This window comes from Caloenas nicobarica, chromosome 20 (genome assembly GCF_036013445.1).
Source record: "Caloenas nicobarica isolate bCalNic1 chromosome 20, bCalNic1.hap1, whole genome shotgun sequence".
Lineage (NCBI taxonomy): Eukaryota > Metazoa > Chordata > Aves > Columbiformes > Columbidae > Caloenas > Caloenas nicobarica.
The window spans coordinates 2,138,093-2,281,501 of record NC_088264.1 but is presented as its reverse complement, the minus strand read 5'-3'; the positions used below and the strand labels follow the sequence as shown (position 1 = coordinate 2,281,501).

The following is a 143,409-nucleotide window of genomic DNA, read 5'->3' as shown; positions in this document are numbered from 1 at the left end:
TTTAAAAGATTTAAAAACCCCACCATGATTAAATAGTTAGCTAGGCCTGTAGGGGTAATAGTCTTAGCTCCACAAATAGGCTTACAGTGAGGAATAACTTCATTTGCAGCTGGAGCATGTAGGAGCACTGATGGAAGGAAGCTTTTTCTCTTCTCTGAGAGGGTGAAAAGGAGTAGAAATAGGTCTGACCCATAAGAGCATCTGCCTGAGGAGCTGAGGCCATTTCAGATGTACAGTGTTAGATGGAGACAACCCAGATTGCTGGTGGTATTGGAAAGTAAAAATCACTAAAAGGTGACTTTCTTCCTCACCTACTTCCAATCCTGGAAGACGAGGATAATAGGAATGTAAATGCAATTATTTTGACCGGCATACTTTTTTTTTTTCCTGGTCTAGTCCAGGAGGCGTGAAAATCTGTGCAGCCCTTGTCATGGGTGATGGACAACACGATGGTCTTGTTCAACATTTGGTATTATGTAGTAGCAAATTTCTTTTTGTAGAGTGCCCCATAAATATTCTCTAACTTGGAAACAGTTTGAAGGCAAACTGATGTGGAAACCCCAAGATTTTTCTTTAGTTTAATAACTTCCTTCCCCAGCCGTTGTAGGTGTTGGCACTGGGGAGCTCTCACTTGTTGAAATCCACATTTGGCTGCAAACTTTAAACCCTTCCCTAATGCGCTTCATGTGTTGTCACTAGTTGATATACATGCATGTGTATTTGTGTGTGGTCTAAGGTCAGATTGGAGGTAAAAATCCCATATAATAGGAATCACAGCGAGCAAACCTCTACAATAGAAACATGCATTGATTCACTGCTCAGTCTCAGTGAATGTTTAAATGGCCTTCCTTAGAAAGGAACCTTCTTCTTATTGGAAAAAAATTTGCATGAACTGCGGCAGTTCCCAACAATTATCCTCGTGTTGCTAATAGTGGTTTTCCCCTTCTTCCTGGCAACCTGTCAGCTAAGGTGTATCTGCTTCTCCACCACTGCATTTACAGTAACCTTCCAGGAGTTTTGAGTTAAACTTGAGGTTTATGACATCAGTACCTTATAGGAAATTTTTGTGGTTCCAGTCACGCACAAGAATTTTTCTCCTATGAAAAACGTTTGCAAATTAGGGGAAAAGGGTGAAATGTCACATCGCCAGCGGTGCCCGTACAAGGAGATGAGCAGAAGCCGTTTGGACTCTCCCATTTCTGGTGGGAGAGAAGGGGATTCAGCACATCCCTTTTTGATGACTTTCCAACTGAGCCAATGCAAGACTTCATGTTGATTGACTCACAAAAAATACCACTTCAGCTGTGTCAGCCTTTGGGAGACAATTCTCCAAAGCATGGAAAATTTCACAGGGTGTATCTGGGCTGCAGACATGCTCTATCTTGGTGACCTCTCAAGGCCTAAATAAAAGACATTTAATAGCGCCTTTTGGAAAGAACCTTTGTAACGTGCCTTGGTGTTCACTTTTTGAGGCAATATGTGAGGATTTCAGCTTTGACGGTCTTGCAGGAGGCTGACTTGGGGTTCTGTGTCAAAAACAGCCGCTCCAGTTAGATCTCCCCATGGTATAATGTTCGTCTGTGGATTTTTCAGCCAGGATCAGTCCACAGAATGGCCTCTTAGAGGCCTCTTTGTGTCTTAGACAAGGATGCTCTTTTGGCTTCTGTCTATAACACACACCAAACAATAACCCGAGCAAGTGGTTGGCGTCGATGCCTGTGCCGCTCCCCCGTCCTGCCTTTGCTCGCCATCCCACCACGGAGCTTTCTGCCTCCCTTTGCTTCCCCTGTCCCTGCCCCACGGATAAAAGCAGCTGTTTCCTCTCCTCGCCGAGAGCAAGGAAGACTTGCAAACCCCAGCCAGCCCCAGCAAATATCCCCGTGAGCAGGCAGGCATGTGGCCGAGCTTTGCGTGGCGGGGTCACGGTGTGCTGGCAGCATGCCGATGATTCAGGCATCTTGCATCAGCCCCTTGGCCGACTAAAAAAAGCCCCTAGGTCAAAGAAATTGAGGGGTTCCCCTTTTTCTAGGCACTCAGATGCCGTCAGTCTGTCCAGGAACTGTTTCTATTTCCCTGAAATGGTAAAAATGTTACCTTGAACTCCTGCTTGATGAAAGCTCTCCTAAAATCCAACTAAAATCTGCATTAGCCAGTTGATTTCAGCAAGCTTTCACCTGCCTGTCGATCACTGTCCCGCAGTCCCAGATCCTGAAAACAGCCAGGTTATTTGCCATTATTTCCCATAACTGCTGGACGGAGAGAAAAAATTTACTTTGTATAATGGCAAACTATAGTATATAACATATGGAGAGGGTGGATAGGCTTTAAGCCGTGTTAGTTATTCAGTGATTTCCATTGAAATTACTGCTTGGCTCTTTTATATTTATATTCAGATTCACGGTGGAGTATATTTGAAAGTTGATCCTAACTTGTATTAAGAGACAGCGAAGATTTTCATAGTAAAACCAGCCTACTGTGATTCTATATATTAGGAAAATTGAAGTCACACACCCTTGGTCAAGCATTAATGTATTTGATTATTAAGCGTCAGCAAACACACAGGTGTAAAAAATGTTTAAAAGGTCCAAATCGCTTGCATTGCTCTACACCGTCTGCTCTGGTTAAAAACGGAGGTAGGGAAAATGGTTTATTGCACTTTTAATTGTGTGCGGAACTTGCTGTACAAGTTTGACATTTAATGATATGAATAACTTGATTGAAATACAGATATGAGGGAAGGATTGCCTTTAATCTCTTGTGCCTTGCCTCTAGGAACAAACTTATCCACTAACATTACTGAGTAACACGAAGGACCTACTGAAAGATTGGGCTTTTATGAAACACTTCTGTGTATCTTATCCAAAACTGTAAAAGCAAAGTAAGTGCAATTGCAGGGTTCGGAACAGCGTGTTCATCAACAAGAAAATACTTCTAGCATTTTATTAGAAAGGATCGGAGAGGAAGGGCAGAGTGAGGGATATTATGCAAAATAACTTGTTCTCTTGAGTAACTCAAGCTTGATAACCACCCCACGGGGGCTTGATACGACTGCTCGTGAGCCTTGGTGGGGCTGGAATCGAGTTCCATCAAGTTCTGCTGCCTGGTCTGTCTCTTTTAAGCCTATGATCCTGATCAAGGGAGCTTTTCACAGCAAAGAAAATGGAAGGAAGAATTTCTGGGCCCTTTTAAAATGTGCTTGCAGTGGGTGATGGAGCTCAGTGAGAGCAAACACCTATTTCAGCTCATCTCCTCTTGGAAGAGCTGTGCATCATCTTGGCAAAATTTGCTTGTCAGTGCTATTTCCCTTTTTCCCCCCAACCACAGCACACCTGACCAGCCCTGTGCTACCAGCCGTTTTCCCATCGGGAATTTTAAGCAATTCTCTTTGTCCTAGCGCATGGAATCCATGGGGGAGCTAAGTACAGCTCTGTATGGCAAAAACTGCCGCTGAGAGGAAGGAGAGACCACTGCCCTTTTCCCACTGCCTGTTGGAGCCAACCTGATGTCTCAGACATCCACAAATGTCACTCTTTGGGATGGATTTCTGCAAATTTTTGTGTGTGTTGGCCAAAAATGCCTCTGCGGGTGGCTGCTGAGGTGGGTCACGGGAACACACGCACGCTTTCTACAGGGACGGTGGCTGCAGGAACCCAGAGACTGCAATTCCCCCCCTCTCTGGCTGTTGCAACGTGGCCGTCGAGGACCCACACGCACGTGATAGCATACGGCACGATATGCAACAAATCTGGATTTCTCAAGCATCGAAGCAAAAGATTTCTTTTTCTATCCATGAATTTAGTTATCGCAAAGCCAATGTCTGTTACCAAATCACGAGGGCTAAAGAAGCAGAGCATCCTTGAAATTATAACAGGACTTAGCGAGAAGAGGAAGCTCCTAAGATGTAAAATTCAGCAGATCCTAAAAGCAAAACAATTAAGTGTAGTTACCCTCAGCTAAAGCAGATGTGTCTGTCGTAACACTGGCATATCTAATCTTTGTTTGGTGTGTATGCATAAACTCGAGCAGCGCACGTGAGCCAGAATCCGCTGTCGCTCAGCAGCTCTCCCTGTTTCAGTGATTATTCTGTGTAAGACATGTCACGATTGTCTCTCCTCTGCTCACTTCTACCAGGGAGAATGAGTTTGAGATTCGCAATGAAATAGTGAGAACCTCACAGTAAGGAGGAATCTCATAACTTGGCAAAAATACCCACAGATTCGAACGATAATGTTGAATATTGAGCATTTCTGCCTGGGTTTCAGTCTGAGTGCCAACCCTGGGCTGGCTGAAGGATCTTGCCCAGGTTTCCTGACGGGTCTGCTCACGCGTGGTGTTGTCCCGTCAGGGTTCATGGACATTTTGCAGTGGTCAACATGGGGCTGCTCTTTCTGCTCGCAGACACCAAGGGAATTATTTGGGTTGCAGTTACAGGATTTCTTTTTTTCCATGTTCTTTAAAGGCTCCTCTGTTAACATTTCCATACAAAGTTAGTTATAACAATGGAAACAAGTGTCACTGTTCGGGTCAGAGCTGTTGCCTGCCGCAAAACAGGATCTGACCTTTGTACAGCTATTTGTTTCTCTCAGTTTCAATGAAAATGGGTGCACAATTAACACAACGCTAATAACTGCATGACCAACAGTAATGCGCTTAGTATTGCAGCAGAAGTTAACACATCTAAACAGTGACTACGTTTTGTCAGAGGAAAAATACAGTAAATCCAAGAATACTGGTATTTCAGTCATGGAGATGAAAGAATTTATAGTGCGTAATTGTTTGCTAAGTCACCGGTTGTGTAAGCGTGAAGAAACAGTTCATGTGGTCGGCTTGATGATCCTCCTAATTCTCAGAGATCTTATCTCCTACAGAGAAATATCTTTGCATAAGTGCAGGAAGTCTTAAAAACAGTGTCAAAGATCAGTGACATACTATGTTTGAGGATTGATGTCTGCAGAAAGGGTCACAGGGTAACTCATGCTGGAGGTGACCTCAGGAGGTCCCAGTCCAACCTCTTGCTCGAAGCAGGTCAGCTCTGGGCCCAGACCAGGCTGCTCAGGGCTTGGACCAGCTGGGTCTTGGAAACCTCCAAGGATGGAGACGGCACAACCTCCCTGGGCAACGTGAGCACACGTGGCATGTGGTACCTTCCAGATGGAGTGGCGAGCGGCCCTCACTCCTGTCCAAAGCACCAGCAGGACATCTGCTTCTAAAATCGATGCCTTTGCTGCTGATCCTTGCTCAGACGGGGGGTATGAAATGTTTTGGCCCCAAATCCATCGCTGTTACTCTGCTGGCCTCTTCAGTAGATGACATAGATTCTCAGGAAACTAAAATTGTGTACTAAAATGTTTTGCGGTGTGTTTTGCACAGTAACATGGAGAAACTCCACCAGGATAATCCCAGAGGCAGCCGCGGTGATGCACCAGTGACTGGCAGGAGGAGACGTGGGGTGCGTGTCAGGATCTGCTTTGTGGACCTGAGCTTTTCCCTTTGTGCCAGGCGGTAGGACCGACGGGACGAACTCTTCCTTCTTGGGACAACACTTTTTCCTTTTCTTTCCCTGAGCTTCTTTTCAAGATCACGTTCTCTATACAGATCTAATTTATTTTAAGGAGGCTGTAGATGCAGAGGCCACAATTGCATTACATTATTCCTATTGTCCTTGCTAAAGTCTTCAAGGAAAATCACTTGAATTGAATACTAGGCAGGATGTAAAAGAGAAAAAGATTGCCTAAGACCATGGAGATGATAAAGTATTTTTATTTACTCTTTTTTATGGTCAGTTTTATTGTTGTCAGTAACTGTTCAAGCAATAAGCTGAAATCCACCTTTTTTCAATGCCATTTGTAGAATTATTATGTATGAATAATGTTGGTTATGTACAGTATAAACAAAATCGAGGTGATTTACAGGAGCTACTGTAACAGGAAGTGTTACAGAGGAAAGCGCTTTGCAACATCCTGCTCAAGGCAACAAAATTAAAGTGAAATTCATTCTTCTGATGGCAACTTGTGTTAGTGCTGACATATTGCTTAAGCAAATTGTGAAAGAGCTGGTGAAATTTCTGGTCTGTTTGAAGCCTTTTTTAAAACCAACTAAGTCACTTGAACTATATATTTAAAATTGCACAGCTAAGAATATGACTGTATTTTCTTTAAATTAATTAGTCTGTTTGAATTGGAGTAACGTTTAAGGAAAGACTGCTGGGCAGTTTTGCTAATGTGGGTGTTTAAGAGTCCTCAGGACGTTGCCACTGAGAACGTGTTTATCAGCTTAGCTGTAACATGTACGGATTTCTTAAAACTGGAAAAATTGTCATGTCAATCTGAAAAGCGTTTTTCAGTTTTAATGTCAGCACGACTGAGTTTGAAACACTTTGGAGCTGAAATCTTTAATTTTAGTCTTAAGACTTTTTACTCTTTGTAATAAAAAAGAGTAACTTTAACAATGTCACACTTCACAGTGAAACCCAGCATGTGTTGAGTGATGAATGTAGGGACAAGTGATTAAAATTCCTGAAGTATTTTGACTGAAGCCATTTGACACGAGTTCTGGAATTAGACTGAAGCAATTGTGGGTGAGAGCCTGGCCCAGGTTCCCAGAGAGGTGGTGGATGAACCATCCCTGGAGACATCCCAGGCCAGGCTGGACGGGGCTCTGAGCAACCTGAGCTGGTGCAGATGTCCCTGCTCATGGCAGGGGGGGCACTGGATGGACTTGGAAGATCCCTTCAACCCAAACCGTTCTGTGACTCTATGTTTCCCCCATTCGAAGGTCAGGCTGCCCCAGACCATGGTGAAAGCAGCTGTGGGAGAAGTGGGAGGTTCCTCCAGCTCTGCTCGGGAGCCTGACTTCAGAGCGGGCCCCCACCTTTGGTCCTGCAACGACCATCCTGGATCACCAACACAGGATCGTCCCAGCCTCCAGATTGGATCTTGGGAATGGTTTCTTCCCCAAAGGGCATTGGAACAGGCTGCCCAGGGCAGTGGTGGAGTCACCATCCCTGGAGGGGTTGGACAGACGGAGATGAGGTTCTCAGGGACATGGGGCAGTGCCAGGGGTGGGTTAATGGTTGGACTCAATGAACTTGAGGGGCTCTTCCAACCAAAATGATTCTATGGTTCTGTGATTCTATGATTCCATGATTCCATATCTCTATGGGCTTGCACGATGATCTCCAGGCCGTGCGTGGCCCTGGCCACTAGAGCTGCTCTGCTCGATCTGCCCAGGTGTGGTGGGACAGCACCCTGGTTGGTGGGGATGCTCTGCTCCCCTTCCTGCCACCCTCGAATGGATTTTTTTCCTTGTCCAGACTCCCCATGGCTGCACCGAATTCTAGGTAGATTTTAGATTTCAGATTGTTTTAGCTATATAAGACAGTCAGACCTACTCCTGGGCTCTAAACTTTTAAAAATAAACTCAAATAAGGAAGATGTCTTAGCTGGTACAATTTATTCTCCACCAAAAAAAAAAAAAAAAAAAAGAATTCCCAGCAGTAAGTCAGCTAAAATAGAACACTTTTACAAAACTACTATAACGAACAAGTAGCTCTCAAGCTGGTGTGTCATTAGCCAGATTGTCCATGACTCTTCAATACCACTTAAAGCTTCTTCGGTGGCCCTCCAGGAAATTGCTCTTCTGCTAAGATTTCTGTTGGAATGATGGAAATACTGGAAATGATTTAAATATTTTGTGCTTAATTATAGCATATGTAAGGAAACAATGCTTTTGAACACAGTGGGTCTCCTGCTGGTCGAAGGACTGGAGAGGCAGATCCATGAAGTGAAATATTCTTTGCTTTGTACTGTCAGAGCTTTGACCAGGGCTGCTTGTTCAGTGACTGCTGTGCACTGCAAAATGCTTTGCATTTTTTATTTTCCCATTCTTATTTCTTTTCATTTTTTGTGTCTGCTATTATTGGCAGAATGGCAAACCTTTCTGCATTCTTTTGAAATCAAGATTTCCCTACTATAACTGATTAAATTGCTGGCTACAGCTCAACAAAATACTTCTTTTTACTGACGTCCATAGCCTAGGGATGCTTCTCTTCTATCTGAACTCATTCTCACTTTTTTTTTTCAATAAATCAGTTCCAAGTAGGAGTGAGTTTTGCTTCTGCAGTTGGAACTTTACGAAAATCCAACCATTTCCTTACAAAGTATATTTAACTAATACTGGCTGAAACCTGAAGTAAAATAGACTTTCAAAGAGTTGAGTAGTCACTTCACGAAAATGAAGTCTAGAATTTCTTCTTTGGTATTCACAGTAGTTTTTCTACCACAGCAGAAATCTTCAGAGTTCAAGCACTGAACAATCTTGCAGGTAAAATCCATAATTTTTGCTTGTTTTGGTCATAAATAATGTTGAATGCTCAGTAATTCATAAAACCACTCGAGGTGTAGGGACCTTGGGAGGTCTCTCTTGCTCACAGCAAGTGTCAACACTGAATTCACAGCAGATTACACAGGGACTTATTCACTTGGGGCTTGAAAACCTTCAAGAATAGAGGCTGCACAGCCACTCTGGTCAGCTTGCTCCCACACATGACTGTTTGTATGGTGAAAATATTTCTCCTTGAATCCAGGCTGACCATCTCTTGTTTTGATTTAGGCTGGTTGTCCTTCCTTCTGCTGTGCACCACTGCGAAGGGCTTTGGCTCCATCTTCGTGTCCACAGACTCTATGAGCTGAGTGCTCTGCCTCCTCTTTCAGGTAACTGAAAAAGATATTAAATGGACAGGTCCCAGGGCAGACTCCTGTGGTAGCCACCGCAGGAGCCTTTAAGGGAGAGAAACGTTCCCAGCCCTCCCTGCGTTCACAGGTGGAAGTGTTTCACCACAGGAGGCAACCAGGTTGGTCATAGAATCGTAGAATCATTTTGGTTAGAAGAGACCCTTAAGATCATTGAGTCCAACCATGACCTAACTCTGGCACTGCCCCACGTCCCTGAGAACCTCATCTCCGTCTGTCCAACCCCTCCAGGGATGGTGACTCCAGCACTGCCCTGGGCAGCCTGTTCCAATGCCCCACAGCCCTTTGGGGAAGAAATTGTTCCCCAGATCCAACCTCAGCCTCCCCTGGCGCAACTTGAGGCCGTTTCCTCTGGTCCTGGCGCTTGTTCCTGGGGAGCAGAGCCCGACCCCCCCTGGCTCCAAGCTCCTTTCAGACAGGTCAGAGATCAGAAGGTCTCCCCTCAGCTCCTGTTCTCCAGCTGAACCCCCAGCTCCCTCAGCCGCTCCCATCACACTTGTGCTCCAGCCCCTCACCAGCTCCGTTCCCTTCTCTCAACTCGCTCCAGCACCTCAAGGCCTTTCTTGGCGTGAGGTCAGGCACAGCTCAGCCTTGGTTGTCCCGTGCTGTTCCCAGTCACCTTGTTCCCCTGACATGTTCAGAAACATGCCCCAAGATGCTCCCTCCATGGCTTTCCAGGGACCAAAGAGAGGATGACTGGCCTTTGTTTTCCCTCGTCCTCCTTTTTTTGCAGATAAGTGTAACATATGCTGGGAACATTTGCCTCTTCAGTCATGATCTCCGTGATCTTTCAAAGATGATGAGCTTGTCTTACAAGTACACCAGCCAGCACTCAGCACCTGTGGATGCCACCCATCACGTTCCGCGGACAAGTATGGGCTGGGATTTCTCAAGAGACCCTGACTTGATTCTTTTCCAGCACTGGTAGATCCTCTCCTCCTTGAACCCTGTCTCTAAGCTCGCAACCTGGGAGACCTTCCTGGTGAACATCAAGACAAAGGAGGCGTTGAGTACCTCATCCCGTCTGCATCAGCTGTCCCTAAATCATCTGCCCCGCTCAGCAGCGGGCCCATATTTTCCTTGTTCAGCCTTTTACTGCCCTTGGAGATGCAGAAACTCTTCTCCCCGCCCTCTGTATCCCTTGCAGGCCTCAGCTTGAGGTGCACCGGGGCCTCTCTGACGCCATCCCCGCGCGCCCGGGCCGCGTTCGCAGGTTCCTCAGACTCTGCCTTCTGGGTCTGGAGCTCAGTCTAGACAAGGCTGCCGTGGATTACCACATCCCCAAACCACACGGCCTGGGTTGGTGAGAATTAACTTTCGGTTTTGCAGAGAGAAAAAGCGTAAAGGCAGAGATTTCCTTCTGTGTCCAGATCTAAGAGCACATTGTGGCTCTTGAATTTCTCTTTTCATGTACTGTGAAAGCACAATGTCTTCAGCTTCTCACCTGCCTATTAACCCTGTCGAATATTTGAGATGATATTTGGATGAGTGTTCACTTGTGAGTAGTGCTACTGAATCATGAGTTGCCAGGAGAGAGTATTTATAACTGCCATTGGTGTTTATAGAAGTGAAGAAACATAGGAAACTTTGCTTACACATGAAAAAAAGGTTTTAAAAAGTGTTTATTCTAGAAGACAGAGTTTAACTCTGATATGATTACATGATGCTGTTGATACTCTGCAGGCCTGGGCAGATCCCTGGACAATTTTCTAGGGCCATGGTGACCTTTACATGCTGTATTTAATGGTAAAATAGAGAAAAAGATACATTATTTGCATATACTCTGGTATAGTGGATTCATCCATGTTTACATACCTAATCTGTGAGTCACTAGATAAGTGCCAAAAATCTGAGGAGAACAGAAGATAATGGTTCACGGCTTTGCAAAGTTCCTTTTCAAAGTAAACAGTCCTGTGCTGCTGTTTGGTGTGTGATATTTTCATTTCCATTGTATTGAAAGAAGGTATATTCAGGAAGGATGTGTTCAGGTATTGAACAGATTAAAGGATTAAAGGATTTTCTGTGCTCTGTCACCTTCCATCTCTTGGGGGAGTGAGTTCCTCTAAACACTTTTATCTCTGTTTCTAGAGTGAGTATGTGTTGCTTGGACAGATAATTCAGATATTTTCTTATACTCTAGGCACTTATTTCTGTTAGCTTTTCAGACACAGAGGACTGAATTACTTTCCATGCGCACAGTTAACCCTGTAAATACTGGAAATTAGACATTTTTGTTTACCCATTGATATCTGCTGGAGCAGGGGCTATTAGACAATGGCTCAGTATCTTTGAAAACTTGAAATATATTCTAACCAGGATACCTGTGAGATATAGAGACTGTGTAATGATAAATTGTATACAAAAACATACAGCTTCTTGGTCCATGTTAGAACAGCTTCCTAAATCTCTCTTTGTCCTTGTGAGTTGTAGGTGGACACATGAATGTGAAGAGGAATTTAAATTAAATCATTTTTTGGTAGAAAGTCTTGTTATGAGAGAGTGTAGAGTTGCATCATTACTGTGTGACCATAGCAACAAGATGATGAAATACAGCTTTTAACAGCTACTGATCCCAGACAATATTAATTCTTACTTTATTCCTGATGTTGGTATTTCTGAAAGCACTTCTTACAGAATTTCTACACTACAGGAAATCTCAAGAGCTTATTTTTCTTTGAATTGCAATAAAACCAAGCTGGACGCAAATGGACAATGTTGAAATTCTGTGCAAATTGGAAATGCTGAGTTTTGATGTGCCGTATGTGACAGTCTTTACTCTCGGCCATCCAACAAGGCTGAGTCAGTGGTGCGGTTCTGTGACAATGACAGAAAAACAATAGTAAGTGATGGGAAAGATCTTGTCTGGCCATTGGTGTGCGTGTGTGGCAGGGTGTTGGCCATTTTTCCAGCTCAGAAACCAGTAATTCATTTCAAAGGCTTTCTCCATTTCATGACCTCGACGGAGATGACTCAGATGCGAATATTTCCGAAATTTCCTTTGGCAGGTTATTGCACAGTTTTATAGCCTGTCACCATAACAATACTTTAGTGAACACGTTAAGCCCTTAAAAATACGTATTTGTTAAAGTTTTGTGTGAGCTAATGTGAGTTCTGTAGTAACTTGGTGGCATATAATGGACTTTCCCTGGGGCTGTTTGCAACCACGTAGACAAGTGTCCTTGCAAAATGAAACCCCTGCCCAGTGATGGCGTCAGATCTCACTTCTCTGCCTTGGAAACAGCTTTTAGGAGATCAGAAAAGCTGATGTTGCAGACACTTGAATTTGTTGGTTCTTTACCTGTGCCAGCAATTCTTACTAGAAGGATTTTTCTTTTGTTCCCATCCCAGGGTTGATGTTTTGCTGTCACTTGCATGGCTGGTTCTGCTGGCACATCGAGGGATACGCTACCAGAGTGCCATAGTATATGGGTGACCATATTGTCTTGCATCTATTTATGGTTACTAATCAATGAATACCCTTCTGCCATTAATCTGACTAATTATTACATCTATTTATACTTCAGGCTTTGCCAGTATACGGTGGCAAAATCTTGGGTCATTTTATAAGTTGTGTGGAAAAAGTCATCCTTTTGTTTTAAAATTGCATCAGATAATTTGAATAGCTCTCAACCTGGGTAGTGAGAAACAGTGACTACTCCGGTGCTAGTCACCTTCCAAACACAGCTGGTCATATCTGCGTCATGGATCAAGCCCTGGGCAACCTGGGCTGACCCCAGAGTTGACCTGCTTTGTGCTGGAGGTTGGACTAGAGACCTCCTGAGGTCCAGCTTGAGTTTTACTATAAGCCTTTTTTCCACCAGCCTGGTCTCTTCCAAACTTCTCCTCTTCTTCTTCTTCTTTTACTTCTTCTCCTTCTTCTTCTCCTTCTTCTTCTCCTTCTTCTTCTTTTCCTTCTCCTTCTTTTCCTTCTCCTTCTCCTTCTCCTTCTCCTTCTTCTTCTTTTCCTTCTCCTTCTCCTTCTCCTTCTCTTCCTTCTCCTCCTCCTTCTCCTTCTCTTCCTTCTCCTCCTCCTTCTCCTTCATTACTTCAGGTCTCTGATGGCTTCTCCTGCATTTAAAATGATGATCTACCAAAGGAATTTTTTTTTATTCTATCATCAGTTTCAGAAGTCAGCCAGTCCCTGCTATGTCATTTAGGGATTGAAGCCTATGAAGAAGCAGGTATAGATTATTCCATTTCAGCATGTGGGTTGATAAATACCAATGAAACAGGGTTTCCCATCAGGAGTGAGAGTAGGAATATTTGGAGAGATTTCAGACTTTAGATTCAGACTTGCCTTGTGCTGCTAGACTTGCTTACGCACACCTAAGATGTCTGTTGGACTGACCTGATGTCCATTTCTGGTAAAAGAGGGTCAGGATTAATGATTCACAGAAGACATATGAATCAGTTGTGAAAGTTAAAGTTTCTTTTGATTCAGACTATTCATGTATGGAATGCATAGAAATGAAATGGGTTTGGAACAGTGGATTACATTTACATATGTAATGTAATTACATTACATACGTAATCCACTGTGCTACAGTCTTGAAAAACATTTCAGGTGTCATTGTTAGAAGCCCTTTGGTGCACGTTTGAATTTTAATTTAGTTTATAATGTGTAGGTACTCCTTATGATATATACTGTAGTATGGTACTTCTCATTTAGGAAAGACAGTATTTCAAATGGGGATGATAAAGGACAAAAGTGTGATAGCCAGATTACATGAAGCCAGACAGCTATCTTTAGTTCGGGTTACTAAAAACTTTCTTTTTCATAGACTTGGAGGAAAAGCGCTGTTTTGTCCTATGTCAGCACTTGTGGTCTCAGCCAGCTCTGGGTGCTGCTGTGTTCGCGCTGCATCTCAACGAGCAGAGAAGCAAATGGAAAAACAATTAGTCCGTACAGCTGCATTTTTCTGGAAGTCATACCTTTCCACCAACAATTGCCAGACGATGTCAGAGGCCAGGAATTTTTTAAAAAAAGAAATCATTGCTGCTGTTCCGAACTGCTGGAACAAGTGCGCTGTTACATCACTGCTCAAGAGTGAGACAAAGGCAGACGTGGTTGCAAAAAGTTTTCCAGCATCATAACACAACTCCTGGCAGTTTGAGCCTGCAAATCCCTCACAGTGTCTTCCTAGCTGCCACTTCGCAGTGTTTTGGCTGCACACTAGAGGGATTTCACCTTATATTGGAGATTTCACAGCTCTGGCTTGCGATGATATGATTACACGTCTTGTTATAAAATGATTTACGCTGGGTGGTTTCTTCCTGCTTGAGTGACAGCATTAATGCCTGCGAGGACAGAAACAGTTTCTGCCTTTACAATTTTTGGCCTTTTGGGTTATTCTATACATACAAAACCCTCTAAAAGCCAGGGAATTCGCTATTCCACATTATGTAAGGAGGAATCATGAAATCTTCCTCTTATTCTTTCACTATCAAGCGACTCAGTCCATCTTTCTCCCTCCTATGCTTTAGTGCAAGTCATAGATAATTTAGGCGGCCTTAGGAAGCTTTACAATTTAGGAAGATTTTCCAAATATCAAAGGGCTTTAGACACTTGAGGTTCTCTGAATCATCCTTTGTAGGTGCACAGCTCTGTCCACTGACTACATTGGGGAGAAAAGGTTCTTTTTTGGGTCTTCTGAGTCACAGCTCAGTCACATTCCTAAAGCAGCAGGAGGAGGAGGATCAGACGGGATGGGGATGGTGGGTTCACCTCCTTCCTCGCGGACGAAACATTTCTGGGGTTTGTCAAAAGGAGCCGCGCTGGCCCTGACATCAAGAGGGAACTCGGCAGCCAGCAGAGCAAAGCAGCCCCAGATGGGGCTTGTAACACAAAATCTTTCTGTTACGGGACATGGTCTCTAATGATCAGTAGAAGCGCTTGGGTCTTACCAGTATATCTCCAGGATGGACGTGCTGTTTCAGACCGAGGGTGCTTCCAGCCCCGTACCCATCCCTTGCGCTGGTGCCTGGGGAAGAACAGCACATGCCACCTACTCCAGCCTGATCGGCTTTCCCACCCGTCAGTATTTTTTCTGGGTATTCAAACCCCCATGTAACACTTCCAGCTTGTTCTAGAGTCCAGAAGGCGACAAACAGCTCCTACCAACCTTGCCACAAACCTCTTTCTGATCCTTAGTGTCCCCTTACACCCTGTCTTAGTGCACAGTGACTCCAAAAATGTGGGCTTTCTTACAGCAGTCTCCTGGTACGTCTCACTCGGCAGCAAGCTGCAAACAGAAGAGCTCCTGCCCATGGAACTGGGGAGCTCCCGGCCCCCAGCGGGACGAAGGGCTCTTCCAGATGTTCTCTGCAGCTGGAAAATCTGTTGTGCTCATAGGAAGGTGACTACAACGCTCGAGGCCCCTCACGTGCTTTTTATCTGAAAGCAATCTGGTTAATCTGGGACAAATGCGTTTGTTGAAGAGATAAGTTGGCCTTTGCCTGCAAATCCTTTGGCAATGGTTGTGAGTTTGGAGCAGAGCGAGTCCCATACGCTCAGCGCTCAAACGTGAAACTGTTCTGTGGGGAGCTGCAGGCACCTCCAGGATTTAAACACCATTTAAAACACATAATCTGGGGTGGTTTTCCTTACTTCGTGGAGGGCATTTCTAAATTATTTCCTCATGGCCTTCGTGGTCCGACTTTCCTGGTCAGACCTGAGCTGTCACCTTCTGGGGAGAAACTTCTTTGGCAGAGCAATCAACATGTGGAAGGGCTCTTTGGGAAAAGAGAAGGAAAAAGGAAATCAGAAGCAGGGGAAAGAGCAGGAAAGCAGAGGTGGTGGAGGGCGGGTGGGAAGCGTGTCCCCTCGGCGGCCCTGCAGACGTGCTGGGCGAGCACGCCTGCTCCTGGGGCTTGTCCTCAGGTGCAGCCGGAGGTCCACGTCACATCTGCCGCCCCTTCCTCCCCCAGACCAGCATGATGTCAGGTTCTTGCACAGCTGGGAGTCTGGCCAGCGGGTGACGTCCACTGACGGTGCCTGTTCGCCCAACCTCACGCTCTGCCTCCTCTGCTCCTCCTCTTCCTGGACCTTTCCGTTGCCATCCTTCATCGCCATTTCTTTCTCTTCTCCTCTTCCTGTGCTACCTCTTTACTTCATCACTGCCTTTTTCCTCTTCCTCCCGTTACCCCATCACCTCCCTTTGCTCCATCCTCAACTCCTTGTGATATATATTTTTTCCAACACAAGTAATCCACCACGCTGCTAATGCTTTCCTTCCCCGCTATGTTGTGTCTTTCTGAAAAGGAAACCCTTCACATGAGGGTCTGTGTTGTTTCTTGTGTTTCTAGGCCACAAAAACTGCTCCCCGTGGAGGCCTCAGGGCACCATGACAATATAAATAGCAATAATTAATGGAGCACTGCACGTACGGAAGAGGTGGGAGAACTGACGACATGGGGCTGACATTTGGGAACGTATATGGTCATTAAGGAAAGGCCGCTGAGATGTTTCTCCTGCAATTGCGGAAGCAGTTACAGCTTCAGAGTGCTGCTACCTCCCAGGAGTTACCCATTAACACACAAGCAAGGCACAGAGCTGTGCGTACTCAAATACAGAAGAAATCTACGCATAAGCGAGTTTAATGAACGATAGTCACAGATGGAATTAAACGTGTTAGGCCAGGTCCTTGCAAGCTCTGCCCAATTGCTGTTGGCCAAAGTAAACACAAGCCAAGGCCTTATGGACTCTTGAATTACTTTTCCATCCAGCAGTGTCTATTATCATATATGTGTTGGCAGTATGTGACGAACAAGCTCACAATTCAATACCCTTCCCCATATCTTTCTTCTAAAATGTCCCCACCTGAAATGAGCTATTTCTGGGTTTTCTCCAGTGTACTGCAGTGACGTGCATTGATGCGCTGTCAAGCCTGCTCGTGGCACTCCGCAAAAGGTACTGAGCCGAACAGTGAAAGCTGGCCTTGAATCATAGGATCGTTTTGGTTGGAAGAGACCCTCAGGATCATTGAGTCCGACCATAATCTAACTCTGGCACTGCCCCATGTCCCTGAGAACCTCATCTCCGTCTGTCCAACCCCCCCAGGGATGGTGACTCCAGCACTGCCCTGGGCAGCCTGTTCCAATGCCCCACAGCCCTTTGGGGAAGAAATTGTTCCCCAGATCCAACCTCAGCCTCCCCTGGCGCAACTTGAGGCCGTTTCCTCTGCTCCTGGCGCTTGTTCCTGGGGAGCAGAGCCCGACCCCCCCTGGCTCCAAGCTCCTTTCAGGCAGGTCAGAGATCAGAAGGTCTCCCCTCAGCTCCTGTTCTCCAGCTGAACCCCCAGCTCCCTCAGCCGCTCCCATCACACTTGTGCTCCAGGCAAGAAGATGGATGTCTGCTCTGCACAGCCTTTACAGGAACCTTCTCATCTTTGTGAGAGCTCTGCTGGGAGCGAGGGGACTCGGGAATGGCCGGAGGGAGCAGGGGGCTCTGCCACCCGCTCCTGGGAGCTGCCTCCCTTCTGCAGGCTCCCGGGGCAGCAGTCAGACCCCAATGCATTTAATTTAAATCTGCACACGCTGCACAGTCAGGCCATCAGTGCACTCTCTTGCTGCAATGGCATCTGAGATGAGCTCTTAGGCAGCAGCAGGTCTCTTCTTTCTGGTTCTCCCCATCTTCCCTGGCGCCCACGTGCCCATCGCCTGACCCTTGGGTGATGCACTTAACTGGTTGTCCTGTCTGGATGCCCTTTGAGAGGCGTATAGAAGGTGTCAGGGATTTCCTTACACTGTGGACGCGCTGGGGTGACGCTCTCACGCGTGTTGTGACACCGTGCTGTTCCCACACCGATACAGCAGCATCGCTGTCGCTCCGTGCTGGTATGCCCAAGGATCATCGCGTCACATGAAAGGGTTTCTTGGTTTATACCGCCAAGTTTCTCATAACTCTGAGATAATTTCCGACCATGCGGGCAGCCCGAGTCTGTCAAACAAAAGCCTGTCCGGTGTCCCACATGGGGACCGCTGTGCGGCGGACGTTTGCTCGATGGCTCACGGGTTGGGTCCGGGATTGGCCCGACCCCTGGCACTCCAGTGCTCTGTTTTCCACCAGCCGCTGGGAAGGAGGAGGAGGAGGAGACGTGTTGTGATCCAAAGCCTGCACCTCTGTGACCTGCTCCTGTGCGCCCTGAAGTGCGTCACATATGCCGCATGCAGCTAAAATGGGTTTGGTACAAACAGTTGACTGGTTGGTTACTTTATCTTCACAAGCCTGCGTAAGAAAGGCTAGCATAATAGTCTAGAACAAACAAATATTTTTTTTTTTCCCTAGTCAATTCAAATGTATTTGTTTTGCTTCCCAGAGGCACTTTTGCTGTGCTGCCAACATGACTTGTCGTGCTTGACAATGACTCTATTTTGCATATGGGGTGAATTTTAAAAGCTTTCTCTTTGTCCCAGTTCACTTGAGGACGGTATCAAATATCTCTAAGCCTTTCCTTAGGCTTCCATCCCCCAAACAACTTATACATACCATTTAAACATCTTTTTTTCTGTGATAACTTAAGCAACATCATTCATGTGGTACAGTTGTATTTTCACCAAGGCTCTTCTTTTTAGAGCATAATGGGATTTGCTATCCTGTCCAGACGATGCTTTATCAGCCAGCTGGCCCCAATAACTATTACAGACTTGCCTTGTACAACATTCGTAGCTTCTTTTCATTGCCAAAAAACTTCCCTGACCTCTTGCAAAACAAGAGGGTTGCTTTGCTCTGGACTCCGCCCTTCGGAGCATCCATTCAAAAGCTGGGTGGGTGTCCCCGTGGGAGGTTGGGAGCCGGGTTTGAGGACCTCCCGAACTCCCCTGCTCCCTCCCGCAGGTCCCGACAGGCACAGCAGGTGCGGCTTGACCTACAAGATGAGGTGGTTCCCTCTAGGAAGGAAAGGCTCCTTCATATAAATACTGGCATGAGAAAGCCAAGGCTGGTCACCAGAAGAAAAAAGGCGATGGCTGGCCACTTGCCTGCTATTTTCTGGACCTGGTTAGCAACCACCCACGTTATAATTTAGGGGATGGAGAGATTTCGAGAGGTTCACCGACAACCAGTGACTCTCCAAAGCATTTCAGCAAAGGACAACTGGTCAATCATTGCATCTTTTCTATAATCGTAGTGTCTCGTTAACTTTCCAATCCAAAAATCAGTGTTCCTGCTGAAGCCGGTTATTCTATGTTTTGCTTTTCCAGGAAAGCTGCTTTTGCAGGCAAATTCCATTCTGTGAAACACGAGGCTGCTTATGAAGTGAGAAAACTTTTACATGGATTAGCGTTAGGCAGGAAAGGATTTGTCATCCTACAAAAATTCTCCCATTTTATGGTGGAAAAGAAATGGAGACTTAAAGTTGTATTTTTTTTTAACGAAAAACCAAGGAAGGAATTGGTGGGGAAAGAGCGATCCTGCAATTGGCAATTAACGTACTCACCCGGAGGACTGAGGCATTGCAAAAGTTTATCCCAAGCACTTGTCCAAAGCCTCCACGGGAGGGTGAACCTCCACACGATCTATCAGATAAGGGGGAGAGGGAAGGTCTCAGCTGGGTTTTGACCAAGAAATTCCTTGCTAGACCTGAGAAATATTTCCCAAGAACAGTTCAGTTGAACTTGGCTTGTTTCCATAGAAATACTACATTCTGACAAAAGCCTGACTTGTCCAAAAATTTCCACCGGACTCAAGTGGAGACATTTCCTTGCTTCCCAGAATACGGAAGAGTTGAAAACAACCTCATATTTTCTATGGCAGGGGGAAACAGCGTCTTCCAGTTCTGCATGAATGTGGCTCCACACGTCCACCCCTTACTCATCATGAGTCCACTCAATACGCTTAATATTATTAAGCAAAATAAACTTCCCATTAAAGATGCTTTTGTTTGAGATCAGGAAAAGTCCGGGCCCAGCTTGAAAAAGGTTATGAGGGAGTTTTGCAGCACTGGCCGTGGTCCATGGCCGCTGAAAAGAGCTGGTTTATTATTGTGTCTGCAAACAGGGCTTTTTTTGTTTAAGGACTGTGTTGATGGGAGGGTTAAAACTTGGCTAGTGATGTAGGGATTTTATAAGTAGATTAGAAACATGTTTAAAAAAATTTTTAAAAGCGAGAGTGAAACATTATCTAAGTGTTAAATTCAGCCAAGGGAACCTTCGCTCTGCCCTTTCATGGGTTTTTCCTGTTGTAGGCCCCTGTTATTATTAATACATTTATTTTAAAATTGGTTTCATTTCACTTGTTCTAACTTTTGATATCATTGTGAAGCAGAGCTGAAGCCATTTATTGCCTAATATGCATTTCTTTATCTTAATAGGTTTGTATTTATTTTAAATATTAACTTTACTTTTATTCATTGCAACATTCCTCTGTTATACTCTATTCTAAATGAAAATAGCTCTTTTTCTTATAATATATTCTTGTGTAAATACTAGACAAGAAGCTTAGAAGAAATCTTATCATATGCTGCTCTGAAGTGTTTTAAACTACGAAGATTAAAACTTAGAAGATGTTTATTATAACTTCTAGAATTGTACCAGGTGAGGTTTAAATTGGAAATTAGAAACAATTTCTTCCCAGAAAGGGTTGCTAAGCATTGGAACAGGCTGCCCAGGGCAGTGGTGGAGTCACCATCCCTGGAAGCGTTTAGAAGACATGGAGATGAGGTTCTTAGGGACATAGTTTAGAGGTGGACTTGGTGGGGTTGGGTTAAAGGTTGGACTCGATCTTAAAGGCCTTTCCCAACCTAAACAATTCTATGATTTGATTAAATTCTTTTTGACTCAACCTGAATATAGGGGTAGGGAGAACTTGACCCTATTTGAGAAGAACTGAGCATGACGGTGAACTGGAAGGTGAGGCTGGCTTTATGCAAATCACACAGATCTAGACTAGCCTAAAATCTGATGACAGATCGCTCTTTCAAAGCTTTATTCCAGTGGGCACATTTATGACCATTTAATAATAAGGAATCTTATTCGTCGTCTCCCGTGTTGCCTACCCATTCATGTGCTGAATCATAAGTCATGGAACTTATTTTCTAAAGGAAGCTCTTTCTTGTGAAAATGGAGCTAGAGGCAAATATATACAGATTTTATTAGTCACTCAAGAAAATTTACATTTTTTCTGACTTCCAGTTCTCCCAGTAAATTTCGTGGTTGTTGAAAATGAGCAAGCAGATTTACTATGATGGGGAGTAGTACATCCTTCTCTTTAATTTTTTCTCATTATGGAAGTGCTGAAGCAAATAGTTCCTCAGTTTCTCTTCTGGTTCCTGGTATGTAAGTGAAGAAGAAGAAGAAGAGGAAAAAAAAAAAAAAAATAATCCTGTATTAGATGCTCGTTGTGTACTATCTCCCTATGACTGAAAGCAGAAGTGACAGAAACCTCATGGGAACCTTTTCTCATGAGCTTCCCTGTCCGTTTTTGCAAAGTCAGGAGATGCAGATAAACTCAGTTCGAAAGCTGATATGCAGTTACAGAAGAGTTTTCTTCAATTTTTTTCATAATACTAAGCATCCCAAGGTCCTGGGTTTTGTTTAATGATTTTTCCCACAAATTCTGTAGCAAAAAGGCTTTGTACCCCTCCATTGCATCCCACCGAAAATGGAGAGCGGAAGGTACTGTTAAAATAGCTGCCCCTTGTTCCTAGGAAAGGACAAACTTTGCAAATGATGTTTGCAGCAGAACAACGTTATTCAAATCGTGCGGCTCCACCAGTGTCAAGTTGGATGCGACAGCTGAAGTCATTGTAGACTTGACCAGAATAAGCAAATATTTAGGAAGACGGTGGTAAATGTTTACTTGTTTGCATAGAAACTTTAAAGGGAGTTATGACAAATATTTGCAACCAAGGGCGACCACAGAAGTGACTTTAAAGAGGAAATAATCTTCCTAAAAAATGAGGAACCGTGGGCATTTTAATTATCTCTTCACAAAGTCTTCATTTGAGAAATTGATGGTTTGGTTGTTTTAATTTTTGCTGTTGCTTTTAAAAATCAGTTTGTGAAACGGTATTGATCTTGGCTTACTGGTAAACCATTGCCTGCTCTTATTTTTTTCTATACCTTCTTTAAAGTGATATTGTAACTGAGAAGCCTTAAACTTTTGGCACCTACTTGCTAAGTGAGACAGAGCGCTCGGGGGGAGCCCTGGACCTCAGTAACAAAAAGATCTCCAGACATGTTTTCACAAGTGCCAAAGAGCTGCAGAAACCAAAACCCTTTTCAAAGTCTCATCTCCTGTTCAATGTTCTGACGTTTGTTTTGCAATTATCAGAGCCACCAACTTGGTCTTCACAGGGGATGCTCACAGGCTCCTTAAGTTTTCCTCAAAATGAGGCAAATATTCCTTTTCTTTACTTGGATTGGGGAAGAACGAGCAGAAACTTCAGTGTTTTATCCATCTCTCACTACTGAGTGGGAGAGCTTTCGTAATTGAAAGAAAAATATATCTGATGCAGAGCGGAGATTATTGGGAACATCCAGGCTTGTTAACTGTACAGCTTGCTTTCTGGATTGTTTTATATATTTTGCTCGATAAAGCTTCCCTTTCATGGTCAGGTTGGGAAGTCTTGTTTTCCATTAAGACTGGGTCAGTTATGATGACAAACAATAAAATATCTCACCTAGCAAGCAGCAAAGAGAGGCTGATTTTATTGTTTTGGGGCTAAAAATATGTCTTGAATTTGCCTGAAATTCTAGAAGTTTATTAGACACTGAGAAAAGTCAGTCCCTTTTTAATTTCAAAATGCCCTTTTTTTTTCTGCTTTCACTGAAATTCTCTGCGCTATAACAATCACAGGAATGGTCTCCACTTCCCCGCCTCGTTGGCCATAAAACCTTTTTAACAACTTCTCCAAGATGTGGTTGGATCATCTCGCGTTACGTCCCAGCCTTATGTAAGAACTAGTATTTCACAGCTGAGCAAGCTCGACGCGGTTGTGTTTTAATTATTACTTGTGACTGCTACTTAGCAACTCTGCCATTATTTGTTGGGCAGGATTAATTAAGATTGTCTAGGCAACCGGCTCGAAAGCCACAACTGAAAGGATCTCGAGTTGTGTCAGTTCTCAGGGCAAGGTTTGGAAGGCGCTGGAGAATGTATCTGGAGTTGGCGGCACGGCTTTTAGTCGTGTTTTGTTGCTCTGTCATGGCTCAACGAAGCTTAAAAATTATCTGGAACGATTGATGCTTTTGCAGTCTCATGGAGCTGGGTTTTTACTCCAAAGCTTCGCTGCTCAGGGTCTGGGTCTCACCTTATGTCTTAGAAGACCCGGCAGCATAAATTCAGAAATATCCTTAGTAGCAACCACACGTTGCGGCGTCACGCTGCAGCCGGTATGACTTGCACAACGTTTCCTTGCTGAACGCTTATGAAAATATTTTCTTTGGGTAGATTTTCATGGTATAGGGGAAAGCGAGATGAGCCGACGTGCTGTTTGGGGAACGCGCCTCCTCCAGCGCCGCGCTCCGTGCCACGGGCATTGCTTTCACTTGCATGCTTAAAAAGTTTCATGTGCTTTCATAGAAAATTCTACCATCGATGCAGGCCTTTTGCGGAAAATGAATGGGTGTAAAATTTACCTGTCAGCAGGGCAGGTTTGGACAAGGATGCTTGCACACGCCTTTATCCACTACCGTGTAAGCCTGAAGTAATGAGCTACACCTGGTTACCGTGAAAAAATAAAGTGCAGGGCAAGAATGCATTTCCTGCAGGATCCTCCTTTTTGTGAGTGTTTTTGGTTTTATCCTGAGACAGAAGCATGAACTAATACTTTGCTACTGTATTAAGTAAAGATCTGAGGCACTTGAAAGCAGGATGCTCCTAGTTATGCAACACTTTGTAGTTTCCCAGTGCCTTTCTGGTGACCGCTACTAATTAACAGAAAAAAGAATACTCGGATTACAGCTGGTTAGAAGATGCAATTTATTTTCAACTTTCTGTAGACGTGCCCTGCTCTGGGCTAGATCCTCAGCTGTTTGCAGCGGGTTAGTCTGAAAATTGATGCTTTGAACATTATTCGCCTTCTTGCCCCAAATTTGTGGTGTCCGAGCTTTGCTTTCTGTTAGTGAACGCTGAGATTTTCTGTACTGTCTCAGATTTTTCAGCCAGAGAAAAGCCCAGGAGGGAAAATTTGTGATTTTTTTGTGTTACCTTTTCTTTTCTCACTTTCTTGACATCTGCTTTGTTTGATTCCTGAGTGGCAGCGGAGGAACGTAGTGGTTGGGTTTTTCGGTTGTGATCAGACTCTCGCCAATATTAATGAAAACGTCTGGACTGAAAGTAAGGAAGCACAGGAGTCACAGGACATTTTATATTAATTTTACAAAATAAGTATCAGAGAAAAAACCCCACAATTTGAAACCGATCGTGTTGCCTCTCAGTATAATGTTACGTGCACACTGAAACTCCCGATTACAGGAAGAGAAGCACTCAGCTCTTTCCAAGGAGAGGTTTTTTCCGTCTGATGTTTCTACTGCATTTCTGCCTTGTGCAGCTCTTTTCATGCCTTTTAGCAAAAGAAAAAAAGGTTAGGATCTCTCCTTTTCCATATTTAGACTATATAGCTATGGCCTGCTCCCTTCTGTTCAACATATATATATATAGTTAGAACTTGCAGGTTTTTTCCTTTCTGGTCTTCCAAAGGAAAGAGTGCATCTTTGCAATAAGCTTTTCCAGAGCTGGTCACCTCTTACAAACTACCTGTGGACTTTTCTGGCTCGATGCCGAAAGCCGCAGGGATGTTTTCTTGCCGAGCAGAAGCCGCTTGTGGTACAAATGTCTCCTGCAATGCGGACAAAGCGGCTGCCTTGGGAGCACGAGTGCTCCAGCGTGCAGGTCCGCACACCTCCAGCCGGTGTATAGACCTGGTCAGATCCCCGTGGGGCTCCGACTCGGTGCCCGTGAAGTCCTCTGTGAGCAAACGACACATGGCAAAAGCCCTCGGTAAAGGTGATGGCGGAGAGTGCTCCCAAGGCACGCTGCTCTCTGCTCCTCCATGGACTTGCCTCCGAGGGTAGGAGTGAAACGCCGAGCCCCTCTCCTTTATCATATTGCCTTGGGTGAAACAGTTACCTCAACCTGGGCTGGAGAGCAAGTATTTCGCAGGGCAGGTTTCCTCGGAGGAGCATTCTTGCTGTTTGTATCATCAGGACTTGCCCCTGCTTCGGGGGAAGGAGGAGCTCCTCCGCAATGGAGTTATCTCACCCAGCGTGCGCCAGATCCATCCGGGCTGGCCCTCCCCTCATTGGGGCAGCAGCCACTCAAAACACCTTCTCCGTGGATGTCCAAATGTCGCGGCCAAGCCCAACCTCCTGCTGGCGTGACCAGCCCCATCTTCACCCGCTCCCTCGCTCGACTTCCCCTTGAAACAGAAAGCTGTAGGAAATGTGAATTAAACCATAGAGTGAATGGGTTGACTGGTTGCTAAAGAGAACAACCCCAGGTTGCTTGCACATGATCTGCAGGTGCCTCCCTGCGCAGCCAGCGATGCTCTTGGAGCCGCCCTCAGGATCTTGTGTTTGGGGGCTGACGAAAGTCCCTGAAGCGGTCCGGACTGAGTTGGAAGTTGAGGAGCATTGCTGGAGGCGTTTAGGTGTCTGGATACCATAGGAATGCAAGGGAACTGCACGCTGGCGAGGATGGAAAGGAGCTGTAGGGCAGGAGGACAGTGGTGTTCCCAGGGTGGAGCTGTGCGTCACTGGGACGAGCCTGGGACCAAAGAGGGTTTGGGGTAGTTAGAAGGAAGGTGACTCTGGTAAAGGGCTGAGGCGATGGGGCCGGTCACTGGGAAGGGGCTGTGAGAGGACAGGCCACCCGCGGTGGAGGGTTTGGAGCCAGCACTGGGGTGACAGCGGGGACCTGAGCACAGAATGGAGCTGGAGGTGACGTTCGGTCGGCGGCTGTGGAGGAGGTGGGACTTGACCCTCATTTCTTATCAAAGACGAAGATGCAGGGAAGAGCCTGGGCGGCCCCAGAGGCGCTCGATCGATGCAGTCGATGGCGTCGGTGAAGAAGCGGCTGTAACAGCTGCGGAGTTTGCTGTCGGACAGCGGGGACGAGCTCCCACCGCTGAGAACACACTCAGGTGCAAAAACCCGGTGGTTCTCGTGTCCCAAGGCAGGTTCTCCTTCTGGAGCACGCCAAGCTCAGAGAGAAATGCCTCTGGCCTGTTGTTTGGGACAGTCTTAGCGCTCAGCTCGGTGTTGGGCAACTCCAACATTGCACTTTCCCTCTGAAGCACTCGAGTACTCCAGAGAGCACTGCCGGCACCTCCACTGCTGCAAACAGCGAAATCCCTTCTCACTGCTGAAAAAAATAACCGTATTTGGACGATTTAACCTACAGGCGTCTTGGTTTGGGGGTAGGACAGAATTTAATGCTGGTTCTGTTACAAGGTGTTAGTAATTCCATGGAATTCTCTGATTCATTTTGACTGGCAAGTGGGACAAAATAATTGTTTCATACTGTATATTGCTGAAGGAAATCAAACACAAATGAGCCCATGTAGATAATGTTTTCGATTTATTTATATAAACAGTTGCTTTTTAAAAACATTCTCGTCCTACAAAAATAAAGTGAAAAACAATTCACAGAATTTTAAATAAATAATCTCAACCATACACATTTATCATGAGCAACTTGAACCCAGCCAAACCCAGCAGGTTGGGTCACCGCTAAGTGACTGTTGAAATGTGGCTGCAGAGTACAAAACGCAGAGTGAACACGATTCCTTTCGGAAGCGGCTTCTAACTGAACTCCAGTGACACGGGCTGAGGAATTCCTCTTTACCTACCCCAACAGAACTAGATTTGTCCAGACTCGTCTCCCTTTGACTCCAAGCCAAACACTTTTCCTTGTTAAAGGCAGCAGGGTGCTCTGAAGTGTGTCCCAAAGATGGATCTGGATGACAATCATGTTTAACAAGTGTCCAGGCAGTTGTCACTTGTTAGCAAATACAGTACTGACCACCTTTTAATATAAGGTTACCGAAGGTTTTCCCTTCTTTGTGCTTCAAATAGAAAAAAGAAAAGCAGATGCCCTTCTTTTTCCTAGAGCATTTATACCAGAGACCACCGCAAATCAGTCCCTGGTATCGATCGCTATAGGAGAGCTCGATCCAGCTGTTTGTGCTAATAATTACAAACTTACAGAGCATAAGGTAACCGGTGTCTCTGAACAAATCAACAGAAACAGAAGTCACAGTCCGACTACACTACTGCCAGAGCCGTTACAATGCGCGAGCCTCTCAAAATGTTTGAGGTTCAGATGAAAATAGAAAACTCAAGTCCTTTTCCACAAGTAGTCAAGGAATTTTGGGCAGGGGCACAGAACACCAGGTTGCTGCTCTATTCCAGTCTGAAGTGACTTTTTCTTTTTACCTATAGTTCCCCAGCTGTTTTTATGGGAAGATCATCTTCTACATTTCCTCTCTAGAAATTAAAAAAAGATACCCTTATATGCAAAGGTTGAAGTGCTGGTACAAGATCCTGTGTAACTTCTTACGTTTTAGTGCTGGATCAGGACAAATACGTCCAGGAGATTTTGTGCTAGCTAGCCAGTTTTATTTAAGCTTAAGCCACTTACTTAAAATGCCTCTGTTTAGAAGTTATAAATAAAAGATCATCCCTCCTCCCCCCAATAAATAGAACTAAGTCACGAGTACAGCATGTGTAGATAGAGACAGGCTACCTTCAAGTCTCAGTGCCTTGAAGTTTTGCTAGATCTATTCTGTATTAATTTCCCTGCTGTGTATTTACACAGCTTCTCAGTTTTCACTACTCCCCAATAACCTCTGTGTTTTAGGCACACAGAGCTACACTATAGTCACATCCTTAACTAAAGCTATACTGTCCATTTGTCCTTAAAGTGAGAGAGATTAAAATCATATTATCAAGTAGACCAGAGAACTACAGCTACGAAAAGTAAACTAATACTTCCGACTAAGTATAAGACCTCCCCAAACTTGCACAATAAAATATCCGTATATCAAAATACAAGCAGCCTTGTATTGCAGCCTGAGTCAGTTATTTCTAAGCTCAGTACCTTATTATCATCATCCTCTTACACAAATAATATTTCTGTGACATATGCTTCAAAAACCAAGTAGAATTTTCTTTAAATAATTAAATTAAGAAAGTATAATGCCACATGAAAAGTAGACTTACACATAAAACCAAACATAAGTTACTGTACAAAGTGCCTTATTTGCAACGAGGGAGAGGTAGTACCAACAATAAATGCAATGCATTTTCTGACTTTACATAAATAAATGAGTCTCAAGTATTTGTATTTTTTGTTAATTTTGGAGTGCTCACACTGAATTCATAATCTTTTCTGGCAGTTTTCATTAAGTCAAATTTTCTTGTACTTTTAGTTCAATGGCCTGTTTTCAAGTTTAAGAAGTTGCGGAGGCAATAACTTGCTTTTTTTAGTGTTATTTGACCTATCAAGTGAAAAGACAAAAAAAAAAAAAATACCCCACCAACACCCTTTGTCAAGTATTAAAACGACATTAAAAAAAAAAAAGTTGGAACCTTTGTCCACTTTGGAATACATAGTTCTGTTACAGAAGACTTTAAACAAGGGATTCACCGCTGTCGAGCTCAGACACACAAAATCCCTTTTGTAAATCGAAGGGGAACCTAGGGCAACCCCCACAATGAACATGCTCAAGTTTTTTTGGTTTTAAACACTTGAAGCCATAAATAGAATAAGTTATATAGTTAAATAAATAAATAGATGGATTGTTACAACTCAGCAGATCGCTCTTTCAGAAGTAGTGTGGGGTTGATATCTTCCATTGCTGTTTTTGAGGTACTAACATTAATCGTTGCCTCTGTGGGTTCGGGATTTAAGACGTGGAAGGCGGTGAAGGGACAGCCTTTCACGTTGTTGCAGATGAGCTTCTGTAAGGAGGCGGTATTGATGATCTCGAAGCCCACTTTGCCACCGAAGGTGCTCGGCTTCCAGTACTCGGGGGAGCAGATGGCGTTCCCCATCAGTCCTTTCAGAGAGAAGGGCGCTCCCATCTCCACCATCGTTTCACCGAAGATGGCACCCGGCCGGGGCTTTTCTACAAGCAGGCCTGGATACAGCTCCATAGCATCGATGTCTCCGTAAAGCTCTTCCAGTTCAGCCGCCATCTCTTTTTCTCCTGTAATTATTGAAAGGTAAAAACCATTAGCGGGAAAAAAACCTAAAAATCCTGTTTTCATTGCAACATTATCGCATTCAAGTCCAGTTACGGCATTGCAGGACTGTTAGCCATTTGAAGACAGGGGCCCTTGTTTGTTAGAAAGGATGAAAACCGTTACCTGTAAGTTCTTCAAATGATTTGAATGGTTTCAACATGAAGCGTTTCCTGTACTCATTCAGGGACTGGTATCTCATTTGTCTGCTTTGGTCAATCGAGGCCTTTGCAACTTTCTGTACTGCGGCAGGAACGTTTTTCCCACCAGCGACCTATTTAATACAGATGAAAAGTAGTAAGATCTCCCGATCGGAGCCGTGAGGAAGCTGTACCTCCGTAGTAGGTGATTAATTTTGGATAGCTTTATTCTAGCCCCTCGTCCCACCCCCACATCATGTCCCTGTTGGTTCACCAGCAATTTAAGAGCACCTACCCTGCCAGCACTTTGCTTGGAGAAGGATTTCACCATGTGGGAAAGGCCGTGTTCCAGCATTATGGAGTTGTTGTAGAGGAACTGCTGGAAGGTGTACTCCTGGTCGTGGATCTGGAAGGTGTCGGGCAGAAGTGGGTGCCAGTGGTAGAGAGTGTTGAATTCGGCTGCAATGCGGTTCTGGTATTGAAATCGCTGGTTGAACAGCAGCTCCGGATCGAACTTGAGTTTGAAGTGGTAACCGCTCAAGTGTTGCACATAGTCCTCGATAACGATCTTGATTGTCTCTCCTGTTGGTCAGTGAAACAGAAGATAATATTAGTGCTGGTTCCCTGAGAAACTTCGGGTGGTTATCCTGCTCCGAGAGGAAATACCACTGCTAAATTATTCTCAAAAAAACCCCCCACACCACTATAGTGATCAGCATAACAAACACTTCAACATTCTGTTATCTCGTCTAGAAAATGATTGATGCGATTTTATGTGACTAAGAGCTAGGGGTGGAACAGCACTTAAGAGACTTTCTGGCTGTGCTAGAGAAGTGTTTTCCATAGCCTGCTTCCCTCCTGGAGATACGCTTCCCCGTGCGTTCCACAGAACAGCACGCATCATCTACACTGCGTCCAGTTATACAATACTCTCTGGGAGAGAACTAGGGGATGATGAAGAAAGTTGGAATCTGAAAGCAACTCTCAGCTCCTGAGCTGCTTAGCGCAGTTGCCTTTCTTTACTGTTTCAGCCACAGTTTGGGCAAGGTCTTTTTTACAAGCTTAGTGTTCATCACCATTCACGTAAGACTAAATACCACTGAGCAGACAATTAGACAGGAGAAGTATGTAAAACAAAATTTTGCGTAACGTCCTGAACTGTAGACTTAATCGCAGCCTTTCTTTCAAAGCATGCCTGAACTGACCCAACCCCAGGGGAAAAAACCCGCAAAAAGCCCCACAAGATCGGAGAATCTGAGGTCACGACGTAGCCTCACGCGACTTCTCCCTGAGAAATGAACCTTAGCGCCCTGCCTTTTCACCGCTTTCGGTTCTGTTAACCTTGCGTAAGGGAATTAAGTATCACTTAGCTCAGTTTTCTTCAGTTCTGTCTTTGGCATAGCTGGGAGGAAGCTGTATCTTATTGCAAAGTCCCAGTGACAGGTCACGACGGCTCAGGCCTATGCCCTGACACACCAACTTACGTTATAGTTTTTTCTCTGCTACACCTACAGCAGCCACGGCAGGTAACGGGTAGAAGCGTCACGCTCAGGAGAAGGTTAGAGCTGCGCGTAGTAAAAGGGACGCTCACCTATCAATACAAGTCTAGTCGTTTGGAAGAGCTGCTCGTCATCCCACTCTGGATGCTCCTGCTTGAGGATGTCACAGACGCGGTTGTGCTCCCTCAGCCAGATTGTAGCGTACATCATCAAACCCGGGACCAAACCAAACACCTCCTGCCCGACAGAGAACCGCAGGTGTTCAGGCACGTGGGGAGGGTAGAGCATCTCTGCCTGAGTGTCCTTCACCGTCGGGGGATACATTTCTCCGTCAATCATCTGCCGGGGGAGGAACAAAGAACATAACGAGAGGCGTAAGTTATGATGCTCACGAGTCAAGCTGTGTTGACTCTGCTAGTACCGACTTTAGGCTTGTACGTTAGATCAGCTACACCGTGCACAGGGTGCTAGTTTTAGGAAATATCTGATAAGAAGGCAGGGATTTTGAGATAAGACATACCTGGTATTTCAGCTTTCCATCCTTTAGAAGCCTCAGTTTAAGTTGTCTCTCCAGAGTCTCTCCATAAATATGGTTCAAGTCAACCTATAAAATAAAAGCATTTGGAAGATGAAGCCAAGTCGCATATTTTGCTATTTTAGGATAGGTCCCACTTCTATGGATGCCAACATCCCTTAGATGTTTACCTTTAAATTATATTATTGTTACCTTATAAGTATCATGCACTGATATTAAAGATGAAGCCAAATTATTTCCTGGCAACTGGAGCCATCTCTGCATAAGAGCAAGTTTTTAAATTGACTGGCAATTTAAGAGGACTCTGTTTAAAGTGTCAGCAGCTTTCTATTGCACAGACAGCTCTTTGTATATACGCACATATTTTTATAGCTTTCTGTTTTAGACACGCACACACATATTAAAGTACTCTTTGCCTAAAGGCTGCCTGTTCTGTAAAGAACCCAAATCCACGTCTGCTTTCGAAGTTCTTTTTAAACTAAGTCTCTTCAATTAGCAGCACACAAGATAGTTTACAGTGCTAGATAAAGCTCTCTGCAACCGATATGAATAAAAAAAAAAAAAGTCATCCAGATCACTGTGCAGAGCCTTTAAACAGAACCACATGAGCAGTTCTGACTCAGGAAGAGATGCTATCAAGCGCCGGAATTTTGCCCAAGAAGCTACAGAAGGGGCAAGCCCATCGGTTTGTGGCGAACAGCGTCGCACAGCGTGTGTCCCGGTGTTTATCTACAGCCTGCAAGGCACCATTCGAACTGCTCGGGAGCTCCTGAGAACTAAGTGCTGTGTTCAGCTTACAGAGCTATGATTTTTATGGTCAGGTTACTATGATCCTACCCCGTGGCCGAGGCCTTTGGTGAAGGCAGGTCCTTTCTTGTGGTCCGTCTTGAAGAACTGATGAGTGAAGTGTTGGGCAAAGAACGTGAACATCACATTTGTGCCTTGAGGGTCAGGAATAAATTTTCTCCGTAGTAAAAACTTCTCCACAATCAGCTTTGAATCTGGGAGCTCTTTCTTACCTGCCAGAGAGAGAGAGATTTGAGACAATGGTATTTATGCAATGCTTAATTTTGTTCCTAACAACAAAAAGGCTTAAGACTTTCAGTGTGTTATTGAAGGACAGCAGCACACAAATAAGGGGGACTATCTGCTTTTCTACGCTCGCTTTCTTCATTGTATTAGAAACTTCTAAATACGCTGTTTTTAGCATGTAACTCAATAGCGAGAACCAGAATAGTTGTCTTTTAGGTCTTTACATAGTCTGTCTGAAACATGACTATTCTTAAAGTCAACTACACTAAAAAGAGGTCATAGACAAGCAGGTTTCATGGTACGTTCGAAGAAGACGATAAGTCTGGTTTATTCCTTACCTTTAACACCCATTGGTGTTGGGCAGTCAAGTCCTACTGGCGGAAGGCTTCTTGTGTAATAGGAAAGATTGGAATAAGCTTCCCAGTTTTTGTAACTATAATCACTGTTGTAAGTCGGTGGGCTGTCAATCAAGTGTGATCTGGCTGGAAAAGACCAAAAACCCAAGAAGTTGTTTAATTTTTTTTTAAACTGTACATTTTGGTCTCAAATGTAAATCACAGGGCCAGATCTCTCCTGTATATTTTTGGCAGCAGTTGCTCTGACGAATTCCACATATATCAGTTACTGATGTTAAGCGGGATTACAGTTACTGAATAAAAGGATTGGGTCACAGATTATCAACTGGATCCAACTATTAGCCATGAGCAACTTGGTGCAAAGTTCGTACTAGCAAAATCCGGGATTTTATTAGAGAGTAAAACGCATTTCCATTTCAAAGCACATCTCACACAAGTCTGCGACATGCCAAAATCTTACACGTTCTTTGGCATGTTTTTGCCTTGGTGCGTTTTAGCAGATGAATCAAGTGCAATGCTCTGGAGTCCTACGAGTAGCTTCTGCCAGTCAAAAGGACTAGAGAACTCATACTTACACGTTAATACGTATCTCATAATAGTATCTCGCAAGAAGGGAATATTGTTGATGATATTCCAGGCTCCTTTGAAGTGGGTGAGGATGTAGTGGACAGTATTCGGTGATGGTTTCAGCGTTACCTTCAGCCATGTGAAGAATTCCGCTGCGAGCAGACAGGGAGATTATTTTAAGTTAGCTAGTGAGAACAACCCGCAATCCTGAAACTGAATTCGGAAGTTTCACCCCCATGAAAAGGTATTTAATATACTCACGTGTCGCACAGTTTTCTCCGTAATATCCTGTCCTCGTGCAGTCGCATTCATACCGATCAAATCCCGTTGTCACGCACACCCCTCTGTTCTGGCACGGGTTTGAGCAGCAAGGGTTGGCTGGAATGAAACCAAACGCTCCGGTTAGTGTCTCAAACAGCTTACACCAGTACTCGGATTTTGCTAAACTAACTTTTCAATCTCAGGTAGACGACGCCCTGAAGTTGGGTGCTTCCCAGGAAGCCAGAGAGCATCCTTTCGCATACCCCGTTCACACACATCACATTCACACCGCCTTCGGGCTAGCGCAGAAGAGAGGAATTACTCTGTGTTTCCTGACAGCAACAACCCCCCTCGGAAGGGCTGGATTATCTCAAACAAGCCACGGGAGGCCTGGCATCCTTCCTACCACACAACTATTGGACAGACCACGAGAACGGTTAAAAAAAGACATCCATCCGGCAGCTGAAAAGCAGAAGGAAACGCGGTCCTCGGTGCGGACGGCGACGGCCGGACTCACCCGCGTGGCCGGCAGCCAGGAGCGCGGTCAGCAGGGCGCAGGGCAGGAGCATGGCCCGGCGGGGCTGGGGCTGCGTGCTGCGGGACTCGGCGCCGAGAGCCCAGTGCTGCTGCCAGGTAGGCGGCCCGTGTATTTATTCCCGGCCCTTGCGGTGAGTCACGCCCGCCGGAAACTCCGAAATGAGGATTTCACTGCGCTCCGGCCCGCCCCGCCGCTGCCGCCGCCCGCTCCCACCTGCCGCGGCCGCCCGCCCCCGAGCGCCCGCCCTCACGGGGCGGCGGGGACGGGGAGGTGGCGGCGGACGTGGCTCAGCGCTGACCCCAGCCCAGCGCTCTCAGTGCAGCGCTGACCCCAGCCCAGCGCCGACCCCAGCCCAGCGCTCTGAGTGCAGCACCGTCCCCCAGCCCAGCGCGGTCCTCAGCCCAGCGCTCTCAGTGCAGCGCTGACCCCAGCCCAGCGCCGACCCCGGCCCAGCGCCGACCCCAGCCCAGCGCTCTCAGTGCAGTGCAGTCCCCAGCCCAGCGCGGTCCCCAGCCCAGCGCTCTCAGTGCAGCGCTGTCCCCAGCCCAGCGCCGACCCCGGCCCAGCGCTCTCAGTGTAGTGCAGTCCCCAGCCCAGCGCGGTCCCCAGCCCAGCGCTCTCAGTGTAGTGCAGTCCCCAGCCCAGCGCGGTCCCCAGCCCAGCGCTCTCAGTGCAGCACCGTCCCCCAGCCCAGCGCCGTCCCCAGCCCAGCGCTCTCAGTGCAGCACCGTCCCCCAGCCCAGCGCCGTCCCCAGCCCAGCGCTCTCAGTGCAGCGCTGTCCCCAGCCCAGCGCGGTCCCCGGCCCAGCGCTCTCAGTGCAGCGCTGTCCCCAGCCCAGCGCGGTCCCCAGCCCAGCGCTCTCAGTGCAGCACCGTCCCCCAACCCAGCGCCGTCCCCAGCCCAGCGCGGTTCCCCAGCGCTACCGCCGCCGCGGGGGTCCCGGGTTCGCGGCTGCTTTGCGGCTCTTGCCGCCCGGTAGCCGCGGGGGCAAACACCCGCTTGGGGAACACTCGCATGGGGGGGCTGCTGGGCCCGCCGCCCTGTTTGAGTCCCCGCGGCCTCGGGGAGGAGGAGGAGGCGCCGCCGGCGGCTCTCGGGGCAGGCTGGCGGGGAGCCCGTCCCGGGGCTGCCGGCGCTCGGCGCTGAACCGCACGGGCTGCGGGGACCGAAATTCGCCTCAGCCGCTTTCCTGACCCCCCCCCCCCCAAACTGCCCCTTGTCCAGGTGGTGTTTGCCGAGCGGCGCTCGGTGCCGGACCTGCCCGCCCCGCGGCACAAACCGCGCGTTTCTGACTGAAAAAAATGCAATAGAAACTGTTCACGCCGCAGAAGAAACTAAACGGGCACCGGGCGCGGTGTCCGACCGGCGTTCGGGTTTCCCCCCGTGACACAGCGCCCTCGAAACGTGAGATTGTTAATGAGGTGATTTTAATATATTCGGCAGGGCACTTTGTTCTCCATCCCCGTGAATGGGGGTCTCTGCAAAGCTCTTCTGCACGCACAGGGGAGAGAGAAACATTAGTTGTATTTCGTTTTCTTTCTAGAAACTCGTGCTTCTGGTCAGACCCAAATCCCATTATTAGGCATCTTATTTTGAAACGACCCGTGATTTTTTTCCCCGGTGCTTTTACTTTCAAATCACCCCCACTGCTCTGGATAGTCCCTTCGTAAACAAATCTTTGCTCATTTCCTTCAAACGCTGCCATTTGAGGATGCTTTACCTTTTTGTCATAGATTATGGCTTTTAATCAGTATGCTGCTCTATTTTTAATCTTCGTCGTGCGCGGAAAATTATGAAATAAGCTGGCTGTAAGCCAGTTGTGTAATCGCAGCGGGGGGCTCGCTGCAGCCTGACCGTTGCTCGCGCTTTCCCCCTTGATGTCAGCACCGAACGCCAAAGGAAAAAAAAAATCCACTGCCATGTCCATAAAAATATCTTCTGAGGTTCGATGCTGATTGTGTTTAAATTGCAAATTGGTGACTTTACAGAAGGTGGATTTGGTCCAGTTTAAACAAAACCTCCTTTTTGGCCCAGAAGAATTGTATTGTGGTTGGTGAATAATTTGTATACATCAGCCGTAGGTCACCCTAGATGTTTTAAGGAATGGTGCACGAAAGCGTGTAATTGCGTGACTCTTCTGGCAGAGGAAAAAGGCGTATATTATAAATCTATGTATTTACACGCACAGACATAAAAAATCCCCCGTTTCGGTCATATGCGCGGAGCAGAGTTGGGCTGTGGGCGCTGGATTGTGCGAGTCCTGCGGCTCTTGCTCCGTCTTATCGAGTGCGAAAGGGGGATGATTTGTTCCTGCGTTACGAGGTGTGTGAGCCAAACCGAGTAATTACGAAGCGCTGGTAACGTCCAGCGGAACAGGGTCTCGGATGGGGCGCGTGTTCCGCGCCGCGCCGTAGGTCAAGGGTCTGGCTTCGTAGATACCACGTGCTCATTTTGCACTGATTTTTGTCCTCACAAAGCTTTTGTTGATGCTGTTCGATAATAAGACTGGCTTGAAAACATCAGGCAAGTTTTAATAAGGTGCATCGGAAAATGTGAAGCCAAAAAGCATTTCTAGGCTGTAGAACGAGCAACGTTAAGGGGAAAACCGAACTAACTGTGTGCAGCTAGAGAATTACCCCGAAAATGATAATACAACGCTAACTATGCTATGATTTGGAGGACCCTGGGGATATAGGTAGCTGATATTCCTCAAAGTTTTCAATTATTACAAATAACAACCCCTCCCACCCTGCCGCAACGCGAGCTCTCCGTCAGGCTGGTTTTGGCTGGCGAAAGACCACGGAAAATCAGGGAAATCAGGAAAATCAGATAACCCGGGTTATCGTGCTGTTTTTCCGAAGGTTGCTTAGGGATTGTCTAGAATAAAGAACCGACTATCTGTTCGAATGGGAATTTTTCTCGAAAATAAAACAGTTTGCTGTGGCAGGATTCACCACCAGATGGAGATTTATTTTTTTTTTTTGCATCAACTAACAAGTGCTGGGGTTTTTTTGTTTTGTTTCGTTTTAATTTTAGCGTATAAACTACCTTTGCGAAAAACCAGTATTATTTTTACGTCCGTGAGAGTTATTTAGGTGCCCTTTGGTCTAGATGAAAACAGTCTGTGGAACAGAGGAGGTTCCTCAACCTCAACAGGTTCACATTCACTGAAATTCCTGGAGGGGGTGGTTCGCTGTGTGTTCCTCTAGAAGAAGGAAAATGTCCAGCACTGACTCTGGAAAATCCGAGGCAGATGCTCTTGTTCCAATAATAATGATTTTTCCGAGGTGGCATCGCTGGGAAGGGAGGTGGAGGCTCTGCAAAGCCCATCGCGTGCCTTCAATGCAAGGTGTGCACAGCCACCAAGCATCGTTTTCAAAGCAACGGCGCGATTATTTTAGTTCATTTTACCTGTAGCTATGGTTCAGTGGGAAAAATCAGTAAATTCCTCACATCTCATCGGGATCATTTGCACCCCTGAAGCGAAATTCGCCTCCGCCATTCTGGGACATTTCTTAACAACTGCACATGCAAATTATAATTCTATACATAGTGGAATATAAACTGATACAGATTTTTTTGTCCCAATAGTAGGTAGAACCCCACATGACCTGTTTTTGACAATTTTGAAGGGAGCGGAAGGATTCACTGAGTATCGCCACCCTCTTGCTGGGTGTTTGTTTCTTATTGTATGACGCGATAAATGATGATACGCAGCTCATTTTTGCTCTTCTTTCCTTAGATGATACCTCATTTGAGAATGAACTCTATTAATTTAATCACTTACGGTCCAAGCCAAAGAAAGCTCTGTTTCGTAACCAAACTTTGCCAGGTTAAGCTGTCATTAGAAATTGTGACATAAGAGACAGGAAAAAAAAAAATTGAGTTATTTTAAGTAACTTTGATACAAAAAGATAAATGGATCATTTGGCATACTTTTTGTTCTTCCAAAATTTCAAATTGTAGCTATCAAAAATGGAACCGAACAAATACTTGACCTGCGAGATTGTATTGCGCTGTTAAATATAATTTTAAACCCACTTTGCCATCAGATGCATGGGAATGACTCCCAGGGGCTTTCGCTGTGAGCCAGATGCTGCAGATGTCAGAGAAATGTGCTAAACGGAAATACAAGATGAATTGGTTTTATAATTTGCTGGGAAAAAAAGAAAAGGAAGTAAACACGAGGTGTTTATAATTTTGCCACTTTATAATCATCAGTTACCTCCCCAAATTGGTTTTAAATTCAATTATTAAGACTTTTTAATGCAGTTTTGCTTGTCTGGTGTTTTCTGGCTGTTCTCTCCGTATGGTCTAAGAACCCAAGGTTCTTAGAAGGCACGTGAGTTTATTCTTATTTTATGTCATATTTGGTGAAAATAATGAAACCATCTACCTTTAAGCTGCAGACCTGTTATAATTGTGTCCATAGTGAGTGAAAGGATTTTGTTTGGAGTTTGAGTATGCCTGGGAAGGTTGTTTTTCCAACAAAAAAGCCTCATTTTCTCACTAGTTCTACTCACTGCTGAGTTGATTGCACTCTACGCGTTGGAGCAGAGTTGAAGTAGCGCACGAGTAGCTGTCTGGATGCCGGGATGGTCGTGACTTCTGCTGAGTTTCACCTGCGTAGTATTTTTCTAAAACAGTGAGTAGATGATGCCCAGCACCGAATGAAAGCATAGTTCGGTTTGTACTTAGAAAGATGCACATCAGAGCCTTGCCAGGTTTCTGTTCGCCCTGATAGGAAAAACATGGTACATGTGACACACGCACAGAAACACGAGTTAAATATTTCTAGGTACTCTATAAAACGGAATGAAAGAGCACACATTTTTTCCCTATCCATTCTTCGCATTTGCAGGTTCCGAGTAAAAAGGAAAAAACCGTCCAACCAAGGGGTTGGGTAGCATCCATGCATTATGTGGAAAGAACATGGGTAAAGCAAAGACTCCTTGTATCAGCTGGGCCAAAGGAGTAAACAGAATTCAAACCAGTGGGCTCTTTGCACTTAAACTAGGAGTGAATTTATCCTCCAGCCTTTTTAATAAGTTTCAAATGTTTCCCCGCCCGCTGTGATTGTAAGAATCTCATCGTTATGTTAAATAATGCAGTCATTTCCCAGCAAGTGAAGCACTTTTATTTCTTCAGCCTGTACTTTTCTGCTCTTTTATTGCAACATGTGCTTAGTCTGAAGTTTGCTATCACGGAAAGTTTTAATACATTGCATTCGAAGCAAAAACGCGCTCAGAGGCTGATGGGTACAAAGGTGCAATAACAATTCTGGGTGTTCTGAAAATGTTCTTGAAAATCTAAGGGCCTTAGGAATTAGATGTCTTTAAGGTTCTTTTGCTGCCTTCTGCTGATGAGAAGTGCAATAGTGAATTATGCGAATTATCGAGAAGAATGATATACAGAATACGGGTAGATGACACAAAAAGCTACAGCTGATTTAGGCAAGAGCAAGTTTGGGCCCCTCTTTTTTTTCCTTTTTAAATAAGCTTAGCTTTGCACTCCAGGTACTGAAGAAGACACATAAGTCCACCGCTTGTGTTTTGTTCGGAAGCCAATAGAAGTTTTGGGGGATGTTTTCCAATATGGAAAATGGTCATTTCTATCATTAACATCTGCTTAGAGTAAACCACATTCTCATAACTCTTTCCGTGCTTCTCTTTTTCTTAATGTCTCCGAGTTCTTGTTTTAATCCTCTGACATTCGTGACAGGTTCGGTTAAAGGCTGGAGTGAAAGTAAAGGTGAAAAGAGTGAATTTTTATCAGATGTAACTGGTGAGGTGAGATGCGAAGGGAGCCCCCTGTACGTGGTTCTGCATCCTGCCAGCTTTTCTCTTGGCTCTGCAAATTCTTTGCCAGTTACCTGGGTTATAACCTGGTTATAGGGCACATGGTAAACATCCATCTGTCACAAAACCAGAGAGGAAAACACCACAAGAATCGCTCATTAATAACAGCTAAAATTTGCATCTCTGCCTTATTGAAAGCGAGGCCAAGCTCTTTGCTTTGGGAGGCGATTAGGCATTGAATTCACGTTATTTTAAATGAAAGCTGACGAAGGAAGCCTCAGCAGACTGGCCTTCAGAACCGCGTATTACGTTTTTCAGATGAAAATGCGTTAGACAATATTATCCTCTTCCTCATTTGCAAACTTGGTGGTCACAAATTCGGTCCTGCCTGACTAGTTCCTGAAAACCAGGCCCTAAATGACTTAAACTCGGCTCGAAGCACTCTAGGACGGACTTTTTCCAAGGAGTGTAGACGAATGGAGCATGAAGCACAACATTTTTATCCTGGATGATATTTCGAGCTTGAGGCAGAGGCAAACTTTGAAAATTTCCTCCTGGTCTGTGCCATTTTTTTTAGGTGGCAAGGCTTTTGATTCCTTTCCATGGTGAATTTAAATGAAGAGGCCGTAAGCCTAAGCTCTCGGCTTTTGGCAGCTACGCTCTGGATCAGATCTATGGATTTTTTAAAAATTTCAAATCGTTTTTCAGATGCCTTGTTTGGATACACTCGTCTATGGGATTTTCTACCTATTTGCATGGTACCTGTTAGAATGGAAAATATTTTTCATTGTTACTTGAATGAAGAAAACCAAGTTTTCTTTCTTGGCAGTCGGCTCCTGAAATTAAACTCCTCTGCTATTGTGATTCAATTCTCTGGGTTTTTTTTTAGCAGAGCCCCTGTTTTTCGCTCTGTGTAGCCTCAATAGGCTTTGCATTTCCTATGTGGACATTTGATCACGGTTAGCTCTCAAAAAGACGTCACGAGATTTTGTAACTCCATTACATAAAGAAGCACCAGCTGACATTTCCTCTGCTTTTTGTCATCTCACCAAACGGCTGTAACTCATATTAGGGTAATTGCTTCTGTTATGCCGCTTAGAGTAAGGATCGTATATCCAAACAATCAAAAAACCCTCCACAGAAAAACCCGTCCGTAGAGAGGAGATTTGCAAATATTACATTCCTCATTGCAGATGCTGGAATTTTAACTGCTTCCTGCCCAACTTTTGGTGAATTCTTCGTCCACTTTCGGGATCTCTTGTTGTGCAGCAGAAAGCGGGTCCGTTCGGCCGCGAATCCCGTCCTTTGTGACCTCCCAGCGCTTTCCCAGCATGCTGGCATCAAACAGGATAAAGGAAATTATAGTCGGTTTTACTGAGCAGAAAATAGTTTTGGCGTAAGGCTTTTTTACATACGACGTCTCTTTGGGTACTGAAGTTTATTTAGTTTTGTTCATTAATCCTTTTTCTCATTCAGTTTGCAGTAAGTAAACATTTCTGCTAAGAGAAGGCTTTTTTTTGTTCCTACAAGAGCATTTACCAGATCACTTTGCGGCAGTGCAAAAACTGCTGTTCCATCTATTAACCTCTACTGTGCTGGGTTTAGAAGGTTTTCCGAGAATTCATAGTTTCATAAGATGAGCTGCCTTTAGTCACTAAAAGAAGTCCAAGGATCCCGTAGATACAACATTCCTAGGAGTATTCATCAAATATTTAAATGTAAGAGCTGAAACGGGAGTGTGATCCAAATGCTCCTTTGTCACGTAGCCGAAACTCAGTGTTTTCTTGTGGAGATAGATGTTGTATCTCGGATAGAATCACTTGCCAAAGGAGAAAAAATGAAAAAAAGCGGCAGCAGCGCTCGAGCATAAACTGCATAAAACAGACCGTGGTCAGGTTTCATGAGTGAGAAGATTGAATCCAACTCCACTTCAAACGTTTCTCCACATATATCATAGAATCATAGAATGGTTTGGGCTGGAGGGACCTTCAAAGGTCCAACCCCTGCCATGGGCAGGGACATCGTGTATATACAACTATGTACATTATTTATAGCTATATCCACATATATAACTGTAAATCTTCTGTGAGGGGCAATCGAGTTCTATGGGCAGAGATGGATTTGTTAATTCGGGCAGTGCGTTGTAAACTTCTGTCTTTAAAGCCGTGCTTAATACAAGTATCGGGATATTTTTACAATCTTCGGTATCAGATTGTAACGTCTCATCGTGGTTTTCTGCTCTCTTAGCTACTGCTGAGTTTTCGTCAAGGTCTAACATATCGCAATAAATTTTCTATGTATGCAGCTCACATGTGAAGAATAATGGTGAAAGCTTATGTGTGCAGTGTGTAAACCAGACTTTTTGTGTCGGGCTTTTATGTTTTCAGTACGTGGTGGGACTTCATCTCACGGGGCAGATACACCCCAGCGCCTATAAAAACCTTCGGTGGAGGTTCATTTCGGTGCGAGGCTGTGGAAGCCTGAACTGGCCTCAGCTTGTCCTCTGGTTTTCAAACGCTGCTTTGCACGTATTGCAGATGTTGCTGTGACGCTGCTGTACTTTCTGCAATCAGCAAATTAATATTAAAGTAACTCCCCGGGGGGCTGTTGCATGACCAAGCACAGCTTGTTAAGCAATGATGTTCAGTGCTATGAGAAGGGGGCAGCGATTTCTTTTTGGGAGCCTTTGCTCAGCGCCCACAGAAGATGCCGTCAAGGTATATTCTTCATTGAGGACTAGACGTGGATTAAAATATTGATATCAAGCCGTTGAGTCCGTGAAAACTGACTCTAGCTCTTCACAGCTGGGAGGCTGGAGGAGTCATCTGGTGTCAGACAGACAAATGTTCCATGACACGGGTCCCGTGGCCGCCCTGTGGGATGGACCGTGCCCGCACAAATCACAGCGACCGCTTGCGCCGGGCGGGAGGAGCAGCTGCTGCCCCATGCAGGCTCCCCAAACTCATCTCCAATTCCAGAATTCAATCAGCGATGCTTCCCAATATTCTTGTAGTGACTTGTCACCTGGCCTCACTTCAACATACTCTTGTAATTTGAAAAAAACTGGAAGAAATTAAGAAATAAAAGGGATGAAATCATATCAAATGAACTGGTTACTGGTGGGGGAAAAGGACTCAGATACTAGAGAAAAACTCTTCCCCGTGATCCTTTTCCTTAAACTCCAGCAAGTGGGTAACTTGCTGTAGCTATTCATAGCTACCAGCGAGAACTGAAGGGACTTTAAGAAATATTGCGAGTTAAGCTACTCAGGTCAGAACAAGAGTTTTTATCTAGGAAGGTTCTGCCAAGAAAATGTGCAGCTCGGGAGAGAAAATCTGGGGAAACTTCTTTTTTCGAAGTGAAATTAGAAGATCGTGAAGGAGACATCACATCATGTTGTGTCTTGCCAAGACATATGACTCTTAAGCAAAGGCAAATAACTGAGAAATTATTCACATGCTTTTATGTTTTTGAGACGGCCATTTATGTAATGGCATAACAAACCAGCTGGCTTGTGGGGCTTAAAAGCAAACTTCCGAAGGAAATAATGCGATATTCATCAGGAAATAAAGTCTCGCTGGTTTTCATTTATTTTCCCTAGAATTTTCAATGAGGGAAAATGTCTAATGATCAAAAATGTAAAAATAGAGAATAATTAGGGAGATATAAACACTGCAGCAGCTGTGAGAGATGACACCCACAGCCCATCTAGTTTTTATTATTGTGCCCCACATGATTTGTCCTATATTGTGAATTCTTATGGAGTTTCGTTGTGGAGCGATATTAAATTTGCTTTACTCTTGACGTGACTCTCTTCCACTATTTTTCTGTTTACCCAGAGGCGCTCTCTAAAACATTTTGGGATTTATTTCTCGTCCTAACCCTCTGTGAAGAGAAGATAAATCATCCAAACCCAACCAAAAGCATTTCAGCTGCTCTTGTTCCGCTGTTTCCACCAGCTGTGGAAATCCCGCTCTGGTGCCGCTCCGTGCCTCGCTGCGCGCTCCTTAGAGGCAGTTCGTTAGGTAAATGAGGGCTCTGCGACGTTCTGGCAAGGCGTGCTATTTCGGGCTTCCATCTCGCATGCCGGTTTTCCCGGGATTGTTTTGGAGAGCGCTGCCAGCAGCTTGGGGCCAGTCAGCCCTCAGCTTTGGGTGGAAATAGGGGAGTTGTGTCTGGGGAGCTGATTTTGTGCTGATGCCCCCAAGGAGTCATTGCTTCTTTGAGCCACCACCGGTTCCTTGGACGTGACGGGTTCCAGACCATTGCGAAGGCCGTCACAAGCTTGTGGTGGACCTAGAGTGGTTTCTAGGTCAGATGGTGGCCAAGCTGATCACAGACTCACAGGATGGTTTGGGTTGGGAGGACCTTCCCAGCTCCCCCAGTGCCCCCCCTGCCCTGAGCAGGGACATCTGCACCAGCTCAGGTTGCTCAGAGCCCCGTCCAGCCTGGCCTGGGATGTCTCCAGGGATGGTTCAGCCACCACCTCTCTGGCCAACTCTTCCAGCATTTCACCACCGTGATGGGGATGCCCAGTGCCTGCTGGCCCCGGTGAGCTTGTCTTCTGAAGAGTTTCAGCTCGTGCTACACTCTGTGCAGTGTGTGACCTTCTCTTCTCTCTTCTCTTCTCTTCTCTTCTCTTCTCTTCTCTTCTCTTCTCTTCTCTTCTTCTTCTCTTCTCTTCTCTTCCCCTCTCCTCTTCTCTTTCTCCTCTCCTCTCCTCTCCTCTCCTCTCCTCTCCTCTCCTCTCCTCTCCTCTCCTCTCCTCTCCTCTGCTCTCCTCTGCTCTCCTCTCCTCTCCTCTCCTCTCCTCTCCTCTCCTCTCCTCTCCTCTCCTCTCCTCTCCTCTCCTCTCCTCTCCTCTGCTCTCCTCTCCTCTCCTCTCCTCTCCTCTCCTCTCCTCTCCTCTCCTCTCCTCTTCTCTTCTCTTCTCTCCTCTTCTCTTCTTCTCTCTTCTCTTCTCTTCTCTTCTCTTCTCTTCTCTTCTCTTCTCTTCTCTTCTCTTCTCTTCTCTTCTCTTCTCTTCTCTTCCCTTCTCTTCTCTTCTCTTCTCTTCTCTTCTCTTCTCTTCTCTTCTCTTCTCTTCTCTTCTCTTCTCTTCTCTTCTCTCCTCTCCTCTCCTCTCCTCTCCTCTTCTCTCCTCTCCTCTCCTCTCCTCTCCTCTCCTCTCCTCTTCTCTTCTCTTCTCTTCTCTTCTCTTCTCTTCTCTTCTCTTCTCTTCTCTTCTCTTCTCTTCTCTTCTCTTCTCTCTTCTCTCCTCTTCCCTTCTCTTCTCTTCTCTCCTCTTCCCTTCTCTTCTCTTCTCTTCTCTTCTCTTCTCTTCTCTTCTCTTCTCTTCTCTTCTCTTCTCTTCTCTTCTCTTCTCTTCTCTTCTCTTCTCTTCTCTCTCTTCTCTTCTCTTCTCTTCTCTTCTCTTCTCTTCTCTTCTTTCTCTTCTCTCTCTTCTCTTCTCTTCTCTTCTCTTCTCTTCTCTTCTCTTCTCTTCTCTTCTCTTCTCTTCTCTCTCTCTTCTTCTCTTCTCTCTCTTCTTCTCTTCTCTCTCCTCTCCTCTTCTCTCTCCTCTCCTCTCCTCTCCTCTCCTCTCCTCTCCTCTCCTCTCCTCTCCTCTCCTCTCCTCTCCTCTCCTCTTCCTTGTGTCTCGATTTCTGCAGGGAATGGCCACGGCTCGTATGGACGCGGCTCCTCCGCGGCTCGCTCTGGCCACAAACGCAGCTCCCGAGAGGCTCCTCCGCCCGGTCTCCCGGACTCGGTGACCTCGGCGGATTGCGGGCCAGGCCCGTGGGCATCTTGGGGTGGCTGTGGATGGAAGTGGGATGTGGCCAGCAAGACCTTGAGAACTTCCTCTCGGTACATTCATTGGAAATAGCTGGTGCCCCTGCCCCATCGATGAAATATGGAGTGTTTCATGCAAAGCAGTTCTCAGGTGCTGTAACTTAGCTCTTGGGGATTTTGAAATGGTTATAGACTTTCCAGAGGGTAGGAAAGAGGAGAAATATTTATGTGTAGAACATTTTGTCGTTCCACTTGGCCGATAAGAACGATTAGCCCTGTTGCCCAAGGCTCATTATCCCCTGCTCTTTAACACTAATGAATGTAAATGACATCAAGGCAGGACTGTGAGAAGTCATATATTAATTATTGTCACACTTTGAGCAATACTGAGTGGGGAAGAAAAAACCCCAACACATGCAAAGCACTTTGCACAGCAGGAGTTAGTAGCTAATCCGGGTAACATCAATCTTCTATTTGCTGCCCACTGCTGCACAAACAGGATTATGGTATCGGTTGATACATTTCATTTTATACCCTAAGCCCATTTGGATTTCATCCAGGTGAAGATCTCAAAACCTCCCCTTCCAGGGTGTTCTGATTCCAACTTAATTAGGAGGGTAATTTCAGTTTTCCTCTTGCTAAACTGTTCTCTTTTTTTTGGCTCAGATGCTTAACTAAAATATTAATAAATTGTTACCCGCCTGTGGATTAAAACCAGGCTTTCCCACCTGGCATAGCTATGTCCTTGTCGTAAGGCAAATTGTTTTCTCTCGCTTTGAATTTCACATTTCGTATAGACGTTTTTAACCATCTTTTCATATTATCGGTATTTGGGGTCAACAGAGGTAAATACCAGTCCTGATTTTGGGCTGGAGTGCTCAGCCCTGAGCTCTAATCCTGGCTGTGCCCAAGGTCAGGCTTTAGTGAGCAGGAACAGTGCTGGGAAAGCTGCAGGACGTGTCTTTAAATACAGTGATCCTTGCCATATCGTATTCACACCCAGGTCTGGAAGGGTATTTTCGAAGCTTGCTGCAAACCACGTACTCCACATTTGCATGGTTTTTGTCTAAAATACGGCACGATGCTGGTTCCTGCGTATAACACAAAGTGCTTTGTTTTGAGAAAAGCTGCAAGTGTTTTAGTCCAGCTGGGTGTGCAGACTCCGCTCATTCCACGTGTCCGTCGTCGACGAGAAGCGTCGCTCCCTGGAGAGGTTTGTTTTGAGTCCGCCTTGTGTTTCTTCAGTTGTTTGAGTTGATGCCAGAAGACAACAGGAAAACCTGAAAAACAGAAGCTGGACAGACCGATCTGGAAGAAAACTTGCTGTTATTTTATGCACGTGTAGGGCAGAACGATCGGTGTGGTTTTGCTGCGTGGTTTTGCAGATACAAGATGAACCGTGGCCAAAGGGCTTCCAAACCGACTTGCATGGGTTTGCGTAAGGACCCACATGAAGCGTTTCGATATGTCTTGCACTGGACAGAGGATTTAAGGATTCCTCTCCTCCTGTGCTCACAAACGTTCTGGAGCAAGAAGCTGCCAGCATATTTGATGTTCATTTGTACCTGATTCCTTCCACAGAGTATATTGGCCAACAGTTGATTTATTTGCTGAATTAGGTGTAACTTCAAAAGTAACTCTCTGTTCCAGCTAATTTGAGAACATGAGTCATTGTTTGTTGACTTCTGTACAAAAAGGATTAGATAACCAAAATCTCCTTTTCTCCCAACCTTCTAGCTTGTACCCTCATCTTTTTCCAGGGAGAAAAAGCCTGAAAATGCCTATTTTGAGAGCTAGGATGCCTGCTGGGTATTGCAGCTAAGGGGAAAGATACACATTAAAACCTCTGGGGGGGACGGGGAAAGGAAACAAACTCTATATTTTGCTGACTTCAATAATAAAAGATAATAATTAAAGTAACCAACCCTAACAGCAATAAATGTTTGTTTAGTTAGCGAATAAACTGTCATAAGGCAAATTAGATCAGAAATTTGAATTGACGTGCAAATTGTGCAGGGAATTCAGCCTAAAATGATCCATTCAAATGTTGCGGTAGCGATAGGGACCTTTCTCGTTCGTTGAACGGACACCACCTCCTTTTGTCCGCATGACACGGCACGGTACGAGGGTTGTGTGAGGGGCTTCTTTGTCTTCTGAAGTTACCAGAACCGTTCCGTTCGCAGAGGCTGTCAAAAATATTTGCCGGCTGAAAATGCTCAGCGGGGTGTGTGCCCGTGAGCGATTCGGGTCCCTTTTTGCTGAATTTGTGAGTGCACAGGTCCTGGATATCAATGCACACACGTGTCTTCTTCTGTCTCTTCTCTCTGGTTCTGACCTCAACCTTCTCCTTGCCAGCTTTCCGGGTTTCGATGTTTTATGAACTCCACCAGATAAATATGCGTATTAAAGTGTATCTAAACATAGCAAATGAAAAGTAATTGCAAAACAAAGTAGAAAAAAAGAAATAATAACAAAGAAATTAAGATTCTGGGGAGAGGACGCGAAGTTCATCCGCACAGCTCCCAAAGCGATCACTGGGCTGCTTGACGGAGAATAGAATTAGAGAGGATTAATTCGAGTAGGGTCCCGCTATGTGCTGATTGTCGCAGTCCACTGAAGTATCCCTGTATGAACTAGTGCGGTGTAATTTAAACTGAGATAACCTTTTCTATTTCTCATACCCAGACGTAAGTAAAAATATGAAGGTTTTCCTCTGGCACGTTTACTCTTTTAGACCATGATAACAGTTGACACAGGAGCAAATCTGGATAGCTGGGGATCCACTCTACGGGTACGATTTGTACACACTCTCGTTGCATATAGCTATGTGTATGTATGTACTGATTTTTCAGTGACAAACTTACTGTTCATTTCACTAATCCAAGCCTTTAAACACCTTCCAAAGAGCTGCTGTGAAGTTGTGGTTCTCATCACAACTTAAAAATGGGAAAGGTGGGGGCAAATTAAGGTTGGTCTTGTAAGGACTGATTTAAACTCGCCATGTGAACGTCTACATTGAGAGCGTCACGACCTTGTCCCCAGGCTTTAATACACAGAATTATGATGAGGAAAAGTGGTCAGTCATGAATTTGCCGTTATGACGGTGCGTATGGCCTGTAAAGTCCAGTCCATGAATTTAACACTCCCTTGCTGAATCTGATTAAATAATGCTGACTTGGACCGATGCGCTCTAAAGAGCAAAGTATCTCCATAGGAGTAACACAAATAGGAGTTAATACAAGTGGGGTCCTTCTGGAAAAGCTTTAGAAATATCTAAACCTGGAGGAAATTGAATGGGAGGTTGTTTTTTTAAGCTACTAACACAAAACCCAGAACAAAGATAATGTAGGTGTATGTGTTATTTTACAGATTTTTGTGTGATGCTTCCGCTGCTGTTCCAACTTGTGATCCCCTCAGTTTAGAGGAGCGTGCAGATCCATCTCTGTATTTCCATACACCAACCGTAGATTTTTATGTTCGGTGTTCAGGATTAGAGATAGTTACTTAAGATGTGTATTCTTAAGAGCAAAACCATTGCTCTCTTCTCTGTTAATAACATAGGAACACATGGGTCATATGAATGTTCTCCAGTCTTGACCTAATCTCAGTCTCAAAGCTTGTGTCATTTGTGGCCAAGCATGTCACTTATTCTAAGAGAACATGGGGAAAAAACCCAGAGTTTTATTTAGAAGAAAGCCTTATATTAGGAAGTGAATAACTATTTTGTGTGTTTCTGGTTTGTCACAGATTTCCGCGCTTGCCTTTTTATGTGAGGGGCTGTGTTATTGTGTTAAGCCTTATCAAAGATATCCCTGAAGAAACGTAACAGCCAAGATAAATGAACCGGTTCTTCCAGGACTGGAAGAAGGGTGACTTTGAGGTTAAAATTACGTTTTTGCCATTAGCTTCATGTTTAATCTGGTGAGAACCGTTCGGGCTCCTGTGCCAAACTCCCAAGTGTAGCAGCAGAAGAACAGGGCTCGTTTGTCACCTCCGCCTCGTGTCTGGGCAGGGACACCCTTCTGAGTTCCTACAGAATTTAACATACCCGGATTGCATGGTCAGTGGGAGTCGCTGATGTTATAAATTGCAAATAATCTCCCTAATAAGATGGACTGAAGGTTTATGGTGGCAAACTCTGGATATTAGGTGTCATTTATGCTCATTGAATTTGCCCTCTTTATACATGTTCAATTAAGATAAATTTTCAGGTCCCTCTTAAGATGTGCTGAGCAGGGATCTGCAAACGTGGCTGTGCTTGGTTGTCCTGCCGACAGCTGCATTTAGGTGCAATAGCCATTTGCCGCATCGGGATGTGTTGTGCCGCCTTCCTGCAAGCACAGTTAATTCTGCTCGGACTTTAAAATGAAAAATCACATGGGAGTAAAGTGCATGTAACAGACAAGAAGCAGCCTGAGTGTGAAAGTTCATCCATTCTTACTCCTTGTGCAATCGAGGCGAGGTCCTAGTGGGGAAGGACATGAGTGGGGGACCACGGGTTAACAGCACCGCTCTGACAGAAGCTGTTTTCTGGTTCCGTTGTTACATGTCGTTCGCATTGTCTTCTTGTACGTAATTTACTAGTTATCAGTTTTGTAGCATACTTGAAAATAAACGGGCTTTTACGTTTCTATCAAGTAGCTGGTTTAGCTATAAAGACTTCTTATGTCTTTGTGTTAGGCTGGTTGGTGCTGAGAAATGTGCAAAGAAACTCCCTGAAAAAGCCAGTGCAAGAGGGCGATCGGTGTGCAGCCAGCGTCTGCCCTCCCAGTTTACTGAGAGCTCCGCGCTTCCGTGCTCGTGAACAACAAACAGACCCAAAGAGGTGAAGAACCGAAGTTCGTGGTTGTCGTGGTTACTCAGGTCACTTGAATCTAAAGCTGCGTGTAAAGTTGCAAATGGATTTCTGGTTACTGACAGCCTGGTGCATGAAATTCCAAGTAGTGTCTCCAAGGAGAAACTGTCTTTACTCCATCGGTGGTGGATCCCAAGGCAGCCCCCGCCGAGGAAGCCGCTGCAGAGCTCCCATGCTCTGCATATTTGAAGCCACAGGAGGAATTCAAGGATGTTTTCCAAGCTAATACAAGCTCTCTACATATGAAAGTATTGCACTAACTTTTGTTCAGGTACATCTGGGCTCAGCCCCAGCTTGATGGTTTTTCAGACACGAATCCACACGACATCCCTCTTTCCAGGCTGGCTGTTTGCTTACCCACGTGCTCTCTGCTGTGTGACATGTTGTTGACCAAGTATCACCTTTGGTTTTTCGGTTCTAGCTCAGAGCCAGAGTATTTCCACCCGAAATTTGATGATCCTGATATCGATACCTAACTATCTACTTATGCACATCTCAATTCCAGCAAAGGTTTTAGCTATATCTTGTATCTCTTTTAGCAAAAAACACAGCGCAGTGGCATTTATGTCTCACGTATGTGCCTGTCGCTACCCAAACGATCATATTTCCCAGTCCTTCAGGCAAGCAAAGCCAAGGAGTGGCTGAGCGGGATCGCAGCTGGGGAGCTGTGAGGTGTCAAGAGAAGTCAGCAGATAAATCATCTGAGAGAAGAGCAAAGAATTAAAGCTGGTTACCTAGTCAAGCCATCTTTCCACGTGGTGAAGAGCTGGACAGGACTGTGTCCTGGGGAAATATCCCAGAATTGCAGTCTTTGGTGAAAATTAAATCCAGAACCAACCAGGACTCAGAGAATGATGCGTCAGCTGACGCAGGGACATCTTTGTTACATCGGAGAGAATCCGGCTGTCAGTGTGATGAGCATCCCAATGGAAAATGTAATTTTTAATCTTCCAGCTTTACTAACAATGATTTGTTAAACCTGAGCAGGTCGAGTTGAATAGTGAAAACCTCAGCTGGTAAGTATTTCTCCTTTGGTTTCTTTTATCTTTCTTGGTTGTGAGTAATTGATGTTACACGCTATGATGCAGATTGTGTTTGCCTTGCGTTTTGTGCATGTTATGAGCTCGTACCACGTTGCACAGATGGACTTATATAGATGTAGAGAGAGTGTGTGTCTACATACCTGGCACATCCAGCCACATAAACTGGTACTTACAGGATTTTCTGAGAATCCGGTGTGAAAAAATAATTTGGTGTGTTTGAAACTCTAGACTTAAATCCAACCTGGATAAGAAATCTATAGTATGTAATTTCTGAAAGGGCTGGCTGTAGATCAAATTTTAGATAAAATCTTTAAATTAACCATTTTTGGAACTCGTGGTCATCTCGGTTTAGATGTAGATGGTTTCAAGCTGATAAGCCAAGCGGTTGACGTGGATGCAGAGGCTTTGTGAGCATCACCAGGGGTCTCGTTTGCACCAGGGGGCTGCTGCACTCAAAGAAGGTAAAATCAATCACGGCAGCTGGATTTCCCGGCCTTGCTTCTCATCCTTTCCTCCCGCACTTCCATCCAATCACTCAGTCTGTGGATGAGAAAACAGCACAGATATTTCTCTAATTTAGGAAGGAAGTTCAAGACTCCGTGCGTGTGCGCCGGGCACATTGCATAACTGCAATAAAAACACGCAGACCTGTTCTGGCATTGTCGGAGTTGGCATCGGGGAGAAACCGCGTGCTTTGCTAGAACAAACAGTTCCCGATGAAGACACAGTGCAAACACAGGGGTGCCCTCCTTGAGATTCTTGCAATCCTGTTCAGCTTTTACCACTGTGCTAAATTTAAACTGGAAATATAATTTCCATTTAATTATTAGGAAAGGAGCAGTTAGTTTTTTTCTACCTAATCTCTCTTTGCTAATGACCCTCAGTGTCTGCTGGACGACTCGGTGTTTTCTCTCTGAGTCATTACTCCTGTCTGGCAGATGAATAAAATCCACTGTGTATGTATAAAACCGAAAAATCTACTCGTACTGGGTATTCCTGGCGTGCAACAAGGGCGCGGTGTGGGGAGGAAGAATTAGTTATTTCTACTCAAGATTTTCCTAATTTTCAGGAAGAACGGGTTCACGTTGGCAACCAGTGTTCTCTGACAAGAAAAGTGAGCACCTTTAACCCGGATTTATAAACCGAGCTCAGTTTGAACTGCAACAATTGCGACCTTCAAAAATGTTACAATCATTGCTCAGTTCTTAGAAACAGTTAAACATCTGGATGTGTTACACTGAAGAATAAAAATTTCAAAACCAAAATGTTTAGGGCAAAAGGATCTGGACCAAGATATATTTTTAAGACTTAAAAAGCAAATAAAACTTCCAAAACTTCGGATGTTGTTTGGTTCAAGCTTGCATTAAAAATGCCACTTTATACCCAGGAATAGTAGTCTGCACCTCCAAAATTCTAACATTCCTTCTTAAGGGAGTTTTACAAAACCAGTGGCTGAAGACGGGACAGCATATTAGAAAACAAAATTTGAGTGAAACATCGTCGAAAGGAATAAAAAGGAAATCCTGCAATCTCTAGTGCAAAACTCCCTGAAACACCCAGTAGACCGATAATGGGTTGATGAACAGTAAATCAAAGATAATCCACAAGAATGGCTTCCTTACAGAAGCGAATACCCAGACAGTTGTTATTAGTTAGTTAGTTGATTATCTCTAAGTGAATATTAATTAAATTTTGGACATTTGGGGGAAAAAAAAAAAGTTTGAACAGCTTTGATGAGAATTGTGATTAAACTGATGAACCGATTACTAGTGGTGCTTTCAGAAGAGAATATTGTGTTCTTTTGAATTTGTAGCAATACAAAGAAAAGGGCATAGCTTTAAAGATATAATAATATTTCATTACGTTTTTCTTCTACTGCTGGTTTTAAGGGTTTTAAGCTTCAAATGGATGAAGTGTTAGAGAGGTCTGTGTATGGAAGCCTGAAATGACACTGTACGGCAGCAGGTATTGAAGACCAAAAGGGCTAGAGGTAAATCTGCAGTAATGAGTAGCTGAAGAAATGAGGACAAAAGTACACAAAGTGAAATTCAGGATATAAAATAACCTGGAAAATATAGAGAAAAATAGGGAAATAATTATGCCGTTGAAATTCTGGTACAACAATTCACTGCAGGTTTGTCACAAGTCCCCGGGAGGTGGGTCTCATCCCATACCAGAAGGGGATGTAGTAATTTTTCATGCACTTGCACCGAGATCATGGCATTCCCTTCTGAGCAGAAGACAGCTGGATAAGGGCAGAGCAGACCCAGAAATAAAGAAGGGAAGTGTCTGGAAGGTTCGGGTGGTGAGAGGGCATTGAAGTAGGAGAATATAGTGCATAACTTGGCTAAAGGACAACTCGCCGGTCATCGAACTATCTATGGACATTGGAAAGGCATAGACAGGAAGAAGAGTTTCAGGTGTGTGCAAAAATAGCAGCGAAGTAATGGAGGAAACATCCGTGTGGATGGAAGGGAGCGGCCCCTGTGAGGATGATGTCTCCCAGGCCATCACGTTGTCTCTGGGAAGTGGTGGAAACAGGGGGGTGCAGAACAGCTCCTGAGGAATGGGGAGGAGGTGGCTGCTAGCGAGAAGCAAAACAGGCACCAACAAGAGGTGGAAAAGGGGGGAAAAAAGAAAAACCCTGTTCTTTCCCCTTCCCAACCACACTTGGGTTGTCCTCTCCTTGCTGCGCTGGATCTGACCTCTGGAGGACAATGGTTCTGCTGAGCAGCGGTGGTTTCGTCTCCCCGAGCCTTCCCAGGTCCGGCTTATTCGAACATTTTACCTCAGCGACTGAGAATTCATTCGGTCCTGCTTAGCACATACATTCCATAGGAATGACAGCAGGTTGGTAGTTAGCAGCCCACACATTAATCGCCTTTTTTCAAGTGATTGGTAGCAAGGAGCTCCGGTGCTAAGAGAGCCCGAATTCAAGGCTGGCCCTGGCCCAGGGGAGATGCCCATCCAGACTCATCGGAGGAAGAAATGCCCCTTGCCTACAGCAACACCAACTGATCAACCAGTCATTTTGGAAATGTTAATATTGCAGCTCTGTTCTTTAGTGATGCATTATATTCCTAATGGGCCAACAGAAAATATATCGGGAGGCTTGAGAACGTAACTGGAAGGATGGAGTGCGAGTGGATAAGGTTTACAGCAGAAGGATTTGTTCGGTGACCTTTACCTATTGGTGGTGTTATAATAAATTCTAAGGAAATACACCTAGGAAATTGGTTGTTTGAAACAAATAATGGCCTGAAAGAGTAGCGTGCAGCCTTAGGCAAAGCTTAAAACCAAAGATGTAGCAAATTAATCATTAACCACAGTAGTGATTTGTTTTCAGCAGTTTATTATAAGAAAAAAAGTGTTTTAATGTCATGTCTGAGAATTATTACTCAGGTTTTAGAAATTTCTCCTGGTTAGGCCTAGGATGGTTGACACGTACAGAATGTAGAAAGGATTTTGTCTTGACAAAATGGATTAATTCCCTGGAGGGAAATGCAGGATCCCATAGGATGTTGAATAGAAGGTGGCCATCCATGACCCATTTCAGACCAGCCTTTAAGCGCGCAATTAGAATAAAGCAGATGCTTAAATTTGCTTGACATCAATGGGACTTCAACAGAGCTTCAGTGATGTCCTGATTAGAGCAGCTTCCATCACCTCATGCTTCTGTGGTCTAAAACGACTAAAACAGAAGCTCTTAAAGCCTATGTGCTCTTTTATGTGGCATTAAATATGCACAACAGAATAAAAGTGCAGTGACGAGTCATCTTCAGAACCAGAGCTTGTTGGATTATTTATTGCAAATTTTTATATAGATTTTGCACAATTTTCTACCCAGGAAGCCTCATTTGGGGACGTACAGAAAGGTGTTTCATTAGGGGAGAGGCAGCAGGGAAGATTTTTACTAATACATTCATTGAATTAGATGTCGTCCTGCCACATGAGAAAGGAGTAACGAGGTAGCCAGCAAGGAAACAAGAGTTTTGTTCTGATAAGCAGAATGCTGGAACGAGCTCCATGTTCTTGGCATCACATTAGAGAGGACGCTGGTGTAAACTGTGCTGAACTTGCCGTCGAGTGCGGTTCAATGTTTAGCGAGCAGAGCTCTGCCTGCTGCCATTGGAGCACTGACAACGCCTGCTGAAGCCTGGTGCTGATTTATGCTCCTTCAGAAGTCGTAACAAAACCCAAACAAGCAGAACAAAAGAAGAAAGGCCGGGGTCTGTAAACCCAGAAGTGAGGAGCGCAACCGCAGCTAAAGGTACCTTTGTATTCAGTGCTGTTTTCACAAGTGCTGCTGTGCAGAACTCCACCAAATAAAAGGAAGAACAAAGAAAAGGTAAATTCTGGAAGCATCTCAAGCATAAGATCTGCTTTGTTGTCTTCTATTTGCTGCTTCTTTACTATTTCTAATAACTTGCGTGCTTGGGTTCCTTGTTACCATGTTAATTCTTCACTGGAGTCTTCAGGAAATTACCAATATAATCTGTCTGCTGTTTTTCACGTTTCATTCACTTGACTGCTCGTCCCAGTATCCTGCCAGAAGACTATATCTTTCTGCCAGTAATGAGCTGGTTTGTCTACTGAAACATTCCAGTGTCACCTATTAACAAAAATAGAGTTTATACTTCGAACTGCAATTGTTTTTTCTTCAGCTGTTTTACTTGGCAACTTCGCAGGAATAAGCCCTGCTCTACTGATGGTAAATACAGAGTTACGTCGCTTAAGGGAATTTAATTTGGGCATATCCAGGAATGGAAAGAAGCATAATCATTGAGGACTAAGCTCTTGCACCCATTTAGTCTTTAATAAAAGGGATTATGCTCCATCAAATAATAACATCTTCTACCAATTGGCGTATAAGGTTTGATTTATTTGGCAAATGATTGCATATTCTTTTCCAGTAGATAATGATACTTGTAAGGGACAAGCAGATAAGGCACAAAGCTAAAGGGGGTTTCATAAATTGCAACACTATCCTCTGATGTATTTAGGTTGTATTTACTGAAATGGGGGATTGCAGCCTCTTCCTTTCTGGGCAAGAAAGTCATTTTTCTGTTCTTCTGCAATCTGATTTTTGGTTCTCCCTTGAGGCAGTGGATGAAACTTGCAGTTTAAAGGCAGGATTCTGGAGAACACAGTGAGCCGCCACGCTCCATGAGATGGTCGCACCTTCATTCGCTGTCGCCTTGTTGGCGTTGGTTGATAACGTACATTGGAGAAAAGAAAACAAGAAAAGGTCAAATATCCTGCCCAGCATTCAGCAAGCAATGATTTAAGAACTTACAGAGGCTGAGGTAATGCCCCTAATATTGCATTTAATGGCTGCAGATGGACACGTCCTTCATCTATTTCTCTAATCGCCAAGTTCATTTTGTATTTGGAGGACCTTTATCTTCTGGTAGGGATCTCCAACAGTATCTTCTGGTAGGGGTCTCCGCAATTTTCTTATGCGACAAAAACTACTGGATTCTAGGAGGATACAGTTCATTATGATGAGACGTCCTGAGTGAAAAGCTGAAGGCACAACCAGTGTTGATTTAGGAATCATCCATCACAGCGTTTTTAATTCTTTACTAATTTAGCTCCAGCAGACCTTGCCTCGTACCTGCGCTCCTCCCACTTCTCCCATTTAGACTCGATTCTTTGGGAAAACTCGTCTGCTCACTGGGGCCTTAGGCCTGGGGAAGCCTAACGGCTCAAATGACGAAGACAGCTAATAACAGAAATAACAGCTCTCGGTAGGAAAAAAATACATTAACTTGACCCCAGAAACTTCCAGTCTGCTGTAGTGTTGAATCGATGGATGAAAGCACATTGTGGGTCAGTCTGCCTGCGGGTTGAAATAGCCTCTGCTGCCTGTGGTCCTGATTTAGAGATTATCTCCATAATTAAAAAAATAACTAAAGGTTTAAGAGAATGAGGATCATCGCCTGGACTGTATTTGTAACTCAAAGTTGTGCAAAAAGGCAAATCAAAGAGCACCAGGTTCTGACACATGAAATGCAGATTTTTTTTTTCTTCCTATATTAGGTTGCCCGGGTTTGTCTGTAGATTGGTAAAAAAAATATTTCTGAAGGCATCACGTGTTATCGGCATTTCCATGTCGATCTCTGTGTCAATCGCTTCAAATATTTCTAGATTTTACTTGTATTTGGTAATTTCTGCTTGGCAAGTTGACTATGAGTTTGTTATTTTGAGGAGGGTGACAGATTGCTGCTGGGTGGGGCGGTGTTTGGTCGGGCTTCATGTTTTCCAGCCCTCTCTGGGAGCAGATGTCTTCAATCACTAGAATACTTGACTTTAGAAATAAATTATAGTGCATATAATTAACTGCCGTGATCAACTTGATAAGCAACAGCAACTCAACAATTCAGCTTTCAAATAGGGAGAAGTCTTCAGGTTTATTCTGGAGCGCCCGTGACCATGTGTAAGATAAAGGATTTCATAGTTTCTCGGCGAGAGATGTGTAAGTCTGTGCAATCTCTGAGAAACAGCTGGCTCCTCAATTTCTTGGTTGTAGTTACATATTAAAGCAAACACTCGAGGCGTGTTTAACTTCCAGATGATCTGTTCCTTATAGTGCAAAACAAAAACAAAGCTGGAAAAAGATACAATTTTCTCATTCTGCAAATGGAAAAATTGTTCACTTGTGCGCATTCCGCAAATTTGGACTCAAATCTTCCCAACCTTCAAAAATTGCAGGTTGAGAGATTGTTCTAGACTAGACTTATTTTGGATTATTAGACGCTTGGTACCAGATAGCATTTGTACATTGAGGTTCAGCTGCTCCAGAAATATTTTGAAAATTAAAATTCAGCCTTAGTCCACAGTCTTAGTTTCCCCAGAATGGAAATTAATGGCGGGTCCATAATGCTTACTGGTAGAACAATTTCCTATTTGAGTTTAAATTGTCTTACAGAGTGTTTCTTTGTGATAAGGGAATATTTTTATGTGCTTTGTTTTTGTCATAATAATATAGTAGATTTAGGGAATGAGGTTTCCTTATTAAGGAGTCAAGGACTCCTTAATGGTATCTTGTAACTTTACTGAATATTATAACATTAAAAAATAAATCCGCCTCCCTGCCTAGTGTAGTTCCTCATATTGGTCTTTGATGTAGGTTTTTATGTCTAACTTAGTTTATGGGCATGAGGCAAATGAAGTAAAATTTAGAAGAATGACCACAAAATAACCCAAAAGAGATTCAAACCGAATTTATCAGCAGCAGATGCAGCACTCTTTGGAAACAGCGCCTGAGATTTGCAGTGCTCCCGGCTTTCCGTTTTAATTCCCGGTGTGGGTGTCGAGACTCTTCTTGTGGTCACAGCAAAGCTCAGGTTGATTTAAGCTGAAGAACAAGCAGAAGAGTAATGGGTGTTGTGGAAAAAAAAAAAAATCCCTTCAGCACACAGGATAAATTGGAAATCTGGTCTTAAGTGACAAAGAAAACAGAGAAAACTGGAGGCGAAATGTTTATTGAAGAGGATGCGGCTGAAATTTTCATTTTCTTAACTGCCTGAGGAAATAGCTCCACTACAAACAGAACTGTATTAATCTGAATAAGAAAGACATTTCTGGAGTATTTTAAACTTTTAATTGAAACAGACTGCTGCAAAAGAAGAAACACTTAAAAAGAAATACTTCAGAAGAAAAATTAATGCCAAAGTGATAAAATGGAGATTTCCTTACAGTGGTACGTTACAGTAGTGGGAATTTTGTTGTAAATAGCACAATAAGAAACTTTGCTATCACAAAAAAAAAAAAAAAGAGAGCATTCTAACAGAAGTGCGCTCATTTAGGAGAGGAAATGTGCAAGTTACCCTTTAACTGGAGTCTTGCCTTTGAAGAACCTGAATGAAGTATGCAGAAAACCGGTGACCCATGATGTTAACAATAGCGTGTCAAGGGAATGTTTATTATGCAATAATTCTCAAAAGGGCAGACAAGGTTGTCCAAACACTACCTTCAGCTTTTGAACAGAAATAATTTATCTCTTGGAAAGTGTTTCTCCAATATAAACTGTGGGCTTCTTTCAGTTTTCTGGTGATGCTTGGGTGAGCTCTTTGCAGAAAACATCATTTGCTCGATGGAAGCCTTGGCCCTCTCCAGGGCTCTACACACAACCTGCTCCATACTGTCCATGTCAGAAACTTCTTTCTAAAAATTCCTTTTTTTTTTTTAATCATACAATTTAGTAGTGTGGTTGATTTAACTTCTTTTGATTTCTGTGTTGATGCAGTTTCGTCAGGCCACAAAGTCTTCATTGGTTACTGCTATTTAGGTTGAATTTCAAACTGAAATGTATTTCTTATAGTTTTCTTCTTACACCACCTCTGTTCCTCAAGATGCACGCGGGGTGTAACAGGAGTACTCAAGGGCGACAGCAAAAAGTGTGGAAAATCTAAATAAACGTAATGCATCCATTCTGCAAACAGCAGAAGTCAATGGGATTCTCACAACGGAGCCGTTCTTCATGGGATGTGGTTAGAGGGGAAGGTTCAGTAAAAGAATTTTGGGACAGAGTGATAATAGAAATATAAGTGCAGCTCACACAACACAATTTTGAGCTGCGATTTTGATGTGTGCAGCCTATTGCTCGATCTGGTCTCGCTGCGAGGCCAGTAGCCGGTGTACTACTGATTTTTTTAGCGATGGTTGTAGGGCAGAGTTGCGACTTCTGGACTAGTGAATTCTTACTTCTTCACAGGCGATATTGAGTTACTTCTATAAGCATGTTGATAACAACGTAATTTTTTCAAGGCTGCCTCTGCTTTGAGCAGGAGGTTGGACAAGAAACATCTCGAGCTCCCTCTCAGCCAGAGCTGCTCTACAATCCCATCATTTTCTGAGGTCAGATGTTACCGATATAATAGCAGACAGCCCAAGAGACCAACTTCTTCCTTAATATGAAGGTTTCACCCGACGTGCTGCACTTCAGGCTCTCAGAAGATATTTCAGGACCGCAGCACTGTGTCTGAAACCTGCTGTTATTTTTGCCCTTGATGCTTGTTTCCATAACTGCCATGGGTGACTTGGCCACAACCCCAGAAAACCACCGTGTAGGTGGCAGGAGGGACAGAAAGAAAGGGTCTGCCAAGAGATCAGACACCTGAGCACAATTCCCTTCGAGCACAAACTTTCCTCATTCGCAGTGGAAAGTCCTCCAGAACGGTTCATTATTTTTTTAAGCGATAGGGGAAATGTTTGCGTGTGGATGTGAGGGAGTAAACGCAGAGACAAACTGGCTTACAGGAAATTTTTCTTTTCTGCTGTACCGATATGTCTGATAAATGGTATTAGAGGAGCAAACTGGAAATTCAAGGTGTATTTATTGTGCCAAACGACAGTGGTAGGAGGCACTGGATGGCAGCTGCTTGCTGCGGATCCAGCCGCGGGCAGGGACCCAGCCCCACCATGTCAGGTTATGCAATTGATAAGCAAATGGCTATTTTTCACTAGACGCAATCTTAATAGCAAGATTTATAATTCTCCATCATCCCCTCCCCACGCCCCTGTGGTGTTATATACAATGGATTAAATTCTTTTCACCACAGAAAGATATTTTATTTTGAGGAACAAATATCCTCGTGGAGGTCTTGGGAACATAGAATGGAGGTGGTTCTGTATGGAATAGCTGGGGCTCGTATGCCTGATCAAAGAGCGTTTGTTCTGATACATTGTGAAGCGTCTGTGCTTAAAACTGACTGGAAGAAAACACTGGGTTTGTGTTTAAAAAATATCCCTTTTCATCTACTCAGTTGCTTGTTTGTCCTGATATGCCCAGTCCGGCTTTTCCATGGTTCGCCTCAAGTTGTGTCTGGGCTTTGACGCTCTGCACCAGCACGGCCTCTGTCATTTGTCACAGCTGCCCTCACAAGTCTGCTTCAGAAGAGACCTCGGGCTGCTTTGTACTTTACAATTCGTCTTCCCACACCCTCTAATTTCCTTGCTGCAGCTCCTGGCTCGTTTCCACCGGAGAGGAGCTGAGGAGGCAGCTCGTGGTCGGGGGGCTGTTGATCTCTGGAGGGACATCTCACACCGCAGGGTATCGCAGAACCAGCAGCAGGTCGTTGTGAGTGGGTTGAAATCATCTGAAATAAAGCAAAACAATCACATAAGAGAGAACGGAAGGAGGTTTCTTAACCCACATCATTCAGAGATTAGTTGACGAGGCACCCCACAAAATCTTACAGGGGTGAGGTGAGTAAAGAGCTGCAGTGCGTGGGGAAGAATGAGAGATGGGGGCAGGCATCTGCTCAACTGGTTTTGTCATGGGGAAAAAAGAATCATAGAATCCTACCCATAATTATCTTGAAGAAACAGGATTAAGACCAAAAATAACTTTCATAGTATGACATGAAATAACGGGAACAGTCATAATGAAAAAGAAAGTTTTTCATTTCTTCTTGCGTCAAAAAGAAAGAGGAATTTTTACTTGCTAGTTAGTCAGCTCCTTATCAAGAGTCTGCGTTGTTCCCTTGGACAGGGAGAAATCAGAGTCTTGCTACTCGGAACTAAGGGAGTTTGGATGGAAATACTGGAGATCCCCGATTTGTTGGGTTTTCTGTTTAATTTTGCATGTGCTATTTGCAAAACCACAAAGGACTATAACAAGAGCCGTACTGCGGGAATTGTGTTTTGAACGAATTTAAAATGCCAAGAAAGCGGGTTGGAGCTGCAGCCTCGGTTTGCAGATAACCCTTCCTTGGCACAGCTCAGGGACAGCTCGTCAAGCGTGTGAGCTTGTGTGTGGCTGGAGCAGGACTGTAGTAGATGCATCCAAATAAGAAAATTTGGGGAACTTAGAGCACAGGAAGGGCCGTCATACCCTCAGCCTTGCCAATCAATCTCCAAAGGGAAAAAAGTAACTCCCTCACTAAGAGCAATCATATTCATGCCATGGCTCCAGACCATCACCGAGCTTTTCTGACACATTTTAAACAGAGTCCTTTGCTACCAAAAGTCAAGTTTCTGGTGATCTTCAGACAGTAGTTGACGTGGAAAAAGACCTGCATAGTGACACCATTGCGGTTTTGCTGCATTTTTCTGGTTACTGTTCCCTCAAATAGGCCCCGTGAAGAAGTGGGCGAAGAGGTTGTCCACATCAAATAGGCGTTTTCTGAGCTGGCAGGCCTGGGTTTGCTCTCCAAACATAAACTCGCCTTTCTTTGTGACAGCCCTCCCAGGACAGCACTTTCCTCCCATGCCTTTTTTCCTCACCAGACAAGACAGAAAACCAGGTTACAAGTAATGGCCAGAGTTGCTCAGCTCTTGCAGTGCATCATAGCAGGAGACCAGTGAGATGATGGAGAAAATGAGGTTTCTGGCTCGCTGGCCTCTAATTGTGGCTACCAGTTTACTACACGTTAAGGCATCTTGTTAACAGAATGTGAATGCCCCTTATTTCCCTCTCACTTGTGGAAGGGAACCCTTTGGTTTTCTGTGCTTTGAGGAGCTCCTAGCTGAGTCATTTAAGACATTTTTTTTTTTAATCTCTGCTTTTTTTACGGCCACGTTTTTCAAAGGAGCAAGTCCCTATTTAGATGTGCAAAGCCTCAGCAAATTCTGTCGTAAAACTTAAAACGGGGTGTTTGGAAAGAGCTTGACGTCAACATCAAAGCGAAACTCGGTCTCGTCTTTTGGTGTCTCTAGAGAAGAACTGGCTTTTTGAGATCTGTTTTGTTGAGGGCCGGAGTTACGGGTGAGCGAGAGCCGAGGTTCAGGCCTGTCGGGTTCTCCCACCGACTCGCTGTGAAGTCCACAAACCCAGGGGGGAAATATTTTTTTTAGGTGTTACTAATACAGCAAATAATACCTCAATTTATAAATATACTTCAGTATATTTCAAAATACTTCCATTTTAAATCCTTCAGAGCAAACCAGAAAAAAATGCAGGAGGGCACGCACTTTAAGGTCATCTTAAATCTTTGCGAAGGGCAAAAGTGATGGAATTAATAGAAATTACTGTGTTGCCGTTAATGAGAAGCCGGTGGCATGATTTGAATAAGGCGTGAGGGGGCTGTGGTTCAGCCTAAAACGTTTGAGGGTGCTGAGGTGTGAGGGAGAAAGAGAAAAGGCAGCGACAAGAGGTGAGTTCCATGTGTGCACCAGCTCGGTGCTTTGTGCTGGGCCCTCCGGGTGGTAAAATACTGGCTTGAAAGCCAGACTCTGCATTGCAGAGACTGTTCTCGCCCAGCTCAAGGGTTTATAAACGGACACCCTGTGTCCCCCGGTGTTCCCGTGCGCTGTTGGTTGGAGCTGCTGGATCCAAAGTGCCTCTTTACTGATTCACTGTGCCGCCAGTTGGGCAGCTCTGCACAGGAGCGTCGCTCCGTGCTGTCGCTCTCCAACTTCGACGCCTGTTTCTGTAATCCAGGCCCCCGGCGGGGTGAGGAAGCATCGCCTGGCGGTTTTGAGAGGAGATCGTGGTACATGTTGCGTTCGAGGGACGGAACTGCCGTTCCTGCCCGTGGTTGTGAGGATTTGGGGCGCTCTGGGAGCCCTGACAAACCCTGAGGGGGAGCGGCCGCGGGCTGAGGCTGGACGTTCATACGGGGGCCAAGCGGGACGTGCTGCGTGTGGTTTTTTATTATAATTATTATTATTTTAACGCGAACTTCCATTTAGCTGCATGATAGCTATTTGACTTTTTTTTTTTTTTTACTTCAACTTAATGGTTCTCGTGGAAAGGCCCCGCGGAGCCGGTAACGCGGGCAGAGCCCGCCCTGCCGCTGCCGCCGCCGCCGCTCTCCTCAGGGCAGCGCGGGGCGCCTTAAGGCCGCCCGGCGCTCCGCGCCGCTCCCGCCCGCCCGCCGAGCCGCGCAGGCCCCCGGAGCGCGGAAGGACAGCCAGCCATACCCACCCCCGGAGCGGGGGACGCCACACAGCCATACCCGCCACCAGCGCTTTGCCCCCACAGCCGCCCCGGCCGGCCGGCGCCTCACGCCTCCTTAAGAGGCGGCGGTCAGCTGCCGGGCGGCGCCTCCCCCGCCGCGCCGCTGAAAAGTGCCGAGTGCCCGCAATGGGGAACGCGACCGTGCCCCGGCCCGGAGGGACGGCCGAGCCCGCGGGACCCCCGGCTACCGTAAGCGCGGTGCCTCCTTCTTTAACACGCTCGGCAGCGGGTGGGAAGGGAGGGCTGGCAGCGCGGGGGGCGCCCCCGGCCCCGCGGGCAGGTGGCGGGCTGAGGCGGGGGGAGCGCCCGCGGGGCGGGCCGGGGCGCGGCGGTGCCGAGAGGTGCCGAGAGGCGCCGGCCGCCCCGCAGCCCGCCCGCCCTCCCCCGCGCCGGGGCAGGCGGCCGCTGTAGCGAGGGGCGGCCGGGGCAGCGGCGCGTCCCCGCGGGCACGTCCCCCCTCAAGCACCTGCCCGCGCCCCGCTCGGGCAGCGCGGCCGCCGGGGAAGGCGCGTTGCCCGCCCGCCTCTCCGCCTCCCCGGGCACGTAGGCGTGTAAAACGCAGGTTTCGTGAGGTAAAAGCAAAGCAGGCAGGGGGAAAAAAGGCGTTTGCGGCGCTGGCGTGTGGCAGCGCGGCGCCTGTGCCGTGGGGTCGCGCTGCGCGGGGCAGGAGCGGCCGCCGGAGCTGCACAAGCCGCGTCCTGGCGGGCCGGGCCGCTGGGTGCGCGCTCCCCGCGCCCGCTGTCACCGCGGTGGCTTCGCAGCGGCTCCTGTGGACCCTGCCTGCCACTAGTTACCCTCGTGTGGAGTGCGCACCGAAGCAATCCATTTTGAAATGTATAGGGAAGTAAAAAGATACATCTGCTAAGGAAAAACTGCACGAAGTGTCAGTGACGAAGTGTCAGCTTTTCTTTTGGTTCTGATGTAAAAAGGAATGACTGTCAGAGTTCCCGTTCGTGCCTTACAGCAGGTATCTGTTACCATACGTTATTGCTGTGACCACAGGCTGCCGTCCCGTTTGGCTGGGGTTTACACGTTCCGCTTTGGGAGCAAACTCAAAACGCTTCCTCGTGGAGGTTCGTTTGTCGTCCGGCCGCATCATTTGGAGAAGCTGCTGCCGGGGCGACGGTCCCTGTGCTGGTGGTCGCGCTTCCCCCCAGTAGCCCACTGGTGAGCACTGGTCACTCATCTGCCCTGGAGCCGCGGCTGCTGGGTTTGGAGGGCTGTGCTGGGCTGCTGGAGCTGCTGTGTGACCCTCTGCAGAGCTGGGACGCCTTGTGTCAGACCTGCGGGGACAGCTTTATTTTCTTTCTGTTGGTGTAAGGTTTTGTATATACAGTGTAGAGTTAAGCAACCGTCTGCAATTGTCTCTCAATCTCCACGTTGTCCCTTTACAACCACCTTTCTGCACACTCTCATGCTGTGACGGGAGTATGTAACAGAAGAGAAACGGAAATACTTATTCTTGAATCATCTAATTTAATCTCCTCTTGCGTGGCCAGTTAATCTGCACTGGAAAAGTACCAGTCTGACTCTTGGCACCAAGTGCTGTTTATGACTTGGTTTTTTTCTTAGAAGAATTAGACAAAAAGAAAGAAAAATTAAAAAAAAAGAAAATCCAATGCTGTTGCTTCACTAAGATTGCATGTTGATTTCATCCTAACTGTGTTCAATAAAATACGTTCAAGTTATCCTAAGGTGTATGTGGCAACTTTGACAGCATTGACGGTAGAACTGAAGCCATTCTAGATAGTTGGGACCTGTGAATTCAAACCGAATTAAATTAATTGACCAGCTTGGGCTGGAAAGTATCAGGGACAGAGTTGTGTAGCAGCCAGAGGAGATGTCTCCTGCTTGTACCTAGAATTCAAGGGTATGAAAACTGACTATGAAATACAAAGGAAATACTTAGTTTCCCATGGAAACTCTTCTAGCACAACAGGTGGAAGCTCTGAGTACAGTATGGCTCATGGTCAGTGCGTGGAGTTGAGAGATGGGAGATTAAGTTCAAATTTGTTTTTTACCTTAAAAATACCGCTGTGGATCAAAGCCTACTGATCCTTCAGGGCAGGGAAATGACCTTGGGGGAGCGAAACTGAATTCTTGACTAATTGTTTACTTGACATTAATGGGGAAGCCCATGTTTTGGTGGTTGCCCTAAAGGGAAGTATGTGTCAAAAATATCTGACTTACAGCCTGGAGATGATTTAAGTAATAAAATCAAGTACTTTCTGACAGCTCTGGTTCAGCTCCCAGTGAAAGCCTGGGTGACCGCTCACGAGACAAATTTTCAAATTCAATTTACAACTGGTCTGTTTCTGTTTCATTTGCCTCTTTCTAAACAAAAGCTCCGTGTAATCTGTGGAAGGATTTCTCTTTGATTTCATGGACGGCGGCGGCAGAATTGGCTCTCATCTTCCTGAGAGGTGCTGAACTTTCCCGTGTGCGGTGGCCGTGCCTCGGTGATATAACCGCGTCTTTCTCACTAGTCTGAAAAACAAATCCCAGAAACCTTAGTAATGGAAATGATCTCATCATTGCCCTAGGTTATAATAACGTGATGTAGCAAGAGAATACTTTCAGAACTCTCTCTTTTTTTTCTTTTTTTTTTTCTTTTTTTTTTTAAGAAAAAGCACACCCTGGTATTCAGACTTCCCTGAGGGTTTTCATTTACTGTTTACCTCAGAGAAATGATACGAATTTCCTGAATGTACCAATTTCCAGTAGCCTGTGGAATGTCTGGAGCAGCGTTACTCAGCCCCTGGTGTGGGGATGGGAGGGCCACTTCCCATAGGGACATGTGAAAGTGGGCCACAAAGCGCCAAAAAGCCCCAAAGATGATTTTTAAACAGATTGTGGGGAAAGTAAAAGTAACTAATGAATATTTAGACTTCAGTCGAGTTTTTTAAAATGGAAAATGGCAGTACTACATGAGAGAATTGTTGGACCTTCCTTAGAAAGATCAATTAGTTCTTCAGTGTGAAAGTATAGGATAGAATATCATTTCTATAAAAAATAAGACCACAGTGTTGGTGAAGGGAAAAATATCAGACAAATATTGATAGGTGATAGGGGAAGTTGCTGCGTGAGTCACTCAGACTCTTCAAGTGATCCCTGGAGGAAAAACAGGATAAAATTAGTATGATCTTAAAGCAGGTATCCAATAGGCCACGTAATTAGTGTGCTAGGAGTGCTGCTTTCTCTCTGCTAGCGAAGCGCAGGTGAAGACGTCTACACGGTAGGAGTTTGAGGTGAAAAACTTCCGTGTACACAAGTTCAGAACTATGCATCTGTAACATTTGTGTGTTTTGTGGTTATCTGATAGTAAAGCCATTGAACTGACTCATCTTTGATACTTATCAAATATTTTCCTTAAAATGGTCTCAGCATAACTCAGTAAGACTTTTATTTCTTTTCCTACTGGTATTATCAGACAGTTACAACAGCGCTTCTATCCATAGCCAAGATCTGTAGGAATGTGCAGTTTTATAACAAATTATATATTTACAGTTATTAAAAAGTTATATATTTATTTGTACACACACATATTATAAGATCTGTACAAATATGTGTTTATTGTAATAAGTGGCAGTCACAGCCCCCAAGGGATTGCATTTTAGAAGATGTGTGAGGAACAAGACTGATATGTAGAATGTTGGGGTAGATGGAGATGGTGGAATAAGATCTGGCTTTTGGGAAGCCTTATAGGTTGTATGGAAGATTTTAGATTTTAGATTTTAGATTTTAGATTTTAGATTTTAGATTTTAGATTTTAGATTTTAGATTTTAGATTTTAGATTTTAGATTTTAGATTTTAGATTTTAGATTTTAGATTTTTTTACCCTTCCCAGTTAGTATGTCTGTGTCTCCAGGATATAGATTGTAAATGGGACTCGACTCCTAGAGCTATATTTCTCATGCATTTAACTTACTGTGTTATCAACTGGATGCTAAAAAGAAATGTCCCAAAGTAGAGAATTCATTTTGGCCTGTTCAAAATCCTGTTAATATCCTTGGGAAAACAAGCAACACTCATGGGCAATTGTTGTACCAGACAGGGAGGAGCTCTTGCTGTGGCCTGGGCCATTATTTGCATGCTTTGTCAGAAGAATTGTGCCTTTGTACTCAATATGCAAAAGTGTAATTCTATGCAAAATCAGCAGCTGCTGCCTAATGTTGCAGTCTTGTTAGGAAAGAAAAAAAACCCAACAGAACAAATAATTTTGAGGAGAAGCTGATTGTGTAGACCCTTGGAACGTAACTAGTTAGAAATTTCCTGGTTGTTACTCTTGTGTACCATCTTTTAAAAATAACCTATAATAGAGAACTGTAAGAGACAATGCACTTTTGAGGCACTTCTAATCTTTAAAGTTTCAGAGATATGTATGCCTGCTTAAATGAACATCTGCAATATCTCAACCTAGGCAATTTCTATAAAATAACCGTGCTGCTGTTTTGTTTGAATCCTTTTTCCTCTCCATCCAAAGAGAACTGATAATGAGTTTCTAACTATAGCGCTAACTGCAACACCCTTTTCTCTTTCGATAAAGGCGTGAATCTGCTAAGTTTTCACAACCGTGGTGGTTTGCGACTGTTGTCTTATGTGGTAAAGTGTTGTGTGTTTTGTGGTGTTGTTTTTTTTGTTTTTTTTTTGTTTTATTTTTTTTTAATTTTCACGTAATGAAAACCCTGCAGCTCTGAATCAAGGACAGCGGTAGGGAAAAACCTCCGGACAGATCAGAATAGCAGCTTGTGCAACACGAGGAAGATGCTAGGAAGCAAGTCTGAGCTTTTCTTATATCCACTTTATGTGTTTGTGTGTGTTCAGTGATGATACCTACAGAGTATTTTTTTTACCAGGTAGTTTAAGGTTCCTGTAGGAAGTTGGTGTGATGTTTGTGCTGACAGTGATGAAAAGCTTTTTTTTTTTTTTTTCTAAATTCAAAGTCTTCCGACTTCTTGCATCTCTCTGGCACTTTCCACTTTGAATAGCACATGCTCACACAGACCTTCTCGGTAAGTGACTGATTACATTTAACTGTGGCATACTTCCAAGTATTATTGTTATACTTAAATTCCTTTTTCCAAGAGTCCCAAATGTATTAATTTAATGAGCTCTTCAACTCTCCTGTGGCTTAGTGAATACAACTTTAATTTTGATAACGGTGTTTTTGATGCAGAGAAATTAAATAGCTTCTTTCCAGCCATTAAGTCAGATCTGAATCAAAGCTATGTATCAAAACCTGAAACCATGTCTCATAGTCTCACCTTTGACATTATCCCCTCACAAATCCACAGTGTGTGAAAAAAATGACCACTATAATTGTGGTGATTTTTATGGTGACCTGGCCACGTACAGCTTGGCTGTCTTGAATTGACTTTGGTTTTGAGTATAGACGGGATAAACTCTCCCCAAAAGAGAGTTTCATTAAAACTGATGTAGTTCTCTAACAACAGCTTTTTGCTTTGGCAAACTGACATTTTTCTGCACAAAAACTCCTGTTGAAAAGTGCGTGGACATTTCCACTGCGTGTTCCTCTGTCCTGTGATGTCTGGCAATAATTTTCAGAGCAGGCACATAACTGTGGTTTGATATGCTGAGAGTTGGAGTTGCCAAGGCGGGTGGTAAGTCTTGGTGTCTTGGGAAATAGGTAAATTAAAAACTTAAACAATTTGGTAAGAGAGTAGTCATAGTTCATTGAAGTTTTGCCGAACTTTCTCTGACTGACCAATGCTCTGTGCCTCGTGAAAGTCCCCCTTGTGTCCCTAATTTTGCAAAGCTGTTTTAACAAGGGAATATGTAAATTTAGAGTTTCTTCCTGACTTTGATTGCTGTCTGTTTACTTCTTGAGTCATGTTTTGTGGCTCCTTAGTGAATTAGATTGTTTGTATCACATTCCTGAAGGCCACATTTCAGGGCTGGGTAGCTGGCGGTTACTGCTTTTCATTTGGTTTTGTGTTTTTTGTTTGCCTTGTGTAACCGTTGGTGTAGCCTTTTGGTACTGATAGAATCAGATTACAGTAAGGTTTGACGTATCTTCTTGCTTATGATAAATAGAAAAATTTCCAGTAATTAAATTAAAATGTTATTTTCAGTTTTAGCCCATCTCCAAAGCCTTTGTTGTTAATATCGTGCATTCATTAATAGTGGCTTAGACCCTTCCCCTCATTCTCCCGGGGCTTGGCTGTGATGTTAACCAAGCGTGGTAGCACTTGAGATAGTTGTCTAAAAATAAAGCGAGTGTCAGCCGGTTCAAAGCTTTCTTCCTAAATCAGCAGAGAAGTTGCACTGAGGCTCTTGGCATTTTTGCTGTTGTTACTCTGAGGTCGGCTGAAATGGTGGAGCAGAAAACTCAAACCATTCTGCTGCTGTAGCCCCAGGAAAAGAGCACGCTCTTGTTGGCTGAGATGACCAGAGAGCTCCAGACAAGCTGTCAGAGGCATGGTATGGAAAGGGAAGCTGAGCAAGGAAGACAAGCTGCTGTGTACCCTCCCCGGCTGGGAGAGGAGAGCTGTGGAGGAGCCACAACAACGTCTTGTGTGAGTTTGTAGAGAAAATCAAAACCCTTGGGTATGCGCTTTGCCAGTGTCATTTGGGCTTCTAACACAAGCTGGTAACTCGTGGTGGTTTGTTTGGTTTGGGTAGCTGTCCAGATTGTGGAGTGAAGGTCTCTCTCTGCCCCAGCTGTTTGGGTTTGTGGGGATGCTGGGGGTAAGATACCACATCAGTCCACAGGTATCGATGCACTTTCTGTTGCCAAAGTGTCCCACCACAGACTTCTCAAGAAAACGGACAGGGCACTTGGGCTAGCCTGCTAGGCCTAGTATAGATTTATTAAATCGGACAATGAAAGATTTCTTCGCATTTTTCATATAGAAATAATTTTATAATCAACTAAGTTTACCACTTAGTCTTTCCCCTCAAGAATATATCACAGAATCATGGTTTAGTTTGGGTTGGAGGGCCCTTCCCAGCTCCCCCAGTGCCCCCCTGCCATGAGCAGGGACATCTGCACCAGCTCCGGTTGCTCAGAGCCCCGTCCAGCCTGGCCTGGGATGTCTCCAGGGATGGTTCAGCCACCACCTCTCTGGCCAACCTGGGCCAGGCTCTCACCACCCTCAGGGCCAACATTTTCTTCCTCATGTCTGGTCTGAATCTCCCTCCTTTAGTTTAAAACGGTCACCCCATATGCAGTAGGGATGTCTATATTTGCTTGTGTGTAAAACATATGTTTATGTTACTTAAACTCCAGCTTGGCAGTAGTCATAAAATATTTCCATATAAATTTTCCTCGCATCATTTAAAAGAGGCTGAAAAATCCCAGCGTCAGAAGCTTATTCATGATTAGTTTTACTAGAAAGTCCTGACAAATTTCCTTGTTTCACTCTGACCGCTTTGTCATGCTTTTGAAGTTATGACCAAAGGAAGTGCAGCACAATTGTCCCCTTCATTGCAGACAGTGACCAGAGCTCATATTTTGAGAAAAGAGTCCAAAACCAGAACGCGAAAGTTGTAACGTTGAGTCACGTTGTACAGACACGGTGAGGTAAGATGATGAAACAACCTCGGGTGTGCAGTCCTTTCTCCATCCTGCAGCGCCAGCGTGACAGTCGCCTGTGTTGTGTGTGCCCGCTGGTGTTACAGTTTACGCTGAAATGCCAGGAAATTCAGAAAAAAAGAGCAGCTTGGATAACTCGCTAGTTGAATTGAAAAGGAATTAAAAAATATATTTAAAGGAAATGCTTTCTTGGCACGTTTTACCTGAGCAGAAGCCAGCTGTTAATTTTACCAGCTCCTTGAATGTTTAGCTGTTACTGTAGTTGTTCTTTTGTGTGTAACCACTGCATAACTAATGCAGAAGGATTGTCATCTGCAATTGAAGCCTGAGAGGATCGGCAGCTTTGCATACTTGTCACTTCCCCAAAAATTCAATCATAAATACTTAAATAAAAACTTATCCTAATATTTTCCTTAAAGTTTTTCATTTTAAACCATCCCTGTTTCACAGCAGGGAAGCAAAAGGAGGTGTAGATAAGTTAAAGATACATGAGCCAAACTCTTGCTATTTTAATAATCTTCAAAAGGCGTTGGCCTAGAAATATTTGGAAGTTGGATGGCATCCCTGTTGTCACCAAGGAGAGTGAGAGATTTGGATTAAGACCTTCGGAGTGTAATTCTGGTGCTCTGAAACATTTGGCACCAGTTCTTTCTGCAGTACCAGTGAAGGTTTTTAAGGCTGTTCCTGGAGGTTTTGGCAGGCAACAGCTCCTGACCAGCACAGTGGGGAAAATGGAAAGTTTTGACAAAGATCCAGGTAAGAATGAGATGCAGAGGAGTTGGTTTTGTTTTTTTTTTTTCCCCTTCACTTAAGTTTTAAAGGAATATGTTCACCAAAAATCTCTGTCCGGTCAAGGTATTGCACTTGCCATGTATGTCACTTGATTCCAGAAGTTATTATTTAAGTGTTTGCATCTTTGGCATCACTTTTAAACCTGCCACTGGGGTTGAGGTTTTTCCATTCTGGAGAGCCTGGCTGGACATCTCAACCATGCCTGTTCCTTGGAGCCCCCAGTAGTTTGAAGTTGAAGTGTGAGGTTTTCGTTCTCTGCTGCCTTAAATTTGGCTTCCAAAAGTGAGAACACCCTTAAATGAATATAATATATAAAAAGTTTATTTGCGGAATAGCTGAATTCTGAAATCCTAACGTACAGAAATGCTGGCCATATTTTAATCTTGCTTTTTTATTAATTAGTATGCATATAACAGCCTTCATAGATGATCTTGAAATTATTCAAATAATAGGTGGACTTGACTGGTATGCTGTCAAGTTTTTCTGGGGAATATACCCTAATCTTCTTTTTCATGGAACTTCCATTGGATTTTTCACATTCTTCTTTGTTTTTTGGCCTTCTTGCTGGAAAAACGAGCTAGCTGGTTCCCATATAAGCTGCACAGCCTCTGATCTACACAGCAGGGATTACTGATGTGCTGCTTGAGGTTTTTTGACGCATTTTTAGACTCTGCCATCTAAACTATCTGTATTGTGGCTTGGTTTTCTGTAGAAAAACACAGTGATCTTTGCCATTTTTCAAGAATGTACTTGGAGCCCCTCTGCTGAGCTTTTTTTTTTTTCTTTTTACTTTCAAGGCTGTTTTTTATTCTAGTGCAATTTCAGTGGAAGTAAAATACAAGACATTGGGGAATAGTTACATAAAGGTATTAGCTCAAGGAACTGTGTCATTCTCAGAATAAGTTAACTCCTTCCTTTGAATTTAGGCACTTTGACTTTCTAGTGTTTCTGTAAGTTGGCCGGACAGTAGAAGCATGTATGATGCCATGGCTTTTTTTTCGTAACCTCTCGCAAACCGTCGGGGTGAGTGTTTCTAGTTAACTCCTGTGTGTAAGCAGTGTAACTGTACGATAAACCATGGTGCCCTGAATCAGCTGCCTCTCCAGACCTGTAGTTAGTGCTCGTGGTGACAATACGATGCTTGCCTGGGTAGGAAACGTTCTGGGGACTTCCACGAGTGACGTGAAATAGGTGGGGGTATTCAGGCAGAAATGCTTCTCGAGTATTTCTGTTGGTAAGGTCATTGCTTGCAACATGTAAGAGAGGGAACTTTTTTGGTTTTTCTTTCTCTTGAATGAAGTCCAGCCCGATTAAGTTGGTTACGGGAGCACATCTGATTTCCCCTGACCCCACCAAGCCTTGCCTCCGGTTACAGGAGGTGACTGTGACACGGGGTTCTCCAGGAGCTGCTGGGCAGCTGTATGTAGAGGACTGGCCCGATTATTTTACCACCTCTGTCTGCCTTGCTTTTAGCCCCTAAAGTAGCCTCCGGCACTAGATAAGGTGTAAGTTTACCTTGCTCAAGATTTCTGTGCCACTTCCAGAGTTTCAGCCCTGCGAGGCTGTTTTATAATGCTCTTTCCATTGAAAGGAAATCTTAATTACTCTGTGTCATTTTAGTTTCAGTAATTGCTTTCAGCCTGACAGGTCATCTTTCAGAAAGAGATTCAGGGTCTCTTTCATTTGTTACGTCCTCTTTAGCAGGAAGTCAAATGTGGTTTCCCAATCTTAAAATCTCCTGTCGAGCTATTTTTGCCTTGTCAACTTCCTTGCCAAACTTCAGCCCGGAGCATCCTCCAAAAATGTGGCACAAAGGTTGAGCTTTTTGCTTTTCTACTCAGAATCCTTCCTGCCACCCATGCTCTCTTAGCAAGGCATGGGGAAAAACAGTTGTTGCGTGTCAGCAAAGCAAATACTTTTAAATTCGTAATGAAAATGGAGTGATGGGTGGTCTACACAGAGCAAGAGGTAAACCTTCTTGTGTGGGAAGACCTAAATTGAGAAATAACATTACAGTGATTTTCCAGGATGCTGGGCAAAATCATGTAGAAACGGATTATTTATTATTTCTGTTATACAATCGCAGGATCAATCTGTAACCAAATAAAATTCTGTAATCTGATGTGATAAAAATGGCTGGTGACATTCATACCAAAAGCCTGAGTCGATTCTTAGCTTATTCTGTAACCTTACTCTTATCATATTAGATTGAGCATTAATGACTGTACCGGTGACTCGCACTTATTCACTCACTTCTTAATTGTCTGTGTCTTTAATTTTTAATAAGCATTGGCCAGCTTAATATAAACAGTCTCCCTCTTATGATTTTTCTGACAATATTGAGGACGTATTCCAGTGGTGATATTTACGCTGTTGTGCTTTACTCATTTTCAGAGCTTTTCCGTTCAGAGAGACCAACTGTGGAGTAAGTTCATACTCAGCATGAAAGAGGAAAATGTCATTATTCTTCTTTTCCTTTGTCCTCGACATATCTTGTAAAACGGAATTATCTCTAGGAATTTACTGGATCAACACTGAGAAGGAAAATATTCCAGTAATAATCTCTGTCCTTGTGTGTGAACTTTTTTGCTTTGTTATTTTCGGTCTTTAGAGACAATAATCCCATTTCACTCTGTCACCTCAAGTGAAAATGAGCTAAGATTGCAGCAGAGTCTCAATTTAAACAGTGAAACACCTTTCCACTAATAGCTTGTTACTTTTGATGTCTGAAATTGTGCCTAATAATTAAATGCCCTTAGGCTGACAAAAGTGGAGTTAGTTTTTGGGTGAGATTTAGGAATTTAGCAGCTGTCTCTGTATTACATGACCGAGCTAAACTGTGGGCTGTGCTATGGTGTTTTGTAAACTTGGGACAATTTGTCAATAAAACACCAGAGAGTATATTGTGAATTAGTCTGGCCAGCTGAGTTAATGTTGGTGATACTGTATGAATTGACAGAATTGATGCTGGTGTTGCTGCAGAGGTGCCGGAATGGCTCGGTTCACAGACAATGTGATACCAGGGAACCAAAACAAGACATGCTAATAATACAAAAGTGTCCTTGAAGATCTGCTCAGAGGCGCAGCGTCCCCCGCAATGTAAGCGTTGGTCTGGCACCAGCTTCAGCTCAAGTTCGATTCTTTATATGCGCTTGTGATACAGTCCTTAGTTAGCTGATGGTTTTTGCATTAGGCTTTGTGGGCTGGACGGTGTGTAGCAGCAGTGTTAAAGGAGATAATTTTGGGTTCACAGCTCTGTTTGCTGCAGATGTTTGAATTAAACGTTCTTCAAGTCTTTCTTTGTGGCTCTCGATAAGCGCAATAGGCAGCTTGTCTTAGTGCTGCGTTTTGGCTCTTCTGCCACACTGAGATTTTAGATATAGGAATATATTGGTGTGCTTAACCCAAACGCCACCGACAGTGTGGTGCAAGCTTGCAAAGGGTGCACTGTTGTTATGTTAGGGTCAAGTAACTCTGATTGGAATTAAACCCACTGTAAAGGACATAGGTATTCAAGTCACTTAAACATAAATGCCTGCTACCACTTCAGATGTCCTGCTGGCATCTGGCAGAGCGTGGGTATCCTTGGCCATTTTCTCAATATTCAGAGACTCTGCCTGCATATCCTCAGCTTGCAGTTTGTGTGTGTGATCCAGCTGTTAATTACGTGATCGCATATTTATCTGTCTGCATGATCCTTGCCTCGTTCAACATGCAGGACAGCTGGCGCTCGGGGATTCACTGGGGCTCTGTAGTCAAAGAGACTCTTGTTTGCAGATCGCAAACGTGTTTCCTGCAGATGTTGAGACAAATGAGGCGGGGGTCATCGCAGAAGAGAGGATGATCTCATGTCTCAGCTGGTCGACCATTGGAGTGACTATCTGGAGAACTGGAACTCTGCCTCCAAGATGCTGGACAAATAGCTCAAATTAGGCTTCTTGTCCTAGGCCTAACCCATTTTCTTATTTCCGCAGATAAAGCAGTATCCTCAGCTTAATTTCATGTGATTTCTCAAAATGAGCAGCGGAACTGACTGCGCAGTTAGGGGAAACAGTGTATTTGCTGTTTTACAACTTAAATTTCCTCTTCGTTGCAGTGACTGGCTAACCCTCACTGTTCCCTTTTTTTGATAGCCTTTGAAGCTGGCAATATTTCCTCAAAAACTGATACAGCAGGGCTTGTTTACCAAGGTTCTCCAATGTCATACTTTAAACAGGACACAAAGTAAAATAAACCTGAATATAACAAGCCAGCTATACAATATGTCTGTAAACACAGTGCTACTTCCCTCCCATCTGCCTATTTACACCACTACTGTGTTCGACTAATAAAATTTTAATAATAATTGCAAAGACTTATTTGTATTACAGTAGGAGAAATAATGGTGGGTTGGAGATCTTCCTTTAAATCTGAAAAGCTACTTGCTTTCTGTGACAAAGATGGCACTGAGCTGTCTTGAATGAAAACTCTGAACCGAATGTATGTTCAAGTCCTCCTTATTCAGGCTTCCTCAGATAAAAACTAATAAATAAGTCCAGGGTAATTTCTAGCCTCAAGCTATTGTTAGGGTTGGGAGGATCAAAGAAGGGATATTGTAATGTTCCAGTGATCATAATGAAACAAAATTTTTATGGAAATACCTGCACATAGTTGCACAAGAGCAAGGGTTTTGGGAGTGACATACGGCATCATTCTTTAGGGCTTATTCAAAATCGGGGGATCAGGAATCGTTTCCTTGAGACCAAACCCGCACATGGTGCTTTTTGTCTTTTCACTCTGGAGCTTCTGCTGATGGTTCAGGTCTGACTACGGTCCAGCTGAATCTGAGAACAGGTCCCATCCAGCAGTTCCCGTGGGTCTTTAGAGATGCAGAAAGGAATAATCTCTCTTAATATGTTTTACTTTGATGGTTGGAAACAGTTCTGCAGTTTAAGGCCCCTGATTTGAGTAGAAACCCTCATAAAGTCTTCAGAAAACAGTGACCTGTGTATAAATCCTGGCAGCTGGTTTGCAGTTTGCCCACCAAAGCCTCTCCTGGATCTCTGTGGACAACTGGGGGGATCACCCACAGCTTGGGCTGGAATTCCCTTCCCATGTTACAGAGAGCACTAATTGCTGCTAGTTTATGGCTTTTCAGTTCTAAAATTCGCATCCCTTGGTCTGAATGCAGGATGTATCCATGTACCTCACCTTGTGCAGGAAGGGGATACAAAAAGGAGCTTCATCTCTGTCCTTTCCTCACCATGTTAGTGTCTTAATATAGAAGTGAAGCATGGGAACCAAGAATTTATCACGACAATAAAAAGGCTATTAGCTGAACACTATTTTTTTTCTTTAAACTAATATAATGCATGGAAGCATATTCATTTGATTGTATGTAATGGATAAATATTAATTGCTTGATTCTTTATCTGTAGAGCTGCTAGGAACACTTGAATGACTGGAATTCAAGATATTTGGTTCATACTCTTACTCTGTGGTAGAGGATATAAGCACAAGAAATTTCTCTAGTTCAGGCAAGTAAATAGCTATACCTCCATGACTTACACAAAATTAAGTTCTTGGTAAATGAATGAAGTGTGAGAACCTTCCTAAAGTGGAGGGACTAAGTCGCTCTGTTACAAAACATAGTTCAAAAGGAACATAAGAATTTTGATTCTGTGATTCTATGATTCTAATTATATTTTTTCTTTATTTAACAGTTAAAGGATCTGTCATACTGAACTCTGCTTTGAAAAACTGAGAAGCCTCTTCTGTGTAGAATTGAAAGAGACATTTGACAGTCGTCTTGAATAAAAATTAAGGCAAAATGTCCATCATAGATCCCTATCAACACATTGTGGTAAGTAGTTTTGAATCTTCTATGTATACCGTCTTGTATATTATTTGTCTTGTATGATGTATCCTGTTAGAAGTTACTCTAAGTACGCAGCATTAGAGTTTTCATTAATTCCTTAAAGAAATGGTAAGTGTGGTTGGAGCAAACTTCTTCAGAAATGTATTCGAATAGAATTTGGAAGATTCAAGTTAGCTTTTCAAGAGCGTGTCATGGCTTGGAGTGTAGTTGCTCATGTGTAAGTCACAGCGGAATCCGGGCTCCCGACAACCTCATGGGTGTGATGTCGTAGGGTATCGTTATAAAGGACTTGCCTGTTCAAAGTGTTTCGTCAAAGTGCCTGGAGTTGACTATTTCATACAAGCTTTTCCACACGCTGATTGTCAAACTGTAGCCTACAAAAGTAAAAATCACGTGTTTAACTTTCTCCTTTACAGCACAATTTGGTTTTTGTACAATTCTACTTGCTGAATAATAATTTTTTTTTTCCCCTCTTCGTCATTGTAGATAAAGGGATAAGTTGGCAATTTTTGCAAATTTAGATCTTAAACTAGCGTGTATCAGTGGTGTTGATTCAAAGAGAATCTTTGGAATATAGCCTCCAAATTCTGGGTGAAGGTCCATGTTCCGTGCCACTCAACTACACGCGGCTGCCAAGAGCTCCTGCTCCCTCCTTCCTCTTTATTCAGCGTTATTGCTGCATCCCTCGTACCGGCCATCAAGCCACGGGACTGGAGGGAGCGCAAGGGAAGGGGACAACGTGTGAGCACAACCCGTAAAGTGGAAAAGCAGGGGTGAGGGAAGAACAACTTCCCTTTATATGGCAAGGCAGTGGAGCGGCTCAGCAGCTCATTCAGCGCTGGCTGTCGGCTGTAATATTCGCATATCTTGGCTGGAGTGACTTTCCAAAGTAAACACTGAAATGGCAATTCCTCCTCAAGCTGAAATCTTGAAACAGGCTGGGTATGTTCAGATCAAGCCCTTTTCGTAACAGTCCCAAAATCTCACGGCAGGAAAAGTGATAGGTGCTCGGAGGTAGTTACCATACACTTGTCATAGTGTTGAACTTTTGCGTTGCTAAAAATACAGCGTGTGCTTCCTTGAAATGATCTCTTATCAATTGTGTGGTTTCTACCCCACGCAGTCACATCCTTCACATGAGTTTGCAGCCAGCAGATGTCAAACTTGTGTTTTACTCGCTCTGTAGTTCCATGAGTGCTGCTGTAAAGACAAGTTTGGGGTTGATGTCTGTGTTTAATGCTGTCAAAATAATACACTAACTCCTTTCTGCATCAGTGCCCTCTCCTGGATGGAATGCTGGAAGTGGTCTGTACCTTTATGGAAGAGCTCTGTGAGGCACTCAGTTGTATTTCATGGAATCATTCATATAAGATCTTTTTATATACCAATGTATATTCCATAATGAACAAAATGCAACGTTAGAAATAGGTGTAGTTACAGTCCTGAACTGCTGCTCTAGGAATGCTGCTGATGCAGGAAGGAAGAGAGCTGACCCTGTAATTGCTTGAAAAGTGAATGGGGATCTTTGAGGTTTCTTAATTAAAATATTGAAACTATATGGAAAGTTTTATGAAAATTTATAACAGTCAAGGGTAGCAGGTTCATATCAATACAAAAATGTAGAATTTTTAATATTTGGCATTAAAAGACTCAAAAGAATTCTGCATTTTCCAACAGCCCTTCTGTTAACTATTATGTGTTTTCTGGTTCACAAAGTTACTGCAGGTACAGACAGAACTGACTGTTCCAAAATGCTTTTTAGATTTGGAGAATAAAGAGTTAAAGTGTGTAATACATCTTCCGTTGCATCGATGTGGGGGATAAATATTAAAACAATGGGAAGAATCACTTCAAGATAAAATTTGTATGTGTGTGAACACAAATGTTTGTCTTAATTGTAATACTCTGTGAAAGAAGAACATGGATTTTATGGAAATCTGTTACTTAAGAAAACAGGCAAACATTTTCATTTCTCTGCCCGGTCATCAGCTCAAGTGTACTTAATGCCAAGGAAGTAAAAGTAATACACAATTACACAATTTATCTATACCAGAGCTTCCTGATGGGTATTTTGTGTGCGAGTATATCTCCTGATTGAGTTACGTTTTTTGTGACTCAGCATTCTGGGATAGGAAATATATTATATTCAATGCATGCAAATCCCTGGCTTTCTCAGCACGGAAAGTTTGTGGGTAAAACCTGATTGTGTTACGGGAGATCTTGGTGTGTTCTTCTGTTTCCCAGTCCTGAAGTGGGAAGGCGATGGTGTTTATGTACATACGAATGCAGTAATACGTAAAATGGAGGAAATTGGATAATGAGGGAAATTTTACTGGGAGGAAAAAGAGCAAAGGTGGGAGGGGAACAAAGGAGAAAGGAGGAGGAGTTAGAGCTGTGGTGCGAGAACAGGACATCTCGAACCATGGCTGTGCAGGAGCCTTGGAAAAAACTTGTGGGTGGATGGAACCAGTAGAGTCAATACTGTCCACAGGAGTTCCCAGAATGCAGAAAATCCACGTTCAGAGAGGGCATGTTGAAAGCATTTTTTTCCTCCTTTGTTCTCTAAATTTAATGGGGAAAGAGGAAGTGAAATAAAGCACATACATCAAGCTAGGTCACTTTGGGATGATAGGATTTAGTTTTCTGAGCTTCTGAAACCTTCAACCTGGCTTAGATTTTTAAAGGTATGCAGGTGTTGCTCCACTCAGTGTTGCAATGTTGAAGTGATTTATATAATACCATCGTCTCTTTTTCAGAAGTGATTGAGGAGTTGGCAATGTACAGATGTTTATCAAGACTTACAGTGAACGTAAGTCACTTTAGAAAATGCAGCTTAGTCATCTAAAGCAGCAAGGGCTGGATTTATGGAGGTGTTTAGAGTCAGTAGATTTCTTGTGGTATTTGCAGTGGGCATCTGAATTCTGTAGAACGCAGTCTTCCAAAAATCTAACAAAAAATGCTTCTGAAAGTTGTGTTAGCTGTTAATATAGATGTTTAGGCCTCTTAATACCATTAGAAACTGGATCCTAAGTGGAAAATTGCCTTAATTTCCGATTGCACTTAAGTTGCATGAAAAACATTTATTTTGGGGGAAGAAAAGATCTAGACTTTTGAGCTTCCTGTGTTTCTCTGTGTATTTTTTTTTTTTTTACTAAGAGGGAGATAATTTATTTTAGTACCATTCTGCTGCAAATTTCTTCCAAGCATGTGATTATGGCCAAATATTAACTCCGTAATTATAAGCTTCAGTATGTTATTTTGGGTAAGGCGTGGGGGAATAAGATAATAGTTTTCTGTTTTGCAAGACCTTTGTGCACTTGCACTCATTTCAGAGGATACCAGATCTTAAATCAGACTCGACTCCCTTGGCAGAACAACAGCTGGAGTGACGGGGTTTGCTGCTTAAGTCAATAAAAAGCAATTCTCGTGGTAGCATTAGCAAAACAGTTATGGACTTGTTAATAGAGAGTAGTGATGATCCTGTTCTGCTGTAATGAGAATACACTAATAAGTGGTGGTTTGAAGGTAGACATTTTATTTAGGCTTGTGAGATTAAATAGTAGGACTAAGGGATGCAAGAAAATTACTTTACAGCAGTGCTTTTTGTCAGTGAGCGTCTTGTCATATCCCAGTCTTAGAGCCAGAACTCTGGGGCGACGAGTTCCACGGAGCAGCCGAGAACTAAATCTGTGTCCCATGCTTGTAACTTAATTGTAACTCCATCCTCTTCGCCGCCGCTAAATGCTCAGTGTTCTCTGATGTGTAGTCTCCAGTGAGGACAGGCTCTTTCTTAACAGCTGAGGAGAAGGGTGGTGTGTTTGTACTGTGGGCTGTTTCTCTTAATTACAAGGTTGTATATGACAAAGGAGCTGCATCAGTCTGTGTGAGCAAACTCCGAGGCCAGCGCCACGTTGTGAAACCACCGCTTCAGCGTGTGAAGTGTGGCGCACACTGATAAAGCAGCTTCGAGCGCTTGCAAGAAGCAAACTGAAAATGAGGGCTGGTGACAGTCATTGTTTTCTGGAGATTCACAGCTTGTGAAATTTTTTGAAGCAGGTTAGCTGATGAGGCTGGGGTAACTTGGTGTAGCTGTGTTACAGTAGTACCGGCTGTTCCCAGATACCCACCAAATTCCCTCTTTACCCTGCTGTGGTGGAAAACTATGGAATTTTTTTCTTCTTTTTGCTGTGTGGCAGAGGCAGAAGTTTATCAGGGAGATCTCCCACCCTCCTTCCCATTCATCCGTCCGTCCACTCTTGGAAGCTACAATGCAAAAGGTGGTGGATGTCACGATATCATTCCTCTGTCTTCATGTCAGCACCAGGCACATGTTGCTTTTTAACACCCTCACATTCCCACATCTAAACCCTTTTTCTTGGAGTCGATACGTCTGAGGTAGCAGTCCCTGTTGGGAGAATCGGTGCGAGTCTGTGTTCCGTTTTTCCTGCGGCTGGGGAAGCGCTTGCTGTGCCATGATGATTCCGGTGTGCCACTTGTAAGGTGACAGTTGACTTGGCCACAGCTTTCCCCCTGCCTGCTTACATGGTCTCCGAACCAGACGACTCCTACAGCTTACAGGGGAAAAATTACAGAGCTGGAATTTGCTGCTGGGTGGAGTATGGTGAAATGAGCCTTCAGCAGCCGCCACATGTGGGTGATTCCAGCCTTAATGGAGACGCAACCTGGGTCGGCCCGTGTCTGCAGTGAAGTCATTCCCTCGGTATCACCGTGGCCGTTTTCTCCCGGTTATTTTTGCCGCGGTGATGTGGCTATGCCCTTGCAGACATCTCGAGCACACACTCGTGAAGGAGTTTGTGTTGGGATCATTTGCATAGTTATTTAATGCGTTCTGACTCAAGTGTCACTTAAGCATTCACAAGCACTTTTGCTGTCTTTAGGAAATTGTTTTTGGCTTCCCCCCCCTTTTATTTTTAATTTAGAAAATGATATATTACCTATAAAAAAAACTGTCACTTTTGTTTTTGTATTAGAGATTCAGTTTGTTTCTAGTCTCTGGGTGTAAGCATGTTGTAGGTGTGCAATAATGAGGCTTGGCTGAAGCAACTAGTTCTGAAATTGAAATGAGAATCACCTGAAGGCACATAGGAATTTAACAGTTGAAGCAGCAGTAGCTCAAATGGAGACATGTCTCACTGTTGAAAACTATACGTATTGTTGGCTTGTCTGTTCCTTTAAAAAGAGCTTTAAAAAAAGAAAAAGGGAAGTACCCAGATGAAAACATACAAAGACGGCACGAGGCACAGACTCAATAAGGGTGTCTCGTGTCCCATATCGAGGGAATTGTCTATCATTTTAAATAAACTTCAATAGATTTCCTGATTCTGGTACTTCCCCCTTTTCCTTCTGATTGGAATACTTAATATTTAGTCTTTCTGCCTTGCCGTATGCAGTGCTGATCCTCACAGTGGAATTCAGTAGGTTGGTCAAAGTTACATGTAGATAAAGTAAAAACAGGTGTGAGTTACTGACCTCTTAATTAAGGTTTTTGTTTCCTAATTTCACGCCTCTTTCTACTTGCCTGTTTTGTTCAGGACGGACCTGCTCTTGGAAAGGCAGCTCGTGCTGTGTGCTGGGCTTTGCAGGGAGCAGGAACCTCCAGGAGCTGCATGAAATTCAGCTCTGAATGTTTTAACAGCTTGCTTTTCACCTTCTCTCCCCTGCCTTAAGAACACTTGCACTTTGAATACTGTCGTGCACTAAACCGGTATATTCCAGGCATTACTAACTCTATCCCTTGCATGTGCAGTATGCATACATCTGTTCTAGAACATATACTTTGAAATAATTGCTCCCATTGTTTTTACTGGGAAAAGATAATTACAAAGACAAGCACACTGTAAAATAGTCCCCTTTTAATTTTTTTCTTAGCGTACCAAGTTGCCTCTGCCTGACTAAATGCCTTAGAGCAGGTTCTGTGGCGAGGAGGAGTGTTATTCATCGAGATGAGTAGGTGTGGCTGCAGGAAAATCAAGTAACCCTTGTATGAAGTCTGACCTTTCAGCAAAGCTACAGGCTGCAGTTCAGCTTTAAGATGCTCTATCCAGTATGAGTTTCTTATATTTTGACTGGGTGATTTCCCTCTTTTGGTTTTTGGACAAAATGAAACCTGTTTTGATAGGTGGTTTTTGGTTCTGGAGCTTAATCACCTCTAACTCTCTGACTTCCAGGTGGAACACCAGTACTCACACATATTCACTGTGACAGTCAGGAAAGCCACAAATGTCACGAAAGGAGCATTTGGTGACATGCGTGAGTATTCCTCTTTATATTCTTGCCTCTTTCTTTTCGGAGACTGTTGGCACGGGCAGGGGGAGGTGACACATCGAGCTTGTCATGTGTTAAATGATTGTTAGTGGTTTGGTGGTGGGTTTTTTTTTTTTGTGTCTCGCTTGTTAAAGCTGGGGCGACGTACCCATTTCATTGCTCACTCAGCTCCAACTCAGAAAGCTGATCTGCCCCTCCTTCTTTCCATTGATCCGGAAAAGCTGAGCGGGTTGTAAACAATTTGCCTACAAGCAAGCAACACCTACGCTTAGTTTTGTGGCTCGGTCGGAAGCGCTGTTCTGAGTGTACTGAAACTGGCAGCCTTCAAAAGGCTGTGGTTCGGTGGTGGGAACACGTAAAAAGAAAAGTCCAGAGCTCTGCTGGGTCAATGCAGTAAGAAGAAAAAACCCTAAAATGGATAAGCAGATGTCATGGTGGAAGGATATATAGGACACCAGCACTTCTTTCCCTTTCTGTGATGCTTCTGAGCCTCCGGGCTTAGTAGCTGAACAGGAAACCACGAGCAGGAGTGACCCGTGAAAGCTCTTGTGTGCTCGTAAGGGGGGAAGGAGGGAACTCGCAGGCTGGGGCTGGGGGCTGAGTGTGGCGCCTCGCTCCTGCTTTCTCATCAGCTCGTTTGACACGCAATTACTTCGCTCCCAGCACGTTCCTGGAAACTGCTTCAGGTCGAACTGCAGCAGCTGCTCTGACACACAGCTTTGCTTATGTGGGTTAACTTTTTTTTTCTTTTTTACATAATTAGTGTCTACTGTTTGGTATTAAACTTGGGGGTAAGTGGGAGGGACGGTTGGGGCTCCTGAACGTTCCCCTTCCAGGTATGAGCGGAGCCCTGGCAGATGGGGAGAAGGAATTTGGAATCTATTTAGCATCTACTGTGTGGTGAAGGAAAGGAGCACACAGAAGATGCAGTGGGGTGTTATCCTGATGGTCTCCGAGAGGGTCTTTTGCATAAGAAGACCCCAGGAAAAGACCCCAGCTGTAAAGAGTAGAACAAAGGGCCCGCACGTTTGCGTGTGTAAGAAAATGGGTTAAATGGAAAGACATGGGCTCTCAGACACAGAGGCAGTGTGGGGAGCATGGGAAGGGGCGAAAAGAGGTCGAAATGGGGACCCATTCATATGATACTAAAGGGAGAAGAAAGTCAGAAGACCATGGCATTCCCTCCCTGCCATGGGACAAGTACGGCCCTGTAGTATAAATTCCAAATATTATCCATCAATATAATTAGATTTTTTTTTTCCAGACCAAACTCTTATCTCACCAAATCATCGAAACCAAACAACTACTCAGAAAGAACTTTTTATTTCGATAAAGCCTGACAGAGCTGCGCTCAAGGGCCGGTGGAACCTGCTCGGTTTCCTGTCAGGCAGCTGCGAGTGCCCCGAAGCCCGAGGCACCCGCAATCTGGGGCTTGTTCCTGGAGTCCTGGCAAATCCCCCGAGTGAAAGAAGCAGCTCACTGCTTCCGGTTTTATTTTGGGAAAATGAAAAGTGTTTTTATTTCCCATGTATATACAAAGCTTGATGTGTTGGAGCCTGGAAGCTGTTTCATTCAATCAGTAATCATGTTAATTACTTAAGGATACAGGAAGCTGTGAGTGGTAGAGGGTCTTTACAGTTGAGCCTATATATATATATATTTTTATATATATATTTATATATATATTTTTATATATATATATTTTAATATATATTTTTATATATATATTTATATATATTTATATATTTTTTAATATATATATTTATATATATATATATATAAAATTTTCTTTTTTTAAATTTTTTTTTTGTCAAAACCGTAACTTGTTGAAGGAATTTGTGAACTTTTACCTTGGGTTTCTGATCTCGAGGATAAGATTCACTTCCACGGAGCGTGGTTGTGGTACTTAATATGAGGAGCCTTGGTTGGGCTGGGTACCTGGGCGTTGCTCTCCCGTGGTGGGCACTACCAAGCTGTTGACTCTTCTGGTGGGTTTCTCCTGACTTATTCTGCTGTCGCTGCTCCAGTTTGTATAGACAATGACTGCTCTGTGGGCAATGGAGGTAATTTTACATTGTGGTGATGATGGAGGTCCTGGGGAACACGAGAGATTTTGTATATCTTTTCTTTTCTTTTTTTTTTTCCCTCCATATCAGTCTCGCCAAGACTTTCTGGAATAGCTGCAGAAGATCACAGTAAATCTAAGTTTATTAAATATGTGGAAGTGCTTATAGTTTTGCCGTTTGTGTGATATTTTTTCACCCGAAGAATTTGAGGTCTGCCTCTGCTCAAGGAGTTCTAGGCGAGAGGTCTGGTGCGTATGGAGGTGTGAGAGTCGGTCCGAAGAGCAGTTTCCATCACCGAATGGACCGTGACAGGAGGGCCTGACTTCTCTGCCATAGTTACCCACAATTCTGTCTCCTCAAGCCCAGGCTGGGGAGATATGCAGAATTTTAAGCAAGTTTTTCAAGGTTTCTTGAGCTCCTCATTAATGGAGAGCGTAAATGGTTGTGTCATCCTTAAAACTAGGTAAGAGGTGCCCACTGCACTATGATTTCTATAGGTGATGTGTTTCCTTGAGCGAACAGCTCACACACACATCACTGCTGATTCAAGCCATATTTTTAGAGTACTGGGTGGCTGGAACAACAGAGAAAGCTGCAGCTAGGATAGCTTCCAGCGCTCTGTTTTTATTTTATTTGGCTGAGATTTCCCATTGTCTCTGCAGGCTTTAAAATTTTTGTAGAGTGATCTGACAAAGACAAGCGATCAAATTTGAAGCTGGGTTGTACCAGGATCTGAGTAGCTACAGCAGCTGCTTTTATTTCTCACTGATACATCAAAATAAACAAGAATGACAATAGTTGCATCATAGAAATTTTCCATGCAAATGCTTTTCTTATATGAAGGAAGTTAGTCTGCTTACACCGGTTTGTCATTCTGTGAGTGTGTGTGTGTGTGGGGATGATAAGTGAGAATTACTGTAAGAAAGGATGACCCAGGATGTTCAGGAGGGGGGGGAAAAAGTTTTGAGGGTAGACTCTGACTTTTCCAGGAGTACGTTCAAGCACCCTCTTATCTCGAGTATCTGCTCATTTACTGTTGCCTTTGCAGAGGAATATTTCCTTTACTGATTTCACTTGGTTTAATTTTATGGTGTCCTTTTCCAGGTGATTCTCACACTCTAGATACTGTCCTATCGGCATCCACTCGATTGAGCCCTATCTTTATGAAAGATTTATGTTCTGTTTTAGTGGCTGCTGCTCCAATAGCTGTGCTCAACTCCTGTGGCCGAGTCTTTTTACGGGCTGGAAGTTTTATGCGATGAGCAGCTGCAGCAGGTGTGTGGTGGGTTGACCTTAGCTGGCTGCCAGGTGCCCACCAAGCCACTCCATCACTGCGCTTCCATCAGCAGGGTTGGGGAGAAAATATGATGCAAATCTCTCACAGGTCAAGAGGTAGGAAAGGGAGATCACTTACCTGTTACCATCACAGGCCAAACAGACTGAATTACTTTAATTTGTTGCCAGTTGATTGTAACAGAGTAGGATAGTTAGAAATAGAACTAAAACCACCTTCCCTCTTCCCGGGCTCAACTTCACTCCTGACTCTTCTACACCCTCCCTGAGGTGAGGCAGAGGGTGTGCAGTGGGGGTTGTGGTCAGTTCTCAACATGTTGTCTCTGCCGCTGCTTCTTCCTCACGCTTTTCCCTGCTCCAGCAAGAAGTCCCACAGCATGAAGTCCTTCATGCCCTCCAATGTGGGTCCTTCCCATGGGCTGCAGCCCTTCAACAACTGCTCCAGCATGAGTCCTTCCCATGGGGTACAGTCCTTCAGGAATATACTGTTCCAACACGGGTCCCCCACGGACCACAGTTCCTGCCAGCAAAATCTGCTCCTGCGTGGGCTCCTCTCCACAGGCCGCAGCTCCTGCCAGGGATCTTCTCCTGTGTGGGCTCTACACAGGCTGTGGCTTCCTTCAGGTCTTCGGTGGATCTCTGTTCCACCATGGTCCTCCATGGGCTGCAGGGGATCTCCTCCGCTCCACCATGGTCCTCCATGGGCTGCAGGGGATCTCCTCCGCTCCACCATGGTCCTCCATGGGCTGCAGGGGATCTCCTCCGCTCCACCATGGTCCTCCATGGGCTGCAGGGGATCTCCTCCGCTCCACCGTGGTCCTCCATGGGCTGCAGGGGATCTCCTCCGCTCCACCATGGTCCTCCATGGGCTGCAGGGGACAATCTGTGTCACTATGAGGGAACCTGTGCTCTGGCACCTGGAACCACATCCTCCTCCTCGTTCGCTGACTTGGTATCTGCATAGTTGCTTCTCCGGCGTTTTCTCCTTCTTCTCTTACAGCTACTGCGCTGGGTTTTTTACCCTTAAATATGTTATCACAGGTACCACTGAGCTGGTGGGCTCAGCCTTGGCCAGCAGCTGGCCACTCTATCTGACGTCTTCTCATGGAAGCCACCCCTGCAGCCCTCCTAGGCCTGCTGCCCAAAACCTGCCACATAAGACCAAGATAAGATGGACTGTCTCAAAATCTGCATGTTTTTGGTGAGGATTTAATTATCTTAATTGCTTAGCTTTCTGCTGCTTGCAGGGGTCAGTAGGTCTTGTAAAATAATTTCTTTGCCCCGAGCTTTTGGAAGAGATCTTGTCTCCAGTCCAGTGAGTTCTTATATAGCAGTTATTTAGCTTTGAATCTATTCCAGGTACCACACTGTACTGTAGAGCCTTTCCTTACTTCCATGGCAGTACAAGAACTTGTAGAAAAGGACTAGAATCCCAAACTGCAGCATTCTGGAAGAGAAATGCTTTCAAATCCTTTCCATAGGATCTGTCCCCTTCTGGATTTTCAGGAGGGTTGGTGGAAAACTGGGCCAAATAAAGCATTGTAAAATTTGTCTATCTGTAAAGAGTTTTTTTTTTTTTTTTTTCCAAGAGTACAGCCTTTCAAAACACTTGCTAGCATCTACAGAGGAAACCAGTTGTGTGACTCTGCTCTTAGTGATCACTAATCTTGCTTAATCCTGTTTTGGTTTTGTAGCTTTTATTTGCTTTGTCTACTTTGGATGTTTTGATAATAAACAGTGTAATCCAGGCATTTTAAGGCAAAGTCTTTTCTTCAAAACATTTAAAGTTTGGATAGTTTGTGGCACTGGTACTCAGCTTTTATCCCAGTTTCTGTCCATCCGGTCAGAATTAAGGGTGCATTTCCAGTGTAGTTCAGCTGCTCAGATAAATTTTACAAGTGTTGGGAGTAATCCAGTCAACAGAGCTCAGCCCCGGTTGCAAAACCTGCGAACGTGGAGATGGGAAGCAGCTTCTGCAACCAGCAGCAGACGTTCCCTGCAAGACAAGGAGATGCTCTTCAACTGGGGTGGTGTTGCTGACGTGGTGACATGTCAAGAATTAAATCAAGTCTGTTGTTGCAGTCGCTGTTTCTCTCTTCATAGGCCCTTGCCCTGGGTTTGTGCGTGCTATGAGCCGTGCCTCTTGGTGTTAAACTGGCTTCTTTAAACCCAGTCATGGCAGCCTAGCGCCGTTTAGACATGTAATGCTGTGTTTAACCTGGGCTAGCTGAAAGGGGAGGAATTGGAGTCTTGTGTGCTTGTATTAAAGCAGGGACACAAGCAGCTCAGCCAGGACTAATCCATCTGTTAGAGCGCAAGACCGGCCAGCTGCACTTAGTTACAGCAGGCTCGATTTCACTCTCGGAGCGTCATCAGATAATGCTGTTCCTGCAAGGCCCTGAAGCAGGACCTGCTTTTTGCAAGGGAGCTTCATGAGGAAAACAAGCCAGACTCATCCGCTTTGCCAACCTGGAGAAAGCAGGTCAGAGCTGGCCAGTCTTCCAGGTCCCACAGGCTGCACGTGCAGATCTTCACGTGGCTGGGAGCCAGAGGCAGAGCACTGGAACTATCTGGTGGGAAGGAGGTAGAAATATTCCCATTTGGGCCATGCTGCTGCAGGCTGTGCCGAGTTGAGTCCTGGGGTGACCAAGCTCCATGGGTTCAGCAGCCCCTTTGGATTTATTTCTTCCCAACAGCCCTGTGGTGGTCCATGCTCCATCGCCAGCCTCAGCTGCTGGTACAGAAACGCACCTCCTTAAAATCTGTACGTCTTCAAAAATGAACAATACGAGTAGCTGCTGCTCGTGAAATGTCTACTGCAGATCTTGGTCTAATGTTGAGGCAGCTATAGATGTGATTTTGGTTTCCTGGGCACACGTGGCGTAGGGTGAGCCAGAAACAGTGCTGGGAGCTGGAAGTTGTGTTGGAAACAGGCTCCTGTGTTCCGCAGTGAAACTGCTGCTCTTTCCGGTTGCAAAAATAGCTTTTCAATGAGAACCAAATATTTGCCCTGTAGTTATTGAGGCAGGGACTGTTTCTGTGTAGTGTTAATGAGAACTTCTTGTCATTCTGGGAGAAGGCTCTCGTCTTAATCCACTACATGATAACATCAAAGCAGTCGTGCTGGCTCAGACCACGGATCCATCTTGCCCGATGTTCTGGTTGAAGAACCTCCTCGGGGCTGTGGCCAAATGGAGGGTGGCGGGGCCTGGGAACTGTTCCTGTTCCATGTGCTGTGGTGTCTCCAGGCAGAACTTGGTGGTGGGGCTCTCCTCCAGGGGGCTGTGCACACCGCTGTTCCCCCAGTTTGAGCCCTCTCCACCCTTTTATTCCATTTGTCCTCTGTAATAATTGGATTTTTTTTTCCTGCCTTTTTTTTTTTTTTATTTTCCCCTTTCCCTCTCATCCCCCTTCCCAGGGAGGGCTTTGAAGTGGTGTTAGGGTTGGGCTAATGCCTCCTTCTAAGGGAGAATCAAGAAGAACATCAGTCATAGTCGGATATAAAGGGAAAACATGACCAGGGTGAGCATGTGCTGCTTTCCTCTGATCCTCTCCAAGCACTCAGCTGCCTCCTCTCAGGGCTCCCTGGGCTGCATGTGCTTCTCATGCCCTTAGTAGCCCTCCGTAGCCCTCGCTGAGTTTCTCTGGCATAAATTTCACTGGTTTTCCATTAATCCACATAGGTCTTCTCACCATCACACCTTTGATAACTTTTACAGCCTGTTATCTACTCCATAAATAAGATTAGTTTGTTGTGAATTTTTTTTTTATAGTGTGATTATGAAGCATCCTCTGGTTACTATCTTGCCTTTTGCAGGATGCTAGCTGTCCCAAATATCAGTCTGTACTGAAGAAAGCTCTTAAAAATAACTAAATGCATTCATTTATGTATTTGACTGATCACGTTCTGAAAAGGGGGGGAAAAACCCACCCCTCATCCACCTTCCTTATCTTCCTCACCGCAGAAAGGAATACGTTTGTAAAGCCTGTCACTAAGAGCAGCGCTATCCGGGTGACAGGACAGGTGACACGCAGGGCCCACCTGCTCAGTGCTGGGACAGATTAACTCACATGCCCGATCATCCCTTTCCCTCGGAGGATCGGTTACCGTTGCTGACTCAGCCCTCTGCAATCCCTTCTTGGGGAAACGCCTGTAACAACCGGACCCACCGGCAAGGAAACAATTCACAGGTGTCGCTTCACTTTTGAATTTCCTGTCGTTGCTTGCAGTAGCAATGATGAAGGTTTTACTAGGATGTCATGTTTACATATCCAACCTATGCTTAGCTACAGTTCCTGCCCAGTTAGGACAGCTCCAGGTTTTTAAAATGTTCCTGACAATTGTCTGGATTAAAAAAATCAAGGGAAGAGCCTCTTCTCCCTCCAAGGCCTGGAGGCTGCACTTCAGCACTACACTAAATCAAGCTCTGGGACCAAAACCTCTAAAGCCCCATGACACTAAACACAGATCCAGTGTAAACTTGTTCTGTGGCCTCGGGAAACGTTGCCAGTTTAAATCCGCATTACCAGCCTTTCTGCCAGACTGGGAGTAATCTGTACTCCATCAGCTAACATAAATCTGGAATAAAAGTCAGATCGTGGGCTTTTGAGTAATGGGCCAGGAATGTGATGATGTGCCTGAACCTACTCCAGACCGAATTATCGCTGCCCGGATCTGGCGTTACCTGGACGCCCGCTCCTCCTCTCCTGCCAGTGTCTGTTGGCAGCGAAACGTTCCACAAGTTCGACACTGAAACAGCTCTTCAGAAATAGGCATTTCAATTAATTAAAAAAGCCCCAAACCCCTTGCATTCTGGTATCTGCTAGAAAACCAGATTTTTCTCTGAGCTACTGCAAGCTAATTTTTTAGTTGCTTTTCACTGCCGTCTGCAAAGGGAACTGTACAAATAACCTAGAGAAGTGAATATTTTTTTTCGTCTTGGCACTTCTACCAATTCGGTTTGAACCTACTGAAGGATTCTGTTGATTTGTTTGGGTTTTTTTGTTCCTTTCAGGGCTGGATCAGCAAAACCACTAGTGGTGTCCCGGCCCCGTAAACTGGGCGGTAGCTCACAGAACTTCAGTTCTTCACTTAAGTAAGGCCGGAGATGAAAAGCACTATAATAAAAGGCACTCATAATCTCTGATAAGCACATTACCAAGTCACAGGATTTCTCGTAGCGTAGCTGCTGCTTTGGGAGCTGCCTTCCTTCACTCGTAGTCACCTTCCGCTCATGAAATCTCGCGCCGCATCATCCCCCTTGTAAAATCCCTCTTAGAAGAAAAAAGCTCTAACGTTCCCTATAGTACCTTGAGCAAAGGCACCTACTCTGTGTACTCCTGGATATTTTAGGTTCCCTGTGGCCCTTTGGCGTGTCTCCAGGCATCTGTAGTGCTGCTAAACTCTGAATTTATCCATTTGAAGGCTCTCAGAAGTATTGGGTCCAAATAAATGGGAGGCCTGGATTCGTAGCGGACTCAGCTGCAGTCCTCTGAAAATGGAAATTCAGAACAGATCAAAGAAGACGAAGAGGTGGCCCTGTCGCTGTTCGCTGCCGCGGTGGTTTTTGGTGCTGGCTGCGGGGGGTTTTTAACACAAAGGTGACCCAGGAGGGTGACGAGATGTGTTTGTACGTGCGGTTCTGCTCCTGGCGTTCCTGGCCTCCGCCTCTGCAGGGAGTCCTTGATTTTTGACAATTATTGACAAGTACTGTTTTTCAAAATTCCCCCTTTTTATAACTCATTAAACCGGGAAAAACCGTGACTTTAAAATTCATTACATTTTCACCTGACTGTAGCAGAGAGACCAAATCACATTTCCGTGCCGCTGCAAAGCATATTGTCCAGTGAGCTCCGTAAAATTTGCTGTTTGAATAAAAATTGAGTTATTATTTTTAAACACACATCAAATCTAGGTTTTTGGCCTAGAAGGAGGTTCACGTAGCTTGCGCCACGCTGGTTTGCTGTGATTGATACCAGTTAACGTTCAACCTCTTGGAAAGTAGACCAAGATGGTAATTTGGGACCTAGTAAGATTTTATGAATGGGGTTGCACCTCGTGGTCGAGGATGTTGGTTAATCAGAAGGCAAAAATCTCCAATGAACCAAACCAACGTCATTCTTTAAAGAAGTTCTGCCGTGTATTTGCTGGAGTATTGCTGTAATTGCATGGACTTGGTATCTGGAGATCACGGGTCCAAAATCTCTGAGTTAAAATTGACTTTCTATAATGGCGATGCATATATTCACTGAAATTAATGTAGTTTTATTTAATATCCATTATGATCACAAGTGTTTATGGCATGCTTAGGTGGAAAAAAAAAAGTCAAATTCTTACAGTGCGGGATTTTTTGGTAGCAAACCAGATTTTGGAATACTTGAAGAGCTTTGCATTTCTTTCAACTTTTGATGGACAAATGAGATAAATTTTAATGTATGATGGTAGTGGCTTCATCCTTGGTATTTTATATTTCAACAGGCTTTCTTCATGACTATTATGCTATTGAAATAATTGAGATTGCAATGATTGAAATATAAATTATATGTCTGATATATTATTTAGATTAATATGGAGGCCTGATGACAGTCATCTCACCAAATCAGTAACACAAGATCAAATAGTTTCCAGTCATTGTACAAAATTTTACAGGTTTCTTTAACAGACAGATTGCTTAAAGCATTACTCATTTTTAATGTGAAAATGATTGATCCTAATTACTGTCCGTTGTGTGTTTCACTTCGTGATTCATAATGTAATGCACGGAGAGCATTCTATGGCAATTACTTGACTGGGAGATAAATCAAACGAGGAAAAGCCATTGCACCCTCACTTCCTACCTCTCACCCATTTCTTCAGCCAGCGTGTTTAAAAATTAACAGTTTAGGTGCCGACTCTGCTTTTGTTATTGGTCTTCAGCCCTGGCGTATCTTGTAGGTCTTCTAAAAGGATTATGATGAACATTTTGTGAGTTACTTTTATAATTCATCTGGCTCTAAACTACTAGTTGCAGGACCCACTGTTAGTTCCATTGGCATCAATGCTGACACTTTATTTTTTTAGCGTAAAAGTTGGGTTTTAGATACTTGTCGCTTCATGTTCATTTTTTCCTGATCAATACTGATGGAGTCTGGTCCCTCTACTCCAGAGTATAGAGAACAGCAGGGATCAGGCTACTTTTTCACTTACATTTTCCGATTAGTTTTTTTTTTTTTAGAAACATACCTGCAAATCAACTAGCAAAGAGGAATAAATACATCCATGCAGAAGGATACACACCATCTACTTCATCTCTGTTTGATAATGTTTTGAAACACATTAAGTGAATACTTTGGTGTTACTTGCCAGATTGCTGGTAGCCAGTTTTTGGTCGCCAACCAACAACAAGGCGTAAGATTTTGATGAACATAGTATAGCTTATAGCAACAACTTAATCAGAACACGCAGTCTTCCAGTATTTTTCCTCTTCCTCCAAAGAAGGAAGTTATACAAGAATAGATTTTAATTTTCGTAATTGAAAATAGCGCAAAGTAAACTTTCAAACATGAAAGGGCGGATGATTAACTCTTTGCCGCGGGTTAAAAAAGATAATAAAGGCAGTGCGGGGGCGGCTTGGCAATACCGAGTTACGAGGAGTGATTTTTCTAAGTTTAGTCGTTCCAGGCCTTGGGTTTAGTTTCTGTTTCAACACTTGTTTGAGTCTGTCTGATGGGAAGTTAGCGATGGCATCGGTGTGCCAGCCGCGCTTCGGGAGCCGTCAGACACACGCGAAACCATTTGCCGTCTGTGTTCAAAACCAAAAAAATAGACTTTTGTTCCTTGTAGCTAGAGCCGATCGCATAAAAAATTGAACGGAGAGGGATGCATTGGCGTTTTGCGCAGAATGCTGTTCAGCGCCGGTATTTTTGGTTAAAAACCCAAGCTTTTGTAGCCAAGTTCTGTGTCTTGGCTGAGCGAGTCCGTGGTATTTATTGCCAAATAATGTCCAGGCTTACCAGCTGAGATCTTGTCGCTGCTGATTTTGGTAGACACTTCGCTGTTTAGTTTCAAGGGGCCTCGATTCCCTTATTTCTGGCACAATTTTGGGTAAGAATTCAAGAGCACTAACACATTCAGTAAAAGCTGGCAATCAGTTACATCTGCCGCTGAGAAAAACAGATGGAAAAGGTACTTGGGGTTTGATCCCCCTGTTCCTCTGACTTTAAATAACAGACAAGATCGGACGTAAATTCTTAGGAGCTAATTAAGATTGCTATTTAAAGGCTTTCCGCATGGATCCCCGACTTTAAATAGCTCCTTCTTAATTCCCCGGGTGGCAGCGTGACCTGCCAAGCCGTAGCAGTTGGCAAAGCCCCGCAGATCCCGTGTCAAACTCCCCGAGAAGGTCTGGGGAGGGTTGTAGCGGCTCAAGGAAACCCTCACACAGTGAAATCGTTGAATCGCAAAGTCTATTTACATCCGAAATTTTAATTGAGGGAGCCTGAGTCTAGGAGGAGGTTGTTTTACTGTCCCTAAAGTTTCCCTAGCTAGAGGAATATTTAATTTGCAGCATGACCCTTGCGTGTCATTCTGTATCTTCAGAGATATCTGGAGTACTCTGTGGGTAAATTCAGGATTTCTTATGTTTGGCAGTGGCATCAGAAGGTGTTTTAGGTCTGGCCGATGTTCCCCAGAATTGCTGGGAGGCCAAACGTTTTGAGTTTTGACTCCGTTCTGCCCTGGTGCATGTACGGAACCTCCGGAGTGGAAGTTTTTCCCCTTTTCCTCCTAAAAGATGATCGATTCCCGTTTGACAGTATCAACCTTTTTTGTTTCGCGCTTTTCCCCTTTCTCCCCGCTGAGATGCCCCTGTCGTTCTGAGCCGCAGCGATCTCTCTGACAACATTGCATTGAATCCAAGAGTCTCTGAAAACATTTGCCTCTTAAAAAAGGTTTGTTAGACTTAAAGCGTGTCCAAGGAGGAACGTTCAGACCTGTCTTACCTGCTGATGGGCTTTAACCTCTTTCAGAAAGAGACTTTAAGAAAACGCTTCTTGTTTATGGCGGGTATTGTATTTGCTTGAAGATGTTTCACTAAAGCAGAGGAGACACTTTGAAGAGGGGAAGCTGGAAAGATTTGTGTGTTCTACCACAGCGGAGCAGGTGGCTTCTCGTGATCACCAAAACCACACAAATAACTTCCCTTGCTTTCCTGTGAAGCATCTGAGCAATGCTTTAGAGAAATCAGTGAAGGGCTGCGTCAGCCTTGGCCCAGTTCGACAGAAAAAAATTTCTTACTGAGCAGAAAAAACCTCCTTGGACAGAAGAAAATTACACAGAAACACAGAATTGTTTTGATTGGAAAAGACCTTTAAGGTCATTGAGTCCAACCATAACCTAGCACTGGCAAGTCCACCTCTAACCCACGTCCCTAAGAACCTCATCTATCATCATTTATCAACTACCGTCTATTATAGTTGGCATAACGTTTCTGTATTTTCGGTGAGTGTTCTGTGCGGTTGTTACTCAAATACACTGTGTTGGTGACCCCCACAAAGCTCAGGGGCTTCCGATGGGAGCAGCTCTCCTTACGCCGTTAAAAGAATACGTATTTCCAATAAAACTGAATCAGTCCCAATGCTGCTCTGTTTGTTCAAGGCTTTTCTCCTCCCCTCTTAGAAACATCGTGTCTGTTTCTGTTTGGGAGATTGTTAATATAATTGTATCATGTCATTATATTAATGTAATTTATATAGTTGAATATTTTTCTGTCATAGACCATGAGGTCAAGACCATGAGCTTGACTGTATGGATTATTACAACCCAAACTTGAGTTTTATCTGACTAGGACATGTGTCTTGCTCTGCAGTTGACACTCCGGATCCCTACGTGGAGCTGTTCATCCCATCCGCCCCTGACTGCAGGAAGAGAACGAAACATTTCAATAACGATGTCAATCCCGTGTGGGACGAGACCTTTGAGTTCATTTTGGACCCCAACCAAGACAACGTTCTTGAGGTAAATCACATGGCTGGGTTGTACAATGTCTGGAAGGTTAAAATAACAGTAGCTTGTGCGTGTATGGCATCTGTTGTCTCAAGATGGCAACTTTTTATTAAACATTAAAGGCTGGTTTTTGCCTTTAGGCATGGTGTGAAGCAAGAGATGCTGTATAAATTGTATTATCCAAGGAGTAGCCTTGAGAGTCATTGTGAGATCTGGCTCTGAGCCACCTCTCGGCCTGGCTCTGAGGGTTTGGAGTTTACTGCTCTTCGCATCAGCCGTAAATTATTTTCTCTTCCTCCACTGATTGAACTCTTCTGAACAGCGAATAGCTGGGGGTAAAGTCAAGTCTCTGCCCATTCCCTGCTTCTCTCTGAGGAGACAGAAAGCAAAAACGTGGTTCTGTCTGCCCTGTGCCTGGAGCCAAGGGCTGAGCAGCGCTGAGCAGCCCCCAGCGATGCTTTGGGTGCTCTTATTCCATACGCAGGCTTATTGACTAAGCCACCGTTAAGTCTTAGTATGTTAAACTTTTCCAGATTGTGTACAGAAGGTGAGTGTTAAGTGTAACTATTTTATAAGTGGGCATGGCAGGCATTTAAGGTTATCTATCGTCCTTTGTTAGCTTGGTTCTTTGTAGGGAATGACCTCATATGTGAAGTCTTCTGACCCAAACTTATGGAGTTTCAGACTAAGTTGGCCAACTGGGACAGAGGCTAAAGCCTGTGAAGCTTTTCGTTGAGCTAGTAACTGTAATTTCTTGGGGCTAAACTGTTCCAGATTTGAAAATTGAATTGCGCTTCCTCCAAGGCTCCCTGTGTTCCTGGAGACAGGGGCAGGTCCTGCAGTTCAGGGAGGAAAAATCCCACGGTCAGCTCCATAGAACATGAAGAACCGTCATACGCGTCCCACACAAGAGACAACAGCAGGGAATTCACAGCAACTTCACTCAGCTCTGCAGAAAGCAGATTACCCAAAACAGCTTCCACCAGCCAGGCCGGTGCAACAGTCACCTGAGCTGATTCTTGCCAAACGTTTTTGGTCGTAGACATGCAAACCGACTGCAAGAAACTTGAGAGAGGTTTGAAATCTCTGACTTAGTTCTTGCTTTCTAATGACGAGTCAGGCAAATAGGGACCAGGAATTGGAAAGAGGAATGGAGCGCTTCTGGTTTCTTCGTGAGAAAGCATGTGTGGAAACAGGAAGAAGAAAAGAAGAACTCGGGTTCATCAACCTACCCTTGTTGCAGTATGGGAAACAAAAATAGTTTGAATTTTGCCTGATAAAGCCTTTGTGGATTCCAGGGGTGGAGTTTTACCTGTCTCTTTGCAGATCCTGTGCTTTTTTTGGCAGATCTGCAGGAGCTACGGCTGGCTAAATAATTGTTGTGATCTGTAGTATCTCTCATGATCTTCAAAAGATGAGTGGAATGGTAAACTGAGGAATAGGAAATAATAGTTAAAATATAATCCTTTGGTTTTACTGGCATTGTGTAAAGACTGGGTCAGATTCTGCTTGGAGTTACACTTGGGCGGCTTCCCTAGTAATGTGGGAATTCGCTGAGTACAAACTTTGGTTCGAGGATTTTTTTAAAGGATAAATTATTGAAGTCACAAACAGCAGCAGCCATTGGCTTACTTGGTGCCTTCTTGGGAATAGCACCGCCTCTTACACTCTTCAAAATTCATGCATTTTGATGTGAAGAAGTTGAGATGCTGGTGAGCCATTAGTTTCTTACTGTGACATGATCTCAGACACTTTTGAACGTGTGGAGACCTGGGTCATTCACTTCCTTCTGCAGTAATAATGTGACTGGCTCATTTCCCACCAGGGCGAGAACCCCCAGTTACCAAAGCATCTTTTGAAACTTGACTAACATTTTGTGCAATGTTTCTCGATTTTCAGCATGGTTTTATGCATTCGTTCCGAAGTACAGACTCCACAATCCACTCGACTCCTCAGATTATTTTAATCTAAATCTTTAACTCTGTCCTAAGTGCAGGTTTCACGCTGGGGTGTAAGAAACTCTCCAAAATCTCATTGAGAAGTTTTTGCTATTAATATTGGTTTTAAAGGACAGCCCTCGGAGATTGCAGCAACGGACATAAAGCTCTGCCAGGAGATGCCTTTAAAACAATGAGTTTTGTCCTGAAATACAGTTCATCATTTCAAAGGGTTGCTTGTGGCACAGGATAAAGAGGATTCTTTATAGTTGAGAAGAGGCTGAACCCAGATGTAGCAACTACTTATTCAAGTGATTGCATCTTCATTCCTTTGTTTTATGCAAAAGATACGATCCAAGCCGCAAACATATGATGTTTTAGAATATACAATTCCACAAAGTGGAAAAAGGTCCTAAGCCAAAAGAGTTTGGAGAACTCATTTAATAGAAGCCATGTAAATGGTAATTTGAAATTCTTTCTGAATATCTTGCTTGAGAACTTGAAAGGCTGCCACTGAGAAAAAAGACTCCTAGATGTAGGAGCAAAAAGATGGAACGCTGCTCTGCGGTATCCACGTACGTCTTTGGATAGCATTACATTTTGAAAAGGTATATGCTCTGACGTGGAGAGTATGAGAAGAGACTCGAAGATCTGACTGGATACAGAGAAAAGCTCGGTGTCATTTGGAATGCTGCACGTTTTGCCAAATCATTGCTATAAAAATCTCGGTCTGTAGATACAAGGCTGGGATGCGTGGATTCTGTCTTCACTGAAAAGTTGCTGTATGTTTTTTGGTGTATCACGTTTCAAACTATATAAGTTTCTCCATAGAGAAGTTTTACTAGCTGGAAATGTGAAGTAATTGTATATTTTATATGTATCTTTTGAAGTTACAATATCTGCTTAAAAAGATGGCGGGATTTAGTGACAGAAAGGTGCTCAGATGAAAAATCCTTTGTAAATCATAGAATCACGGAATCATTTATGTTGGAAAAGACCTTTAAGATCACAGAGTCCAACCGTTAACCCAACACTGCCAAGGCCACCACTGCCCCATGTCCCTGAGAACCTCATGTCCGTCTGTCCAACCCCTCCAGGGATGGTGACTCCCCCACTGCCCTGGGCAGCCTGTTCCAATGCCCCACAGCCCTTTGGGGAAGAAATTGTTCCCCAGATCCAACCTCAACCTCCCCTGGCGCAACTTGAGGCCGTTTCCTCTGGTCCTGGCGCTTGTTCCTGGGGAGCAGAGCCCGACCCCCCCTGGCTCCAAGCTCCTTTCAGGCAGGTCAGAGATCAGAAGGTCTCCCCTCAGCTCCTGTTCTCCAGGCTGAACCCCCCAGGTCCCTCAGCCGCTCCTGTTCCTTTTCCATAAAAATATATTTTTCTTTATTTTAGGTATAGGCCGTATGGAATTAAAAAGGGGTTTATTGAAGCAGAATTGAATACCCCTGTATCTTTTCTAGGTTACTTTGATGGATGCCAACTACGTGATGGATGAGACTCTTGGCACATCCACATTTCCTATATCTTCTCTGAAACTGGGAGAGAAGAAGGAGGTCCAGTTAACTTTCAATGACGTAAGTTGCAACATTCACGGCTTTGCCTTTGTTGGTGCAGCTTTGAAGATGAGGGAAAGTTCTTAATATAGAGTGAAGGTTTGAATTCCAGAAGGGATTAGAATATGCTGCTCAGTGTATTACCTGGTGCCTGAGGCTTCCGGAAAGCTAACAGAAATTCTTTGATCATTATATGTTTCCCTTTCAGTAAATGGCTTCTCGTAACACAGCCCTAGTTGACAGGCAGTAATGCATTCATGTGAACGCTCTAAATAAAAGGCAAATCAATTGGATTATTCTCTTTAAACATGATACAAAATGAATGGAGTTGCTTTAACGGGGATTGTCTGCCTGCACGGTAACTCCTGGGAATTGCTGTTAGATCTGTGTGTAATTGAGCTTGTTCTGCACGTATTAAAATACCGTCATTTATTACAGTAACATGTCAGAGGCCATTCTGAACATAACTCTGTATTTGTAATTATATCTGTCACATCTGGTCATCTTTATTTATATATATAAAGTATGCATATACTGTATGTATAAATACAGTCTGCATTTCTGTTTGGGGTATAGTTTATTAGATGATCAGAGGACTTGTGGCTGCTGTTTTCCATGTGGTTTAACTTTAAAAGTGTGGCTACAGCAAATAACTGGTTAAGGCCTATTACTTGCAAATCAGACAGTTTCATATGTTAGATTTAGCATTTCATTAGGCATAGCCTTAGGGAAATTGGAATTTTGATACCCTCCTTTTTTTTTCTTTTTCCTTTTTTTTTTTTTTAATTTACTGCATTTTTGGAAGTTTCTGCTCATTTATTTCACTGAATGCCTCAGCAGCTCTTGGGCTCCCAGAGCACGGACTGGCTGCTGGCGCCTGGTTCTGCCGGCACGACGTGCGGTGCTGAGAAAGAGCCAATGGTCTTCTGGCCATAAATTCTTCAAAACACGGTTTACAAAGCTCATGCCAATAGTACGAGGCCTTGCCACGTTACAGATATGCTTTTAACTTCTCATCAGCACTCAGCAAAGCTTGGTAGACTACATGGGGGAAGAAATCCGTGAAAAAAGCCAAGTACACTCTGAAATTTGTAAGCATGGAGTCAGATCGAGCCCGATGTAGACGATTTGTGTACACAATGCGTATTCCTGAGACTTCTGTGGCAGTCTGTATAAGGTATAGAAAATGGCCTGCTGGTTCCCGATTGGAACACTTCATTCCAAGGGTTTATTTAACACCATGTGCATACATTTTTTTTCAACCGCTGGATCGCTGCGTGGTTTCCAAAGTGCTTTCTAAATTAGTAACATCAGGTGCGGGAATAGTGTAATTACTGCCCTGTCTTTGAAGTATTTCCGTAAGTGACTCTTCACTGTTTCTTCATGTTTTCCCTTTGTTATTTCTTTGCCTTTTCTGTCTCCCACCCCCTCATTCACAACTCCCATTTCGGAGGGGAGGAGCGGGGTGCCAGGTTTTGCCAGGGACGTGGAGAGGGGCCAGAGGAGCCCCAGAAATGATGCGAGGCTGGACCAGCCCTGCTGGAGGACAGGCTGAGAGAGCTGGGGGGTTCCGCTGGAAAACAGAAGCTCTGGGGAGGCCTTAGTTTGGCCTTTCCGGACTTAAAAGTGGCCGAGAAGATAGACGGGGATGGACTTTTGAGCAGGGCCTGTTGTGACAGGACAAGGGTGATGGTTTTAAACTAAAGGAGGGACATTCAGGCCGGACATGAGGAAGGAATTGTTGGCCCTGAGGGTGGTGAGAGCCTGGCTCAGGTTGGCCAGAGAGGCGGTGGATGAACCATCCCTGGAGACATCCCAGGCCAGGCTGGACGGGGCTCTGAGCAACCTGAGCTGGTGCAGATGTCCCTGCTCAGGGCAGGGGGGGCACTGGGGGCGCTGGGGAGGTCCTTCCAACCCAAACCGTTCTGTGACTCTGTGATAATCTGTTTAGGGGCAGAGGCAGAGTGACATGACACCGTGTGAGACTGTTCCACACCTACCAGGCTGTACCGATATGTTGGTGGCCATTGCATGTGAGAGAGCTCGGGGAGATGAAAATGCCTCTCTGTTCTTAGTTCTACCAACTTCGTACTCTCACATTTTGCCTAACAAATGCAATTGGTGCTGTAACCATAATTTTTTTAACTCTCTACCTTCAGGCGACCCCTTTAAGTGCTCTATGAAAGGCAGAGGAGACCAACCCATCACTTATGGCTCGGGTCATTCTCTGTGGGCTGCGAGTGGAATCATGATGTAGCGACATTATTAATAAATTACTTCCATCTTTCAGAAACAAACGATCACTCTTCCTGCTTGATAATTTCAACGTATTTAACTGTGTTAGGGCACTCGGTGGCCCGTGTGGAGCACAGAGGAGTCGTTCCCTTACAAGTCTTTGATTTAGGCATAAGCTGAGTCCGAAGTTTACCCAGCGAACTGGGAAGCAAATGGCAGATAGACCGCGGCTGGCAGGAGAAACAAAGGATCAGCGTCGCGTGGAGATAATGAGATCCCTTCAGGCCAAAGATGAGTAGCACTGGCTAAAAGTCCGTGGAAGAAAGCCAAGAAAATGGCATCTGGTGAATAAAAGTCAGGAGCGAGCAGCACCCAGCAGCGTTTTCTATTGCGCTCAGTGCTGGTGGTGTATTTTGGAATCACACTGTGTGCTTTAAATAAATAAAAAAAAAAAAGTTCTGTGGAAAAGAAACGCATTCGTATATCTCAGAAATGTCCTCCTTTTATAAAAAAATAAAAAGCGATTTCAAGAAAAATTCTGACAGTAATCGTTTATGTTCCAGGTGCGTTTGTTTTTTTTTCCCTCTGTAAGTGGTGTAACCATATTTTAAAATTTCTTGTTTAGGTCACAGAAATGACCTTGGAATTGTCTCTTGAAGTATGGTAAGTATCTCATATTGAAAAGAGTGGAAAGGTATTTTTTATTTTACTCCATTAGAATTTTCTTAGAAACTTGTCGTGTAGAGTGCAAAAATTTCTTGTTTTAACATAGAAATACCAACTACCGTAAAGTCAGGAGACTTGAAAATGGAGGATTATTTTCACACTGTAATTCTGTCATGGACTTAAACACCATTGCTTGTACTAACAGCTGTGCCCTTTCCAAATGTTTGCAGGAGCAAGGCCAACGTATCTGAATTTCTCATCCTGGTTTATATTAAGTGCTTTACATTTCAAGAGCTTTTTCTTTAAGAAACTCACAGCCATCGGGCTCAGCTGTTACCCTCATTATTTTACCTTCTGTGGTAGCTTTGTGTCTCACGTTCACATTCAGCGTATGTGGATGCTCATTACCGAGCTGCCCCTGAAATGTAAAATATTGGAGTGTTGATACCACGCGGTACTGAAGTCAAAGGCAAAGTGTAAAGTGAAGCGGATGCCTCCCTTTTGTATTTCTTTTTTTTTTTTTCTTTCTCTCTAGATTTCCTTCTCCCTCTTTCTTAACCTATCTCGGTGAAAGACCAAAAATCACCTTGAGGCATCATCAGAAAAATATCTTTTCAGTCTAAAAATGAATTACTGAGAGCAAGACATTTAAAGTTGTTTTGTTGTTTTGTTTTGTTGGGCTTTTTTTTGTCTGTAACTGTAAATAGCAGTGCTGAGCACTGTAAAGGTACAACTCTTTTATAATGACTCTGGAGGCTGCCCAACATCCCCCAGGGGTAATTTCTGCTTATCTTTCTGTACTAGTAGAGATGTATATGTGGGTGGTCCCGAGACCACTCCCGAATCACCCAGGGCTTGTACCTCACAAGGATTTTATTTCTCTGGCATTAAAGCCCCTTGGAACGACATATGGGCTCCGTGAGTTAACAAGTCCAAATGAGGTAACAGTTCAAATTGTTCATCCTGCCTCGACATCTGAAATGAGCTGAAGATGTAGCTTTTATTTAAGTACAGTGTTGAGCTCTTTATGCAGCCCTGTGTACATTTTTGATCACACATTGTGGGGAAAAAGCTAGAGAAAATCGGTTTTTCCTCTGGCCAGCCAGTACAATTTGTGCTGAGATCCACGCAGTTTTTGATCATAAGATGGAAGGGATACAGAGTCAAAATGACTCTCTCCTCCCTCAAAGTGAACCTGTAACTTAGGAAGAGTAAATGTTAGTAAAAATGTGTGAATATTTTTCATTGCAGTCCTTTGTTCCATGGGTTAGCAGAGAATTCCAGTTTCTAGACTGTGGAAGTTTATAATTGTCTGTGAGTCGTGAACTCACTTGCTATATTCTAACTTTTTTTTTAAGGCCACAAAATAGACCGCTTTAAGCTGTATATTTTGTTTTCAGTAGTATGTGAACAATGAGGGTTCTATATAAAATATAAGCCTTAAAAGCGCAGCTTGCCATTGCTCTTTGCGTCCACCGCTCCATGGAATCAGCCGATGCAATTGTGTTGCATGAAAAATCTTTTGTTTTAGTTTGGTTTTTGTTTCGTCTTATGTAAGTTAATGAGGAATTTAACTTCCATTCATTTCCCTAGGTGATACTTTAACTGTGTTTGGAATTAAGCCTTTTGTTAAAGCCCGTCTGTTTTCCAAAACAGCTCTTCAACTGATCTCCGGTTCAGCATGGCTCTGTGTGATGAGGAGAAGAAATTTCGGCAACAGAGAAAAGAGAATATCATGCACAGCATGAAATCGTTTCTAGGAGAGGAAAACAGCAAGAACTTGACCAGTTCCCGTGATGTAAGTTTGAAGAGTTCCCATTAAGATTAGTGTCACCTTCTGCATTTGTCTTGGAAAGGCAGAAGGGTTCAATGGAAAGGCAGATGGCAGAAGCAAAACAATTTCTTTTTCCTCTATGCACATCGAATATTTAGAATGGAGAATAAGTTTTCTTTTGCTCTAAATTTACAGTTTAGGAGACAAAATCCTGTGCCAAAGTAAAGCTTCACTTAGAAACGATATGTCCATTCTATGCAAAAGGACAAGACGGGGTAAATGCCACTGTAGGACAGAAATCACAGCTTTCATTTGCACTGGCGATGTAAACAAGCTGCCGTAAATTTATCTGGTTCTTTGTTGGTCGAAGCCTTTGCAGGCTGTGCCTAGGTTAAAATTGGGTAAAGGAGATAAATCCACGCTTTTCGTTTTGCTCCGATTCTGAATTCCGTGCTTTGTTAAGGCGCTGGTTCCGAGCTGAGCTCGTCATCTGCAAGATGCCTGGAGGGTACGTGAAATACGGGCGGCACGAGGAGCGTGCGGCGCTGCGGGACCTGCCCCTGCCTGCTCCGCACCCAGCTCCCGAAACGGCCTTGGCCTTCGTGTCTGAGGGAGGAGGCAGAAAATGAGCTGGTTTAATGATACCGTCAGCTTAGAAATGGTTTTCTTTCCTTCCTTTCCTTTGGCCCGTTTGATACGATTAGAATTATGAAGTTTATTTCTTCAAGAATGTGTGAAACTGCAGCTTTTGTTGACTGGTGCTCTGGACCAAGCCAGCGGATCGAGATGGGTCACATCAAAGCGAGGAAGGGAGCCCAGCCCCACCGACCTTTTCAGCAATTTCCTAAAACCCCACATTATTTTGAGTTAATTAAGAATCATAGGATCATTTTGGGTGGAAGAGACCCTTAAGATCATCAAGTCCAACCATCAAAGGATGCACTTGGTACAAATCCACTTGTTCTGGAGTAGCTTTTCCATTCTCCTCTTTCTTCCCTGCTTGTTCCCCGTCCTGTTCTGCTCCCAGAATTGTGACGGGAAGACCATGTCTATGTGGGGGGTGTCAAGCCACGAACAGAGTCAGTGTATTAATCCAAACTGATTCTTTTTGTGCGTTTTTAGTATAAGCAGAATGTGACGCTCTTTTGCAGAAACTGGAATCAACACTGAGGAATTCCTTTTAAATTTCTCTGAAGTTTAAAGCAGGTGGTAGATGTGTTATTGTCGTATAGTTCTGAATTGTCTTGCCTAGGAAAATGTGCGTGCTTTCTGAGGAAGATGAAAGAATTTGACAAGTATTGTACATATTTTATTTGTAGATATATAAGCTGTCCATATTGTGAAGGAACATTTTCAAGGTTTTTTAATTTTCAGTTCAGTTATTTTAATCTTAACGCATGCAGATCTTATCAGAATAGACATTTGTGGATGTGACGTTGCTCTGATCTCCTAGAGCACAACAGTTTCTTTCTCAGGGTACAGATATTCTGCCAAGATGCAGTTGGGACTGGAGCGATACTCGGTGCCTGAAGAATCAGTTCTGTGCAGGTGGTACGTGTGCAGGAATTATCGTAAACGCTATGCAAGATTTCCTGCTGGTTTTGCCATCATTTTCCCTGGGTATCCCTCGCTGTCTCAAATACTGAGAGTTTATCCGTTCAATTGCATCTTCCAAGACCAGACCATGATCTCTAATTGCAGGTTTATCTGAGGACTGAGGTAATGTGATCCTCCCCATTTTCCTCCGCCAAGTGTGTATTTTTAAGCTGACTTGTCAGCATTTTTAGCTGCCTCTAGCAATTAAGAAAACCCTTTTGTTCAAATTAAGATACAGTTTTGTCCTTATAGCCCATCATTTTTACTTTTATTGCTACAGATGGGAGATAGCGGGAGGATTTATAGGGTGTTCGTAGTCTTAACATGGCATCAGAAGTCAGGAGACGTGAATATTCTTAGCTGCCTGTGAGTCATTGTTTGATCTTAAACAAGTCACTTACTTGCTCAGAGTTCACCTAAGTTTCTTCATCTGTGAAGAGCAGCTCGTGTGCCTTGCAGGAATGCTGTGAGACTTTAATACTTGTGACATAATTATCCATCCCTGGCTGGGGAAGTGAGTACTTCCAAATTTCCTTACTTCATCTTGATGCACATTCTGAAAACACAGAGGATGAGATTTCTCATACCTGTACTACCGCTCAGCATATTTTTATAATTTTTGTTGCTTTAAACCATTTTCTAAAAACGCCGTAATTAAAGAAAGTGTATATTCCCAAAGACTGGATTTGCAGAACACTTTTTAATAATCATCCCTGTACCCCATGGCAATTTTTTTTGCGCCGCAGGTATTCTGTCTGGATTTCGTGCGCTGTGTTTCCAGGGCATTAGATAAAAACATCTACACCACTCGTTCCCAAAACAAGCTTTAATATGTTTTAGCTTTTTTTTTTTTTTTTTTTGCCAGATCACTTGTCTTTTTCAGAGCTCGCTTTTCTTAAAACATATCTCGTTTCCCAAATCCTTTTCATTTTCATGCCCGGTTTGGTGGTTAAGCACTTGTTGAGATGACCTGTATGGTGCTGAGCTTGTCCACACAGCGCGGCGCCCCATGGATCTGAGAAACAGCACAGATGTATCGACAGAACACTTGGTCTGCGCTGTTAAATCCTCTTCAGTGGAGCTGGAGGGGTATCTCAGCGGCTTTGTCCAAAACCAGCTTGGGTCCCTCAGCCTTGTGTTCGATTCCCATCTTTGCTGTGGACTCACCGCATCATTATCTTTGAGTCACTTAAAAATGTTTTTGGGTCGAAGTTTACTAACCTGCTTGAATGGGTTTAGTACCTCTGCCCCCGTTTTACCGATTCTGCACAAAGGCCGGTGGGTTCAGAGCTCCCGAGAGCGGAGCCCGTGCAGATGGGGAAGCCCCCGCGCCTCCATCTCCCATCTTTGCTCCGTTCTTTCTCAACCATGAAACGGCTTCTTGGTTCTTTTCCTTTCGGACACTCTCTGCAGCCGCTTCCCCCTGCCTCTGCCCTGTTTATCTTAGACATCAGCTTGTAAAATAGATGTCATTTCAAATTTTACCATTTCTTGCCCTTAAATGTTCTGGAAACTGAATTGCAGCTGAAGGGCGGCTTTAACAAACCTGCCTGCTTGGAAATGTGCTCTCCTCTTCAGAACTCAACCTTCGGCACCTGGCTTTTGCCTACAAGTCAACGTGCATTCAGTTGGCTGAGATAAATGAACGTAAATGCGCAGCAGATGATTGTCTTCAGTTCTTTTTTCATCGTTGAAAAGCTTTCTTTGCTGCGGGAAGCCCGCATAAGCTGCTGCCTTCTACTTTAGAGCTCTTTAGTTGAATTTAATTTCTGGAAATAAGGTAGCGATCGCAACTCTTTGTACTTTGCTTTGGTATCAAGAGGAAAAGAAGAGATCTTATGCTATACATCCACCTGCCTCTCGTTAAACTCGCCCTCCAGTACGTGGATCTGTGATTCCCAGTACACCTGTGGATTAAATACGTGTTTGCAGCCAGGACTTGTGACTCTTCTCGACTGTCTTTGTTGATCCTCCCTACAGATTCCTCTGCATCCTGAAGAAAACTCAGATTTTCCCTTGTGTTCATGCCACTTCGCTGATGAATAGAGCTGTTGAGTAGTGGTGCTTTGGAATCGCTCTCACATACTTTTTCCAGGCTTGCACCTGCAAACCAGTCTTGGTCCTGTTGGGATTTGCCCGTGGAGGTTAATTAGGTAGTGTTTGTAAAGAGCTTTCAAAGCCTGATGTACATTATGAAGTTCGCGATTAGTAATGCGGCTCTTCTGTTCAAAGCAACTGCTCCGTTATTGGGGCGTTGGCTTAACAAAACAGGCACGTCCTAAATCTTTACCTTTGTTTTGTCGTTTTTTGATAGATAGCTATCTCTGGAGGCGCGGGATAAAATCCGATGCCAGAAATACCTGTGGCTTCTGTTACTAAAGCTTAACACTTATGAAGAAGATAATCAAATCATCTCCCGGCATCACGAATAAGCAGTTTTTGCAGAGTGGAAGCCTCGAGAAGTGTCTCGACGTATTTGGTCGTTGTGCGTGATTGTGTCGGTGTGACTGTGTTTTTGGTCCGCAGGGGGGTTTCACGGCTTGGTACGTGGAGTCTGCAGGAAGAAACACAACTCAGTAGCCACACTGGTCCTTTTTTTAATAACTAATCCCATCTATTGGCACCTTAAATTGCGTTTCAGTGAAATTTTTGACTGATTACTGGTTTGATCAGATAGGGACTTTCTGCACGACTGTGTAATTCTTTTTACGCTTAGTAACAACCAAGAGGCTGTTACCTTATCACCGCTGAACAGTGGAAAATTCTTTTAGGTTTCGGAAACTGGGAACCAGGCGGGACCTTTGCTGAGTCTAAAACACTTCTGATGATGGTGGCGAGTGAATTTTTATTACATTTTGTCTTCCTAGATACTCGGGGAAACTATGCAGTGGAAGGGAACAGCTTTCAAGTCAGGACTGGGGAGTGAGAAGGAAAGAAGTGTAAAATAAACCCCCCGTAGATACATTTTCAATGTGGTGTCACTTATAACTGGCCCTGCTTTTCCTCACTTTGCTGTCTCTTGGTAGCTGAGTAGCTGCACAGATACACATAAATTCTCCTTTCCTCTCCTGTAGTTTTTTGCAACGTTATTCTGAATTTGAGACTGTTTTCATGCTATATGGTAATATCAGATATTTTCATTTTAAAATGTGTTTTTAAACTCCTAGCCAAAATATTATTTGTCTCTCTTCTGCTTCTGATTAGTAACTTGTACTGCTTTTGGCGCTGTCACAAGGATATCATTTGGATTCGAGCTGGTACTTGGAAGGCTTTAAAAATTTCTGTGGTCTTGTAACTAAATAGTTTATTTAATAACTAAATTTAATATCTTGGATTATGAATAAGAAGGACAGGCATTCTAAAGAAATTCTGAGTATATTTTTATTTAGAAATCTTGCTACAAGTGGTGACTTCTTCAAATAAATCCTAATTCCTCGGATACCAGGCAATTAGAGGTCAGTGTAACAGGGCATCGCGGGGGCGACCACTTACTAATGCTGAGACCTGACGTGGTTTATTCGCCCAATTCGGAGACTTATTGGTTGTATTTTAAGGTCTGCAGCAGTGCCACAGATCGGTGCGAGTGGACTGAACTTGAAATTCTGCACATTATTTCAGTAGCCAGGGCGCTGACATCCCCTGGGAGGACCGCAGCCAGATCAGGAGCCTTCTTCTGGTCTTCAGAGAAAGCCATGCCCAGCTCATCCCGTCGCTCAGCAGTCTGAATCCCAGTGCCACCACATCCCCAGCGGTACTTTCTTTCTGATCGCAGCCCAGAAACTCCCAAAAGACACGTCTCTGGTTGTATCCTGGTGCTGCGTGCAGTCAAGGAGCTACTTTCCTGTAGAACACAGCCGCCTTGCATGCTTTCCCTGCCTGCATTCCCTCCTCCACCCGTCCACGGCAACGTACCGAGCATCCCTGCTGTCCCACCAAATCTAGGACATTCTGGTTGTGTCAGAGACCTGGGACTGCACTTGAACTTCGAATTATTCTTGTTCGATGTCCGCTCTCTGTGCATCAATCTAGAGACACTGGAGAATGTTTCATTTAGAGCAGGAACACGCAGATCTCACTTCCAGCTTTCTCCCCTGCGTTCCTCCTGCCTTTGCAACGTTTGCAGCCTTTACTCACTTAGGTCCTCGTCACTGAAGTTTGTCTGAAGTCTTCCTCATTAAATTAGCAAGTCTGTTCATGCAGGTGTTCCTCACTCCGTCGGTTGGGTGGTTTCTTTGTTCTCCTGTGGACCATCTGCATCAGCACGCAAGGCTTCATGATCAAGAAGCCGAGAGTCTCGCTGGTGACACTACATAGGCCTGATAGCGTCTGCTTGAGCCGTTCCTCTTTCAGACTGGAAAGATCAAGTCCGCAGGCCCCAATCTTGGGTGCCTGTGCCCCTCGCTCTTGCTCTGAGTGGGGTCTGGTTGGGGTATCCCCAGCCTGTGTCGCTGCTGCCCGCAGGGCTGAGCGGTCCCAAATCCTCCCTGACAGCGTCTGCTCCTGTGTCACCAGAGCTCTGAACTGAGGCCAAGAGCTGCAGGTGGGAGGTGTCTGTCACTGCCAGGAGGAGCAATCTTGCAGCTCCTCTCTCCTGGGAATTCCTGCTTTTGTCCTGCCCTCCTGTTGCCTCAGTCAAATCTTCCTGTTGCCTCAGTCAAATCTTCCTCTTGCCTGCACAGGAGCCAGGCACGTTTAGAATCACAGAATCTTTTTGGTTGGAAAAGACCTCTAAGATCATCAAATCCAAGCATAACCCACCCCTGGCACTGCCCCATGTCCCTGAGAACCTCATCTCTGTGTCTTTTAAACCCCTCCAGGGATGGTGACTCCACCACTGCCCTGGGCAGCCTGTTCCAATGCCCCACAGCCCTTTGGGGAAGAAATCGTTGCCCAGATCCAACCTCAACCTCCCCTGGCGCAACTGGAGGCCGTTTCCTCTTGTCTCGTTACTTGGGAGCAGAGCCCGACCCTGGCTCGGCCCAACCTCCTTTCAGGTAACTCTAGTAACCATCTAGAAACATTTAGCTGCCCTTTATGTCCCTGCCTGCCAGGCGCTTTGTTACGTGCTGCCTGTTTTGCCTCTTGGGTGTCTGTAGGGAGAAGATAAATAGGAAGCTGGAAGGAATTCTGCTCTGCCCCTCTGCGAGGTTTCCACCGCAGCAGACAGGACCTCTCGTGCTGCTGGCGGGTTCTGGCGTCCCTTGCTCGCGCTCGGCCGCGCTCTCCTCCCGCGCCGCAGGCCCAAAATCATAGAATCGCAGAATGTCCTGAGCTGGAAGGGACCCACAGGATCGTGGAGTCCAACTCCTGTCCCTGCACAGGACACCCACAGGTCACACCGTGTGTCTGAGGACGTTGTCCAGTCTCTTCTTGAACACTGTCAGGTTGGGGCTGTGACACCTCCCTGGGGAGCCTGTTCCAGTGTCCAGCACCTCTGGGTGAAGAACCTTTTCCTCATGTCCAACTGACCCTCCCCTGGCAAAATGCCTCTGCCCTCCAGCTCTTTGTGAAGCAGAAAGGCCTGAGTAAATGACGTACAGATATTGAACGTCACTCTTGGGGCCAGGTGACTTCGGGGGTGGGATTACAGTACTGTTCCGTTCCACGTACACTGTTTAAAAGTCATATCTCAAAGCGCTTGGTTAAAGTATTTTGTTGTCTCTTACACACATACCACTGAGAGACTGCAGAATACCTTCTTTTTGGCTTGTTAGAGATTTGTTCACAGATTTGGAAAAGCACAGGTCTTTTTGTGAGGATCTTGAGATGGTCACCTGTGAATTGCACAAATATGTTTGGCCAGGGCTTGATGAGTAACATTTGTTTAGTACTTTTAAGTCTTTATCAGCATGGGTGTGGTGATATGCTGTTCTTCTCATCTCTGCAGGTACCAGTGATCGCGGTGCTGGGCTCAGGAGGTGGATTTCGCGCCATGGTGGGGTTTGCTGGCGTCATGAAAGCACTTTACGAATCGGGAGTTTTGGACTGCGCGACATACGTTGCTGGTCTCTCGGGATCCACGTGGTAAGGGGGTTTTTCCTTTGTTTTTCTTCAGTGTTTCTTCAGGCAGTTCAAGAAGGAATTTTTATGAGACTTGACTTATTTCTGAGGTTATAATTCACGGACAATTTTATGCATACACAGTCAGTGCAGCAAAGACATACGGAGCGGCTGTCTGGCGGTATAGCAGGTCGGTGGGGCAAGTCTGCTGGTGGGGGTGGTTTGGAATGGCTCCATCTCCAGGTCATCTCCAAGGAGTTTTGACAGCAGGAGTGGATGAAAAAAGATGCTACACGTACGCACCCACGTTTCTGAGTCAACAGCTAGTATTTTATATACTCTGCAACTGATTCTTTCATCTTGATAACCAAAAAAAAAAAAAAAAAAAGAATTCATGCCACTGGTATAAATGCAAAATATTTTTTATTTTCCTGATGAAATTAAAACAAAAAAAATGCCTTGTGATTTGAAGGTGATGACTCTTGCAACCGAAACCGCATTATTTCCTTTTGGGGCACTTTTCAGAGATTCTCAACATCACTGAAAGATCTTTTGCTCCATTTTAGGCTCAGTAGTCCCCTTCTTAGTGGATTTACTGGGGATGTATAGGACCTGTTCACTGATTCTTTCTTAGCGTAAGGAGATTTGAGCAGATGTATTTCAGCTTGTAGGAAAGAGCATCGATCGACTGCCATGCTGCAGAGTGTCCTGCCGTGGATTGCCTCGTATCACTCCTATTGTCGCTGTTTAATTTAGAAATTACATTGGTTTTTCAAACAGTTTTGCCTGTTAGATGGGATCTACAAAGATGTCTCAGTTCGAATGTCCTAAGCAGGTAGTGATGATGTCCTTGTGTCTGACTCAATGCATGCCTCAAACCATTGACAGGAACAACATCAACAGGAAAAAATTAGAGTGATGTCACTGTGCGAAAGGCATTTTTTGGGTGCTGGGAGCTCAGGGCTTTGTGGGCAGCAGAACGCTTTGAACCCCAGTATTGCGGCTGCCTCAACCACTCTTCTGACTGAGCGGGCTTCTCTTCTCCCTGCCCAGTGCCGGGAAGCTGTAGCCTTTTGTCTTCTCGGCTTTGACAAAAAATGCCCCAAATTACACTTATTACAAACATTGAAACTATTTGTCTTGATGTTTCTTCAACGAAGTGATGTAACACACTTAAAAGCCGTGCAATTTTCATCAGCCAAAGACCTCTGACAAATTCAATCCCAATTTCTTAACTGTTTGGAATCCTTAACACTACATTCTTTTTCATTAAGTGAAAAATTACAGACTAACTTTACAGTCTAACTTTTAAACTTGTAACAGCCTCTTTTTGGAGACACGCAGCGAGAGGACAAGCTGCAATGGCCGTAAGTTACAGCAAGGGACATTCGATTAGCTATTAGGGAAATTATTTTGCAGCGAGAGCGGTCAAGCGCCGGAATGTGTTGCCGCATCCTTGTTTAACTGGGCTGGGTGAGGTGTCGTTCTCGTTCTCTGACTCAGTGAATTCTTCATGTGAAAGCAAAACTTGACTGAACAAAGCCCTGAGCAACCTCGTCTGACTTCAGCTGGAGAGCTCGAGGTTCCTTCCAGTCTAAATTATAAGGTTAAATGAATGTCTCATTTCTTCGAGAGTAAGGGAAAAAGACTTTTGTTGGAATAGCTAAATATAAATGAGCAAGGAATCTGCCTGGGATGAGTTTTATCCCCTGGTTTAACCAAGGAAGCACATGAATTTTGGTTCCACACACTCTAACCCCTAAGTCGTTAAGTCTTTTGGAATAGATAATGATCTATTCTGTTCCTTGTGTGGTTTATTTTCAATTATTTTTCGTTTGTATGAGGCTTGTTTCCCCTCTCCCGGCCTAGACAGAAATCCTTCAGAATGCCAGAAGATTTTGAAATGCCGCAAGCGTTCATCAACCAGAGTAAATTTCTTGTTCAGATGGAACTATAGATGGTTTGCATCCCTGGAACCTGGGTTTTCTATCAGTAGTGCTTGTTGGGGGCAGATTTACCACTGTCTGTTGAGAGACGTGAACGTACTTCTGTCATATTTGCAAAAAGTGGAAGGTATCGTTTGGCTGCATAAAGAGCAGTTGAATAGCCCGATGCGGTGTGGAAAATTTCCGCTGTGTTCCTGGGGAATGGCGTGTAGTCCACGGTCTGCAAAGATGTCAGTCAGCTGGCCACGACGTCTCTTTTTTGGGAAAGCCCAGGTGTGAATACGTAGTTGATGTAATGTACACCTATAAAATCGGTATTAAAATAGCAAGATTATCTGAACTGATTCAGTCAGAAACATGTGTTGGAAACAGTTGCATTTAAACAAATTTGCTTTTGCTGTCTTGGTGATGTCACCTATTCAGACTTTCCGTGCTTGATGAATAAATAAATGGACACTTTGGCACTCCCTTTCTTTTCTTTTTTTTTTTTTTTTTCCATGCAATCTATACTTGGGAATAATGCTCTTTTCTTTTTCTTTCCTGAAGGCTGGAGAATTCCTTTTCTGGAGAGAGAGGCAGGTTTCCGCTTGCTCGCTCAGCTGCATGCCTAACCTTGGAGCAATGCATTGACCTCCCTGGTAGTTTCTGTCATCTGGCTTCAACCTTGCGCTGAATTCTCCGTCCTGCATTTTCCTTTCTCCGCTCACGTGGAAGCCGCTGCCCCATGTGTTTCCCATGGGCTGGCGTGCGCGCTCAGCTGTAGCGGCTGCGCACGGACTAATGGGTCAAATTCTTAATCACCCCGTGGCAGGGTTCGTCGTGCTGCCCAGCAAAGTGCCAGGCAGTGATCTCAGGGCTGAGCTCACGCAGCGTGTGTCTCACCGCTGTGCGCAATTATGCCTGCAGTGTGGTATGTATACCTGAGCCAGCTAATTGCATAAGTAATAGTGAAATTAACAGCTAATAGGTTGGTGCAAAAGTAATTGCAGTTTTGGACTGTGAATTTTAAACCATTATAACAAGGCTTCAACACATCAAAGTAGGAACCATTACGATCAACACATTTTTGCCATGGAGAAATAAGTTTGTTTATTCCCGTAGTGTAAAAATCCGTGCTTCGGAATTCTACGAACTCTTGGAAAGCGTTTTCTGCATCCTGCTGGTTGTGGGAGCGTTCTGCCTGCAAAAAGCTGTTGAGATGCTTGAAGAGGTGCAGTCGATCGGGAGAGTTCAGGGGAATGTGGCACGAGGCAAAACTCCGTAGCCCAACTGGTTCAACTTTTGCAGCATTGTCTGTGCGACGTGCGCTCGGGCTGTCGTGGAGAAGCATTGAGCCCTTTCTGGTGACTGATGCCGCTGCCGGCGTTGCAGTTTTGGTGCATCTCGCCGGTTTGCTGAGCAGACGGCTCAGGTGTGACGGTTTCGCCGGGATTCAGAGAGCTGGAGTGGATCAGAGCGGCAGCACCGAACAGTGACCGTGACCTTTTTTTGGTGCACATTTGGCTTTGGGAAGTGCTTTGGAGGTTCTTCCCGGTCCAAGCACTGAGCTGGTTGTCATGTAAAATCCACTTTTTGTCACACGTCACAATCCAATCGAGCAATGGTTCATTGTTGTTGTGTAGAAGAAGACACTTCCAAACATTAATTTCTTGGGTTTTCGGTCAGCTCCCGAGGCACCCGCTTATCGAGCTTTTCCAGCTTTCCAATTTGTTTCAAATGCCGAACGACCATAGAATGGTCGACGTTGAGTCTTCAGCGACTTCTTATGTAGCTGTAAGAGGCCCAGCTTCTGTTATTGCTCTCAGTTGGTCGTTGTCACCTTCCGACGGCGGCCACTCCGCTCCTCATCCTCAAGGCTCTCGTCTCCTTTGCGAAACTTCCTGAACCGCTGAGCCCAGGCAGCTCCTGGGCCAAACGCCTTGTTCATCTTGCGAGTTGTCTCCACTGCTTTACGACCCATTTTGAGCTCGAACAAGAGAATCGCTCGAATTTGCTTTCTGCCTAACATCATTTCCGTAGTCTAAAATAAATATAAAATAGACAAAGCGATAAGTCAGTAGCAAAAAAAAGAGAGAAAAGTGCATTAAAATGATGTATAACATGAGCGCATTTATTTAAGAATGTATTCCAATATCAAATGGCAAATTTCAACAACGCAAAAACGGCAATTCCTTTCGCACCAACCCAATAGTAGGTTACAGCGGCCCATCTTGAGTCTTTACCCATCGTGTTACTTCAGACAACCAAGTGCGAACCGCAGTTGTCCGCAGGCGTGTCTAAACTTTGAGTACACAAAACTGCAGTTTCCAGAGGTAGCGAGAAGATCAGGATTTGCCTGACATGCCTCTGCTGAAACTCCAGAGTGAATTAAATCTCTGCACACGTCGTAGCTGTTGTGCACCATCCGATTATGGAGGCCTCTCGATCCTGGAAAGCATGCCCTGTACTCTCGTATGTTTTAGGAATTTTTGAATAGTGATAATAAACTGGAGAGTGACAGAGAGAGGTGCATCTTAGAGCGACAGAACTGCGTGTGTGTTTACAGGACCTCCCATCTGCAGAATGTAGGTACACCCTGACAGCTGGTTTTCCCGTGTATGATGATTCTGTCCTTTTCTCTTAAATAAATAAATGAGGAATACTTTCTGATCTTTTACATCATCCACATTATGGAAATCTATGCTGAGCGTCTCATTGTATGCTTACATTTCGAACAAGTTGTTTAACTTTCTATGCCTTGAGAAAAAGAAATGACCATTTACTGTATAAATGGTGAGTAAATTAATCTGATTCAATCAGTAATTGTATCAAATTACTTAGGAGCTTATTGTACATTTCAGGCAGCTGACTTTGAACCAGGCTTCGGTACTTACAGAGCAAATTTTCCATTGCAGGTACATGTCGACTTTGTATTCGCACCCGGATTTTCCAGAAAAAGGACCCAAGGAGATTAATCAAGAATTGATGAACTCTGTGAGTCACAACCCACTTCTGCTGCTCACTCCTCAGAAAGTCAAACGCTACATTGAAGCGCTGTGGAACAAGAAAAGCTCAGGCCAGCCCGTCACCTTCACCGATATCTTTGGAATGCTGATAGGTGAAACACTTATCCATAATGTGAGTTCATTTTTTAATGGTAATTAGGGCTGTGAAACTATTGCATAATAACCGCTGATACTATTTTTTTTTAAATTACCTTGGTGACATTGTTTAGCAATAGGAATATTTAAAGTTACAGCTGAACAAATACTGAATAAGACACTTACAAAAGGCTTTCCTGGCTCTGGGACATGTTTCTGGATGGTATTAATTTCTTTAAGAGCCAGGAAAACATCGTGCATTTGTGTGCAACAGAAATGAACTCAACTGCGGGGTACTTGCAGCAGGCTCTTAACATTAAAATTACTGCTCAAGCCATTGCAACAAAAAATTACAAAATGGTATAACCTCTTCATGCACATTTTACTATAAGAAAAGCAACATTTGCTTAACAAAATACTAATTTCAAGGTGAAATATCCACATCTCTGTTTATTATTACTTGTTTTCCTGAAAAAATAGAGACCCTGAGAGGGCTTCATACTGTTGTATTTGACAGACTTGTTTTATACACCTGTATTTTTCAAGACTACGCAATGCTGTTAGGTTTAAACGCTCTAAAATACTGAAAAACGGGCAGCGCAGCTTTTAGTAACTGTGATCTCTAAGGTGAGTTTCTGATGCTGAAGAGATGTTAAAGGTCTTTGCTGACTTTTCAGAAAAAGCACAGATTGAAAAAAAAAATACGTGATCACTAATGGTGGTTCTGCCTAAGAGCTTTTTCCTTGTTCTCATCTTTTACAGCAGCAAAGAACTTGCTTTGTCCAGCAGTGCTGTTTTCTTTTTGGTCACGTTATTTTCAATATAATTCATGCTTATTGCATCTTCACATCATATCTGCTCCCACTCCTTCCTTCCTGAATTGTGCATTTAAAAGATATTCAAGTCAATTACTTCCTTTTACAAGTTCTTCTGTTTTTCTTGGCAGTAACTGAGCTTGTCCATTTTCCTTCTCTTTGAGGATTTTCGAGCAACGGGTAGTTTCCCAAACATCGGCGGGATCTGTTTGGACATAATCTCTTTCTTTTCGTGCAGAGAATGGACACCACCCTGAGCAACATGAAAGAGAAAATCAACCATGCCCAGTGCGCTCTCCCACTCTTCACGTGTCTCCACGTCAAACCAGATGTCTCGGAGCTGATGTTTGCAGGTGTGTTTTCCATCTGTGTATGAGTCAATTGTGAAAAGAAGTGCGTGGCTGAAAAAGAGCTTATTTTTTTTAATACTTCCGAGACTAATTGTATCCTGCAGCTTGGGACACGTTGAAGTTATTAGTCGTATGGCGAGGATTAGGAAAGAATTTGCCATGATATGAAACATTCTTCGGGGCTTAACAAAATCTGCGTTGTTATAAACTGAGTTACGGGGAGATTTTAATTTATTTAAAAAACAGAAATGTGTGATGTCAGAGGATATACCATGGCAGAGGATATACTATGTCAGAGGATATGCCATGGCAGAGGATATACCATGGCAGAGAAGGTACCAAACGGGCACATCATGAGGACACTTCCAAGGGGTTTTCAAAGCTGATGGGGAAAGGGACACATTTGTGTTCAGCGGCTTCTGGGAATCTGGCGGTGGCTTCTGAAAACACAAAGTTACTCAGGGATAAGTGATCACATACTTCAGTAGGTGGATATTTATACAATCGGTGCAGTATTTGCATCAAGATTGTGGAGATCGGGTATCACATGGACTTATTTGTCATGGCATACCATGGAACTGAGCCTTTTTTAGGCTTTTAAGATGCATTTTTTCCTGTCCATGGAAAGACAGACTTCATTTTAGGTCAGTGGCCTTTTATTTCTCTGTCATTCTTGGGTTTGGAGACTTACTCTTAGACTATTTTTGCAACCTTTTTTTTTTTTTCCTGAAAATAAGGCTAACACAATAACAGCCACTTCAGGTCACTGTGAAATGTTAAGTGGTGGCCAAGGTTTGTTCTCTATATGTGGCAAAAAAATTATTTCCTGCCCATTGTGAAGAATATTGTTTTTCCATGAAGTAGCTATTAATAAGTACATTGCTTGAGTCAAGACAAAAAGAAAGCTGCTGTTTCTCCAGCAGCAGAAAGCTGCTTAACGTTAGTGTATGAAACAGGGGAAATGTCTTCAGTCAAACAGGATTATTCCTCTTTTTAAGAACAGTGAAATTAAAATTGAACAAAGAAGATCTACCACTTCTTTTTTAACTTGTACACAGTCTAAAGTACTGTTAGCAACACAAAAGTGGCGTTTGCTTTTCTTTATTCCGTAGGTTTTAATCCCACCTAGTAGCCTCAGTTGAGAGTGGGTCCAATTGTGCTAGATGCTGTACGAAAAAAAAGGAAATATATATATATATATATATAGTTATATACAAGACTGAGAAAGTAAGAACCAAGTGGCTTGCCCCAGATTTTTAAGTCAGGAATTGTATCCACATTTCCTAAAAAGATTATTTGGAGAAGTTGCTGTCAAAACTTTGTTCGTAATGGAAAACGAGGGTGTAAATTAGGTTACATTTTTCATGGGAGAAAGTCTACTTTCCTCCTTAGGCAACTGAAACCTTTTTGCTTGACAATGAAAGTATTTGGGGATTTTGATGAGCTTCTGTTTTCTGAAAAATTTTATTTGGGTTACTCACTTACCATTTTAAAAATAAAATTATCTTTAATTAATAATGGCCTTCTCTAAGCAAACCCAGAAGCACCTGAAGGCTGGTCTATAATTTCTCTGACCTTACCAACTGGTCTAATAAAGGCATCGCCTCTACCCGCGGATCTTGGTTTTGCTTTTTGAGACTGTCTTCTATATCATTATATAGGAAGCTAGATCTTGATCCTTTCTTTGGTAAGTTTTTTTCCCTTTTAGAACTGAACAGCTATTCTTGATGTGAAAGACAGAGTAAGATTTGGACAGGAATATTTACACTTTCGTATTTACTAGATGACAGGTGTAGATGAAATCTTTCGTGTTGGTGCAGGTTGAATTGCATTGATGATATCAGATAATTTCCGGGAGCGCTGGAGCAAGGTTTCCTGCAGCTGCTCAGAGCTCTCGTGCCCCAGGCTCTGCGTGTTTTCCCAGCCACCAGCATTTCTGACCCAGGATTATCACAGATTCAACTAATTGTAATTCTAAATTCCATTTTGCTGTCAACATGGTTCTGAAATCCCTATCTGCCAATTCCTCTTTAAGTATCTAAAGGGAAATACTGCTATATTCCTAGATTGGGTCTTCGAAGGAATTTCCATCTGTTCCAATGAACGTGGAGACTTGTGGGTGGTTTATTTGGAAAATAGGATGTTTTACTTGACTTAGCATAGATAAGCATTGCCCCATGAAACGAAACTCTCAGCAGCCGTGATGAAACCTTTCCTTTTCAGGATGAGTGCTCTACACTGGTATTGACATTTCCACAGAAGCATCGAGTATCTTGAGGAGTGGATGGCATCCCATCACGTGTGGGGATTTTTCAAAGCTGTTTCTTTCGCCTTTCCATTTCAGAATTATTTCTGATTTGTTCACAGAAGCAGTCAAATCAATCACTACTGAAAATATAGACCATAAAACAGATGAATGGGTGAAATACTAAAAATGTAGGCTATTCTTTGTTTGCTGTTGCTCCCTTTTTGAAATGAATTCTCTAATGTAAGCAACTCCATTGGTATCAAAGAAGATATTTCAAAATCAGCTAAAATCCATTTTCAAAAAAGGCATACATCACAGAATGTAAATCACTGCTGAAGTTTTCTGCTAAGATCGTAAAATGCATTTGAACATTTTATGCCGTATTTTTATTGAGCTGTCTATTCAATAAAACAGCATGTACTTTTAAAAATATGTTTTGCGTCGTTTAGTATTAACAAGTTTCTCAGCTGCCTCTCAGCTTTGCCTTATCAATTTGGATTTCACTAGAAACTCAAGGTTTTGGTGGAATCCAAATGCCTCTCCTAGAATCTTTCACAACTTTTCTGGTATTAAATATTTTGTTTGTGCTGCCTTTTTCACTGCCCTCCACATTTTTGTAGGATCACAGTGAAAGAAAAGAAACTTGGAACTTGGAGCCACGTGGCATTTCATGTGACAGGGAATCACAGTGAAGCATGAGATGAAAACCAGGTGTCATTTGGTTTTTCTCCTTCGTGATCGCTACTTTTATACATCTGTTTTTGCAGCCTAATATTTTTCCACCATAGTTCGTTGTGATACGAGCGAATGAGAATTCCTTCTTTGCTGTGACATTAGACTGTCATTTGAAATAAAAAGTTTTCACTTCTGTATAACCTCCGAGATATCCCTTTTGGTTATTTACCTTCCCATTTAACTAAAATGTCTTTGTTTGGACAGAGGTTTCATTCATTTATGAATGAAATATCCTGGACGAATATCCTCTGCTTCTATTGAGGTTGAGATTGCTAACTAAAATCAAATTTGTCTCCTGTTTCGCAGACTGGGTGGAATTCAGTCCGTATGAGATTGGTATGGCCAAGTATGGCACTTTTATGTCTCCTGATTTGTTTGGAAGCAAATTTTTTATGGGGACAGTGGTGAAGAAGTATAGTGAAAATCCCTTGCATTTCTTGATGGGTGAGTATGTGACTGAGACTTTAAAATAAATCTAATTTCAGCAGTTTGTGGACAGGGGCTTTTAAATGCAATCCCACAAATTGTCAAACAAGCAGCAGAGTTCTCAGTTTGTTTGGAGACATCTGTTTGTTCACAGACATGGGTTAGCATTCCCTGTTTTGTTGTTGCTTTTGAGCTTATGACGTAGCATGTTCCAAAATCAGAGCTGTGCTCCGAGAGCAAGCAATGCTTAAATAGTGCAATATATGGGTTTTTTTTCCTTCTACCAGCCTCCATTCACTGTTCATTTTTTCCCTTTCAGGTGTCTGGGGCAGTGCCTTTTCTATATTATTTAACAGGGTGCTTGGTGTCTCCAATTCTCAAAACAAAGGTCCCACCATGGAAGAAGAATTAGGTAATATTAAGAACTAATTCTGCCGCTATGCAAAATAATTATGAGCAAGATCCAGGGCTTGTAGAAGGATGGCGCTCTGCTGGTAGTCATTTTAGGAATGTGGAATTAAGTCACTTTACTTGCTGACATTGCTAAATGCTGAATGAGGTCAGGGAAAGAACATTATTAATTTTATTTTCTTTCTCTCACTTTTGTTTCTGATCAGTATCTGAGGTGCTGAAAGTCACCTGCATGTTTCCAACTCTTTTCATGCAGTTAAAAGGATCCAATTCCCTTTTTTGGGTTGTTACGCAGGTTTTTGGAGATGGGAAGCTGACAAATACTGTGTGGCCTCTTGACACTGGACTGTATTATTCAAGGGATTAGTAAAGTAAAATCAAATTTTCGCATCTCTAGATTGTTAGGTTGTTCCATTCTGACCACACATCACCTGTTGGTATCTCATCCTTTATTTAGTACTTGATAATTTTGCTTTCATTCCTAATGCACAAATGGCAAAGTAACTGTAACGAAAGCATCGTAGGTTGGTTTGGATAGACTTTTTGTGTTTTATTTGAGAGTGCAGTTGACAATGAAGGGGTTTTTTACACTTTTTTTTTTGTTTGTTTTTGCTATTCAGAATACAGGGACATATAAAACCAATGAATGCATTGTACTAGGCAGTCAGATTTTTCTGAAGAGCGTAGAGAGAAAATGGAGATTGAGTTGATTTAAAACAACAACAACAAAACCAAGCCCCTTAGCTGTCTCAGTCCCCTAATAGGTGGCATTCGGCTGTGTGAAAATGTACTTTTTATGCATGAAAATGAGACCTGTGCCTCCGGGTTCATATTTCTGATACACCTCAGGAGTGTTAACACCTACTGATAGAGGATCTCTGTCAATAAATCTGATCGTGGAAATGTCTGTTATTGCTTTTGAAGACATCGAGACGCAGAATGGTAGCTCTCATCCATGGCTCGTTTCACAAATGATTTGAAAAATACGCTTTGAAGTGGGATCATGTGTGAAAATACTGATGTGACTTGAACCACCAGAGCTGTAGATGCCCCAGTGAAACTTTGGTACCACCAAAGTCAATGGCAAAATCCCAGGGGACGTCAGAGAAGCCACTGTGTGCAGAGCACATAGAAAACCACACCTAGAAACAGTAAATAAGAGATTTTGCATGGAGGTTGCTTTAAAGAGATGATTTGATGTCCAAAAATTTTATTTATTGGGGGTTTTTGTCTTCCTTTTTTGGTCACTGATTTTTATTTTGACCTGTCTCCTATGTCATCGCCAAAGAATTTGAGCGTGTTTGTCTTTGGCACATGTTTGTCCATTGACGGTATTTGGGTAGTGACCGAGGACCCGCTGAGTATTAAAAAGAAAAAATACTTAAGGAAAAATACGTGATGACTAAGCTCTTCTGTTTCTATGGGGGTTTTTACAGTGTCGTATGTTCCTTTTTAGAAAAAAGGCAACAGTGGTGGTCATCTGAGTCCAGTATTCATTACCTAGAGTAATAAAGCTGGTTTTTCACACTTGCTACTACGGAGACTCTCTCATCAATCTTTTCTTTCGGCCACACGTGCTGCTAGGAATTAGATTTAGACTTAAGCAAAAAGCGCCAAGTGTAATTGCCGTTGTAATTACCGCGTTGGGTAGAAATCACAGCATTGGTGGGAAAGGCCGGCCCGAGGCAGGGATGTGCCCCCGGAGACCAGCGTTGTCCTTCTCTGAAAAAAAATAAATGCTCTTCTACTTTCATTTTCTAATGGAAAAACCAGTTATTATAGTATGTTCAAGTTCATTAGGAAACAACCCTCATTAAGTTTCTTTTAACTGGCTTCAAATTTCGCTTAGAGATGAATCCCAGCATGCGATCCACTAGAGAATAAAGAGTGTTAAGTTTTCCGAAGTCTTCTCTTGGATACCCTCACCTGTAGGCTGTAAGCTTCCAAGATAAGGCTGCTCATAAAACATTGCAAATCTGTTTATTTCGATAAAGGATTCCATCCAGAATGAGTGAAAATAACGTTGTCAGCCTGTAATCCATTTTTACGTGTATTCACCTCCACTACAAACCGTACCCGAGGGCTGGAAGCTGTTGCTCTTCAGTACTCGTTTTGACTTTGAAATAATTCCATGAGATAGCAATGAACAGGTAACAAAGAGTTTTCGGACAAAGCTGTCAACCTTAACAAAATGCAGTTTTTTGCCAGAGAAGTTAATTCCTTTCTGGTTTTATTTCTCTCACTTAACATTATGAGAATAAATTGTCTTTTCTACCCGCGTAGCTGCATTGACCTTTAGTTTTCACACATATCCAGTAGAACTTCCATAACCGTCTTGGGTTTTGTTTTTTCCCCACTATTTTGGGAGGTGCTCATTCACATATGTATGAATGAGGTTAAGCATTTTTTTTTTCAATTAGCAGGTAATTAATAGAAATTAACTTGGAGTTATTGGGCGAAGAGAAGCTGTACATCTAAATTTTAATCACGGTGAATGAAATGAGTCAGATATGTCATGCAGAGGTGAGCGGTAGGTCCTGCTTTAGGTTGGCATTTTGTTTTCTCAGCCCTTTGGCTGAATCTCCTTAGTGCAGGAGCTTTGTTAAAATTGCAGACGAAAGCGAATATATTCTGATCAGATTCTGTACATAGAGATATCCACAGCAGCTCGAATCTCTTCAGCTGTGTTTTTCTATGATGAAGACTATGATAGTGTTTATGACTCAGATTGTCTTGAAATTCTTAGCTTTTCTGCTAATTAAAGCCCAGCCGTTTAAAGGAATTTGATATTTCTTTCAACAGAAAATATTAGGCTGAAGCACCTCGTAAGCAACGACAGTTCAGACAGTGAAGATGAATCGCAGCATCCAAAAGGTAAGGAAATGCTCACATTTTCTTTCGTAGTTTACTGTCTTCATCAGCTTTTGCTGACGAGTTGTGGTCAGTCCAGCAAACTAACTCTGTCCGTTGTTTTCAGGGTGTCCTTGATCAAATATTGATTTATGTTTCGAGCACTCGTAGGTATCTTCTAGCACCTTCACACAGCATTTTAAATAACGCCCAAATCCCCACAAGGGGAACATGGGGCGGTGGGAAGAAAAGATCGTCTTGAAAATTATCTTCAGGCACCTAAACCACCTGGGGATTGCTGTGATTTTAGTCAGGGTCTCTGTTTCGTCCTAATAATGCTTTTGTATTTGGTGATACTTTTGGGGACAACAGCGATTTTCACCTGAAGAAATCGATGATGTTTTTAACAACTAAAGCAAATAAGGGAATGCAGCTCTTTGGAATTTTGGGATCTACAGGAAGAAAAGAAGATCTTGTGCGATGAGACAATGAATTATGTCATTAGCTCAGTTCAACGATTGCTTCTTCAGTTCCCCTTTTGTGTAAAATAATAGGGGGAGGGTGATACCACAGTTTTGTGTTTATTTGCGGATTTCCTGTTTGAGCACTACGGCCAGCACGAAACGCTGCATTTCGCTCATAGTTTGTAGCCATAGTGGACAACCTACAGATCTGTGATTTGTAAGCACTTGGGCATCCCTCTCACTTCTATAGAATATTATTGTACAGATGTTGGGCCTCTAAACGTTGTGGTGTTTGGTGCTGGTTTGCTCTCTACTTATGTAAAAATCAACTCCTTTAAGGCCTGGATTAAAGAGGCACATCTCAGTGCTGGAGTTAAAGTATCAAGCCTGAGCTTGAATTATCCTCTTGTACAAAATACCCCAAAAAGTTACGTTTTGACACCAGTCCTAGTCATTTTTACTGCGACGTCTAGCAGTAGACATCTAAGTCTGGATTTTGTGTTGCACTCTTTAGTTAATTATACCAGATATTAATTGTAGTCTACAGTTCCCTGAAAGGACATTTCGAGATATTTTGGAATTCCCATGCTGTAGCATTCTCTTTTAGGCAGACTTACTTTGCCTTCTTAAGGAAAGCTGGGTTTCCAGCAGGCAGCAAAGGATGGAGAAGGGTGCCAATACACAGCCAGATGAATTTACGTCTACGTAGAGTCTGGATCTTGGCGACTCAAATCTGTCCCCTGAGCCTGGTATCGTTTGCAATTTGGGCGCTAGCGCAGATCAAACTGTATCCTCGTTGCCCTCGCCATCCACACCAATTAAGTCTGGCTCAGGTCATCTATTATAATAGATACTTTATTTTAGTAGACCTGGAAATCTTGGTTTTACACTTCGTATATTAACCGTCTCACCGTGGATTGTGTTAATTTTCCTCTGCAGGCACTGAAAACGTTGAGGCGAATCGAGAGTATCAGAACAGCAGCCAGGAGAGCTGGGTGCAGCGGATGCTGATGGCGCTGGTGGGCGATAGTGCCCTTTTCAACACCAGGGAAGGGCGCGCTGGAAAAGTGCACAACTTCATGCTGGGCTTGAACCTCAACAGCTGTTACCCGCTCTCTCCCCTGGCAGACCTGCTCTCCCAGGAGTCCGTGGAGGAGGACGAGCTCGATGCCGCCGTTGCAGGTTAGAACCGGCGAGTTCGCAGCGTGGTAACGTCAGCTGCTGTTGTGACAGGACAAGGGGTGATGGTTTTAAACTGAAAGAGGGCAGGTTTAGATTGGACATGAGGAAGGAATTGTTGGCCCTGAGGGTGGTGAGAGCCTGGCCCAGGTTGGCCAGAGAGGTGGTGGCTGAACCATCCCTGGAGACATCCCAGGCCAGGCTGGACGGGGCTCTGAGCAACCGGAGCTGGTGCAGATGTCCCTGCTCATGGCAGGGGGGCACTGGGGGAGCTGGGAAGGGCCCTCCAACCCAAACTACTCTGTGATTCTGTGAACCATGCGGCTTACAACAGCATGTACCTGAAGGCAGGAGGACGTTTTTGTAGCAGCAGTCATGACCATTGACCGGCAGCTCTTCTGCTGCCTTTGTCTTCCTCTGAAAAAGCTGTGGAGGCGACACGTTGCTTTACTCGTAGATCCTTGCTTTGTTGACAGCGTGTTCTTCCCAGTGGCACCGCTCCATCAGGTGCATTCACCTCTCGGCTGTGGCTGATGTGGCTGGTGCATCCACGTGTCACACTGGCATAAGCAAGAATGCGGATGGAAAATCAGAATTCCAGAAAAACGTTGATTTGCAAAAAGAAGTTGAGTGTCTTCCCCTATTCCATGAAGTCTATGGTGTCTGGGAGCTGCAGAGAATTAGGACTCATGTTTAATTAGTATTTTGAAGATTTGCTATAGACAGTGTTCATGACAATCTTCTTAATAAGAGCCAATATATTTCTTAGTATTCTTCCAGCACTGGTGCTTTTTTTTAATTCCTCAGTGGGCAACAGAGCCCCAAGTTAAGGCTGTGAGTTTCCCTATAGAAAAGTTACGTCATGGTGAAGATGCGCTCGTGATGGAGCCTCCATGTACATCCGATACAAACTAATGCTTCTGGATTATTGTGGATTATTACTGACATCCATCACGCTGAGGAGCTACAAATCTCTGGAAATGGTGTTTCTCCCCAATCTTGTGTCGTGGCGCAGCGCTGCCAACCATCCCTCGCAATAACAGGAGTCCCTGCAGCCTTTATTCCCTATCCAGAGGAAAGAGATTGTCCTGCCTGGTCATTATGCAACAGTAAATACCAGATGTCGTTTAAAAGCTTAAGTAGCAGACGCGCTCAGATGTGTATTTGTTCGTGTAACAAATCCCTTTGAGTGGCTGTATAGTAATTTCCATCTGTACTCCACTTTCTAAATATTTTTGTCATCTCAGAGGTGTTTACAGCTGAGTAATCTTAATATTTATAGTAGTTGTAAAAGAGGCAGGAAAGCGGGTAGTAAATTTATGGTTGGAAAAAATGGCGGTTGAGGAGAATTTTGCATAATTAAGACATACGGATAATCTTCAGAATCAACTTCCTGGGCTTTAATTTCAATTGCACTAAAATGCTGGTTGGACAGAACGAGCCTGCACCCCTGAGACAATTACTTTTGAGTGGCTGAAACTTCTTGGGGTAAAACGTCTGGCAAAAATTTGACATAACTGCAATTTTTTTAGTGTTAGCTGAAGCCCACGCTCGTAATCCTCAACTAACAAATCTAACAGCCACGAGTAGTTGCAATATTGTGATCGAGAATAGTTAAAAACCCTTGAAATTTCAGTCGTTAATGTAAAATTTAATCATTCAGTAGCGCGGTAAGTGTATCCACATTTTAGCGCTGTGAATTTTGCCTAGGAGCCCAGGGGAGTAGATAGAAAGGAAACTTTGGTGTAAATTTGAAATATTGTGTATTACCAAGGCGCTGGATGCATTTAAGCTTTGCATATTTATTCCTACCCCTGTCAGCTTGAGTATAGAGAGAAGTCTGAATTGCTTTAGGAGTTTTCCTTTATTACCAGCTGCTCTGAAGAAGACATAGATTCATCAAAAAGGATATAAATGGTCCTTTAACATCTCCAGTTGCGTCAAACCTTCTGTGACCCCCGGCTTGTGCTGCAGAGGAGGAGCAGTGGCAGAGCTAAGCCCATGTTAGGATGGAGTTTAGGCTCTGCAGAGATCCCAGCTGCTTGGTCTGGCAGTAAAACTCGGCTTGGCTTTGCTACGGATCCTGGTTTTGCCGAGTGTTTTCTTAATTGATCTCCAGTCGACTTGAAAACTTTACGCCCCTTGCGTGATTTCATCGTGAACAACATCGTGAGTTGGTTTGTTTCTGTGCCTTGATGTTACAACACGCTGAAATCGCTGGAGAAAATGCCAAGTGAATAACAATAGGGGAAAAAATAACCCAGAATCTGCTTCCTTATTTCAGTATTTGTGGGAAGTCTGCTATAGCAGACACACGTCAGTAGCAAATGTGGATCCGATTACTGCAGATCAGACGGATCTGTGCTGGTTTAAAGCAGAACTGGACTCCTCAGCATCTCCTGCTGCTCCCGCTTTGCTCTTTGATGGACAGAAAGCTGCTCCTAATACAGACAAATCTTTCATAAGTTGGTCTGCATGGGCTGGAAATCCATGTACTTCTAAAAGCAATTATAATAAAAAGTAAAACCTTTAGGTTGAGCCTCTCCCGCAGTCGCAGAAGACCACAACTAATAAAACCAATCTATGCGGTTGTTATGAATTTTTTGGCGGTGTTATGATGTTTTATCATCTAAAATATAAAATTATTATAAATTTGATGATAGAGCCGTGAAGGCTCTAAGCAATAGGAATTGTCTTGTTCTTCAACGCCATTTTGGTAGGAAGTTTGTGAGTGCAGTCACACTCCTATCGCAAACATTATTATAGGTGGTACGATTCTTGTTTAAAGAATCACTGTTGACTTCAAATTCAAATTTCGTAAAATAAGATAATACAAAACCTGAACAAATTTTTTTTTGCTTTTTTTTTTTTAATTCTAAAGAGAACAAAGATTAAATTATGTTTGAAATGTCTTTTAAAAAGAAGGGAGAAAACAAAACTGTTTACTCATGCTAAAAGGATCTGTAGTAAGTGTATTTTTTTTACCAGTAAAATATTTTCATTGCTGTATGCCAATGCATGGTTATGAAATATATCTGGTTCTAAAATAGGTCTATAAATACACTTGGCCCTTTAGCAATAGGCGATGATTTCAAAGTGTTTTCTCCCTTAGAAATCAAGGCAAGTATTACAAAGCTTGTGCCTCATTTCATAGTGCGCTCTAAGAAATAATAATAATAACAGAAATAAAAAGTCAAAATATCTGTTCTGAGATTTTTCTGCTGCTCAGATCAATAATTTTTTCTCATGGATCCTGAAATGATTGGAACGAGAATTTGAATGACTTTAATGGATTTTCTTCACATTAAAATATCTTTTTTTTCAAATTACGTCCATCGCCAATAAGTGGGTGCTAAGAAATTTAATTATACAATAAATATTGTATACAATAAATATATATATAAATACAATAATAAATATATTATTCTATTCAGCATTCCTTAGATTACACTGCCCTCTACAGATATGAGCATTAGTCAAAAGCCAAAATACACGCACTGGAAATATTTTGAAGATCTAGAGCAAGAAAAAGACTGTCAGGAGTGAAGTTTTGAGCTCTGCAGGGATCATTTAGTAGAATCCAGAGACTTGATAAGTGCAAAGACACTTGGGACAAATTGCTTGTCCTTTCCTGAGCTTCACCCAGGGATATTAAAGGGGAAACAGAATCTTTTCCAGCCTTCAGTTTGGGCACTAGAGGTAGGAGAGAATTTTGTCCTTTACCATGACAGTAACAGCAGTAAGTGGCTTGCACGTAATTCCGCTCAACGCTTAAGTTTCACATACGGAAATTTTTGTTTTGTTTTAATTTGTTCTGCGCAGATCCTGATGAGTTTGAGAGGATATACGAGCCGCTAGATGTGAAGAGCAAGAAGATCCATATAGTGGACAGCGGGCTCACCTTCAACCTGCCGTACCCGCTTATCTTGAGACCTCAAAGAGGTGTTGATCTCATCATCTCTTTCGATTTTTCTGCAAGGCCAAGTGATTCCAGTCCTCCTTTCAAAGTAAGTAAGAGAGGCCATTCCTCTCTCTATGTTCATAAATTCAGTTTGCCTCAGTTGTATTTTTCCAGCCAGCTTGGTGGCACATCTCATGGTTCCAAAGGCCTCGGTGCTGTTGTATCGACAGCACCAGGGCAGTTGGTTTCCACATCCAGGCACAATATTGCACTCTGCCTCGGCTCCTGTTTACATGACTCACATGAGACAACTGACACAAAGAAGGCTGAAATAATTCATTTCAAGTAGTAGCTCTGTTGTTTTTATGGAAGTCCTGCTTTCACACCGAATTGCAGAATTTTATGTTATGTCAGTATCAGACAATTAGGTCAGTTATTTACCATTGCGCTGGTGCTCTGGCTCTGTGCAGCTGTTCTCCTCTGTCATGGAATGAATAGTTTTCAGTCGTCATCTTGAAATGCCTCAGTCATTCTGGTATTGCTAAATATGTAACTAAATATATAACCGTTCATTTACATCTCACGGGGATAATCCCAGTACTGGTTTCAGCAGGATTCCTAAATTATTCAGGCAAGAGCAAAGCAACCACAGAAAGATCCAGCAGGTGTTGGAAGCACAGCTGTTGTTCTGTACAACCTGTACGAACATGCCCAACGGACCAGAAAAATTTAATGTTGGACCGTTTTGGTAGCTAACATGAAAAAAGCAGCACTTACGAGGCTACCGTGAGGTATACAAAGTGGCAACGTTTATGTGAAACCCCCGTGGGTTTTAAAAAATAAGTTTTAAGGAAACCAAGAAAACTTGCCTGTTTGAGAAACAATTGGCATTGTTACTTTGGAGAAAAATTTCAATTAGAACAGAGTATTTTTTTCCTTCCTCTTGCTATCAAGGGACAAAATCCCCAAACAATATTATGAAAGAACAGCAGTAGCAAAATGAGCTCTAGATCAGTGTTGTCAAATGCAAAAAACAAACCAAACCAAACACCAAAACCAGCAACAAAGCTTCAGGAGGAGAAAGAGGAGTAAGTTCTGTACTCTCTAGGTTTCCTGGGGACTACCTGGAAGTGTAGAGCACTGACAAGACTTGTACTAGCGCTGGGATCCTTCATTTTCCCTTAATTGACTGAACCGCACGTATCATAACATGGAGAGATTGAGCGGAAGTCAAGCGGTGCCCTGAAGGTTTTTCCGTAAACTCTCATTTCGAAAAGGCAAAAATCCTTTTACGCAAGAAAAAACGGTGGGAAAATTAACTGGTGCTTCAGGTTTTCGTGAAGCCACCGTTGAAGGGAATGGTTCTTTATTTCCGATGCGCAAATATGTGTATAATGAAGAGTGACGTAGCTTCAGCTAACGCCTGGGTATGGGCCGCAAGCTGAGGCCGTGTGCTCATGGCCTAAAGGACAGAAACCAGTTTTGTCCACCGTCCCTGCAATCCCATTGGTTCTGGTTGCGTTTCAAAGAGCAAACACCGGTTCCGGACCTGGCCTGTATCTATGGGAGCACTCAAATATGCTTTTGTTACTCCAGCACACAGGGAAATCAGCCAGCTGGAGTCAATGACTCCGCTCTTGTTTTGTCGTTTTACACCCACTATCTTTCAATCTCCCGCGTATCCAAAACAGTTGCCCAAAGAAGGGTCCTGTTTCATTCAAAACCAAGGTTAAAGACATTGACCTTCCCTCTCACACACCCTTATTACACGCTTTTGAGTCATTATTTACAAATTATTTTGTTTACTGAGTTGTCAGGAGGAAAAAAAAGCCTGTTTTCCAGACTTACTTCTTCCCTTAGCATGCTTTGAAATGCCGGCCTGTGCTGTGATGTGACTCGGGACATAACAACGCGTGGACCGGTGTTTATGAACTCGCCTTGGTTTCCATAGCGCTGATACTCAGTTTGCAACTAAAATCACAGACGGTTATTTTCGAGCTGTCAGCTCTGTAAATTCACCCCGAGATTTATGCGACAGACCAGCTCTTTCCTTCCTGTGAATCATCGCAGATGGGGAGGACTGGGCAAGCTGGATTAGGTGCCCAGTTTGCCACACTGGGTCACCTGTACAAAGATCGATTGACTTGATCAGTCCTTGGGCCATAACGAAGCGTGAGTTAATAAACCTACTTCTAGTGACCGATTTGACCTGTGTCTCTCTACAAAAAAATCGCACTTTGCAGCAGACGATTATGTCTGTCACCACTGAGTCTTTGTCCTCTTTTCAGGAAATTTTACTTGCTGAAAAATGGGCCAAAATGAACAAGCTTCCTTTCCCGAAAATCGACCCGAATGTCTTTGATCGAGAGGGCATGAAGGAGTGCTACGTTTTCAAACCAAAGGATACCTCTTCGGAGAAAGACTGTCCAACTATCATCCATTTCGTTTTGGCCAACATCAACTTCCAGAAGTACAAAGCTCCAGGTGCGCGCGCAGTTTCTGATGCTAAATCAGAAATTCCTTTGAAGTTTTATAATGACGTGGTGATTACAAGGAATGTTTTCTCTCTGAAATAACTCTTAAGTTTACCTGTAGTAGTTAGGGATTTCAAAAGAGCCATTCAAAAATAAGATGGTAAGTCCTCAGACCTCACATTTAGATTGTATTTCTGTATTCTGTACGCAGGTGTTCCAAGAGAAACGCAGGAAGAGAAGGATTTTGCGGACTTTGACATTTTTGATGATCCAAATACACCGTTCTCCACCTTCAACTTCCAGTATCCCAACGAGGCGTTCAAGAGGCTTCATGACCTGATGGAGTTCAACACCCTCAATAACATAGACGTACGTACGCTCTCAGAATTGAGGTTATAATCAGTGGAAAAAATCAGCTTTATTTTAATGAGGGCTGGAGCGTACCCGAGGTAGGTTCTTCATACGCAAACCGTGGGGTGGTCAACGTGCGTCCTTCCAGCCTGGGAAGGAGAGAAGGGTCTGGACACTGTGGGTAAAAACAGTCTCAACAGTATTTCAGGGCCTAAGAAGATTGATTTATAATAATATTGTGAGCATTTCCAAATGGCAGAACTTGGCTTTTCGTCATGTTTGAGCCTCTGCTTGTTAGGATCCATTCCAATTTGTACTCTTTTTAGTTGGGTTCCTGGGGTGTTTTTGTCATTTTACCATCAAAAGTCCTGCAGGGTAACTGAGCAAAGGAGTCTGCGCAGGATGGAGGCGTTGTGGTCAGGATTTTCTACTCAGTTCATTATACATGTCAGTTTTCTAACTGGAAAAAAGGAAAATTGACATTTTTTTAAAAAGATCTCTGTAAATATCTTTATCAACTCAGTAATAATTCTTTTAAATTGATACCGTAACTCAATAGCTGTAGCACAAGACCGTGATCCCAGCATCCACAGAGTGAGTTGCCATATTCACAAGTGTAAATCATCATCCCAGATAAAGAAATGATTTTTTTTTCAATGTTAGTGAGCAAATCTTGTTACTTCAGGACAAGGGATGCCACAGTGACGATTTACTCTTTCTCAAGATAATTATTTTCAAGATCCTTTAAGTATGGATTTCCTCAGTGTTTTGATTTACCCGTCAGAATTTCACTGGGACTCAGTTTAAATAATGTATATTCTTGCATGACTTCTTAGACGTTGGTGGTATGCAGTCATTTCTTTATTAACTACATTAAAATTGTTGCTTTATACAAGCAAAAAATAGTATTAATACTCAGCAATCACTTTGTTCAGTGACGGAGCCGTGATAAAAGCAGGAGTAACACTTAATATCTGAAGGGGTCTTTTCTATCAGTGAATAAATCATTAAAATGTTACTTTTCCCCGAATGAGAGGTTGTTCCCTGTTTTCCAGGTGATCAAACAAGCCATGATGGAGAGCATTGAGTACAGAAAAGAGAACCCGTCGCGCTGCTCCGTGTCGCTGAGCAGCGTCGAAGCGCGGAGGTTCTTTAATAAGAGCAATCTGAACAACAACCTGACGTAGAGGACGTGTCGCAGGTCCCGCTCCTGCCACGAGCTGTTTCTCTCTTTAGAACTGGAGTCAAAAAGACATTCTCAGAGCATCACTGCTCCCGAACGGGGCTGTGCAAATCCACATTTCCCTGTGGATTTTCAAGTTTAAGTATAATTTTGTACTTCTTTTTTTAAAAAACTAAAAAAGTTGAAAACATTTCAATATGCTGTTATCCTTACTCTAAGAACTATGGAATTCGTTTATTTTGACTGTTGTCATTGGGTCCACTGCCATCGTCTTTTTCTTACAAAATCCTAAATGCTGCTTTCTCGTAGCGTGGCAATCGTTTGGTTTTTAATTGATGTAAACTGGGCATGTCTCGAAAATGAGAAACACAAGAGAATAAAATATAGTAACAGAGACAATACGTGTACCTGGGCTTAGGCCAGGATTCCCCTCTGCTTTGTGTCAGTGAGAAGATTTCCTCTTGACTTTGGGTTGAAAAGTCACTAATTGGTCACTCTGCCAGGCAGCAGCAGCTCCGTTCAAGTTGATTTTTTTCTATAGGATGGGGTTTTGTTCACTAATAACCATGGGCTCTTTGGCCTTACCAAAACTCCATCGTCAAGCTGTGTTTATAATTTCACTTTTCTTGCACGAGTGGCGTCTCTTAAAATAGAAACAAACAAACCCCACAGACTTGTGATAACAAAAGGGTTTTGATAACAAACAGGGTTTACACCTCAGCTGGTTAGTAATGCGTTCGTACTTCTGTAACTGTTGCTGAGTAGGACCCGCTCTTGAATCTTCTAATTCCAAATATTTTCACAAAAATCGAAGTCCACTTGACTGCTGTTTAAGAACGTATGTATCCACTGAGCAAAAAATCCAACCTCTTCGATTTTCTTGTTCTCTTTCTTTCCAGAAAATTACGTTGCCGGAATTCTTGAGCTAGCAGCGCCTGTCTGTTAAATTATTGTTAGTTTATGTATTTCTGATCAAAATGTTTATGGATAAATTAAAAGTGATTTTGCATTTGATCGTGGTTCAAATTGTCACATTTCTGGGAGGGGACAGTGGCAATGTTTACTGGGGATCGAGAAAACATTCCGAGGGAAGAATGGGAAGGAAATCATGTGCTAAAGGCGATTCTAAAAATAGATTTGTAGTCCGTTGAATAATGAAAGACCGCACACAGACATAGATTATTTTAGTACCGTCTCAACAGGTGGTGAGATAACTCTGCAAATGCACGGAAAAGTGCAGTCGCATCCCAAAAAACTTCCGAAGTCCTTGGGAATGGTGTCACGGGCCAGCGGGTGACACGGGAAGGGACCGAAGGCACCGGTGAGGTCACTGGTGGCACCGTGCTGGGCGTCACGCGTTTGCCAGAACGGCTCCTTCATCAGACTTTCTTGCTAATGCAGTAGCTGTTCCCTTTACTGTGAATTATTGAGCTGGTTTTAATTGCAGAAATCTCTAAGCCCACGGGAAGAGAAGCGATTATAACGCGTTTCTTTTAACGGCCACTGCATCATCCCTCCTTAAATCTACGTGCAACGTTACGTGATTAATAACATTTTCTGTGTTGATTAATAGGTTTTATTTCTGCTCGAGTTGGTGCCTGTTTAAAAGCAAGAGAGAAAATAAAAGTAACTTACTGTAGTGCTGCATAATTTAAACATTTTCAATACATTTGGGAATACAGGAAGAAACTGGTACCATTATTTTACTGTAATATTTTCTTTCGTTGTTTTTTTTTTCGTTTTGTTAACATAGTATTTTTCTTGTTTATTTTATAATACAGACCGACTCTGTTTTATGGAAGTGTTTTATCATACTCTATACAGTTTATATTATCACCGTGTTATCGGCCAATAAAAAATCAGCTATATTGGGCACCACCTGTTTTCAGACAGTTTATTTTGCTCATTTGCAGGACATTTTCACTTTTATCGTGGCGAGACATGGAACAACTCCATGGTGCGTGGAACCTGCTGGGACAGCTCAACACGCAAGAAATTCCAGGTTTTGCCCGTTAGTCTTGTCTTTTTAGTTTAGCTGTGAAAACTACAACTTTATTGTGCAGGGGACAGCACTTCGATCCATATTCGATACATTTTGGTGTCAGGACTCTGTCAGATATTTTGTGCTGTTCTGTTAAGAGCTAATACAGCGAATTACAGTCCGTCTTCCTCTGCTAAAAGCAAATTTGTCCTAAAAACCCCTGAGTTCTGTCTTTTTCAAACATTTGAAGTGTCTTGGGCTTGCCAGGAGCTCACTGGTAAGTTCATTGTCTCAAACAAAAAAATGTCTCTTAATTCTTCAAATGGAAAAGCAGCCATCGTAGCATGATCAGAAACTTAGAAATTGAAGCTTTATTCCAGTTCTTCTCCGCAGGACCTTGGGGCAGCTCCGGCTGGGAGGATCTGAAGCCTCTGCTCGCATTTTCCCTTCAGCAGCGGAGGTGAACGCTCCGAATAAAACCCCCTTGACCCGGAAAGCACGAGAGCAAGAAGAAAATTCCCTTTGGCAGGAAAACGGGGCCGTGAGGAACGCGCTTTCTGGTTTGACGCGGTGCGTTTTGGCTGAAACTTGAGCAGTGAGTGTGAAGCGGCCGTGGTTTTCTCCCGAGCGCAGCCCGCGTTCCGAGCGGGGCTCTTCACGGACGCGCAGTCGCCAACGCCGAGGAGCGAGTTGTGCAACCACGTGCATTTCCATAACGCGTTTTTGCTCACTCAAAGCAAAAGCACGCAGATGTTTCCTGAAGCTGCAAATTCACCCAGCGCTCTTACTGCTTTTTTGCACTTGGCACGCGGGCGAGATTTGTCTATTCGTGTGACTCATCCAATTAAGTTTAATATACACACTGGCCCTTCTCACGCTAGGTAAAAAGTAAAGACCGTCACGGTTCACAGGCAAGGAATTCCCCATGACAACAAAAACATGGGACTTCTGCACGCAAAGAACAGGCCGTGTGGCAATGAAGGTGACAGAGCCACTCGTTAACCCTTAGACTACCCCAAAAAATGCAATATTCAGTACGATGGGAGCAGGAATTCCTTATGTGACCGTGCAACCTGTGAACGCCAAGCCACAAACACTTGGCTCAAACAGAAATTGCGGATGAAAGGCCAAGCTAAAAGACCTCTGTTCTCTTTCGGTTTTGGCAGGAGATGTACGGGAGGCATCAGCCCTGATCCTGAGGTCTGCCAGAAAAACCGCAGGGAACTGAACTCTGACCCAACTTGATGCTGAAAAGAAAATCTTTTGCCTTTGTAACCAGAGCGATGCTCTTCCAGTGCATCCTCCTTGGAGCCTGTGGCCAAGCCAGAAGCAGGAACCTGAGCGCGTTGGGATGGTTTTGGCCTTTGCGTTCCCCTCTCGTTCTCAACCAGATGTATTTTTTTAGGCAAGTCAAGAGTGAGCAGGGAATAACATGCCGCTCCGTTCTTCTTTGGGTATGAAACGGTAACTTTTGCCATTGCAGAACAAGCTGCGTAAGTAAAGCTATACAGTATCTTTGTTACCGTTTTCTAAATTAGCTTCATCACACGATTTTCTGGCCGGGGTGGCAGGGAGGGATGAACGGGGCCAGCGCTTGCTCTGCACAGGAGGCGGAAACTTGTCCCTTCTGTAAGGCGGCTCATTAAACGCTCATTAAGATGAGGAGGTTAATGTGGGAGGCATGTTCCGCATCCAGCTTGTGCTAAACACGTTATAGACGTTTTGTTGCCAAGACATTGTTTAGGGTGTGTTCTGGAAAACATGAAACACAATTAACATGATGACATTAAAAGAAATTGAGGCGACTACTTTGCCAGCGCATTTGGGAAGTAGAAACGCTGATATTTTGCAGCTGTAGATTTAATACAAATCTTTCCTTCCGGTCCAGTTTTGCGTTAAACCCCGGGGATTTGCTACAGGGTGTTTTTGTGTTATGGTCAGACGCTGTTGATGACGGTAACTAATTTGTGCTCTCAACAGAAACAGGCGCAGCCTAATGCCTGAGATTGTACCTGCGTGCGAGTGTATGCAGGTGTGAAAGTCCGTCTGTCTGTCCGTGGGCCCAGGGCTGTCGCTTTCAGCCAGGACGGTGGTCGCGGAGGAGCCGCCACCTCGTTTACCTGCAGGTGCCAGGTCGGGATGAGCGACCACGGCAGGAGCAGAGGCTGGAACCAGGTCTGAGTCTGAAACCAGGTCTGGACATGTGGACCGCAGCCCTTTTTCTGATATCATGTGCCTGTATGTCTTGTCTTTTTTATTTTTCTTTTCTTCTCAAGCAGAGTGGGGCAAGGGCTTGCCAGAAAATAAGCGAGATAAAAATTCAGCATCCGAAATCCTCACTGTGTCTTAATTCTCCAAGAGGAGCATCCATGCTCGCTTTTCCTTGTCACTCTCCCGTGGCACTTCCAAAGCAAGATACGGAAACGCCACCTAAATTAGCGAGATGCCTGTAATTAGTAGGCTTCATTAAGTTCCTAACAGGTAATGGTTGCATCCAGCAGTAAAGGTGATAGTAGAAACCGTGAGTCACGTTATCGAATATGATTCATAGAAATAGCAAAAGGTCACAGCTAATTTTTCTTTATTTTGCGGGAGAACGGCTTAAAATGCAGGGTGGGTGGTGGAGCATCGGGCAGCTGCCCGGGATGTGGTCGTGGCAAAAATAAACCCCCCAAATATTTCCGGTTCACTGGAAGTTTTGATGTTTTGCAACTCTCTTTCAGCATGGAAAATCCCAAAGAAAGGAAAAGCATCTGGCCGGACGCTGGCCCTGCGGCCACCCGGGAGCGGCTGCTCCCTGCGGTTTCGCTGCTGTTTCCAACTCCCCTGCCCTGATCCGGACCCTTCAGATGATGCTCCCACCCCACAGACTTGTCCCGGACATGGCGCTGGTCCTTTTCTGCACTAAATCACCAAAACCATGGTGTTTCAGTGGCATACGTGTAAGTAGTTGTGTCCCAATAATACCGGAGACTCTTATACACCATTACTCACCTTAGACTTTGTACTTGCGAAGTGGAAGTACATGGGGGAAATAAGACGATCGCCTTTTTCGCAAATCCTACGTCTTCCCCATCTGCTTCTGGCTTTCAAGATGCCTCAGAAAAAGAGAAATCTTGCCTTTACACGTGGCTGCTATGAAGCAAGAAGATGTTTGGGTCTTTGAAACTATTTCGAAAGGTCTCCACCGACTGGTTGAAATACAAGCAATACAGTCTTCTGGGTGAAGAGCACAGCTATTTATACAGTTAAATATATATATTTGAAATGTCGAACTTATGAACTGTCATTGCTCAGGAGCAAACACAACCCGCTCTTCTTCACATCCCTCAGGGCCAGTGCACGTTTCCAGGTAAAGGAAATATTAAAATAAAAAGGATCGTTGCCCTGGTGTTTAGTTCATGTGTCAGTAAAGACAGCAAAGTGATGTGGCCGGGGTTTGTCTTTTTTGCTTGTAAATGATTTGGTACAAGTAGTGAGGTGGGTGAGTTGTGCCAACAGTAAAATGTGATGAAAGTGACCTTCCAGGTTTAATAAAATGGCTAAAAACTGAGAGGGCATGAAAAATAGGTAAACACTGAGGGATGCCGATTGGCCTGGTGTGTGGTTTACCTACTAACTGAGGTAGAAAGGCTCTCTCCATCTGGAAAGCTGTAGCCTCAGGTGTTTCATGCGGCATGGGCTTAAATATAGATGTTCTTCTTATAAGCCATGATAACCGCCTGCCCACAATATCAGCCGAATTTCACTCAATTTGAATGAAAATCCAAAGACACAGACTTTTGTCTACAGTTGTGTTTTACGCTAAAACCGGCCATTCTTTTCTTCTGCCCTGAGTTCCCCTCCTGTTGAACCATGGCAGCTCTGACCCGGCGTAAGCCAGGCCGCCAGCCGTCTTTAATAAGTGCCATTTTTAACATTGCTGTTTAATGCTTTGTTTTTAAAGCACGTGTCGGTGCACCGACTTCAGAGGATTTACCGGGAGAGATTTGGAGCGGACCGATGACATGACTGATAGACAGAGGAGAAGAACAGGTCAGATAAAGTTGGTGGAGCTGATTGATTGAAATAAAATAATCACAGGAGCTTCGTCCTGCAGCCTATCTTGCTATTTTAACTGTCATTTCCTTTCAACTCAGAATGAGCAGTCGAGTCCTGTGGCTGGACCACTTCTAAACAGCTCACTCTTTTAAATAAGTTTCAACGTTTCACTCCAGTGTAAAATTTCAACATTCACATTCTGCAGCGTGACGAACGCCAACTTTTCTGCGACGTTGTGTAATGCAGTAAATGTCAGATTGAAAAATTCGACTTCATTGAAATGTCTTTTTATAATTGCCCGTGATGTTGTAAGACGCACTTAGCAAAAATATGTTGCCTTAATGCATGCGATTGAACCACGGTTTTCTGATGACAAACCATCACAGTGGAAAACAGCCTTTGCTAATATTTTCCTCGTTCCTTGTGTGGTAGGACACTGAGGAAAGCTCTTGCAAAACACAAAATGTTGTCTTATGAATCTACAGGTAAGAGCCAAGTGTTGGTCTTTTTTCTTTCTAAGTAAACACAGCTTGTTTAGGCAAAATAAAAATAATTTAAGAATCTGGCTGTGATGCGTGAGCTCAGTAAATGGGGATTTAATGGTTCACGAGGTTTCTCCTGGCTGCACAAACACCTTTTTTTGCAGGACATTAACTGTCCCTGAGCAATCCGGGCGCCCGTTGGGTGAGGAGGACGTGAACGCTGGAACCAAATGAGTCCATCCCGTGACTCGAGGACAGGCCGCCGCAGAATCCGTCCATCGAGCTGCAGAAAAGCTAATTAACCCTGGGGCAGAGGTTATTTTGGTGTAAAACTCAACAAGTGTCAATCTTCCTTTCTGGTAAGGCACGTCTGCCAATTTATCGTGAGATTGTTTTCACCAATCTTATCCCAAAATATTTTCTACTTCTCAGTGGCATTGCGGTAAAAATAATTGTAAGTCAGTCTACTTTTTTTTTTTTTCCCCCCCAGTAGGATTATATATATGAGTAAGAGACATTCATGAATGAATTGTTGGACCAGCTTTGCATTTTCTGGATCCTGTAGTTAAGTTCAAGGAAAATTTTGCTCTGTGCCTTATTGTTTTTTCTTCCCTTCAGGTATTTGCAGCTGTGAAGACCTAAGAGATCCATTCGGAAAA

General features: G+C 43.9%; 2 protein-coding genes across 2 annotated transcripts; one reads left to right on the top strand and one right to left on the bottom strand.

The window, feature by feature from the left end:
- Positions 1 to 27,904: 27,904 nt before the first annotated feature.
- PTGS2 (prostaglandin-endoperoxide synthase 2) lies at positions 27,905 to 33,924 on the bottom strand. Its single transcript, XM_065649023.1, has 10 exons — positions 33,842 to 33,924; positions 33,325 to 33,441; positions 33,072 to 33,215; positions 32,479 to 32,622; positions 31,946 to 32,127; positions 31,094 to 31,177; positions 30,666 to 30,912; positions 29,370 to 29,656; positions 29,061 to 29,208; positions 27,905 to 28,900 (listed from the first exon to the last, which is right to left on the bottom strand). Exons 1-10 carry the CDS (start codon positions 33,891 to 33,893, stop codon positions 28,494 to 28,496), a joined length of 1,812 nt encoding a protein of 603 aa, XP_065505095.1. The 5' UTR covers positions 33,894 to 33,924; the 3' UTR covers positions 27,905 to 28,493.
- Positions 33,925 to 64,338: 30,414 nt separating this feature from the next.
- PLA2G4A (phospholipase A2 group IVA) lies at positions 64,339 to 137,936 on the top strand. Its single transcript, XM_065649024.1, has 18 exons — positions 64,339 to 64,427; positions 78,289 to 78,428; positions 84,632 to 84,713; positions 97,933 to 98,081; positions 101,470 to 101,583; positions 104,423 to 104,460; positions 106,120 to 106,261; positions 113,721 to 113,857; positions 118,674 to 118,896; positions 119,913 to 120,027; positions 123,314 to 123,451; positions 123,753 to 123,845; positions 126,647 to 126,718; positions 128,098 to 128,340; positions 132,160 to 132,344; positions 134,527 to 134,722; positions 134,924 to 135,081; positions 136,119 to 137,936. The coding sequence occupies exons 2-18, from the start codon at positions 78,396 to 78,398 to the stop codon at positions 136,248 to 136,250; spliced, it is 2,250 nt and encodes a 749-aa protein (XP_065505096.1). The 5' UTR covers positions 64,339 to 64,427; positions 78,289 to 78,395; the 3' UTR covers positions 136,251 to 137,936.
- Positions 137,937 to 143,409: the final 5,473 nt, after the last annotated feature.

Excerpts from the sequence above, each read along its gene's own strand:
- PLA2G4A (XM_065649024.1), top strand. The coding sequence starts at position 78,396 with ATGTCCATCATAGATCCCTATCAACACATTGTG. Across the intron at positions 84,714-97,932 it reads AGGAGCATTTGGTGACATGC|TTGACACTCCGGATCCCTAC; the intron begins GTGAGTATTCCT and ends CTTGCTCTGCAG. Across the intron at positions 113,858-118,673 it reads GGTCTCTCGGGATCCACGTG|GTACATGTCGACTTTGTATT; the intron begins GTAAGGGGGTTT and ends TTTCCATTGCAG.
- PTGS2 (XM_065649023.1), bottom strand. The coding sequence starts at position 33,893 with ATGCTCCTGCCCTGCGCCCTGCTGACCGCGCTCCTGGCTGCCGGCCAC. Across the intron at positions 33,442-33,841 it reads CCTGGCTGCCGGCCACGCGG|CCAACCCTTGCTGCTCAAAC; the intron begins GTGAGTCCGGCC and ends GTTTCATTCCAG. Across the intron at positions 30,913-31,093 it reads ATGGAAAGCTGAAATACCAG|ATGATTGACGGAGAAATGTA; the intron begins GTATGTCTTATC and ends CTCCCCCGGCAG.